The sequence below is a fragment of the Macaca thibetana genome, chromosome X (genome assembly GCF_024542745.1).
Source record: "Macaca thibetana thibetana isolate TM-01 chromosome X, ASM2454274v1, whole genome shotgun sequence".
NCBI classification, from domain to species: Eukaryota; Metazoa; Chordata; class Mammalia; order Primates; family Cercopithecidae; genus Macaca; species Macaca thibetana.
This window is the reverse complement of record NC_065598.1, coordinates 103,302,528-103,424,423: the sequence shown is the minus strand read 5'-3', so window position 1 is coordinate 103,424,423 and position 121,896 is coordinate 103,302,528. Positions and strand designations below refer to the sequence as shown.

General features: G+C 46.1%; 2 protein-coding genes across 6 annotated transcripts; one reads left to right on the top strand and one right to left on the bottom strand.

The window, feature by feature from the left end:
- Window positions 1-4,570: 4,570 nt before the first annotated feature.
- Window positions 4,571-22,597, bottom strand: NCBP2L (nuclear cap binding protein subunit 2 like). The gene is made up of 2 exons (XM_050777401.1): window positions 22,472-22,597; window positions 4,571-6,277 (listed from the first exon to the last, which is right to left on the bottom strand). The coding sequence occupies exon 2, from the start codon at window positions 6,203-6,205 to the stop codon at window positions 5,744-5,746; it is 462 nt and encodes a 153-aa protein (XP_050633358.1). The 5' UTR covers window positions 6,206-6,277; window positions 22,472-22,597; the 3' UTR covers window positions 4,571-5,743.
- Window positions 22,598-23,269: 672 nt separating this feature from the next.
- On the top strand, window positions 23,270-87,387 carry TSC22D3 (TSC22 domain family member 3). 5 transcript variants are annotated; one of them, XM_050777397.1, is made up of 4 exons: window positions 23,270-23,364; window positions 24,797-25,222; window positions 84,644-84,695; window positions 85,845-87,387. In XM_050777397.1, exons 2-4 carry the CDS (start codon window positions 24,903-24,905, stop codon window positions 86,073-86,075), a joined length of 603 nt encoding a protein of 200 aa, XP_050633354.1. In that variant the 5' UTR covers window positions 23,270-23,364; window positions 24,797-24,902; the 3' UTR covers window positions 86,076-87,387. The 5 variants fall into 5 exon arrangements, with proteins under 5 accessions (XP_050633354.1, XP_050633353.1, XP_050633356.1 ...); XM_050777396.1 differs by lacking the exon at window positions 23,270-23,364 and adding an exon at window positions 24,334-24,543 and having other exon boundaries at window positions 24,811-25,222; XM_050777399.1 differs by lacking the exon at window positions 23,270-23,364 and adding an exon at window positions 24,428-24,543.
- Window positions 87,388-121,896: the final 34,509 nt, after the last annotated feature.

Genomic DNA, 121,896 nt, shown 5'->3' with positions numbered 1-121,896 from the left:
AAGACATTGTTAAAAGCTTTTTCTGAGCCTAGGAAAACAATTGCTCTTCAGGAGCAATCCAAGTGGACAGCCACTAGAAACAGTGGTTGAAAGATACTCCAATATACCCCTCAAGAAACACTCTGTGATAACAACAAATTTTAGTTGTGTGACTTTGCAAACCCCTTTTTTTATTTTGGGAAAGTTACAGAGGAGAGATACTCAAACATTAGTAAACTCCATTACTATATGCAGAATAAGCTAAATTGGCCAGAAATACAGTTAGATGTTCTTCCTTCTCCCACTAGATTGTGGAGTCTGAGTGATTCTGGATGTCAAGGCAGAAAGGAGAGCACAGTTAAGAAGTTTGCTTGAAGGAGACAAAGCTCAGATGCAATATAGTCAGTGGGATAATTCCCTGAGAAAAAGGAAACTCAAAGAGAGGCTTGCATTTACGGCGTGAGTGAAGGAAAGGGAAAGAGACAATATAGTACCTTGATTAAGGGCACCAGCTTTGACACAGACTCCTTTGGTTTGAATCCCAGCTCTGCCACTTCCTAGTTAGTGACTTTGAGCAAATTACTTTACCTCTTCAATCCTCAGTTTCCTCACCTATATAATCGGCACAGAGTGGTTAAGAATAAGATATTGTGTTTTAAAGCCTCTGGCAAAATGCCTAGCACATAATAGTTACTCCATAAAAATTGACATTCCAATTCCTCCCTGATTCAGAAAAAAAAGTTACTGATCAGAGAGAATTAATTCAAGTTATAGAGTAAAGGATTCAGGAGCTAGACATTTATTTTTTCAAACTTTCCAGACAAAAGGTCATGAACCTGGAGATACATGCTTGGTTTCATGCGGTATCAATTTAGTTTCTTTATACAAGGATTAAGCTAAAGGGAAAGTGTGTAAGTCTTGGTATCAGAGTGCTTTTTTAAAATTTAACTTAATTTAATTTAAAGTTCCAGGATACATGTGCAGGACGTTCAGGTTTGTTACATAAATAAATGTGTGCCATGGTGGTTTGCTGCACAGATTAAGCCCCACATGCATTAGCTGTTTATCCTGATGCCCTCTCCCATCCCCCACCAACAGGTCCCAGTGTATGTTGTTCCCCTCCCTGAGTCCACGTTTTCTTATTGTTCAGCTCCCACTTATAAGTGAGAACCTGTGGTTTTTGGTTTTCTCTTCCCGCGTTAGTTTGCTGAGGATAATCGCTTCCAGCTCCATCCATGTCCCTGCAAAGGACATAATCTCATTCTTTTTTTTATAGCTACACAGTATTCTATGATGTATATGTACCACATTTTCTGTATCCAGTCTATCATTGATGGACATTTGGGTTGATTCCTCAGAGTGCTTTTGACTGTATGTTAACAGAAAATCCTGCCACAAGCTGGCTTAAACAATAAAATATAATGTATCATCTCATATACAGAACATCCAGACATAGTGCAAGCTGCAAGGTTAGTTGACTCAGCAACTAGATAATCTCATGAGCAATACAGGTTCTTTGGTCCCTCTCTCTGCCATCTAAAATGTCCTATTCATCCTAAAGCTAGTTTATTTTGTGGTTTTAAGAAAGCTGTCTGCAGTAATCACTACATGCATGCTTATTCATATCCAATAGGAAGGAGAGATACAGCCTCTCCTTCATGCTAAAACTAAAAATCCTTCATTCGAGCTCACTGGGGTCTCCATTGGTCGTTGTCCATCCCTCAACTTATTAATATAACTTTAGAATTGTCCACTTCTGATTGGCTTAAGCCTAGGTTCCTAAACCAATCACTAGCAAGAGGGAGAGGATTATCATAACTGATTTACACTAATCAGGACCATGAAAATTAGGGAATTAATCCAAAATGTCCAGTATCCAGCTAAGAGGGGTTACAGAAACAGCAGAGGAAATGGAAGGGAAGAAACTACAAGTAAGTGATCCGGGGCTTAAGATTTAATGACTGTCCTACTGGGTTTCAGACTTGCATGGGACCGGTAGGCCCTTTGTTTTGGCCAATTTCTTCCATTTTGAATGGGAGCATTTATCCGATGCCTGTACCCACATTGTATCTTGGAAGTAATTAACTTGTTTTTGATTTTACAGGCTCATAGGTAGAAGGGACTTATCTTGTCTCAGATGAGATTTTGGAATGTGGACTTTGGAGTTAATACTGAAGTGAGTTAAGACTGGGGGACTATTCAGAAAGGATGATTGTATTTTGCAATGTGAGAAGGACATGAGATTTGGGAGGAGACAGGGGTGAAATGACATGGTTTGAATTTGTGTCCTGTCCAAATCTCATGTCTAATTGGAGGAGGGGACTGGTTGGAGGTGACTGAATCATGGGGGTGGATTTCCCCCTTGCCGTTCTTGTGATAGTGAGTTATCATGAGATCTGATGATTTAAAAGTGTGTGGCACTTCCCCCATTGCTCTCTCACTCTCTCTCCTACCCCACAATGGTAAGATGTGCTTACTTCCCCTTCCCCTCCTGCCATGATTCTAAGTTTCCTGAGGAATCTCAGTCATGCCTCCTGTTAAGCCTATAGAACTGTGAATCAATTATACCTTTTTGCTTCATAAATTACCCAGTCTCAGGTAGTTCTTTACAGCAGTGTGAAAATGGACTAATATAGGAATAAACCACAAAAGGGATAAACACAGGATCCATGAAATAGTCAGTCCAATTCAGGACTACAGTGAAGAAAAATCTCTGGATGGGAACTATTGCCGAGGGCAGTGGTTTGCAGCCAGTTGTGATTTTGCCTCCCCACTGGCCTGGCAGAAACAATTGGTAATGTCTGGAGACATTTTTGGTTGTCACAAGTTGGAGTGTGTGTGTGTGTGTGTGTGCGCACAAATGTGTGCTACTATATTTAGTGGGTATATGAGGCCAAGTATACTGAATTCTACAATGCACAACACAGCCTTCCACAACAAATAATTCTCTGGTCCAAAACATCAGTAGGGCTGCGATTGAGAAATCCTGGTCTAGAGAGTAACAAATCCAGATCAGAATAGGAGAACAGACAGATCATGGAGAGGAAAGTAGGACAATTGTCAGGCGCGGTGGCTCACGCCTGTAATCCCAACACTTTGGGAGGCCGAGGTTGGCGGATCACTGTTCGAGACCAGCCTGGCCGATATGGTGAAACCTTGTCTCTACTAAAAAAATACAAAAATTAGCCGTGTGTGGTGGCACGCACCTGTAGTCCCAGCTACTCGGGAGGCTGAGGCAGAAGAATTGCTTGAACCCAGGAGGGAGAGGTTGCAGCGAGCTGAGATCGTGCCACTGAACTCCAACCTGGGCAACACAGTGAGACTTTGAAAAAAAAAAAAAGTAGAATATCCACGGAAAGCTTAACTTTTTACAGAGTTTGAAGGAAATTAAGGGGTGCAATAATGGCAAATAAAAGAAATAGAGAATGGTAAATAAAATTTCCAGAAGAAAAGATACAGTTGTTGGACTCTCCCTGGCTTTGCAGGGAACTTTATTTATTTATTTATTTACTTATTTTTGAGATAGGGTCTCACTCTGCCAGCCAGGCTGGAGTGCAGTGGAACAACTTCAGTTCACGGTGACCTCCGTCTCCTGGGCTCAGGAGGAATCACTATCCTACTACCTCACCCTGCTGAGTAGCTGGGACCACTGGCACATATCACCATGCCCAGCAATTTTTGTATTTTTGATAAAGACAGGGCTTCGCCATGTTGCCCAGGCTGGTCCTGAACTCCTGACCTCAAGTGATCTGCCTACCTCAGTCTCCCAAAATGCTGGGATTAGAAGCATGAGCCACTGCACCTGGCCAGGGAACAATATTTATATAGTCACAGTAATAAAATACTCTTTACTAATTGTAAACTTCTGGAATTAACAGAAAGACAGAGCACAGACAACTTTATCATCAACTTTGACAATGTAAAAACACAAATGTAGATGAAAAAAGCCAGAAAGTAGAAGGGGGAGGAGGAAAGATGAAGAAAAGGCAAAAGGACATTAACATCTTCATCTTACAAAGTGGGGAGTACTATATGGTGGAACAAAACAAAAATGGAGTTATATTTGTATATATTAAAGTTATAGGAGGACCTGTAGTAAACTGTATAACTCATCACTAATATTCAGGGTCTCTTCCTACAGATCCTTCTCCACTCCCTCAGAATCAGTTTTGACAACATGTTTTGAGAATGGAAATGTGAGCAAAAGTGAGCAAAAGTGACGGAACAAAACAAAAATGGAGTTATATTTGTATATATTAAAGTTATAGGAGGACCTGTAGTAAACTGTATAACTCATCACTAATATTCAGGGTCTCTTCCTACAGATCCTTCTCCACTCCCTCAGAATCAGTTTTGACAACATGTTTTGAGAATGGAAATGTGAGCAAAAGTGACGGATATCATTTCTGGGTGGAAACTTGAGGAGCCAGGACATGATTTGTCACTCTGTTTTTCCCTCTGTCACCATCCTTCCAGATAGTGATTATACTATTAGCCTGGGCCCCAGAAGGAGGACAATCATGGCATGGAGCAGACCCCCGCACCATGTAATCAGCAATGGGAATGTAGTGGGAGGAACAGAGCTTAGTAATTTTAAGCACTAAAATTTTTTGATTGTTTATTACTGCAGCATAACCTAAGTTATGCTATGTAACAATAAAGAAAGTAAGTACAGATGCTCATTGACTTATGATGGGGTTACATCCTGATAGGCTCATTGTAAATTGAATATATTGTTAAGTTGAAAATGCATTTAATGCATCTAACCTCTCAAATATAGCATAGCATAACCTACCTTAAACGTGCTCAGAACACTTTACATTAGCCTACACTTGGGCAAAATCACCTAACCCAAAGCCTATTTTATAACAAAGTGTTAAGTATCTCAAGCAATTTGTTGAATACTATACTGAAAGTGAAAAACGAAATAGTTGTATGGGTACCTGAAGTATGGTTTCTACTGAATGCATATCACTTTTATACCATTGTAAAGTCAAAACATTGTAAGCCAAGCCATTGTAACTCAGGAACTGTCTGTAAAGTGTTGTGAACTACATTGAGAGGATGGAGAGTAGAGAAGTGCAAATGGGGGTGTAAGTGAGCTAAATCCTCATCTCTGAAAGCAGGAAGTCAGTAGATAGCATTTAAAAAGAAAGTAAGCAGTCATGTTATTTGGAGTTATGGAGGAAACTACAAAGAAACAAACAAACCAAAAACTAATAAAAAATAATTAAGCGTTATCGTCCAGGGAATAGGCGTAGGATAGGAAGAGGTGGGGCAGGAGGATTTTTGTTTTTATTACAAATTCTTCCAGACTTTTCTATGTTTTCAAATAACAGTGCTTGTGTTTCTCTTGATAATTTTTTAAAATTTCCACTTATTTAACTGTGTTTTATGCAAGCTCTTAAAAAAATTATAATTTTGGGCTGCAGGAACATGGCCATAGAATCCTATGGAAATCTTCTTAAAAGGGAAGTTGTGCTTTGGTTGACTCTGATCTTACATACCTAATTTGTTCCCGAAAAACACTTCACTTCAGACCACCTAACAGTCAAACTGGTAATCTGAAAAGCACCTTCAAAATTCAGACAAAAGCAAATGGATTTTTTTTTTTTTGTTTCTGCCATTTAATAAATTTTCAGAGAAAAAAATACATCAATAATAAGGTAATTTAAACTTGAAATTGGCTATTTGCAGACTTGAGGTTGGTCTATAACACACTTTTCAAGGGGTTAGAGTTAAAACTTTTTCTCTATGGATTGTTTTAGATCTGACTCTGTCTTCCAAAGCCTCCTCTACCAGAATGAAAATCTTCATGAAACTCATCCCTTACCTGACCGCCAGATTTACCGCGACCATACTGTTGACCTTCTCTAAAACCTATATCCCAATCAGTGCAGATAATCCATTCATCTAGGCAGGTCCCATTTAGAAACCGCATGGCATTTTCAGCATCAGCTCTGTTATGGCATTCTACAAAGCAGAAGCCACATGCTGTTTTCTTTATTTTATCCAGGCCCATAAAGATATTCCTGATATCAGATCTACTAAAGAGCTCATGTATTTTCTCTTCGGTTGTATAAAATGAAAGGTTCCTCATATTCATTGTGGAGCTTTCCTTCAGTAATTTTTCCTGCTGAAATTTACTGCCACTGAACTGATGGTCCCGGCAGCAGCTCAGCTCCAAAACAGGGTCTTTACACAGAATTTTCAGGCCTTTGAACATGGTGCTGGTTGGGCAGCATGCAGATGGCCATTTTCGGTTTAGCTTGGAAGCAGTGACACCACCACTGAAAACCTAAGTTGAGTTGAAAAAAAGAGGGATGTCAAAAGGAGGGAAATAGAAGTATAAATCTGTGAATATTTAACATATTTGTGTTCAGATACAAGAACACTTCAGCTCCTGACCATAAGGATCATGTTAAGGCACACTAAAAATAGACAGCTCCAGTCTCCAAAACATGGTCATAAAATCCAACTTGTCAAGTCTTCCTGAAAGGGAAGTTGTGCTGTCCTTGGTTGACTTAGATCTTATATACCTAATCTATTACCAAAGAGCACTTTTAATAACAGCATGCTCTTAGAAAATATGGCATAAAACAGTTAAATGGATCAAATTTGCACAGAGAATGAGCACTGACAATTCTGATTAAGAACTAAACATCAGATAAATCACATATAATCAATGTTAAAGCACAAGTATAGTTTGGACATACTCTTTCTTAATTTGCAATTCAAGTCTATAACATGGAATCAATATATTGTATTGTTGGATTACACAAAGGGTCCCTATATACCATCAAATATACAAGTAACGCTATAAAAATGAAAACTCTCTGGCCGGGAGCTGTGGCTCAAGCCTGTAATCCCAGCACTTTGGGAGGCCGAGACGGGCGGATCACGAGGTCAGGAGTTCGAGACCATCCTGGCTAACACGGTGAAACCCCGTCTCTACTAAAAAATACAAAAAACTAGCCAGGCGAGGTGGCGGGCGCCTGTAGTCCCGGCTACTCGGGAGGCTGAGGCAGGAGAATGGCGTAAAAACCCGGGAGGCAGAGCTTGCAGTGAGCTGAGATCCGGCCACTGCACTCCAGCCTGGGCGACACAGCAAGACTCCGTCTCAAAAAAAAAAAAAAAAAAAAAAAGAAAACTCTCTGGTATCATAAATTTGATCTAAATTAAGATTAGATTTTATTAGCAATAATTCCACTTGTTCAACAGGTAAAAATTCTTTTTTCTCTTTTACTAAAATTTGCTATAGCATTCAGAGGCATTAAACATGATTTAGTTGGTTTTAGCTACACTTTTCAATAATAGGCATTAGGTCTCCCTATTTCTATTCTGTTTTGCAGTGGTTCCCAAATTTTAGCATGAAAGAAATACCGCAAAACGAGATTAAAATACAGATTCTTACAGCCCACTCTTAAGATATTCTGATTCAGTAGACTTGGAGAGGGACCCAAGAATTAACATTTTAACCTACACCCCTCAGTGATCCAGATGCAAATAGTCCAAGGATCACACTTTGAGAAACTCTGCTGAGGAAGTGCATTCCTTTAACAAACATTTACTAAGCACTCTACTTGCCAGACACTGTGACAGGTGCTATAAGTACAACAGTGAAAAGACACAGTGAAAATACAATTTTCAGAAATCACTGTGTCCGCAGCACCTACATGAACAATGCCTTGTACACCATAGACACACAATAAATATTTGTTAATGAGTGGATGAACGAATGAGCTCATAATTGAGTAATGAAGGCAGACAAGTAAACAAGAAAATACCATATGGTGTAATGAATACTATTTTAGAGATATTCATGGAGGAAGGGGAGAAGGGAGTTAACATTTACGGGGGATCTACTTTGTGACAGGCACTGTGCTCGCTTGCCACTACAACACCCAGGAGGAGAAGCAGTTACCTCAGTCTGGGGACAACAGAGAAGGCTTCTGGAGAAGGGACTGCATGCACTGATTCTCAAAGGACAAGTAAGGTATGTGTATGTGTGTGTTGTGGGGCCAGGGTTGTAGTTTAGGGAATGAACCAGGCAGAGGGAACATATGCAAGGGCAGAACACAAAGAAAAAATAAAAGCCCGGAAAACTGAAATGGAAGATTAAATAAAACTAGATGTAAACAACAGTGCTGTGCAATTCAAAGCAATGAAAATGGGAGTCCCTATTTGATGTCATTTGAAGAAAAGTAGGAAGCCCACTGGCCAAAAATCATCTTCCTGACAGCCTGTCAAGGATGTCTGAAAGTATACCACTGGAAACTCATTACTTTAAGTCATTGACAAATTGCCCCGTTAAAAAACAAATATCCCTCCTAGACTTCATTTCCTTTTTTTTTTTTTTGATCTGGTTACTAGATAAGCTATCAGAGAATGTGATAGCTATAGTGGATTTCATTTCATCCAGGCATTGGACAAAGTTTCCCATAATTCCCTTGTAGATGATATGGCAAAATATAAGCTGGATGCTTCAGGCATTTGTTGAGATGAGCCTATAACTAGTTGAACAACTATAGCCAAAGAAGCGAACAAATGGTTTGGTGTCAGACTGGAAGGAAAGTTCTAGTAGAGAGCCAAAAGACCCTATTATTGGCCATGTCTTGTTTGGCTCATTTATAACCTGGCTCACTACAAACAAGAGCTTTTAAAATGGTCAGAGCAGTCCGAAGACAATGGGCTGCCTTGAGCTAGGCACCCAGTAGTCAAGCAGTGGAGATGTCCCTTTGAATCAATGTAGTGTTATGAATCAAGCATGAATTTTGAAGTCAAAAGACCTTGGTTCAAATCTCAACTTCACCATTTACTGGCAATATCACCCAATCACTCAGCTACTTGGAAGGCTGAGGTGGGAGGATCTAGAGCCCAGGAGATTGAGGCTGAAATGAGCCATAATTGTGCCAGTGTACTCCAACCTGGGTGACAGAGTGAGACTCTGTCTCAGAAAATTTTTAAAAAAGTATAAATGTAAAATATTATTTTTAACCTCAACACATGGCAAAAGGACAGATTGATGGATATTGGGAAAGATAACTGACTTGGGAGCTTTGTTTTATAATTTGAGGCATCCCCTACTTTATTCCTCTCTCCACTTGTTTCTCCATTCATTCAATAAACATTTATAGAGCACTATGTTAAATTCTGGGGAAACAATAAAAACTAAGATGCAGCCCCTTCCCTCAGGTAGCTCACAATCTGAGGAGATGGACAACTTCCATATAAATTGCAATGCAATGTAATTATTCTAATCACAGGAGCACACAGTAGGCCTGGAGGTAGCACAAAGAAGGTAGTACAAAACTACAGAAGAGAATGAGGAGGGGAAAACAACTTTCTAAAGGACCTGATTCCTGAGCTTTTTTAACAAAAAATGTACATAGTATTTACTTTTTTGAATAGTGAATTCAGATTTGTGTTACAAAATACAGAATGTACAAATAGGTGGAAAAAGTAAGTCTTATTCCCACTCCTGTGCCCCAGCCACCCAATCATTGTCACTAGTTTCTTGTGTATCTACCCAGAGATACTGAGTCCAATTTTGAAAGCTGAATGAAGATTTGACTGGAAGACCAAGGGGTCATTCTAGGCAGAGAGAACAGTGTGTATGAAGGCATGAAGGCATAGTGGGGGGTATTCAGTCTGACATTATTTGGGCAAAGAAAATAAGGAAAAGATGATAGGAGATAAGATTGGAAGGGTAGACAAGGCCAGATTGTGAGGGGCCTTGTAAGCTTTGTGGAGCAGCATGGACTGTACCAGTAAGCAGTGAGAACCATGATAGGGCTGCAAGCAGAGGAGTGATGTGATCTGATTTGCATTAGAGAAAATGCATTCTATCACAATGTGAAGGATAGGCTAAGGGGGAGCAGGCCAAGAGGCAGGAAGACCAGTTAAGGAGCTATTTGAAGAGCTAAAAAATGAAAAGATGATGGAAAGCCTAGTCTAATAATATGTTGTAGTAACATAAAGAAAAGACATATCAGATAGATAATTAGAAGATAGACTGAACAGGTCTTGGTGACTGGTTGAATGAGACATTTAGGATGACTACCAAGTTTCAGCACTGTGTAGATGGGGGTCAACTGTGTAGATAGAGGTCTGAGTCACCATGGTGTCAGTGGGCAGATAGAGGAGGAAGGGCAGATTAGAGTAAAAAAGAGGCATTTGGAACATACTGAGTTTGGTCTTGAGGTACCTGTAGGATGTGCCATATTATACCTGTCAAGTATCAACTAGTATACAGGTTTGGAGCTCTCAACAGAGGTCTGGGACTACAGACACATATTTGGGGCTCAATAGTATGGTAGATAAAACAATGGGTATTGATGAGATGATCTAGGGGAAAGGTGAGGAATGAAAAAACCTGGGAAAAACTGGCATTTAAGGGGTGGCAGACGAAGAGTCCACAAAAGAGCATAAGGAGTAATCAGAGAGGAATGAGGACAGCCAGAAGATGTGCAACATCACCAAAGCCAAGGAGTAGACACTTTCAAGAGATTCATGAGGACAGAAGTAGGGTGAGAGCAATCAATTATGTTAAATACATCAGAGAGAGGTCCAGCAAAATAAAGACTTAACATTGTTCATTAGATTTGGCAATTAGGATGCCATTGGTTTACTTAACAAGAGAAATAACAGTGGTGTTCTGGGAACAGAAAAGCCATAGTGGGGGCTGAGTTTTTAACAGGAGGTGAGGAAATGGAGAGTGTCTATACTTTAGAAAAGATTCCATAACAATAAAAGAAGAGAAATAGGGCAAATGCCAGTTGGGGATAGAGGTGAAGGAAAATTTGTTTGTTTCCTTTTTTAGGAGTGAAAGTTGATCATGTCTGAAGGTTGATGGGAAGCAGTTAGTAAGCAGAGAAGGAGTTGTTGAAGATACAGATGAGAGGAGGGATAACTGATGAAGTAAGTCCTCAAGGAGGTGAGAAAGAATGGGCTCCAAAGCACACGTAGAGAAATTAGCTGTGAACTGGAGAAGCTATGTCTATTTCTGCAAGATCAAAAAAAAAAAGAGAGAGAGAGAGAGAGAGAGGTTAGGACATGTAAGGACACAACTATGTGGCAGGGTGGGGTGAGGGCAGGAAAATGGGTGTTAGCATCCAATGACCTAGATTTTCATAATGGAATGAGAGGTGAGATCATCTGCTGAGAATAAAGTGGATCATTGAAAATGGTTGGTGAAGCAGAGTGGAGGTAAAATGATTGAAAGGATGAAGCTTACGGGTCACTTAAAGGAAGACTATCAGTGAGGAGGTGAAGTCCTCAATAAGTGAGAGTTCTAAAGTATAGCAGATGACAGTAGGAAGGATTGGAAGAGGGTGGCTGTACCATCTCCAGGCCCCATGCAGTAAGAAAGAACAGAGAACCTCTACCACTGAAAACGGAGGTTTCTAGTAGATGTTAGGTACCTGACCCAAAGTAGGTACTCAATAGATGTGAAGAAGTGAGTTACTCCTTCTTAAGCTAGCATGATCATAAAATTGCATCAGACCATCACAAGAAGAGGCAGTCCCAATGTACTCCATGCTGGTCAAACTACACAGTGAGCAGTATGTTCCATTTCGAGGTACCGTATTTTAAAGTGAACATTTATAAATCATAGTGCATCTAATGTTTATTGAATGAATGAAGGGTCAAGAAGTAACTGAGGACTGATTAGAAATTGGGGATGTTTAGTCTAGCAAAGAGATGATTAAAGGAGGATATGACAAATGTCAGGAAACATTGAAAGCGCTATTTCTGCTTCATATGATAAAAGTAAGATTAATGGGTAGAAGTTAAAAACAGATTACAATTCTTTTTTCGCAGAGTTTTAAATTCATCCAGTGATAGAATGTGAACTTACCTAATCTATTCATGTGGAGGCTGCATGAACACCTACCTGCTGAAGGTGTTAGAAGGGTCACCCCCAAGGTTAACCTCCCCAAAGGTTAAAGAGAAGATAGAAAAGCAATCCAGTTGCCAGGGACCACAGATCATCAAGTTGATCTGTAAACACTGTGAGAGAATATTTCCTACCTAAAAAGTAGAGCTTGGTTGGAGTGGAAAGCTTTCCTTGACTCTTGCTACTGGGGAAAATTAGTCAGAGAGTCTAAAAATAGAAGAAAAACATGAAGAATGGCTCAAAATGATCAGTCAAAATCCTAAGAGACGGAGGAGAGGAGGTGGCAAAATAAAGTAAATAATCTTCCAGGAAACAAATTTCACTGGGCTTTTGGAGTTGGCAGGACTCTGCAAAGAATCTTTTCAATGATTGCCTTAAACTAATGCTGGGATTGTTTCAACTATGTGAAAGAAACAAGGATCTGGACTCTTTAAAAAGCCAGGCTGCTTCCTGCTCCAGATGAAGGCAATAGCTCTGAGAAAGGAAATTAGAAAGCGCTGGGACAGTAGTGTTACTACATGCCTTACCTTTATAAGACTGTTCCTAATGGGAGAGAGAGCCGAGAGCCATTGTTAAGAAGTGGAACCCTGTGGCCAAATACCTACTTTGTGCCAAGAGAAACTCATGTTTGATTGAGGCTGCTTAGTGCTCAGAGTGACAGAAGATGTTCATATGTATTTAACACCTGTATTTAAATGAGTAGTTAAACATAAACATGTCATGGGGGTGAGAGATGAGAAATTACTTAATGGGTACAATCTATACTGTTTGAGTGACGGTTACATTAAAAGCCCAGACTTCACCACTCTGCAATATATCCATGTACCAAAACTGCACTTGAACCCCTTAAATTTGTACAAATAAATAAATAAATAAACAAAAGCTGAAACAGACTGGCAGAACTAAAGTGGAGACAATGCCCTGAGACAGCCTACGGGAGAAAAGAGGATAATAAGTGACTGTTTAGTGTAGAAGCTGATCTGGATTAAATTAGGAAGCAGGTGTTAATGGGTGCTTGAATGTTTTTGTTCATCATTTGCACTATATGGCCTTACTGTTTAAAGTGTTGTCCATGGACCAGCAGGAGCAGCACACCTGGGAGCTTTTTAGAAATGCAGGATCTCAGGCCCCTCCCTAGACCTGCTAAATAATGATCTGCATTTTAATGAGTTTTGGGTGCTTTGAGTGCACCGTACAGTTTGAGAAACATTGACATATGTGGCTTCTTAGTTGAACTTTTGCCTAACAAAATTCTCTGTTCCTTCCTCCTTCCTTCTCTCCCTCGTACCGCCTCTCCTAGTTTCCCAATCTTTGTTTCCTTGTGATCTGGCAAATAACTCTAATCATGGCTGATAGCCCCAAAAGTGGTGTTCCCCATATACCCAGATAAAGAAAAGAAAAGAAACGAGTCATCAGATATATATTGTAAAGCACAGGTTTGGGCAGTAGGAAACCATTGACTTGGCCTCTAATTGTGCTGTCTGTATAACTTTTGTCAACTTAATTGACCTTTCTGAGCCTCAGTCTGTAAAATAAGGGTCTTTATAGTATTTACCTCATAGTGTTGTTGTGAGAATGAAATGAAATGAGGGGAAGGTATGTAAACTGCCTAGCACAGCACCTGACACACAGTAAGTGCTCAGTATATGGTAGTCATTATTATTGAAAGCCATAAGTTTTGAAGTAAACTTAGAACTATGTTATGATTCCACAGACTTTCAAAGTCCCCATGAGTCTTTCTGGAGAGCCTCCGGAAAGCCCTGTGTACCTCATCCAATTCAGCTTTCTTGACTCCGGTGCCAGTAGCCAAGCAAAAATATTTCTTATTCCCTTGGATTGTCTTCTTGTTTTTGCTGAATTACCAAGATTTCTTACTTTTTCATTGCAAATGGCCCACATTTTTAGTACATTAAAGCTAAAGAAGTCTTTTGTGGGCTGGCCTGGAAATGTAGTTCAATTTTTTTTTTTTTTTTTTTTTTTTTTTGAGACGGAGTCTCGCTCTGTCATCCAGGCTGCAGTGCAGTGGCCGGATCTCAGCTCACTGCAAGCTCCGCCTCCCGGGTTCACGCCATTCTCCTGCCTCAGCCTCCCGAGTAGCTGGGACTACAGGCGCCCGCCACCTCGCCCGGCTAGTTTTTTGTATTTTTTAGTAGAGACGGGTTTCACCGTGTTAGCCAGGATGGTCTCGATCTCCTGACGTCGTGATCCACCCGTCTCGGCCTCCCAAAGTGCTGGGATTACAGGCTTGAGCCACCGCGCCCGGCCTTGTAGTTCAATTTATAACAATTTTTTTCTCCTATGGAAAAATGCACGTCACCTTCCAAACAATTGACTTGAGAGTGAACTTTGAGAGCTCAGCCTGTCTGTAAGTTGGAGGCTCCCTGTATGTCAATATATGGAGTGGTCACAAAGGCTAGGTAAACCAAGTCCAGAATTCCAGAGGTGGCTGAAAGACAAATGAGAATGCTACCAGGAGTGGAAAGTAGGGCAAAAGGATCAATCTGCGTACACAGTATCAAGATTTAGAAAGCTAATACAGGAAGGGAGATATACCTCTGGAAGGATATTAAAAAATAGCCACAATGACAACACAAACCATTTTTTTTTTTACTGTATTAGGTCAGGAGCCCCTAATCGGTAGCTTGGGATCTGCAAACAATATCAAGGCCTTGCAAGCTAACTCTCCAACATGATCGCCCTTCTCCTGCCCTGCTCTCTGCAGTTTGCCTGGATTCTCAGCTCAGAGAGGAAGACAGTAAGCAGTATCTCCCCAATCCTCTTCACTCCCACACCCTGACAGCCAGCCCCCAGATTCAGTCAACTTCCTTCTACCCTTAATTTCCCTCTTCCCAGGGAGATCAAGGCATCAGGAATATACAACACAGTTTTTCCTTACAAAAAGGATGAGGACTCCTGTATTGGGTAAAATGAGATGACTGGTGAAAACAGGGCCCCCAGGATGGAGAGGGCTGGAAAGACAGTAACATAGGACCATGAAAAAGCAAAGGACTTTTGTGCCTTCTCCCTGAAGTCGTTAGCAAGAAAACCAATTGTATCTGGGGGAACTCCAGGTTAACATGGCAGCAAGATAACACAGTCTGATACTCACCATCTAGGAATGCCCATTAAAATATCCATGAAGCTCTGCAACAAAAAACTAAAACTTGCACTAGCTACAGAAACTAGGGGAAAAGGGACTGTTGATTGCTAATGGAGAAGGAATTTCTGCTAGCTGTTGTGGGGAGATGGGGTTGGACTGAGGAACATATTTATAACCTACATACACTCTACCCTCCTATCTAGAACAGCAAAAGTGCAAAACAAAGTTGGGGAAAGCTTTTGATTCACTTCTACCAACTGTCCTTAGATTGGAAATACAAAGGCTGATCAGAAAACCAATGTCATCCCTTTACTATACAGAAAATATTTTCAGAGGCAGCAGCAGCTCTGTTCCACTTCTTCTACCATCAGTTCCTCTATTTTATTTTATTTCTTTTCTTTATTTCCTCTTTTTTGTTTTGTTTTTGTTTGTTTGTTTGTTTTTGAGACAAGGTCTCGCTCTGTGGCCCAGGCTGGAGTGCAGTGGCATAGTCACAGCTCACTGCAGCCTCAACCTCCCGGGCTCAAACAATCTTCCCACCTCAGCCTCCTGAGTAGCTGAAACCACAGGTGCATGCCACCACACCTGGCTAATTTTTTTTTTTTTTTTTTTGTAGAGAGGGGGTTTTGCCATGTTGCCCAGGCTGGTCTTGAACTCCTGAGCTTAAGTGATCCACCGGCCTCAGCTTCCCGAAGTGTTGGAATTACAGGCGTGAGCCACCACATCCACCCAGCTCCTCTATTTTCTATATGCTTTGTGGAGACTACAACTTGAGAACACCACGTGGCTGGTGATGGTGGTAGCGGTGGTTGGGGCCAGAGATTGTCATCGGGAAAAGTTCTGAACATAAGCATGCTTGCAGACATTATATCTGAAAAAATGTTATGTGTAACATGAAATTTCATATTACATATATAAACATGTAATATGTAATTTTGTGTAATATGAAATAATGTAACATGTATAAATTGCAGAATTGAATGACCCAAAAGATCAGAGATGGAAGATTCCATCTATCTTAGTCCAGTCAAACCTAAAAATAACGATAGCAGCAACAATAACACTATCAACTGCCACCATTTGCTGGGCAATTATTATACGCCAGACACTATATTAAGTACTTTCCATGCCATGCATTATCTTATGTATTCCTCATAGTAAACGTAACTTACCATTCATGTTTGTTTGAAAAGGTCAGGTAACAATAATGACGTCTACCACATATTGAGCTGTGACTATGTGGTAGGTACTAAGTGTTATACATCCACCATCTCATTAGATGAATGCCTACTAGGCACTAAAAATGGGCTTGGATAAGCACTTTGTCCTTCTCAATTCATCCTTCAAGCCATCATCTCCTCTAGGAAGCCTTCCTTTACCCTTCCAATCTGTGTTTGGTATGCCCACTCTTTGTTCCTTCCATCACCATTCTGTGCTTCATTCCATGACAATCCTTTTCATATATACTGTGATTGTCTCTTTACTTGCCTGTGCTCCCACCCTGGACAAACACACACACACACACACACACACACACACACACACACACACACACACACACACGCACCAGACTGTGAGCTCCAGAAGAAAACACTGTAGATATTAGGATGTAATAATATATGGCCTCCGTGAAACAGTTCTACAAAGACAGGTTGATGTATGTATTAATTAGCTTGATTGTGGTAATCATTTCACAATGTATATCAAAACATCATGGAGTACACCTTAAATATATACAATTCTTGGCCAGGTGCAGTGGTTCACGTCTGTAATCCCAGCACTTTGGGAGGCCGAGGCAGATGAATCACTTGAAGTCAGGAGTTCAAGACCAGCCTGGCCAACATGGTGAAACCCTGTCTCTACTAAAAATACAAAAACTAGCTGGGCATGGTGGTACATGTCTGTAATTCCAGCTACTCGGGAGGCTGAGGCAGGAGAATCACCTGAACCCGGGAGGCAGAAGTTGCAGTGAGCCGAGATCGCGCCACTGCATTCCAGCCTTGGCGACAGAGTGAGACTCCCTCTAAATTAAAAAAAAAAAAAAAAAGGCACGTGCCACCATGCCAGACTAATTTTTATATTTGTAGTGGAGACAGGGTTTCACCCTGTTGGCCAGGCTTGTCTTGATCTCACCGCCTCGGCCTCCCAAAGTGCTAGAATTACAGGTGTGAGCCACTGTGTCTGGCCCCCAAGGACAGCTTTTCAGTTTCCCTCAGTTCCCCATCTTCATATTTTATTTCCCCTTGGTTAATCAGATATTTATCAGGTATCTACCATGCCCAAGCACTGTGCTAAGAAAGCTTGTGGAAACAACCTAAGTGTCCATTGATGGATAAAAATCAGTTTTTATCCATTCAATTTCCAAACTAATTTCTAACTTTTTTCTAAAAAATTCAATTTCTAAATATAGAAATTGTGGTGTGTATATATATATATATACACACACACACGTATGTGTGTGCATATGTGTATATGAGTATATATGTATATGTGTATATATGTATATTATGTTTATATATGTGTGTATATTATGTGTATATATGTGTATGCATGTATATATATAATAAAATATTATTTAGCCTTAGAAGGAAATCCTGCCATTTGTAATAACATAAATGATCCTGGAGAATATTTTGCTAAGTGAAATAAGCCAAACACAGAAAGAAAAATGCTATATGATCTCACTTATATGTGGAATCTAAAAAAACTGAATTCATCAAAGCAGAGAGTAGATGGTGGTTACCAGGGGTAGGGTGGGGAACACATGGGGAGATGTTGGTCAAAGGGTTCAAAGCTTCAGTTATATAGGATGAATAAGTTCTAGAGATATAATGTACAACATGGGGACTATAGTTAACAATACCTTATTGTTTACTTGAAATTTGCTAACAGCGTAGATCTCACTGCACACACGCACACACACAAAAAGTTAACTATGTGAAGAGATGGATATGTTAGCTTGACTGTAGTCTATGTGTGTATATATGTGTGGGGATATACCTATATCTATATCTATATCTATATCCAGTCATGATGTATACCTTAAATAATATACAATTTCGATTAAAATGTAAAATAAAAACAAAAAATCTGTGGTTGAGAACATTAAAGCTCCCAAACCTGGCTACCTTTAAGAATCATCTGGGGACCTTTTAAAAATACAGATCCCTGCTGGGCGCAGTGGCTCACACCTGTAATCGCAGCACTTTGGGAAGCCGAGGTGGGCAGATCACCTCAGGTCAGGAGTTTGAGACCAGCCTGGCTAACATGGTAAAACCCCGTCTCTACTAAAAATACCAAAATTAGACAGAGCGAGACTCTGCTTCAAAGAAAAAAAAAAAATATGTATATATGTATGTATATATATATGTATGTATATATGTGTGTGTATATGTATGTATATACGTGTGTGTGTGTGTGTATATATGTAGAGAGAGAGAGAGAGAGAGAACGATAGATGGATCCCAGGCTGGGCGTGGTGGCTCACACCTGTAATCCCAGCACCTTAGAGGCGGAGGCAGGCGGATTGCTTGAGCTCAGGAGTTCAAAACCTGCCTGAGCAACATGGCAAAGCCCCATCTCTACAAAAATAAAAAATAAAAAATAAATTAGCCAGGCGTGGTGGTACTCACCTGTAGTCCCAGCTACTCAGAAGGCTGGGAGGGAGGACCTCTTGAGGCAGGGAGGCCGAGGCTGCGGTGAGCCGAGATCATGCCACTGCACCCCAGACTGGGCTGCAGAGCCAAACCCTGTCAAAAAAAAAAAAAAAAAAAAAAAAAAAAAAAAAAAAAAAAAAGCTGGCCTTTGTGGCTCATGCCTGTAATCCCAGCACTATGGGAAGCCCAAGGCAGGCAGATTACTTGAGCCAGGAGTTTGAGACCAGCCTGGGCAAAATGGCGAGACCCTGTCTCTACAAAAATTAGCTGGGCGTGGTAGCACACGCTTGTAGTCCCAGCTACTCAGAAGGCTGAGGTGGGGGGACCCCCTGGAGCCCAGGAGGTCGAGACTGCAGTGAGCTGAGATTGCACCACTGCACTCCAGCTCTGGGCGACAGAGCAAGATACTGTTTCAGTAATTATAATAATAATAAGGCGGGGCTTGGTGGCTCCTGTAATCCCAGAACTTCGGGAGGCCAAGGCGGGTGGATCTGAAGCTCAGGAGTTCAAGACCAGCCTGGGCAACATGGAGCAACCCCGTCTCTGCTAAAAATACATAAATGAGTCCTACGTGGTGGTGTGTGCCTGTAATCCCAGCTACTCGGGACGCTGAAGCACAAGAATCGCTCGAACCCGGGAGGCAGAGGTTGCAGTGAGCCGAGATTGTGCCACTGCACTCCAACCTTGGTGACCAAGCGAGATTCTGTCTTTTTAAAAAAAAAAAAAAAAAAGTGAACTTACCAGGTGATTCTAATTCTAATGTAGCCATCCTGGTGCAGATCCAAGGCCTGAAGTTTGGGTGGGGCTTAAGTGACACTGACTCAGGGTCAAGTCCCATCTCTGCCCCTTGCCAGCTGTGTAACCTTAGAAAACAATTCCATGTCTCTGAGAGCCATGAAAACAACGTTGCCTCACAGGCCTGTGATGATGAGTCAGTAGAAAATGGCTGTAAAGCTTTTAGCACAGGGCTTGGCATATAGTAAAGGCTCATTCATCTAATATTGTTATTAATATTATAAGGAGGTTGGTCTAGAACTCTTCTCCCAGGCTGGAGTACAGTGGAGCAATAATGGCTCACTGCAGCCTCGACCTACCCGGGCTCAGGTGATCCTCCCTGCGTAGCTGGGACTACAGATGCATGCCAGCATGCCCAGGGAATTTTCATACTTTTTGTAGAGATAGTGTTTTGCCGTGTGGCCCAGGCTGGTCTTGAAATCCTGGCCTCAAGGGATCTGCCCACCCCGGCCTCTCAAAGTGCTGGGATTACAGGCATGGGCCACTGCACCCGGCCTTAGAACACGGACCCTTAAAAATTCAGGGGAGGCGTGGCCGAGCGCGGTGGCTCAGGCCTGTAATCCCAGCACTTTGGGAGGCCGAGACGGGCGGATCACGAGGTCAGGAGATCGAGACCATCCTGGCTGACACAGTGAAACCCCGTCTCTACTAAAAAATACAAAAAACTAGCTGGGCGAGGTAGCGGGCGCCTGTAGTCCCAGGTACTCGGGAGGCTGAGGCAGGACAATGGCGTGAACCCAGGAGGCGGAGCTTGCAGTGAGCTGAGATCTGGCCACTGCACTCCAGCCTAGGCAAGAGAGCCAGACTCCGCCTCAAAAAAAAAAAAAAAAAAAAAAAAAATTCAGGGGAGGCTGGGTGTGGTGGCTCACACCTGTAATCCCAGCACTTTGGGAGGCCGAGACAGGTGGATCACGAGGTCAGGAGATCGAGACCATCCTGGCTAACACGGTGAAACCCCGTCTCTACTAAAAATACAAAAAAATTAGCCAGTCGTGGTGGCGGGCACCTGTAGTCCCAACTACTTGGGAGGCTGAGGCAGGAGAATGGCATGAACCTGGGAGGCGGAGCTTGCAGTAAGCTGAGATCATGCCACTGCACTCCAGCCTGGGCGACAGAGCGAGACTTGGTCTCAAAAAAAAAAAAAAAAAAAAAAAAAAAAAAAAAAATTCAGGGGATAGGCCGGGCACCGTGGCTCACACCTGTAATCCCAGCACTTTAGGAGGCCGAGGCTGTTGGATCATCTAGGTCAGGGGTTCAAAACCAGCCTGGCCAATGTGGCAAAACCCCGTCTCTACTAAAAATACAAAATTAGCCTGGTGTGGTTGTGGCGTATGCCTGTAATCCAAGCTACTTGGGAGGCTGAGGCAGGAGAATTGCTTGAACCTGGGAGGCGGAGGTTGCAGTGAGTCAAAATCGCACCATTGCCTGGCCTGGGCAACAAAAGCAAGACTCCTTCTAAAATAAATAAATAAATAAATATTCAGGGGATAAATTAACTCAGATGGGAAAATATTACATCTTTGTTTTCACCAATCTCTAACTGAAATTTAGATTTCCTTCAACTACAAATGCAGAGAACAGATCACGATAGTGTTAGCAGTACCTGTGACTTTGTCCCCAATAGAAATCACAATTTTATGTCACATTACTGTTACTACAGGTATCTTTAAATATGTTTACAATTATCATTACTTTCAAGTTGCCATGGTTATGAGAGTTGCTTCTATATCTTATTATTTATTACATTAATAACAAGCACTTCTATAACTATACCAGCTTCCATGTCTTACATTTTATTCTCCAGTAACACTGAACTGTTTTGTAATCCACACCCAGATATCAGCATACACACTGTTCTCAGCCCCAAGCCTCTGTTCACTAGTCTCTCTACCTAGATTGTCCTTCTCTTCTGCCAGAGCTAACCCTTCCTCCACACCCTCACAAGACATGCCACCCCCCATTCTCCTCACACACACCAGGCCTCCATCACCACTTAGTATTTGTACTGTTTTTGTCTGTCTACATCTCTTTCTCCAGCCTGACCATGAAGTTTCTGGGAGCTTGGGCTGTCTTGTTTACCTGTGAATCCCCACTTACACTATAACCAGCACAGGATAAGCGCACAGTGACTGTTGAATGAGTTCACCTGAGAAAGAGATGCCCCTTATACCCTCTTTCTGCTCCACCCAGAAAGCTACCAGCTCTATCTGGAAGTGGCCCCCCACCCCCTGCTTTCTGAGTTTATGCAAGAACGTTTTGCTGCTTGGAGTCTCTCCATCCAGCACAATATATGTCAGCAAAGCAAGGCTTCACAGAAGGGAGCCAAGGTGGCCCTGCCCAGTCAGCCTTCCCCCGAGGAGGTATGCAATATGTCAGTACAAGCTGGACTTGTATGCAAATACATACCAGCTCCTGAACGCTATCTCTGAACTATCTAGTTTTTTTATATCTCAATTATATTTACTCTTGATCAGCCTGGATATAGTATGGAAAGCTATACTGAATTATTAACAATACTGCTTGAGAGCAAGGACCACAACAAGGGAAATGTCAAGGGGACAGACTCTTGAGTTTAATGGTGCCAAATGCCAAGAAGGAAATACTTCTACCAGGGCCTCATCCCAAGGTTAGGCACAAAGATAAGAGGACTCAGGCAAATATAGAAATAAAAGTCCCAGCAGTTCACGAAACACAACTTAAATAAACATTTATGGATCTAATATATTTTGTTATAACGTTTAACATGAAATATTTATAAACAAGGGGAAAAACATAAACACTGTAATTAAAAAACAATTTAGTAGACTATAAGTATACACAATGCAGCTGAAATTTCATATTCTACTACCTCCTCTGGCTTTTACCCAAGAACATTAAAAAAAAAAAAAGCGAAGAAGAAGAAAAAGGGAAATTAATACATCTAAAGGGTTTGCTTTTGAGAGGAGAAATAGAGACTCCTCAGCAGTCTGTTAGAACAAAAGGACCATACTCTCAGTTTTGCAGGTATGGTCAGTGACCCCCAGCACCTCTTTCACCTCTGACCTTGGGATCCTGTCAAGAGCTAGAGGTACAGCTTTTTTCTGACTTTCTGGCTGCTACAGCATAGAGACCACAACCCCACCTCCATTTTCCCCAAATTGCAGGGCACATATAGGACCCACGGGGCCTTGGGAATAAGAATTATAGTAGTTGGTCGCTCTTTGCTCTTAATCACAGGGCTGATGTTTGTGGTACCTGGAGGACGTTTCAAATCTATGGAAGTCCAATCTCCATAGATTTGGAGGGACTCAGGCCAAGTGAAGCTCCACTAGAAAAAAGGACGGCTCTGGCCCTGATTGGTGTTCCTGCCTATTAGCTGGAGCTCTCTTAGTGTAGGGGCGTGTTCCTGCCTATTAGCTTGGCCACGGAGCTCTCATTGTAGGAGCTCCGCCTCCTACGCTTCTTCCCTGCTGCTCTTAGAACCAACGCACTGTGGGTTCCACCAGGAGGCGCCTCTGGTGCCTCTCCGAGCTTCTGTGACGCAGGCAGAGAACGTTCAATGTCTTGGGCACTAGATGGCAGTATATACTGCCCTATTTCAAAGGCCGGACTTGTGAATGAAGGAGCCGATGGGGGGTGGGGAGTACTGACTGAAACGTAAGTCAGTTTTACGTGAAAACTGAACATCATGAAAAGTTTAATTTTTTCAGGCACTAATAATTATTTAATCCTATACATTTAAAGTATTCCAAGTCTCTGAGTCCTGAAACACCCTGGAAACCCACTTGCCCAGCCCGAACATCCCTCCATCTTACAGAGCTGGGGTACGCCCCTCAGGCCTGTGAACATGCAATCGCTACATCTATTGAAAGGGTAACGACAGACGGAGATCAACTAAGGTGGCAGGTGAGGTTCAGAAAAGGAGAAGGAGAGCAAATTTGGAGAAATAGGAGAAGGTAAGTGAAGTGAGGAAAAAGAGGGGTGCTGAAGTAAGAAATGAGGGGAAAATAAAATAAGGGAAATGGCGGGGGGGGGAAGAGGAAAGGGGAGAAAGGGGAAATGGGGAAATAGAGAAAAGGAGAAAAGAAACAAGGAAAGAAAAGTAAAGGAATGGAAATGGGGGAGAAAGTAGAGGAAATGGGTAAAGAAAAAAAAAAGAAAAGAGAAAAAAGAAGGGAAATAGTGAAATGAGCGGGAGCAGAAGAGCAGAGAGAAGGAAGGGGAGGATTGAGGAGAGACGGCGAAGGGGCAGAGGGAAGCCGGGAAAGGGACTGCCTCTGAGGGGTTCAGGGAAGAGAGGACACAGCGAGCCGGGGAAAGGAGGTGACGATATCGTTAAGTAAGCAGAAAGAGACAGAAACTGAGGAGAGTTTGAGCGTGCTTCTGTGAGTTTTGTTTACAGCATTTATTGGGTACTCCTGATGTGTGCCTGGCACTCTCTCTCTACTGAGGCAACCGCTCTCCTTACACGCCGCCCCCCTCAAAAAAGCGGGGGGGGGACGGATGGTTTAAGGCTACAACACTTGGGGCTCTCGACGGCGTCGTCTCTTCTGTAGGGGGACCCATTCGAGGTGAGACTAGAGACATTTGCCCTCACACTGAGCTCGAGCCCCGCGAGACCAGGCCACTAGGGGGGCACGGCAGCCCGGGTGGGCTGCGTGCGTATTTCTGGCGGAGGATGCGCCATGAGCGCTGAAAGAGCCTGAACCGAAGCGTCCGGCTCGCCGAGAGAGTGAGAGCCGGGCCGGCTCCCAGGAGCGCGGGCGAGGGTGCAAGCGGCAGCGTGGGTGCCAGGGCACGAGGGTGCGGCGGGGCGGGGCGAGGGGTGGAGAGGCAGGATCCAGCCCGCTCGGGGCCCCCGCCAGCCCGCCGGAGAAGCGGCGGATGAGCGTCCTCCGCCGGCCCCTCTAGGGTAATTTACATGCTGTCATATCCCAGTGCTGACTCTCGGGTGTGCAGATCGCTCACTAGCTCACTCGCTCTCAGCTCCTGCCACCGCTCAGCCGTCACAGCCCAGGGGAGCCCGAGAACCGGAGAGCCTGCAAACCGAGGAGGGAGGGAGCAAAGGAGGGAGGGAGCAAGGGCGCGCCCCGGCTCCCCCTCTGCCCTGCTGCCCGCCCTTCCTGCCTCCACAGGTCCGCCCCAATCCCTGCTCACACTTGGGAAACTTGGGACTGCGCTGGGGCCGCGTGTGGCACCTCAGGGGGACGGCCCCGGCCTCAAGAAGAGGGGGAGGAGAAGGAGGAAGAGGAGGAAGTGAGCCCGAAGGATCCGCTCAGAGCTGTTTGTCCAGCTGTTTCTATTCGCACCCGGAGCAGTACAGCCAGAAGGGGGCCGAGCCGAGGGTGGCTGGCTTTAGGCGCTAATTTCCAACTCTTTTCCTCACAGCTTGTCTTTTCTAGGCACCCTGGAGTCCCCTCAGGCCAGCCCGGCGGGTGCGCACCTGCCAGCCGCCCCTGACCTCGCAGGCCAGGCGACCTCCGAGCCTGAGAAGATGGCCCAGTCCAAGCTCGACTGCCGCTCACCTGTCGGCCTCGACTGCTGCAACTGCTGCCTGGACCTGGCCCACCGGAGCGGACTCCAGCGAGGCAACAGCGGGGAGAACAACAACCCGGGCAGCCCTACAGTGAGCAACTTTCGGCAGCTGCAGGAAAAGCTGGTCTTTGAGAACCTCAATACCGACAAGCTCAACAGCATAATGCGGCAGGATTCGCTAGAGCCGGTGCTGCGCGACCCCTGCTACCTGATCAACGAGGGCATCTGCAACCGCAACATCGACCAGACCATGCTCTCCATCCTGCTCTTCTTCCACAGGTGGGTGGCTCGGCACACGGCGGGAACTCAGTCCTTGCTCGCACCAGCCTCTGCTGCACCCTCACCTCTGACAAAAGGGGCAACTAGGAAGTTCACGAGGGTTACTGGGGAGGTCTGACTCGCAGGCTGCAGTGACTGGACCTTGAGGTTGCCTGGAGTACCGCGGAGCTGAGGGGAGGCCTGGCAGGTGCAAGCCCTATTCTGAAAGGTGCCTGCAAAGGCTTTCTGATGGGGACGCTGGGCCCTAGAAGGTGGGCAGACACCAGATGGTTTGGAGGTAGCTGAAAGTACCCCCTCCTCAAATGGACACATTTCCATAGCCCCTTTGGAGATTCTGCCATGGGGTCTCCTTGAGTTTCAAGTTCTACCCTTCTCCAAAGCCCATTTCTAAATGTGCAAACGCAGATTGAAACTGCAAGGGCTTTAAAATTACTGAGTGGCCCTGACTGACAGTGAGGGCAAGCAAAATGTCAAGACAAATTAAACTGCTGGTGGTGGGAGAGGGGGAGGGGAAAATTTTTAAAAATCAGAGACTTGTGAGAATTTCTTGAGCCTCTGGATGGGAGGGATTCGCCTCCTTCATGGATCACAGCCTTCAATTTCAAATGTAAGCTAAGCGCAACCCCAGAGAGCACCCTAGGACACCTTGAGTGCCTCAAGAACTATGTGTGGCAGGAGGGCGGATGAATCCATGTCGTTGCAAGCATGTGTTGGAGTACGGGTCAAGCTTTCTAGAAATCCTGCTGGGGAGGCAAGGGGAGGACAAGGGAGGGAAAAACACAATGGGAAGACCCAAGGCGGCTGCTGTCCTTCAGTTTGAGACACCCTGGCAAGAACCAGTCTCTGGGAACAACTGAGGCAATTTAGAGGCAGGGCAGACAACATCAGGAAACCCAGCCATGGATTTAGTGTCCTTAGCGCCATCAGGATAGGGCACCAGCATGTGTGTGAGAGTGTATAAGGGAGGATTTATTCTTGCTCAACAACACAGGTTATGTAAAAGAAAGACATCGCCGCTATGGGAGACCTGGGTTGTGGCACAAGTTATGACTTCACCTGTTTGTATGAGCCTGAGCAGGTCGCCTGACCGCTCTAGTCTCTCTAAGGTTCCTTTTAGCTCTGAGATTCTAGGTTGTAGGCAGGTGATGTGCCCAAAGTGATAAGAAATTCTGAGCACCTACAAAATATTTGGAATGTAAGCAGGCTCAAATAGGAAATTTTAAAAGCAATCGAGAAAGGCAGGCGCTATCCTCACTTAATGCTAAGAGCAGGTTTGCCTCCCTTGCCCCAAGACAAATCCACCATCGCCTCCGCCTCAGCCCAGCCCCAGTGGTTCTGGGCAAGACAAGCAGGGCTGCTAACCTCGTTAGTGTTATTATAACAAGTCGTATTCCTCGGGAATTTTCGACACCATTGAAGCCCTTTCTCATCTATTATTTCACTTTAGGCATCAAATTATCTCATTGTCTAAAATAAACCAGGCTGATTTTTTAAAAAATAATAAAATAAAATAAACCAGGCTGCGGACAGAAAGGTTTTGAGGGAATCTTCATTTCTGGTGAAAGATTACTACAAGTGTATTCAGCCCACAGATGCTGAAATCCTGCAGAGCGAAAGCCCTAACAGGCTCCTAAGGATCCCGCCTGTCTCTGTTGGAGAGTGGCAGCAGGGGAGGGATAGTAGAAAAACCTGGAAAGAGCACTTGTAGCATTTGCATTTGTTCAACTGGGAGAGAAAGTGCCACTCCAGGCTTTAGGAAAGTGTGAGAGGAGACGCTTCCTCTGGTTCTGGGCCTAGGAGGATCAAACCTGGGTGAGGGAAGTGTGAAGCTAAAAGCCTGAGATCAAAGTGTTTACTTGTGCCACACGTCGGGAGCATCCTGGTTGTTTGGGTTTCTGGAAAGGGAATACCTCCTTTGTCATCTACTCCACTAATACGAGTTTAGTGACCCTTGGTTTCTGGCAAAGCCTGGAAATGCTACAGGGTGGAGATGTAGGGGGGTGGCGTTATAGGTATTGGTTGAGGGAGAAGCACAAATTGTAGGAAAGATGTGTGTGAGCACCCTGTCTCCTTCGATCAGAGCAACTCACTCAGCGTTCAAAACCACTGAGGAGCTAACCAGCAAGCTCTCAGGCTTTGCTAAGGCTGGGGAGTAACAGGGTCCTGTGGTAACAGTCTTATAGTTCTAAGAGGACAAAGCAATCTCTTGCCTTTTTTTTTTTTTTTTTCTGAGATAGGATCTCACTCTGTCACCCAGGCTGGAGTGCAGTTGCATGATCACAGTTCACCGCAGCCTCAAACTCCTGGGCTCCATCAATCCTCCCACTTCAGCCTCCCAGGTAGCTGGGACTACAGGCATATACCACCATACCCAGCTAATTTTTTTGTTTTTTGTTTTTTGTTTTTTGTTTTTTACAGAGACGGGATCTTGCCATGTTGTGCAGGCTTGTCTCGAACTCCTGGGCTCAAGCGATCCGCCCACCTCAGCCTCTCAAAGTGCCGGGATCACAGGCGTGAGCCACTGATCCCCTCTTGTTTTCCTTGACAACTGGGACCTTAGAGACTGGGGATTCTGAATTCGGTTTAGGTTTTGCCCAATATGACATGCTCCATTAGCAAACTAGAAGACCATTATTGCTAGTCATGGGGCTTCTCCAATATGTGGGGTGGACAGCCTTCTCCTAAGTGGACATTTCCCTTGTTATTTCATTAAATTTCCTGGGTTTCTATCATCATACTTCAGTCATCGTTTTTACTTCTATTCAATTTAATGATTTGGCATTTCAGGTTCCTGTTGGGTGCTTTTTTCCTTTGTCAACTTTCAAGGCCTCTCCTGCTGGAGAAGCTAGTCTCCCCACCCCTCCTCCTGCGGTCCATTCCTCTGCCGAGAGGCCTCCTATATTCTTAGGAAGAAGGGGGCAGGGCACATTCTTGATTTACATCTGGTTTGTCTGCTTTGACCTGTCCCTGGCTCCCAGCTTCGTTCTTGGTTTCCTTGGAATACAAGAGTATAAGCAATTTGAGGGCAGGCCTGTATTTTACTTGCTTGGTTTTCCCTTGGCTTTTAGTTATACAGCCAATATTCAATAAAGGTTTCTTTAGTTGGATGACTACTTAAATATTGATGTGGTCCCTTGTAAAGATTTTACAACTTTATACTGTGCTAGAAAATTCTTATTAATGTTTAAAAGTTGTTTTCCTTCCTTTTAACCGCATGCAGTAACTCTCCTAGCCTGATGGAAGTCCTGATAGTATTGTGTATATACATATGAATCAGTGAGAATGGGCATGCAGCCTATTGTTATGTAAATGGACCTGTACACCATTGGGTTGGGGAAGAAGTGTATTTTAAACACTATCCCTTTAATCTTGTATTGTGTAACTAATAACCATAATAGATTAATAACTAACACTTCTTGAACATTCACAATGTATCTGCATAATCTTATTTACATCAACTCTATGGAACGGGTACATTTATTTATTTATTTATTTATTTTGAGACGGAGTCTTGCTCTGTTGCCCGGGCTAGAGTGCAGTGGCATGATCTCAGCTCACTGCAATCTCCACCTCCTGGGTTCAAGCAATTCTCCTGTCTCAGCCTCCTCAGTAGTTGGGACTACAGGCACATGCCACCACACTCGGCTAACTTTTGTATTTTTAGTAGAGATGGAGTTTCAACATATTAGTCAGGCTGGTCTCAAACTCCTGATCTCAAATGATCCACCAGCCTTGGCCTCCCAAAGTGCTGGGATTACAGGCGTGAGCCACTGCGCCGGACCAAATGGGTACTATTATCATGCATTTTCATTTTATAAAGAAGGAAATTGAGGCTTGGAAAAAATTAAGTATCTTGCCCAATGCATCACAATGAAGAGCAGAGCATGAATTGTCTATGAAGAAAGAATTGTTAAGAACACTCAGTAACTAAACTAATGCTAAAGAAATTATTGGAACACTTCAGAATTGTCTATGAAGCAGAGGTAAATGTGAGCTCAGAACCTTTCAAAATGGTCAAAATGTCCTTATTAGGTAGGGAAACCAACCATCCCAGTCCTGGGATACAGACTGCCTATGCTCAATCTGGAACAGTCCTAGGGAAACTGGGATGGTTGGTCACCCTATTGTTAGGGGACTCCCCCTTGTCATTTGAATATGTTTCTAATACTGGAAAACTTAGGAGGGAGATAGAATATTCTGGGCAAACAGCAGAAGTTTCCAATTTAAACGTAGCATATGAAAAATCTTCCCAAGTTGACATTTGAAGAGCCTTCCTTAATTTTTCTGACCTGTAAGGTATAACAATCTGGAACGGGAGCTTTGGCAGTATTTGTTGTGATTGTTGTTGCTGTAACCTCAAATTTTTTTCTAAGATTTTACCCAAAACCTCTTAATCAGCTCTATTCTACCTTTGACCCCAGAGCATACCTGGCAAGTGTGATCTGAAATACTCTGAATCCGATTTCCCTTCCGGCTCTAAAAACCCTAGGATTCTACCTTTAAGCTTCTGATCTGGCCCCAGCTGGTTCCCACACATAAATGCTCAGAAAATGATAAAAATAGCAAACATTTCTAATTGCTTTATGTGTGCTAATTCATGTAATACTCCTATTAATATAGTAACAAAGGGGAAGGATAAAGATTCGGAAATCAGGTTTTCAAGAAAAAATTGTGCAAAAATTATTTGTGCTTCTCTAAGTGAGTCTCAGAACAAGTAATTTCATAATGTATATTCCTGGACCTGGCTTCTGAGGTGGTGGCCACTCACACGGCATGATTTGATTGGCTGCCTGCTGCAGTAAAGTGCCTAAGTTCATACTATTTAAGATTCAGTTCTCTGTCCATGTACCATCTAAAATTCCTCTGCCAGAGCACCGCTGGTATGTAGACCACACTGTGAGAAACCCTGTATTAGAGATTGCAACCCATTGTCAACTAATTTGCCATTTGATTTTGAGGATGGAGTTACTTGCTGTAGAGCGGTTTTGGGTTTCTGTGTGGTTAAGCCTGTCATTCTTTGCCTTTGTGATTTTTGCTTTTGGTATCAAGCTTCAAAAGTCCTTTCATAGCCCAAAGTAATTTAAAATAACTATTTCCTGAGTGCCTAGTGGTCTGACAAAGAATAGGCATTCTTGGATTAAGGGACATTCTCCATTAAAAGCACAAATGCATTTGCAAACTTAACATTCATGGTTTGGATACTTCATGAGAACTCAGACTTGTAAGAAACTGTCTTTTTGCTGAGGCACAGATGTGAATCACATGTGTTAGGAGGCTAGTATGTGGGGACCAGTCCTTTCACCAATGAGTGAGCCTGGTGCCCTACCCCACATCTACGTGTGTGTGTGTGTGTGTGTGTGTGTGAAAGAGAAAGAGAGAGATATATTATATGTATATATTGTACATAGTACATATATATATAGTGGTAAAATAGATGTAACATAAAATTTGCCATTTTAACCATTTCTAAGTGTACGATTCAGTGGCATTAGGTACATTAACAATGTTCTGCAACCATTATCATTCCCAAAATGCTGTCATCATCCCAAACAAAAACTCTGTACCTATTAAACAATAACTCCCCATTTCCCCATTTCTCCCTCCCACTACCCTCTGGTAACCTCCATTCTACTTTCCGTCTCTATGGATTTGCCTATTTAGATATTTCAGATAAATGGAATCATACAATATTTTATGTCTGGCTTCTTTCATTCAGTATGTTTTAAACTTCATCCATGTTGTAGCATGTATCAGTACTTCATTCTTTTTATGGCTGAATAAAATTCCATTGTATGGATATACCTCTTTGGCTTATCCATTCATCTGTCAGTGGACACTTAGGTTGCTTCCCTCTTTTGGCTATTATGAAGAATGCTGCTATGAACACTGGTGTACAAGTATCTGTTCAAGTCCCTGCTTTTAATTCTTTGGGGTATGTACCTAGATGTGGCATTGCCCAGCACCTACTTTTCAACACAATTTTGTGGTCTGCTTCTCGTAGTCCACACATACGTAGGAACCTGTCATAAAATGAGCAAATGTCTCAGGGCATTCCTTGAGGAGAATGCTCCCTCTCTAAGCCAGCTGCTGGTGCTACTGATTACAATGAAAAGAAAGCTACAAAGTTTAGCAAAGTGATGGTGCTACTTGGAAATAGACGATTTATGGGAGAAATGACATGCTTTAGAGATTGCATCCATCAGTTGGAGACTGGTAAAAGTTTTAGTGTGTATCTCTCATGAATGGCCAAGGTCTAGTGTACCTTTTAAAAGAGTAACATGTGACACCATTACTTGCCATTAACTACTTTGTATGGATTTGTTTATCAGACCTCCAGTCATGGTGACAGCTCACTGGGAATAGGGTCCTGAAGGACTGGAATGTGGCAAAGCGAAGTTTGGAGGAGAGAGGTAGAGAGATGGAGCTGGAGTCCATGGAAGGCCTAGCTTGGGCTGTTACAGCATGGGGCCTGGACAGCATGAGAGTTCAAAAGATCTGTTTGGAAAGTTCATGCTCTTAAAGAAAGGTGGGAAGCACAGAGCTTGAATTTCATCTACTCCTCAGTTTTTGCCAGAAGTGGACTATAATTTACTGAGTCCACACCTCAGTAAATAATGCTTTCCAGGGTGACCTTAGTTTTCTTCCCTGCCTGAAGAGAAGGTTAACAATCCTGCTTATATTTGCACTTGCAGATAAACCAACAAACTCTCCATTTCAGGTAGAGGGTTGGCTCCTTTCCAGATCAGGTCCTGAAGACCAGGGAGTCTGGGTAAAATGGAGATGGATGTATCTGGCCAAGACTGCCAAGACCTCTAGGTATCCTGGGTGATGGAACTCTGCAGAATTCTTGCCCCCAACTGGTGGGTTGGTTGGGAGGAATGAGGTTGGCCATGTCTGCACCTGGTGGTGGTGTTGCGCTGTTGGCTCATCGTGATTCTGCTCCTACCTGAACTTTCTCTTCTTCTTATGTAAGCCATCCCTAAAGATAACTATAAAGTCATAATCTGCTATGGCTGGCTGGGTTTACATAACCAATTGGTTGGTGTCATGCAATAGCCTCTTGAGCCCTGGAAAAACCAATGTGCTAAGTTGAGACTAAAACATGGGTTCATTTGATGGGGTATTTTGTGTGCTCAGTGAACTCAAGGGAGAGCATTCCATGACCACAGGGGTCAGAAAGATGAAATTTCGTTTTAAATAAAGAGAGCAGTAATGGCCCAGAACATACTGTGTTGTCCCAAAGTCTGCAATAATGGAACAAGGGTTAGGGCATTGCTGTAGTACCACAGCTTTGGCAGAGAAGGCCCTCCATAGAACCCCATGGGCTAGAAGGAGCCCCATGAAGGCCAGAAGGCTAGATCCCAGTTTCAGGGCAACCTAGGTTTGATGAAGAGTCAGGTCAGGGAAAAAATATCTTTTGGAGGCCACTGTCTACCATGCTGAAATCCAGCTTAACTAGAGTTGGAGTGGGGCTAAGATGCCATCTGTGAGAGCAGAAAACAAGCTTTTCTCAATGCTATTCCAGGCAGGAGGAAATTTTATCAGTAGGCAAGGTAAGTTCACTTGTACCTTCTAGCTGAAAATTCCTGCCCCAAAGTAGCTGTGGCCCTTCTGGAAACTGTGTAAGAGGCAGTAAGATCCCAGCCAGTACAGAAGACTGAATGGGAAGCTTCCCATTGTACAGACACTAGCCCAAGGGAAAACAAGAGCTGGAAGCAGGTTGGATCACTGATGACCCAGGCTCACCATTGGCCTTCCTCTCCTGGAAGCCACTTTCCTCAAATAGGTCCAGCCAGAAATCGGGCCCCTGCCTATGGACAGTGCACCACAGGGACCTTCCCCATCCTTCCTCGAAGGAAGACTTTACTCACAGAATAGCCTTGAGTATTCAACCCACTTCCTCTAATCTTCTCTTCAGGGGAGATGGAGAGCAGCTGTTCACAGCTTAGGGGTCTGGCCAGGATTCCCACTCCATGCTATCTAGGCTGTTGATTGGCTAGAGCTATCCCTAAGGAAGAAGGGGGTGAGAAGTGAGAGGAAAGGAAGCAACTCCAGCAGCTCCTTCCTGGCTTACCCCACTCCCAAGACACCCCTCCTTCAGTGCTGCCGTTTAGCCTCACTCCCAGACTAGGCTGGGCCTAGGCCAGCCTGAGGGCCCTGACTCATAACTAGCATGTCTTATGTAACAGAGCCAGGTTACTGAGGCATCACACTTCTGCTTACTCAGTGGTAGGCTTCCCTGGGGGCAGGCATTTGGAAGCCTGCTGGGGGTCCAAGTCAAGCTCATCATACTTCCCAAGGAAAAGCCTACTCTCCCCAGTGTCAGGCAAGCAGTCTGCTCAGAGACAAATGCCAGGCCGCAAAGCCTGACCCGGCCCCACACTCAGCCTCCACACTCAGCAGTAAATGTAAGCAGACAGGCAAGCTGGAGTGGACTTAGTTTGGCTTGAGGCATTTTGGAGGTGACAGGGAGGAACCTACTATCACCTGATAATGCACTGCTAAAGAAACTGCGTGGTGCATGGAAAGGCCCCAGAACAGGTCGCAGAAGTCCCTCTTCCTTTTGTATCTGCTTGTTGGTTCAGAAACTATTGGGTGGGCTGGGGTGGGGGGGGTGGGCTGGGGTGGGGGGAGTTGTGGGGGGTGGGGAGTGGAAACTCCAGGCTGACTGACACCAGGTGAAAGGGTTTACCGGAAGCTGGAGGGGGTTTACCGGAAGATGGAGGAGCTGTTTAAAGGAAGGCCTTTCAAGAGCCAATTTCCAGTCCATGCTCCATGAAGTCTCAAAATCCCCAGGTTGACCTGAATTCACAATGATTCTTAGCTCTCTGCCTGGCCTATTCAGAAAATTACATTACCAGCTTAGTGGAACTGAGCCCCCAGTGAAGTCAGTATTGCCAGATTCTATGATAGATTTCTCTAATAACGAATGTGACTATCTACAGCACAGAATATCCCCATCAATCTAATATTCCACTAGCTCAAGGTTTGTGACTAAACCAATAGCTCCTCTTCTTCTCTTCCTTTGTCTTTGCCCCAGTCTGTCTCACATGTGTTGCCATCAGGTAAATGGCTCACAGGTCGTGAGTAGGTGGGGACACTGCTCTCCACTCCAAGAAAGAGAGGAGAAACAGGGAAACAAAGTCAAAAAGGTGGTGTGGGAATTACCAGCAGGCATGATTTGCATCCAAAGCTGAATCATAAGTTCTTGAACAAGCTTAAGACTACCATCTCAGGGCTCAGAAGAGCTTGGCACCCCTAGCCCCCCAGATCACAGAATCCAGTGAAAATTAGGGGACCTGAGATGCAGATGCAGAATTTTCCTTCGTGGGACTCCTCCCAGGCTTCCAGCCCCTTTCTTCTCCCTATCCCCTCTGCCCTTTTGGTTCATAGGCTGTAGCAGTAAAAAAGAAAAAGAAACAAAGAAAACAAAACAAAGAAATAAATAATAAGAAAAGAACTGCTCAGTTTTAAGGCAACATAATCTGCCTGCCCAGGTGCACAGATAAATGAATGATGGCAGCACCTCATTCGACCTTCTACCAAAGTGACCAAGTACTTCAATTAATCAATCCATCATTTATTAACTAAGGGCCTGCTATGTATTGAGTACCGACTGGGGATTTATTGAATGCCTATCCTGCTAATCACTGTAGAGGACACAGGAGACGTCAGAGGCTAGGACAAGGGCCCTGAGGAGCTGAGGGTATAGCAAGTAGGAGTGGAGCAGCTACACCCAAGTTCAATGGAGAACAAAGCACTGGCATGACCGCAGGCCTCTGCAAACCTGGTCCAGCCTCCTGCTCCTTAAGGGAAAGGCCTTAAGCTTACTGCTCCCGGGGTCCGCAGGTCTGGAGCTTGGATGGTGCCAAAGCAAACTAGGAAGGGAGAGTCTCTTTATGGCGGCAGCTTCCAGCAGGGCCTCAAAGAATGGGTTGGCTTTGGCACGATGGAAAGCAGCAGGGCTTTCAGATTAGGAGAAGGGAGGAGAACCTCGCTAGTCCAGCAGGGCTCTTGAGTAGGAAGGGGCTGACCTGGGGTGGGGACACTTTTGATTCCTTCCAGGCTGGAAGCCAGAGTCACCACTGATTCAGGAACAAGAGAGAAAGGCCCACTCTGGCCCTCCCCTCAATGCCCCTCTTTGACACAGGGCAAGCCGGACCCTAGCACCCTCTCCTTGGCAACCTGGGCTAGCCCTGGGGAGGCAGAGGCCTTCGGGGCCTATGAGTAGGGAGGCACCTCCCCTTTATCCTGGAGAAAGCCCAGCAGAACAAGGACAGTTGAGTTGGGTAGAACCAAGGGGTGCAGTCGAGGGTGGGCACCAGAGGAGCCTGGAGGCTGTGACTTCCTATCTGTGCATCTCTGGCTTCGGTCTCCATGAGGCCCCTTCTGAGGTGGGTAACAGAAGCAGGGGTGTGTCAAGGTGCTACCATGAGAATATATAGACAATCCACCCAAGTATTTCTGGAAAAAAAGTTGCTGATGGCCCTGCAGGGTGGCATTTTAACCTTGTTTGCACCTTGGTCAAACCAGCTTCCCAGATACCCTATAAATGAAAGCCTCAGGGTAGGGTTGAGAAAGGTAAGAAGCCTCAAGCTGACAGGAAGGGAGACAGAACTAGGGTGGCAAAAGGAAGCAGTCTCAGGTAAACTGGGGAAAAAAGGTGTTGTTCATGGTCAACGTTTCATCCTCACTCTCTGGGACCCTCTCCCCAGGTTAGTGTCTTGCACACACCTGTGCCCACATCCTTTCCCAACAGTACTCTGGAGAATTCATGTTTAAATTCATGAATAGCTTCAGTCAATAACAAATATTCATTGCACACTTTCATGTGCCAGACTCAGTGGCAGGTACTGGGGATATAATGGAAAACCCACGAAAACTGTCATAGAGTAGTCCACGGAGTGGGGGAGATAGGCATTAACCAGATAGTCACGCTAATAAAGTATAGTTACAAACTAGATGCCAAGAGAGAAAAGGAATAGACTTCTGTCAAAGAGTATAACAAAGGGTCAGAAAAGCCTTCCTGGAGAAGTTACATTTGAGCTAAAGAAATGAGTCTCTAGCACTGAAATTCTAATAATCAGACCCAGGCCAAAGGTGATATTTTCAGATGGAAGACTTTCTGAGGAACCCCTGAAGCCATACCACGTAGGTAGTTCTCACACCCCTGGAAATATCTCTAGGCCATGAGTAGCCAGCAGGTCCCAAAGGGGAGGACTGACAATTTTCTGACAAGAGGAAGAGATGAGTTTGAAGCTCATGGGGTAACTAGTATTTAATGTCATCCTTTGCTAAAAATAGTCCATGACAGTATGGAAATGTGTAAAGGCTAGCCCTGGGGACCAGTGATAAAGTGGGTATAGCCTGTGGGAAGGAAAATTTGTTTTTGTAAATTATTTACTGTAAAGGAAAAAGAAACGGGGGGTTGTCTGGGTTTTCTTTTCCCTTTGCGGGCTTCCTTCTGAGTTATGAATGCTTCTCATTGTACAGAGGCAGTGGGGCACAGAGCTTCAGGCTGCACTTTTCTGGGGCCCAAGGTGTAAATTTTCTGGGCTGCAAATATCAGATATTTATCCAGGCTGAAAAACAGCCTGAATGAAGAAGGGGAGGAAGGCTAGACTTTCTTCTGGGAAGGACAAATAAATTGATCAAGGGGCCCCAAGGAGTGTTCATTTGAGAGAGGTAGCCCCTCTCTCAAATGGTGGGTATGCCCTCCACAATGGCAAAGCAGGTGATAGCTAACAGCCCAGTGTGATCCAAGGGAATCTGATTGTGAAGTGTCAGGAAAAGGCCAACAGGACTTATTTAGCCAACAGGAGACAAACATGGGACTCTAGGGACCTGTGGGGCAAAGCGAAAGGAACTAAGATATTGATCTACGAGAAGTTTAAGGGTGGGGTGGAAGGTGGTAGAGAGCAAGAAGAGAGGTCAATCTTCAAATATAAGAAAAGTACAGGCCGGGTGTGGTGGCTCACGCCTGTAATCCTAGCACTTTGGGAGGCCAAGGCGGGTGGGTCATGAGGTCAGGAGTTCGAGACCAGCCTGGCCAACATGGAGAAACCCCGTCTAAACTACAAAAATTAGCTGGGTGTGGTGGTGGGCACCTGTAATCCCAGACACTTGGGAGGCTGAGGCAGGAGATTCGCTTGAACCAGGGAGGCAGAGGTTGCAGTGATCCAAGATCATGCTATTGCACTCCAGCCTGGGAAACAAGAGCAAGACTCCATCTCAGAAAAAAAGAAAGAAAGAAAGAAAGAAAGAGGCCGGGCGCGGTGGCTCAAGCCTGTAATCCCAGCACTTTGGGAGGCCGAGACGGGTGGATCACAAGGTCAGGAGATCGAGACCATCCTGGCTAACATGGTGAAACCCCGTCTCTACTAAAAATACAAAAAACTAGCCGGGCGAGGTGGCGGGCGCCTGTAGTCCCAGCTACTCGGGAGGCTGAGGCAGGAGAATGGCGTAAACCCGGGAGGCAGAGCTTGCAGTGAGCTGAGATCCGGCCACTGCACTCCAGCCTGGGCGACAGAGCGAGACTCCGTCTAAAAAAAAAAAAAAAAAAGAAAGAAAGAAAAGTACATGTGCAGGTTTGTTTGTTTTTTTTTTTTTTTAAGTAAAAAGCAAATACAAGAAAAGTCACAACTCAGAGATGGTGACTAGCTGTTTCCCATCTACACTGGGAAGAGAACAAGAGGAAACAGGCCTACATTGTAGCATAAAGAATTGAAATTAGATAGCAGAAAGAACTTCCTGACTACAAGCATTCAGAGGAGCTGGACAAAATTACCAAGGGATGTTGTATGTAATTTATACATATGGGGAAGGTGATGACAGTAGTGATAAAGAATTGGATAAAAGTGTGAGAGTCCTGGTTTTATAAGGACCATGGCCAAAAGTGGACAGACAGGTGGGGAAAGCAAAGAGGTTAGGAGCAGGTGCTTATAAGAAAAAAGAAAGTGTATGTGTGAAAGGTGAAGGTGTTTTCATGAAAATACTTTTATAATAAAAATGTCAATGAAGTTTCCACTGGAGATAAGTCAGTAAAACTAGCATACATTCTCCTGTAACTGGAAAAGTGTGGGAGAATGGACTGAGGAGCTGGTAGGGCCCCTTGTAGTATCCTTCAGCTCTCTTGTCTCCTGGATAAATTAGTCTCAAGGGGGTCCCCTATCTTTTACATTTTAACAATTTTAGAGCACACTTCTCTGCTGGGGGCATTGGAGTAGGGCCGCCCACTCCAAGTACTTGTTGCAGAGGAGAATGTTTTCCTCTTCATGCACACAAACAAGATTAGACATAGGCGATACAAATTAAATTAAATTAAATTAAATACAAGGAGTACAGTGGCAAACAACAAACCAGGCAGGATCCCTGCCACAGGAAACTTACAATTTGGTGGCAGAGACAGACATCAAATAGTAATTACACAAATAACAACATCATCACAATTGATGGTAATGAAGGAAAAGTGCAGGAAGTCGGGAGAACACAGGCTAAGGGGACTTCACCCAGAATTAGAAAATCCACAAAAGAAAATTCATCATGTAAAGACATGGGGCACTGCAAGTACCCTGCTGTGAGTGGTTCTTGCCCAAAAATCAGTAGTGGAAAGGCAAAATGAACCCAGTCACTGCTAATGCCCTAAGATGTGGATTTTGAAGCTCCTCCGGCTCACTGAAGCCCTGTCAGATAGGAGCAGGGAAATTTTCTCACTGCTAAGATCAGGCAGCCTTGATTTAGGCAAGTGACTCTCTAAGGGTCATAATGGCTCATCAGCTGAAAATCAGGATCAGGAAGACTGTGAAGAGCTCATCACTTGCCAGGTGTACAGGATGGAGGTCAGTGAAGAGAAGAAAGAACTAATGAGTGAAAATTGCACTTGAAATTGACCCCCAGCAGTGGCCATGTCTCCAAAATTCTATGTCCTCCGTCTCCTCTTTAAATGTGGTAGGCTTTCCTGGTATATTCTAGTATTAGCTGCAAGGTGTGCCCCAGGGCCTTTGAGCAGGAGCCCAGTCCTGGGGAGCCAGGATCCTAGAGAGGTGGGGCCCCACTCTGTTTTTCCCTGTCAGAGGGGCAGGAAGTTCTAGCCCTTGTGGGGAGCTAGGATGGGCTTCTCTGCTCTCACAAGGCCCTGGAGAGGCCACCAAGGAGCAGAGGACATTAGCCAGTATGCAATCATGAAGCACAAGTGCTTTGCGTCTAATAGACAACATCTGACAGACTGTGACCTTGGCAAGTGACAGTCTCTCTAGACCTCAGTTTCCTCCACTAGAAATTGGTGGTGATGTGGCTGGGAAAGTGAAGTGAGACGATGCTCCTAGAAAGCACTGAGTGTCTCTTTATTAGTATTAGCCAAGTCAAATGTGGTACCAGAACAAAACCTTATCTGACTGGCCTTGCCTCCCTCTCTCCCGAAATCCTTCTCTCACCAGTCCTCTTCTTGCTCTGTCACTCACATACCCCCTTCTGCACAGAGCCAGATGACATCTGAAACCCAGCCTGGCAAGCTTTCTCCCTGTCAAGGCTTGCTCTCTCAACTTTCTTCATTCACACTTAGGTATAAATGACTGAGAACACTTCTGGTTTCCTTTCTTCAGGGAGGGGAGAGTGGGGAGCTGTGGAGAACTTTGAAATTTTTACCAGAGATCAAAACCTACAGAAAGCACGAAGGTGCCCTACTGGCATTGCTAGTAACTGAGGAAGATCTCAGAGGACAGTGGGCCCGAGGACGTTCTCTTCAAGCTCCTGAGCCTCTCCCTTTTCAGGGTTGGTGACCACACCTTGTACCTCCACATGCACCTTAGATGGAGATGCAGAGGCTCAGTACTGGTAGGAGTTTTCTCAGCCATCTGCCTGACCCTCTCCCATTACAGATAAGGAAACTGAGGCACAGCGTGGGGTGGGTACCTGCCCCAAACCAAACAACCAATTAGTGACTAGCTGCAAAGGGAAACCATGTCTCCTGATTCTCTGATCCAATGATCTTCTGACTTCTCGTCTCTAGACGGCTGTGCAGCATCCCATCCCAGTAGGTACACAACATCTCCATGCCAGGAGACCAGCTTTGGGTACACCTGATGCCAAAAATGGTGATTTTTTTAAAATTTGATTTTGTTTAATGGAATTGACCAATGGTTTGGGTGTTATGAAGCCCCAGCCCTGGAATCTTGCTTCTGCTCGGGCTGGGGCTGCATGCCACAGCCACAGTCATGCAAGGGGGACAGAAAGGCCTGCTGTTCGGGTTGGAAAAGAAATCAGTTGCTGAAACATTGGTCTTTTTGAAAGTTCCAACCACAGGGGCTGGCTGGCAGAGCCGCCGTCTGGGCTCTCCCGGAGGATCCGGCCCTCCCTTTCAGTCTGAGAGTTAGTTTAGGAAACTGGCCCGGTCTCGGCAGAAGATCCCGAGGGCAGCGCTTGCCCCAGGAGCTCCAGTCTTCCCTCAGGGCCTGGGAGCTCCTGAAGACACTCAGGACCGTGAATTTCCTCCCGCCCCAACAGCCGAGCCAGCCCAGGCTGGCCCTGAGGCTCCCTGAGCACTTTTTCTTCTGAGCCTAGAGTTTCCAGTTGTCCCGCCCTAACCCGGCAGCTACAGAGAAAGGGAGAGAAGGCAAGCAAGAGAGAAGAGAGCCAGAGCGTGAGAGCACGCTCTACTAAAAGAAAGGAGGGAAGCAACCCCAGCCAGGTAATCAAGGCTTGGGCAGCTGTGAGATGAAGGTGGAAAGGCTGGAGGAGCCCCAGCTCGTGGAGGAACCCCAACTCGGGGAGGACCCAGAGCTTGGGGAGGAGGCCCAGTTCCTGGAGGAGCTACAGCTCGAGGTGGTAGAAAGTGGGTCAGATTTGGATCCAGAAGATTTGGGTTCGAGTCCAGACTTTGCCACCAATCTGATGCTTGAGCTTGAGTAAGTAACTCCTGCCCTTCTGTGGGCTGCTTTGCCTACTTACAAAATGGGGGAGGGGAGAGACAGGATGGTCTGTAGGGTCTCTTTCAACGCAGATATTCTGGAAGACTATGTTTCTAAAGTCTTGATATGTGAGGATGGGATGCATGGAAACTTGAATGAGTAAGTCACTGAACCCCAGAATGTCAGAATGGTATTGTGCAGGGAGAGGGAGTTCACATAAACAAGACAAAAGAAAGAGAATGAGAAGGTAGTACATAGGTAAGAGTCATGACCCCAAGAGGGGGTCCCGGCTGAACAGAACATTAAGGTCTATTTTCAAAACTCAAGGATGGGCTGGGCACAGTGGCTCACGCCTGTAATTCCAGCACTTTAGGTGGCCAAGGCGGGCGGATCACCTGAGGTCAGGAGTTTGAGACCAGCCTGGCCAGCATGGTGAAACCCGTCTCTACTAAAAAAGAAAATGCAACAACTAGCCAGGCGTGGTGGCCTGTACCTGTAATCCCAGCTACTCGGGAGGCTGAAGCCGGAGAATCACTTGAACCTGGGAGGTGGAGGTTGCAGTGAGCCGAGATTGCGCCACTGCATTCCAGCCTGTGCGACAGAGCGAGACTCCATCTCAGAAAGAAAAAAAAAAAAAAAAAAAATCAAGGATGATGGGCTTGGAACCAGTTAGTAACGAAAATCTGGGTGTTTGGAAGTGTCATTAATGTGCAGTTGTTAATAAGGTCCTTAACCACGTGTCTCCCAGTGATCCCATGTGCCCCAAAATGCAAGCGCTGAATGCAGAATGCATTTCTCGAGTTCTTTACGTATGTCTTTGCAGAAATTCTCTGTTGAATTGTGAGGGATTTTCAGATAGTGATGTCCAGATTTAAAAAGCAAATCTACAAAGAGAGACTGGTCTGGCCCTCTTTCTGAAAACCTCCTTTCTTTGTAAATCCCCACTCTCACCAGACCCACTGTTGCATGACTCAGTGCAGGTCCCTTTGAGAATCTGACTGCTGCTATATACAGCTACTCTCCTCCAAATAATGCACAGATGAGCTACCAAAAGCCAATCTGCTTGGTGGGTGTTGATATCTGGTACATTTCACTGCATTAAAATTCCATCAAAATCAGTCATCTCTCTCTGGATTACATGGTGAGAGTCTCTTAAACCATAGCAGGTGACCTTCCACTAACCAGAGAGTGCCTTTCCAGGCTAGGCATGATATATCAGGGCTCCCTATATCACAGATCATCTACAATGTGCTCCTCCAACCACATAACCACCAGTATCTAACACTGCTGGGCAAAGTGTGATGGTGAGAGTGAGTAGACGAAGAACCTTCCTCCACCTGTCCAGACACCTGCCCACAGTCCTAGTGTGCTCATTACTGCACAGTCTCCTCCCTCCCTGCTAGCCCTCCTTCTTCTTGGCTCTGTTCATTCTTTCAACAATAATTTCTTGGGTGATTTCTGGCCACTCAGTTAATCTTTTGTTGTTGTTTTGTTTGTTTGAGACAGGGTCTTTGCTTTGTCGCCCAGGCTGGAGCGCAGTGGTGCAATCTCAGATCACTGCAACCTCCACCTCCGGGGCTCAAGCAGCCTCCCCAGTAGCTGGGACTGTGCACCACCACACCTGGCTAACTTTTATTTTCTTTGTTTTTTTTTTTTTGTAGAGACAGAGTTTCACCATGTTGCCCAGGCTGGAAGTTAATCAATTATAGATTCCTAAGGGAGAGGATCTTAGAATTCCCTCAGGACAATGGTTTTCAAAGAACCCTTAGGGTCCTCCTTGGCACCTTAGGGGCTGTGGGAAAGGGGGGGGAAGGGGGAAAGGGAAGAGAGTTTGGGGTATGAGAGCAGAGGCAAAGGTGAATATGAGGGAGGGAAGGGGAAGGGGAGAGTGTGTGGAGGACAAAAAGAGGAGAGGTAGATTGTGCCACAGCCCTCACCAAATATGGGCTACATATGGAAACAAGGTTGCAAATAAGATTCTATATGTTTATTTTAAAGTTTGTAGGGTTTTGTTCATCACCTGGCTTGTATTTCCTCACCAGAGAATTTTCAAGCTAAGCTCCTCCTAACTAGAAGGCATCTCCAAGTGGGTGATGGATGTTTGGGGGAGACCTGTGGGCTGGGTGGGTGGAGCTCCTGGCCTCAGCCCTGCCTCCTTCAGAGCAGTTCCACTCCTGTAAGGACTTTGTATCCAGAGACCCTGAGACCTCCCACATTAGACCTGGGAGTGAGGTAGGGATTAGGGATGATTATCTGTTAAACAACAACAACAAACTAAGTTGTAAGCCACAGAAGGATGTTAACTTCCCAGCTGCTACAAGAATCTCTTCTAAAGCACTCCCAGAGGGTGGACAGGCTGCTTCAGCTCAAAGGCAATCTACATACTTCCCTTGTTTGTTGGCCCTGATTGTTAGACTGTCTGTCTGTTTAGTCAAAATCAGCACACATCTTGCCCACAGAATGCTTTGGTCCCTCCTCTCCTGTTTCCACTGAAGGCCTTTTTTGTCTCCTGAACACCGGGGAGCAGACTCTAGAAGGAGGGGAGTGGCCCCTGGCTTCCTGGGGAAGACCAAGTTCCCAACTGGGGGCACCACGTGCTCCAAGGGGCCTATGTGAGCTCGGCGTGGACAGGCAGGTCACTGATGTGGGCATGGGGCACTCCAGCCAGTGCAGCCCCTGGGGCTAAAGCAGAGGAAGTCCACTCCACAAAGGGCACTGGCCGACTTGAGTGAAGTCTAGTGTGGAATTCTCGGCAAGGGAAATAGCTCGAGGGAAGGAACACTTGACCAGGAATAAGGGCCCTGTGTTCTGTTGCAAACCCCAGCCTTGGCTGGGGCTGTCACCTGAAAGGAGAAAAAAAATAACGGCCAGTGCCCTGGCCCTGAGAGGAAGGAGGGAGGGAGGCAGGCTCAGGACCATATCCTGGCCATTTGGAGCAGTCTAAAGCCCTGCCGGCTTTACATTGGAGAAAGAAATAAAGCCGTGCTTGTTGGCGGTGGGGACCATCTGTGTGCACTATACAGAGAGCACTGTTTCCCCAAGTGTGGTAAACATACGCTGGTGGTGTGCAAGATGATTTTAGATGGTACGTGGACTAACTTTTTCTATTTTTATAGCTATTTATTTATTTAACATGTATTGGGGGAATATATAGGTAACACATACACTCCATGATTTAAAAAAATATTATTTCTAAGGATGAGGCATTTTTTAAAAAGGGAATCTGCTTAAAGTTAATTTACAGTAAATATTAAGTAAATAACAATACTCAGATATGGCAAAAATCTTGAAAGTGGTAGACAAGTAACTGGAGTCAAGGACATGCTATCACACTGTGTGTTAGCAGACGTGTGGCAAGAGGGGCCAGAGGATATGTAACAGGAGCCGTATAGTATGGTTTGAGATGGTCTTTTCCATGTATACCTAGCTTGAAGTCCCCCTCTGACAGCCTTCTTCCAAGTGTAATAGCAACCTGCTATTTTTATATCCCCAGTGTCCTGCTCTGCCCCATGACACTCAACACTCCAGATTAGCAGCAGGCCTTTCCTTTGGTTGAAGGCACTGTCTCTACCATGTTCCTGGCAGACATGGGGAAATAGGCACTGGAGAATTGGTGGGTCTGTCCTCACCAGCCTCCATTGATTTCTTCTTGGCATCGTTCACAGGCTTTATTCAACCCAAATTAAGGGAGGTATTTCCAGGAAGCCAATCAAGAGGTTACAATATTTCTTTGAATGCACAAAGCCACAGTAGAAGGACAGGAAATATGTCACTGTGGCAATTTCACATGGACTTGCTCTGATTTCCTGACAGATTCGGATAAGATTTGGTGGGAAATATGTACAAAATCAGACTATACAAGAGGGTTCCCACTTCTACCAGGAGTTTATGATAGGTTGTGTGTAAACATGTTTGGTTCACTTCTTTCCATTCCCTGTGATACAAAACACGATTATTAGTCCTGCTACCTCCCAGGGCTCACCTTGTGGATTTCACGAAGGCGAGCCCTGGAGGGAAGCACAAAGGCGATGAAGGTTCTGGGTCTGGTCTCCTGCCTTCTGGCTGAGTTACACCTTGGGAGCCTTGTGTGTCTTTCCTATGTTAGCCAGTCCCTTGAACAGTCTTTAGCAAAAGCCTCAAGCAGAGGCAGTTGATCTTCAAACACCTCCAAGAAAGGAAATACCACAAAGTCCTTTGGTCATACATTCCAGTGTTTAACAACTTCTGCTCTCTGACATTATTCCTCCTAATTCTGTCCTCCAGCTTTCCTATGTGCAATAAATTTAATATGCTTAAATTGTAGTTATCCCGTCCCTTGTCGGTCTTATTTTCCAAATTAGCTAAATCCATTTTTTTAAAAAAGAAAAAACTTTGAACTAGCTTTCATTTCTCCATCTTTTAGATAATGTCCAAGTTATCCACCAGAGGTTTCATTCTGTCCTCTGTAACAGCTGAGATTGTGACATGAAAACCTTTGCCCTTAGCCAGTCACCCCAATCCGTCCTCTGATCAGTGACACACATTTGCAAGATAGCAGGTTAGGAAAGGAGCAAAATTAACCCATTTGTGCCTGGTGTTCCATTATTGGAACACTAAGCTTGTGGGAGTTATTTATGTCCTACTGCTCAAGGTTATCGCCAAGGTCTGATTTTTCACACACACACACAAAACATCACAACCTCTGTCATAAATGGGTTAACTGAACTGCAGAGGACCCAATCACCTGCCCTAACCTCCTGAGCTAGCTGTTTTACAGGAAACTGTAGCTGTGTAAGATTTCATTAGTGGCCAATGACCATGGAATAGAGAAGGAAGATGACCTCATAGTTCCTACAAGCTTCTTTCATATTTAGAGCATCCAGGATCATGCTTGTTCCTTAATGATACTAAATTGTGTGCTAGCGACTCATTGCAGCCTCTGCTGCTAGCTGCCTACCCACATAGCCCCATTCTTGTATCTGGGTAGAGTTTTGACTATTCCTATATTCATTACTCATTTTGTGGATTATCTACAGCAATCACAAAATTCCAGGCTGCCCCCCACCGACCTTCTAGCTAGTTTCTGGGAACTCTGGGGTGCAGGATCACTTTAATACCAGCCCAAGTAGTGCATAAAGATAGTTTTTTTCAAAAATAAATTACCCATTCACACATGGATTCCAAATCCAAGTATGGCTGAGTTTCACATGGCTAGGGTGACATAGGTCACGTGGCATGGATAATCCAAAATAAGAGATAATGTAGGAGAAACGTCATGTCTAGCTAGCTTTGAAATTGCACCATAGTGAGCCAGGTGCAGTGGTTCACGCTTGTAATCCCAGCCGGTGAGAGGCTGAGGCAGGCAGATCATGAGGTCAAGAGTTCGAGACCAGCATGGCCAACATAATGAAACCCCCATCTCTACTAAAAATACAAAAAAAAAAAAAAAAAAAAAAAAATAGCTAGGCATGGTGGCACACTTCTGTAATCCCAACTACTTGGGAGGCTGAGACAGGAGAATCACTTGAACCTGGGATGTGGAGGTTGCAGTGAGCCAAAATCATACTACTGCACTCCAGCCTGGGCAACAGAGTGAGGCTCTGTCTCAAAAAAAAGAAAAAAAGAAAAGAAAAGGAAGAAAAATTGCACCATGAGTTTAATATTTTTCAGTAGATCTCCCTTCTTAATTATTTGGGCTGATATGAAAATAAGCTTGCACCCCTGGAGTATACAGAAACTAGAAGAAACTGGATGTAGGGAGAAGCTAAGCTGAAACCAAGTATTGCCACTGCTGTTTCACAAAGTGGAGAAGCCACCTGGAAATACTTGGGAGTTGATTTTCAAGCATACCGAAGTCATTTCTGTGTGTCTTTGGAAAATGTCATATAGTTGTGTATGCTGTGGATTTGTCCATGAAGACCTAAGGGACCTGCGTAATGGTACCTAGTTTGACTTGGGGAGACAGATCCAAGGAGTTCCCAGGAAAACGATAGTTCCCTTCTTCCTCACTATAACCTGATGGCTGTATCACAATGCCTGGTCTGATCATCTGACCCGTGTGAGTCTGAAGGAGGTGGCGCAATTCATCTGAGGAAAATCACATCTGAGACAGGAAGGGGCACGGCAGCCTCTTCAGCCAAGGATTTATGTATCTGTCACAGGAGGGAAGTGTGAGCTGAGAAATGACTCCCAGAAGTGCTAGAATTGGAAGAGGCAGCACTGCTACCTATCATAGGCAGCAGTGTATTCATGGGGAATCTATGCTACCTCAGGAGGCCAGCATCCTGGCCCTTCCTCCCTTCCCTGAGTCCATCCTCCCTCCTCTCTCCTCTCTGGCTCAGCAAACACTTAAGAAAACAGAGCTGAGCTAGCCAGGTGCACCCTGCCAGCGGCCAAGCAGTAGGTAAAGGGAAGGATAGGAGAGGCTTGTAGTGCTCTTAGCCTGGCAGTTAGAGGCCCGAGGGACAAGTCCCAGACCTTTGAGCCAGCCACAGTAGGCTTGCAGCTGATGCCATGTCACCATGGCTGAAGCTAGTGGCAACCTGAGTGGATGGGGCTCCTCTGGTTCTTGCAGCCCACAGAGACCAGCAAGTTCACTCAGTTGGGTTCTGTCTAGACTTAATTCTTGCTGTCTTTGTGAATTGATTTTTACATTCTGGCCTGCTGTGCGTATCTTGGCTATGGGATCTCTTGCTGAGCCTGGGACGGAGTCTTTTCTTCATGCCCCTTCTCCTCTGCAAGGCTGCTGGACCAGCTCCCTTGGCAACCTCATTAGGCTCCAGTGGTGTCCATGGGAAATCTAAACTGGGCAGCAGTGCTCCATCTTTAGGGCTCTCATCCATCCAGGTGGCTCCTAACCTCTCCAGTGCAAAGGGACCCCAGCTGAAAAATCAAAACCAGCCTTCTTTAGGAGCACCCACTCATTGTTTGAGACAGGCTATGAGAAAGTCCACACCTCCAGGCATAGCTCTTTGCGCTTCCCTTCCTTGCTCTTTGTCTCCAGGGCAGGAAGCTTGGCCAAGGAGGCAGATCATCCCCCAACTCACCACCCATAACAAAGAACTAATGACTGTTTTCACCATTCCCCTCCTCTGGAAGCAAGAGGTGGGTCATGCCAGGCCTTGAAGTTGAGTAGGGAAAGTGAATCCCACCCAGGCTGCAGACCTAGTTTCCTCCTCACCAGCACATGGTCCCTGTATTACGTGGGAAGAGGTTAGTATGAATTCTGAGTAAATGTCTCAGTCTGGAGAGGAGATTGTGTCTCCCTTGTTGTAAACCTAGCTGCCAAATCAGAACCACTTTCAGCTTGGATAGAGGAATCAAGCTCATCCCTCAGAAAACAGATGGTGAACAGTATAGGCTTTGTTTTTGATACTCCCTTGTCTCACTCCTTCTCCCTTCTAGCACAAGCTCTTCATGCTACCCCCCGCCGCTGCTTAGGACTCTCAACTATAGGATGACAGCTCATGTTCCAAAACTTTCCTGATCTCCTGCCTCTTAACCATGGCCTCGAGGTCTTACTTTCTGCTAATGCTAATGTGATATGATGAATCCAGCTGAGGTGTAAACAGCTTATAATAGCTGAATGTGCTCCCCTTCCCAAGGTGCAATTTTATTTAAACCTGGACCTTCAAAAGGAGTAAGCAAAGTGGGGATTTCAGGCTCAGTCCAGGGCAAGTAGAGTTGAACTTTTGGGGCATGGTGCCTTTGATCTTTATCCCCTCAAATCATACCATGCAGGCAGCCACCCTGTCCATCTATGTGTAAGGCCATCCCTGAAAATGTGGTTAACTTAAGTAGAGGGAACTGAGGAAATCCTATCTAGGTGAAGTCCCCAGTTTAGCCTGCAGAGCAATAGCTGAATTCTACCTAGGCCTCTGGTCCCTCCCCTGACCAGCCAGGCAGGCACTTATGGAAGATGTAGGGAAGAAACTGGAAATCCTCCCTTGTGCGTATCTGACTCAGTTGACTTTTTAAATATCTGAGAACACAAGCATGAGGCAATTACTTGTAATAGCAAAGCCATTCTCGGTTAAAGGGAGGAACTCTAACCACTTACAGAATAAGAGTTACAGTCCTTCCGAATGGTCTGTTGAAAAGCTATTTTTGGCTCATTTGCTCTTCTTTCCTCCTTGAGTTCTGTTCCCCTCTAGGCCCCTCAGGAGCCTCTCTCCCCACCTCCTTCCCGGTGTCTGTACTCACACAGCTTACGCAGGGGAAGTAACCCCTCGCCAAGTGATTCTCTCATCCAACACATTTTCCAAGATGGTCCCATTGCTCCTTTCCAGAAGAACAGGGACAAAGACTGTCTGGGTCAACATAACGACCTCTTCCCCTCCACCCAAGCACACCGGAATTCCAAATGCTCTTGTTTCCTTTGAGCATAAATGGCTTTTGCTGCTGATCCTCTACTCTGGGTTACCCATTTCCTGCTCAGCCTTGGCACAGCAAACGTGTCTCTGGAGCAGCTACCTCAGGGTAATTTGAGAAGTAGCTCTAGGCCATCACATGTGGAAAAGGAATCAGGGGAAGACACATGTGGAATAAGAATCTCCTAGAGAAAGATGCTGGGTTTTTGTAAACGGCTTTAATAATATAGAAATACCAGCAGCAGATGTTTCTAGAATGCCAGCATAATTTACTCTAAGGTGACCTTAGAATTATGATTCTGTCCTCCCAGTTTCCATGACTTTAACAAAATCCCTGACACTGTGCCATCTGCCTCAGGGAGTCAGCTACCACCCATCTCCTGCCTATGTGAAAGTCTTGGGCACACATACCCCTATCCAGCTTGGAGCCTCCAATGAGTACCTACCTGCAGTATCTTATCAGTTTCTGCCTAGTCAGATGTGCCCTGTTGCTGAGCCTGCTTGGGTGGGAAGGATGGGAAAATGGGGCAAGTGCTTCATGAGGGAACTGTTCTCAGCCGCCCCCTCTCCCAACTCCCCAGCTCTCTCTCTTTGTTCTGTCTCCTGTTTCTGGGTTCTAATGCTGGTCAGGCCCAATGCCCCTTGCCCGTGATGCTGGGTCTGCAGTTTTGCTTGCAGTCCTCGCTTTGCCGTCTTGCCCGCCACTTCCAGCATTTCTCCTCTGCTCAGCTTCTGAGCTGGTGTCAGGTTTCTACCTGCCTGGCCACTGAGCCCACCTGAAGATGTCTGGCCAATTCCTTTTGGCCTCTGCCTTCTCACCATGCCAGGGATGCTTATTCTTGGTGGGACCACAGGTGGAAGGTGCTGCTTCAGCGGACTCACCCTAGGGAGCAACTGCTCCCCATTCCGCCACACCACCAAAAAAAAAAAAAAAAAAAAAAACACTAAGCGAGAAAGCAAGAGTATTGCTCACGTCCACTTGGCCCACAGCTTTGTTTAACCCGTTTCTGAATCCACATTTTTATTATTATGTTGCTATGTTGCCCAGGCTGGAGTACAGTGGCTATTCACAGGTGCAGTCATAGCATAAAATAGCATCGAACTCCTGGGCTCAAGCAGTCCTCCTGCCTAGCCTCCCAAGTAACTGGGACTACAGGCGCAGGCCACCATACCCCTCTTGGATCCACATTTTTAATAGGCTTTCCAGTACTGATCGCTAAAGCTGCAACCCCATTCTAGGGTAACCGGAGAATGTAGGCCTATTGTGGGGACACTCGATGAAGCTGCATAACTCTGTCTGCCTTTCTATAGCATTATTCCCCTTCTTCACTGTGCCCTGCACCCCAAGTCCTCCAGTGTCGAGGCTGTGGCTGCCCCCTGGAGATGCCTGGGAGCACCAGGTGTTAAGCAAGGGCTCCTGCTCAACACTCCCAATTACACTGTGTGCCACTGGAGTGATCACAAGGACAAGTGGAGGATCCAGCCAGTGGGACCCCATGCCCATCACCCCAACTTCACCCTGAGTAGCTCTGCTTTTGTCTGTTTTATAAATTGGATTTCTATGTGAGATTCTATTTTAAATCTGCCAAGCATGGTGGCTCATGCCTATAATCCCAGTGCTTTGGGAGGCCAAAGTTGGAGGGTCGCTTGAGGCCAGAAGTTCAAGATCAGCTTGAGCAACTTGGCAAGACCCTGTTTCTAAAAGAAAAAAAAAAGATCACTACTCTAGGCCTTTCTCTCTCCATATCAGAATTAACCGCCTCCTATCCTCCTGTCCTTTTCTTTTCTTTTTTTGAGACGAACTCTCGCTCTGTCGCCCAGGCTGGAGTGCAATGGTACGATCTCAGCTCACTGCAACATCTGCCTCCCAGGTTGAAGCTATCTCCTGCCTCAGCCTCCTGAGTAGCTGGGATTACAGGTGCCTACCACTACGCCCGGCTAGTGTGTGTGTGTGTGTGTGTGTGTGTGTGTGTGTGTGTGTGTGTGTTTAGTAGAGACGGGGTTTCACCATGTTGGCCAGGCTGGTCTTGAACTCCTGAGCTCAGGTGATTCACCCGCCACGGCCTCCCAAAGTGCTGGGATCACAGGCGTGAGCCACCGCACCTGACCTGTCCTGTCCTTTTTTCCTCTTCCCTCTGGCTCTGCCCTCTGCTAGCAGACGGAGTCCAGTGGGGGAGGATGCTAAGCAAATAACCGTCCCTACTACAGGCTAGCTATAGGCTGGCAATGCCAATGCCTTTACCCAGTTAAGATGGTAAGCAAAGCAGGCAGGTTGGCACTCTGCTTCTCACATCATGTGGCTGCCTCCTCACCCATCATTAATAATAATCCCTCGCATTTGCATAGCACTTGACAATTTCTAAAGCACTTTCACAGACTTTATCTTATTTGATCCTCTGGAAAGCCTGTGAAGGCCGCCAGGGCAGGGGCTATTATTTACATTTTACAGACTCGGGAGACTCTTGAGACCATTTAATTGCTGGCCTTTCTGAAGAGTTTGCTAAAAAGAACTAGTCGGTGTGAGCTGATGGGCTAGTTAAAGGGAACAAGAGTTGGAACAAGGGTTGTAAAAGGAATGAAAGGGGAGGGAGATGAGGCAGAAGGGAGGAAGATCCCACTGTGCCCCAGATCCACCAGCCTTATTTGTGAATCATTTCAGAAGCAGTATGGAACTTTGGGAAGGGCTGACCCAAGGAGGCAGCGATTTTTCCTTCTCCATGACTGTGGCTTCTGGGGCTTCCGAGCTGACCACTGGCCTTACCTTATCTCATCCCCACTCCACAAATCTGATCTTGTCACAGCTCCCTTGAGTCTCATTTCATTCTGAGGAGCAGAATTTCAAGTACTAGAATTGGAAAGGCTCATAGAGATTATCTAGTCCAGCCCCTCATTTTCCAGAAGTGGAAATAGAAGCCCAGAGATAGAAAAAGTCTTGCCCAAGGTCACACAGAGAAGGAGAAGCAGAGTTGGATTGAAACCCGTGTCTCCTAACTTGCAGTCCATTGAGTTTTCCACTATTTACATACTGATCCCTCCATGTGTGTGCATGTGTGTGAAGGGGTGTGTGCAGGGGTGTGTGTGCAGGGGTGTGAAGAAGGCTGTGGGCAGTGCCTGGAATGCCTGTCTGGTGAACTGCTGTGGCTTGGACCTTGGACCCATATGCAGTGGCTGGGAGTTAAAGCCACTTATAGGGCCTGGGGTATGATAGGGTGTGAGAAAGACAGGGTTCAGGGTTTCTCTCCCAAGGGGATTCACCCACATAAACTGCTCCAGGTAATTAAGATCCCAGAAGAATTGGCAGCTGCTTGCTGAACAAATTAGAATCTGCTGTTATGGGCATGTTCTGTGCTGGAGATCAGAGGGCCCTCCCTGATGTTTGGTTCATTAGTCATTGTTCCCTGTCAGAGCAAGCACTCAGAAAATTGGATGTCTGGCAACAGCCTGTATTTAGAAATTCAATAGCAGAGCAGCAATGGCAACAGTCGAGTGTCTGGGACAGTGCTCCATGCACAGTAGGTGCTTGAAAAATGCTTGTTAGCTAACTAATGAACTAAGTAAAGAAAGCCTTTAGTCCTCTGTGCTATTCAGAATGAAACAGTGTCAATAACAGATCTGATTGCTTTTCAGCCGAGCCACATTTGAACTTTTTAATGGGCAGGCTGGTGGGACTGGGTAAAAACTCACTGGTCGCTAGGTTTTCTGTGCAGACTGCACTGCGTAGATCACAGTGCCCACCACTTAGATGTCACACTACATTCTGCTTAGATCTGACAGGCCCACTTCTCTTTCTGAGCTTCCCCATGACTTCCTTCTAGTCAAATCCAAAAGTCCTTTTCCCAGCTCTAGGCCTCTATGGCCAGAACAGAGTAAGCCTGGCAGGGGACAAGATGCGGTCCCAGGGCGTGTGTGATAAGGGGGAGTGAGCAAGCTGCAAGAGGACACACAGCAGAGTGGGCTTTCACATCAACTTTTCTTTCTTTACCGTCTTGCCGCAGGCCAGGCCTGCTAATTTGGACAGATATTTTCATATTATTCTTAACTATCAGGGAAAGATTTTGTTTTGGTTTTGTTTCTTATACTAAATGTTCTTAGTTTGGAATACCCAAGATTCCTTGCAAAGGTCAGCTAGCATAGCAGGACTAAGAGAATCTTAGAAGCTTTTGGCAGTCACTAAAGGTTACCACTGGTGTCTTGTCTATAGGCCAAGGGAGTGAACTCTGTGAGGGATTTCAAATGTCCTTGATGGACTTTTCCATCATGCTAAGAACCATTAGAAAAAGTATTTATCCAGTTCACCTAGCTGTCCAGTCACTCCTCCAAATGTAATCCACCAAAGAAGAAAGAACAAAGAACGTATTGAGCGCAGACTCCTTTTGCCTTTGTTGGGAAGGAGGACACACATGAATGTGTGTATGTGTAACTCTGTACATATGTCAGGACTTGAGTGGGTGGAAGGGACTTGAGGAGTGATGAGGGTGTACGTAAAAAAACATCTGTTACGCTGTATGCAAAAAGGTATGGAAAAATGTATGGTAAATATACTTATGGGGGCCTACCAGTATTTGTGAAGGGACAGCTGGAAGTATAGCATCTGGGAGGGTTGGTGTTCTTGTGTTTGTGACTCCATCTGAGTCAAATCCTGTGTATGGAAGTAGTACTCCTTGAGAGTCAGGATGACCAAGGAAGCGAAAGAGGTATGTGTACCTGCCTGTGTATGCAGGCATGAGTGTGTGTGTATGTCTGTGTCTGTGTGTGTCTGTCTTGTCTGTCTGTCTAGTGAGATTGTATATGTCTGGACTGTCCTCAAGTCTTGGACCTGCCTGGGAGAACCGTCCTGGCCCCTCTTCCCTTTTCTGCACTCCCAGACCTCCTTAGTTCTTTGCCTCTGCTTCCTCCTTCTTAGGGAGATATTTTGTACCATGTGTCCCTCCTTTCTCTTTTTCATAAGATACAGAGAGAGGTGCCCCCTCTCCCAGGCCACCTGCAGTCTCTTCCAACAAAGTGAGGGTGACTCCGCCAGTGAGAATTGCAGGGCTCAATGATTGGGAAACAATCTCCAAGCCAATGAAATGTCTGCCTAAAGATTGTTCTTGGATCAATGGGAATCCTGTGGGTCACCCTTGATGGACAGATTAACGTCGTCAAGAAATGTAATATAGATATTCAATCCTAGAATTTTGGTGAATTAATTAAAGCCTTGTTTTTAGTTCTATTGAGAAGGAAAATCATTTATTATCTTTAGTCTGACCCTGTGCCTTCAAGAGAACTCTTATTCTGTGAAAATAAGGGCTGAGGTAGGCAATTCACACATACTTGTGAAATCTAAGCAGATTATCTCACCAGTGGCTATAACTGTAATAAACTAAAGTGACCTTGGTTTAAGCAAACAGATGTTTGGAGCTGACAATTGAAGTGCAAACATGACCCTAATTAATGACTTGGTTAATAGTAAGTGGTTCTCTCTTTCAAGATATTAGCTAAATTCTCAGTCTTTAGCTATAATATAGGTCGCAGGCTACTTTTGTATTCTTCATGTTAAAAATTTAAAATTTCAAGCTACTCAGTCTGTAAAGCTACTTGCAAAGCAGAAGAGAAGTACAAACTAGAGACAGTTCTGATTTGAGGGGTATTTTAGGTAAGATATTCCTAATTATTCACGGCTCCCATCCATAAATGTGTGTCCACCATCAAAACCAGCCTCCTTGTATTTTCTCATAGGTAAACCCATAAACAAGGTATATGTTAATACACATTAATGAACAAACATGGTATCTAGTATCAAATGATTTCCTATCAGTAACTCTCTTTGGATCTGATGTAGTCACGTGGCCAGATTCAGGGAGACTGCCACTTCTGGAAAGGAACCTAGAAATCCCCCTAAAATCCTGTTGCCAAAGAGATGGATGAAACAGAGGAGAGGATGCTGGGATGGAATGAAATGTCCAGCTCATAGGCTTAATGGCTGCTTGGTGTGAGGCACCCCACCTTTGTCCCAACTACTTATTTGTTATTTCATCAAGATGGGACAGGGAGGGGGTGGTTAAGTCTACTGACATGCTGGCTTTGGGTGTCCCTCCAAGAATAGCTCTTTCTTTGCTGCAACAGATACATCCAGCTGCAGATTTCCGTCATCACTGGATGCACTTTGCAGATGAATTCAGAAATTATACTGGTCTCCCCAATTGTTGTTACTGAGTTGAAAAAGCACCATTGAGACCATATTCTTGCCCACACAACTGTACTTGGTGCCACAGGAGAAGGGAGGAGGGGAGTAAAAACAAAACACCAAAAGCCTGCTTCCCACCCTTCGGAAGCTTTGGGTCAAGTTAGAGAGATGGGATACACATGGAAAAAATCACTCAAGAACAATTATAAAGGAATATATCCACAGGAGCAAAATAGCACAAACCAAAATATCCTATAAAATGATGGGCTCTGGCATTAGGAGGAATTAGGTGGCAGTTGCAACTGTCTGGAATCTTGGTGCAGAATTTCATGTGTGGAAGACCAAAGAAGACCTTGTTCTAAATGTTGCATGTATATCACAGTCATCAGCAAGAACAAGAATACAGGTGGTTAGAATAGGTTTCATAGCATGTGTGTAAGTATGGAAAGTAGTAGGCATGGTTTTCTTTGATGCTGGGCTTTTTTAAAAATTTTCTTTTTTTTTCTTTTTCTTTTTTTTTTTTTTTAAACGGAGTCTCACTCTATCACCCAGGCTGGAGTGCAGTGGCATGGTCTCAGCTCACTGCAACCTCTGCCTCTTGGGCTCAAGCGATCCGCCCACCTAAACCTCCCAAAATTCTGGTATTACAGGTGTGAGTCACCACGCCCAGCCTGAGCTCTTCATTTTAATGGATTTTCTCCCAGATATCCAGGTCACCCTATCTCAGAACATAGTGTGCTATTTCCACACTGGCTATAGTGAAGGGTTAGCGGCTGGCAGTATTGGAAGGTTGGCCATGTCAGAGAGGGCAGGACAGCAGTATCAGTGGCTTCAGCTTCAGCCCTGGCCCGTGGCTTGAGCATATATTAAATCAATCGACCTGATTGATTTAATTTTGGCCTGGGCATACCTGGGTCAGCCTAGTGAACCTTGCCATCTACCTATAGTCTGGCCATGGAGCAGGCTTAAATGTTAAGAAAGTTTCCCATGGCTTATCACCTTCTCAAAGCTGGTGGGCACTCCCACCCACCCACTTCTCTTGTGCTCATTTCAGGCTACACACTTGGGCCTCAACTGGAGTATTACTACATCTAGACTGGGAAGGAGCAAGGTGGGATCTGAATCCCAAAGGAGTGGTAAAGGCTACAGACATGGGTTTGTTCCCCTGTTGATTCCCCCCTCACCCACAACCAGTGGAAAAACTAGGGCCATGCTTCCCCTCCCTTCCAGAGATTGAGCCCTGGGTAGGAAGAGCACTCTAGAAAGAATGAGGGCAGGAAAGAGCAAAGGTCTTCAATCCAGCTCAGGCTTGACATCGAGCCCCACATGTGATGCCCACCTGGTCCAGCAGTGTCAACAGGCATGTCTATTGACAAGTAAAGGGGTCTAGAGTGCTCCCTGCACCACACAAGCGTCCTGGCCATCCTCAGCTCACAAGTCCAACTCTGGAGCCAGGATTACTGCGTCTGGGGCCCGAAATACCTGCTTGGGCCTCAGGTTGGTATATCTTCTTTCAACCATGGCTAGGACCTGGAAGTGTTTGGGGAAGTGCCTTGACTTCTACTGCCAGTTCTTCTGCTAGCCAGCAAAAGTCTCTTCCTCACTGTGGGCCTCAGTTTCCCCATATGTAAGATGAAAGGGTCAGACTAGATGATCGCCCTTCTGGCTCTGCTGTCTGTTCTGTGAGTCTAGCGCCCTCCCTTTCTTCATGAGGTAAATACTTTTATTGGGGGGTGTGGGGGGTTGTTTGGAACAAGGGACGTTTGAGGCCTTCCAGTGTGGAAGCTGGTGCAAAGTTCCCAGGCTGTGTTTGTCGCTGTGCCGTGTTTGCTTCTTTTGAACTGGCTTCTCCCATCGCTCAGGGCCAAGGGCCGCTCTGGCTCCAGCCTTGGACGGGCATGGTGGGGCAGCGGGTCAGACGGGGCAGTGTCCAGGGTTATCCTGGCAGCCTGGGCTGGCAAGGGGAAGTTCTGTCGCTTCTGCTCGTGTTTCCTGCCCGGCCACAGGGCCCTCTCCCTGGGCGGCCTCACCACTGACTCTGGGAGGTCACCTCCCAACCACAGGTGCTGTGGGGCTGGCTGCCTGTGGGAACGGGCGCTGCTCTCGGGGCTCCTGAGGAGCAGAGATCTCTGGGGGATGATGTGAAGAGCCCATGCTGATCCCAGGGTGGGATCAGGTTCCTCTCAGGAATCTGGGAAACTCGCAGGGAGGCCCTGCGGGGGCTGGTTAAACTGTCTGGGGTCTGGGGGCGTTGGGTCATTGGGCTGTAAATGCAGGGAGTGGGCAGGCAGACTTGCCACATTGCAGGCTCTGGTCCCTCCTAGGGACCTTGGGTGCCTTCAAGTCCCCTTGCTCCTTTTATGAAGGAGGGGGAAGGGGGAGAGACGGGCTTCCACAAAGCCAGAAGACCAGAGGGCAGAGATAAGTCTTGTTGTTCTGCGTGATCATGTGACACGGGGACTCCCTCTATTTCCCGGGCCTTCCAGGGAAGCATTAGTGAGCTGAAAGGAGCCTCGGCAGGGAGAACAGTGCTGATGTGCCACACAGAAGGCAGCATAAGCCACAACAAACAAGCAGAGCCTCTCAGACACACACAACTCAGTCTCTCTCCCTCTCTCTCTCTCTTTCTCTCCCTCCCTCCCTCCCCCCCCTCCCTTCCCCTTTCCTACACACCACACACGCACGTGCGCGTGCACACACATAGACACGCTCCCTTACATACATGTGCCTGAAAGTATATGCTGAGACTTAACTGCACACCCATCCCAGTCCCTTTAACATGGCTCTGTGGCACTGACTTTCTGTGAAGGCACCCGGAAGCCCAGCCCACATCACCTGCTGGTGCAACTTCACTTTGCCCAGGTGCTGGGGGAGGGACAAGGTTCCTTGGGAGGGGAGGGGCCTTTTCTAAAGCTTAAAAAGAGGAAAGAAAGAAAACAAAGCAAGGCTGAAGTCCTCCCACAGGCAGGCTCGTGCTCCGGGTGTGCTTTCGCAGGCCAGAAACTACAGAACTGGGAGTACTGCCAAGTGCTTTATCAAAGGAAACAGCCCTCCCAACAGCTGGAGATGGGCTCTTGCCAGCTGTGTGTGCCTCTCAGTCTCTCCTTCTCCTTTTCTCTCCCCTTTTCCTATCTCCATCCATCCATCTCTTGCAGCCTTGCACTTTGCACTGGGCTAGCCCTACAGACAGACTTCCTTGGACCACAGAGAATACCCTTGATGCTGAGCAACTGAGCAGATTGCTGCCCCAGCTGGATTGGAGGAGGCCGTTCTTGCAAGGGGATGTGTTACCCATGAGCTGGTCTCCAGGCACTGAGCAAGGGTCTGCTGGGTCGTGGGCACTTCTGCTGCAGCTAGAGCCTTAAGGAGATACAGTCCAGTAGTTTCTCCTTAGCCTCCTTTCGCCCATTGTGGGAAGCGGGTGTCTGGCTGGGCTGTGTGTGTTGGCGGCAACAGGGTGTTTTCCAGCAACCTCAGCAACTTTGCCATCCATATTCATTAATTAGTTAATTACTTGGATTCATTTCTCTAAGCCTTGGGCTTCCCAGAGTGGGAGGAGACAATGTGGGAGTGGGGGAGAGCTCTGAGGAAAGTTGTTCTCTGCTTGCTGGGGTGTGGTTGAGGGGGCTTCACTGCCAGACACTAAGAAAGAATGGGAAAGGGGGATCTACAGTGGCTTCACCCCTTCTCCCAGTCCTCACTCATTTCAAGCTCCCAGTTTGCCAGCTAAAGTGGCCAGCATAGCCCCAAAAGGCAGCTCCAAGCTGCGTTTGTAGAAGCAACCCCATGGAGAAAGATGCCACTGGGGCTGCCTAGTTCTGTGAGTGGCAGTGCTGAGTTCTGGGAGCTGAAGGCAACAGCCCCATCCCTCAGGAGGTCTAGGGGCTTCATTCTCTTCCCTAACTATAGCCCATACCTCAGTAGACCCCTGGAAGTGACTTAGGCAAACCTAACATCTCCCCTGCCAGCCTGGCCACACCTCAAGGGCAGGATCCTTGTGATGTTCATCTCTCTACTCCCAATGCCTGTCATGTGCTTGGGGCTTAAGTAATGTCTGGTGACCCGGACTCTGGGGAAACTCACTTTAAAGCTCGGGTCTTACCAAGTGGGAGGCGGTAACTTGGTCTGTGTGTATTTCCCAAGGTTGCCATGTTGAGCTTATTCATTCTTTAGCAGAGTTTGACTGAATGAGTACCAGTGAAATGGCAGACACCAGTTTTGGTTGCTATGGGGGTTACCAAGAGGGGCAAGGCCACAAACTTACATAATGCTTAGCTTCTGGCATCTGCTGGGCACTCTGCTTCCCATCCTTCCTCTGTGGTACACCCACCCACTGTTTCACCATCATGGTTCTTCAACCTCAGCCAAGCTCTCGGATCTTCTCTCTCTCTCTCTCTGTTTTTTTTTTTTTTTTTTTTTTTTTTTTTTTAGACTGAGTCTTGCTCTGTTGCCAGGCTGGAGTGCAGTGGCACGATCTCGGCTCACTTCAACCTCCACCTCCCGGGTTCAAGCGATTCTCCTGCCTCAGCCTCCCAAGCAGCTGGGACTACAGACGTGCGCCACCAGGCCTAGCTAATTTTTGTATTGTTAGTAGAACCGGGTTTCACCATGTTGGCCAGGATGGTCTCGACCTCTTGACCTCGCGATCTGCCCGCCTCGGCCTCCCAAAATGCTGGGATTACAGGCGTGAGCCACCACGCCCTGTTGGATCTCTCTTACTGTTCTTTCCTTCCCTGAGGTTTCTTCTACAAATGGGCATGCTCATATGCTTAGTCATAAGTGGCCCTGAAGTGTAATGAGCTCAGGCTTTGGAGGCAGCCAGACATCAATTTGAATCCCTAGTCAGCCACTTTCTCTATCCGGTATGACTTTGGGTAAGTTACTTTGCCTCTCTGAGCCTCAGATTTTCCCTCGGCAAACTGGAAGTGATACAAACAATATTGACCTCCTGAGTTGAGAAAGTTGATTGAGATAACATATATACTGTATATGAAGTGCTTTGAGCCACATTTGGCAAAAAGCAGGTGCTTAATGTCTGTTAGCTGCTGGTGTTCATTCCCGTTGCCCAGTGTATATGTGATGATCAAGCATGTCGATCACACACTAATGGGCTGATAGGACTGACTATGTTAGATCAACCATAGACAGATCAAAGACCCCGAGCAGGACACTAAGAAGACACTTCAGTAATTATGTATGTTCAGCCCTGGCAATTACAAACCTGGGTGGAATGAGGTGCAGAAGTCAAGAGCCTGAGGCAGAGCTCAACCCATTATCCCTGATTCCGTCCCTCCCAGGTAGAGCTTCCCCTCAGGCCATGGGACAGACTAGACTGGCCCTTGGGCATGGGGCTAAATAAGTGTCTTCTGGGAAGCTCCACCTTCCCCACAATTTCTCCAGACTCTGGCTTCCTTGCTTCCCTCATGTGGGGTCTTCTTTTTCTCACCTGTGCACCTCACCTATGCTCCAACACACACGCCCTTGCCACATTTTCCCCAGCGTGTGTGAGGTCAACCTTGAGTATATCTGGAAGGACCAGGCCAGGACTGGAAAGGACCATTTTTATCACAGCCCATTTATGACCATTTCCCTGAAAGGGTGCATGTGTGTGTGTGTACATGCCTGTGTATGCGTGTGTGTGTGTGTGTGTGTGTGGAGCCTGCAGCATTGAAGTACCAGTTAACCTCGTGACATCAAGATTCCTCATTCCTAGTCCATATACCCATTGCTCCACCTTCCCTCAGCAGCAGCTTCTGAGCGCTGGGCAGTCAGGAGAATGCTGACGTGGGCATTCCCGCAATTTGTGATGTAGGTCTTCACGAATGGAGGTTTGTGGGGCTTGCCCCTCCAGTTCCCTCGCAAGGGCACTTCCGATGGTTGGCACCAGCAGCATGTCAGCTGCAGGGAGCAAATGGTGTAAGGGAAGAGAGTCCAGGTCTTCTTTGGCTACGACTGATTCCTTATTTCCTCTCCTTTCCCAGTTTGGGAGCATTTGTTGCTGTCTGAAGGGCCGGGCAGTGCCAAGACCACAATAAACAGCTTGTCCAGTACACACAAGCTCTTTGGACCCTGAAATGTCAGCTGGCCAACTGGCTCACAGCTAGCCCCTGCTGCGTGCTGTTTGCATCCGGCTCTGACAATGCCACTCAGCACTTGTAGGACCATGTGTCATGGCAACAAGGCTGGGGGTGGGGGGACCCCACAGTGACCTGGCCCTAGCTCTGGGAAGCCAAGCTCATGGGCCACACTTACAGCCCCTGGTAAAAATTACTGCCTTAAGGGCCCAGCTCTGCTGGGTAGCCTACTCTCCCCCTCCCTTCACCCAGGCCTGGCCCCATGGGTAGCAGAAGGCCAGACTCCCTATGCCCCATATGGCTGAACTGCCAACTGGTGTTGAATAGAAACATCTCGCCCATGAAAACTAGTGGGATGTGGGGCATGCGCCTCCAGAGGGTGCAGACTGGGCACAAAGGGCAAGAGAGGAGAGGGAGCGGCAACAGGGTCTGGTGGCAAGAGTGCCAGGCCAGGATCCAGGAAACCTGGGCTGTGCTCCCAGCCTCTGCCACCAACTCCCTTGGCGTCCTTGAGCAAGATCACCCAGAGGGCAGGGTTGGGGGAGCAGGCACAGGGCCAAGACCTTGCCTAGGAGAGGATGAGCTGCAAAATCTTGTTCATGCATTCAAGAGGTAGGGATGGGGTGTTTAACCAGGAAACCTTTCTGCTGAAGAGCTACCTAATTGCCTTTAAATGTCTTAGATGCGTCTTGACCAGCAACGGAACCAAACTCAGGTGCCCAGGGGACATATCAAAAAAGAGGGGGCTGCGTCTCCCAAAATGCCTGTCCCTTGACTTGCTTGGGAGGCCAACAGGCAGTGATCCCTGCTGCTAGGACCAAGACCAAAGGACACAGTTGTTTCTTAGCTATGGAAAGCCCTGGAATTGTCCTCACTTCTGCCCCTTGCAGCCAGCCAGGACAACTTCTCTGGGGTGTAGTGTTTGTCCCTGGTCTTAGGAGTTCATATGGAAAGGGCATCTCCCAGCTCATCACCCCAGGCACCCATACATCAATATCCCAGTGTCCAGGGACCCACACCATGGCACACACTTACTCCCAGAACCTAAATTCACATCTCTGCTGAGCTTTCTCTGCCTGGTAGCAACAAATCTGCCATTGATCTGGCCCTGTTTTCCCAATGGGAACTCATGGGATGCAATGGTCTTTGATAGCACAAAACACTGTTGAGAGAAGCTACCAGTGTCTGACACAAAGTAAGGGCTCAATAAATTTTTGTCAAATGAATCCTGGTTGGAATCAACTCACAATACTCTCATATGAAGGACTTCATTTAATGGGAGAAAGTACAGGCTCTGCAGTAGGATCAGTTTGGGAGCAGGAAGAAGCTTGTTTGGAAAAAAAAAAAAAAACAGCATGGAGGCAGCCACCCTCTTTGTGCGTGGCGGGAAGGTAGAATACACCCATGGTGTGTAGTGGGGAGGATGTCTGGGAAAAGAGCCAACATCCACTCCAGTCTGAGAACCTCAGACACTTCCCAATGCAGGAAGGCCCCATGGTGGTGTCTAATTGGCTTTCTGGTTGTTCTCTTACTTAGTGAAACCCCTGTGTGGCAAAGCTGGGGCAGGGATGAGCTTCCAGAATCTCTACTGGAGTTTTGAGTAGCTCCTGGTTATTTCCAACCAGGTGCCAGTTGCTAGGGAGGGCCTTGAATCTGAATAACATTGCCTGGGGGAATAAGGAGGGATTTGGCCAGGGTCTTCACAAATCATTTATACCTCAGCATGCCCCTTGTCCCCCATTGGTCCAGGGGCCCTGGGAGCCGTGGTCTGGCCTTTGCAACTTCCCTTGCTGGATTCCTGTGTTGTCTGTGCCTTCACAGTAGGGTGGGTGAGAAAGACCGGCCCAGGAGGAAAAAACAAACAAAGGAAAGGTCTCTGGGTCTGTTGACGTTTTAAGTGCTATTGATTTAACAAGATTTTTCCATTGAGAGGACAGTTAACTGACCTCGTTTTGCAGCCCATTTGGGCTTTGACGCCACTGTCTAGGCCATGAACTGAGAATTGGAGAGGCTATGACTTTATCTCAACACATACTTGATAGTCACCTCCCTCAGCAAGGCCAAATTGGGCTTCCCGGGGTGGGATGTGAGAGGATGTGGGTGGTTCCGGGCCTCTCAGCTCCTTCTACTTTTCCCCAGGGACATTGTGTGACCCTGGGCCCAAGCACTCTCAGATCTTGCTGGATCTGGTCACGCCTGGAAAGGGGCTTTTCAAGCAAGAACGGCCAAACAAATCAAGCACAGTGTGCCACTATTGAGCTGTGTGATTTCAGGCACTCTGTTTTCCCTCTCCTGGTCTCAGTTTTCTCGTCTGTTAAGTGACAGGTAGAGGTCCCTTCCAGTTCTAAAATCCAGCAGGCTTGTTATGAAAAATGCAGAATTTAGGAATGAGAAGAAGAATATAAAGAAGAAAGGGACAAGATTGTAAAATTCCACGACAGCACAGAAGGGGGAAATGGGGAGAGAAAGAGAGGTGCGCTGCATTGTGGTGTAGTGGGAGTGGCCCCAAGTTGAGGCTTGGGGACCAAGATCCTGTTCCCAATTCTATCACTAATGAGCTGTGTGACCTTAGGCAGGTCACTTCCCTCCTCTGTACCTCATTCAAGTGAAAGGAATGAGTTAGCCCCTTACCACTCATACTGCTTTGTTGTTAGGAAAACTAGATATACACATAGCAAACAATTAAAGAATAGAATCAGTGCTCAGTGGTGTGTCATGAAAAAGAGGTACACTTGGAGAAGGGGATGGTGATGGTGGCTGGCGAGCCAAGGCCTAAAGGCCAAGGGAGCAGAGTAAAAGAGCAGAGGCTCTGGAATTACACGGGCCTGGTTGGAGTACTGACTCTGTCCCTACCTGTCTGTGTGACCTTGGGCAAGTTATTGGCTCTACCCACATTTCAGTTCCCTCACTCCAAAAAGGGAGAGAATTGGACCAGTTCATCTTCAGAGTTCCTTTCATCTCTTTGAATATGTAAAAAAACAAAACACAACAAAAAGAAGCCAGAAGATGCCAAGTAAGCCAAAGGGGAGAACTGTGCATTCAGGGAAGAAGCCAGTTGATTGGTATGGGTCAGCTACATATGTCAAGAGTGAAGGAGAATGGCATTCTGAGAGCAATAGTCAGCTGGGGAGGTGGGTGCTGAGGGGAAAAAGGAGAAGAGGAAGGAAAAAGCAAGGCAAGGACATCTCAGAGGGGTGATTAGAAAGGACATTAACACATGTTCAGTGAGAGAGGGCTTGGTTGGAGGGCATGCTGGTGAGGAGCCGTTGCCTGGCATGGAGGTCTTACTTGGTCCTGGAATCAAATGCTGAGGGTGGTGGTGAATGCTACAGCAGACTCATGATTTCCAAGTGGAAGGTGGGGAGCTGAAATGCTTTCAAATTGCCAGGCCTTCTTCCACTGGGGAGAGTGAGGTCAAGGGCCCATCACTAAGTCTTTGATACTGTTGAATTTTATACATCACTGATCCCTGCCCAGGACCAAGAATAGCGCTGAACAGGTGTGGAAACCAAGGCCCTGAGAGGGCATTCAACCTGCCTTGGGTCACATGACAATTTCATGGCAGGACCAGGGGCAAAGTTGGTCTTTCTCCTGATTCAGAGCCCAGTACTCTTGCGTGATTCCTGCCCCATCTGTTGGATGCTATTAAGCAAATCCCTCATTGGTATGTTGGCCTCTTAGGGAGAAAAAAATGGAGTGAAACAAAACAAAACAAAACAAAACAATTTCAAGTAACTGAGGCTCCAAGGGCCTTGAGAGGCCAAACTGTGGTGGATGGTGCCTGGTGAGCCCTTCAGTGACGACCCATGCTTGGGGCAAGGACAGTGAGGGTTGGGTAAGGGGGAAGAGTGTGGGTTCTAGAGTCAACTGGATCGTCAAATCCCAGCTCTAACTGTGACCTTGGGCTGGTTACAACCTCTATAAGGTTCTGCTTCCTCATCTGTCATCTGCAATCTTTTTTTTTTTTTTTTTTTTTTTACATAGAGTTGTTGTGAACAATAGATAAAATAATGCGTGAAAAGTGCTTGGACAGTGCCTGGTATATAATAAACTCTCAATAAGTAGTAGCTATTATTATTGTTATTACTCTTACCATTACTGGTAAAAAAAAAAAAAAAAAGTGACAATTTATGATCTTTCTTGCCAACCTCCCACTTCCCTCTTCCCTCACTTGCTTCAGAGTCTTCACGTTCACCTGCCTGAGCCTTGGTCCCCCAAGACCACCTTTTTCGTCTCCATTACAGGACCAGCTTCTCCAGATGGCCTCTCCAGAGAGTCCCACCTCCTCCCAACTTGCCTGCCAACATGAGGCCCCAGCAGCAGACAGAGGGAGGGAGACAGACAGGTGGCAGGGGCCAAAAAATGAGGCCATGCGTTGCCACCCTGTCACCAGTTCCCTGGCAAGGTCTAGCAAGGTCACCTTTTGCTTATGATTTCCTTCTTTGCAAAGAGGAGGGTTGAAATGCAGCCTGGAGGGAGTATTTGGATGAAAGCAAGGGCTTTGCCTGCACAATTTGGGAGACACACTCTCCCCAGTGTTTTTCAGAGCGAGAGACATTCCAGCCAAGGAGAATATCATCACCGTGTATAGGAGTAGAGCTGTTAGATACACACTGTACTATGGTGGGCCCCATTTTCCAGCCCCTAGGTCAAAGCCCAAAACCCTCAATTCTGGGAAGGGAAGCCCAGATTTCTTCAGGTGAGAAGACTCTTGGGTGTGGCCCTACAGAGGGAGCTGATTGTTTGTGCTGGGAAATTTAGAGGGTGCCCCAGACTGCTCCTTAGCTTGTCATCCCTGGGGGAAAGGTGGGGAGACCAGAGAAACTCAGTGGCACTAGGCCAGGGAGGATTGAAATCACATTCTAGTGTGCAGGTCCTAGAGATGAAACAGCCCAGCCTATTCTCTGGGTTGAGAGGTGAAGGGGAAAATGGGTGGGAAGATCAGATGGGCAGTGCCTGCCGAACCTAGAGGTGAGGCAGGCAGTTGTCTATCTGGCAAGATTTCAGGAGCCCCAAAGCAGACTCCACCCCAAACATCTTCCCCAGCGCAAGTAACCAAACAATGGTGTGTTTTTGGAGCACATGCTGGGTGTTCCGCATTGTGCTCAGTCTCTGTAGAAAATTGTTAGGTTCAGTCATTACCCCCCAGAGTCCCTTCCTCTTTAAAGCTTTGATGGAGAGGGCCCAAGGTCAGGGCTGTAAAAGCGGGGTCATTCGGCACAGTAGCAAGAGAAGGAGACAGCATGGCAAGAAGCCCTCAGCTGGTGGAGGAAGGCTTGAGGGGACAGGATGGGTGGTGAGGGGGATAAGGGTGGGGTGGGAGATGTTCTTAAAGCAGGGTGGAGGTGTGCAGGAGACCAAATGTGGCTAAGGGCCAAGCCTTGGGGGAGGGACAGAAATTGGGAGAGAAGAAAGGGGCAGGCCTAAGGTACACTGGCATTTTTTTGTGAAGAGAGCTCTACCAAGTAACCTGAATGAGTACTTCAAGCACATTGCAGTGGAGGTGGGAGCGGGGATAATAATCCCTAATATTTGTCCAGGGTCTTGCCATGTAGAAAGTGCGCATGCTTTCTCTCTGTGTTATGCATGCCTGTGCACTTGTGCACGCACGCATGCACACATTGTCTCTAATTTTTGTAACAGCCCTGCCAAGGTGGGTATGGCAGGGGTAATTACCCCCACTTGACAGATGAAATTCAGACGCAGAGAGATGAAGTGATTCGCTAGAGGTTACACAGAGATTTTTTTTTTTTTTTTTTTTTTTGAGACAGGGTCTCACTCTATCACCCAGGCTGGAGTGTAGTGGTGCAATCACAGCTCACTGCAGCCTCGACTTCCTGGGCTCAAGGAATCCTCCCTCCTCGGCCGGGAGTAGCTGGGACTAAAGGTGTGCACCACCACGCCTGGCTAATTTTTAAAAATTCTTTTGTACAGACGGGGTTTCATAATGTTGCCCAGGCTAGTCTCGAACTCCTGACCTCAAGCGATCCTCCCGCCTCGGCTTCCTAAAGATCTGAGATTACAAGTGTTAGCCACCACACTCAGCCTACATAGACTATTTTAATGGCAGAGGTGGGACCAGAACTTCAGCCTTCCAACTCCCAGGGCAGCAAAGTCCAGAACTGGCCTAATGAGTATCTAGAGTGGGTAACTATCTCCATAGTGTTATGTCAAGAATACTGGGAAGGAATTCTGCCCCATGAATCTCTCTGTCTCCCAACTCACTAATACTTAAAATTTCACCCCTGAAGATTCACTCTTTTGGATTGGAACTGCAGCCCCTGTTATAATGTGAAAGGGTGCTGCTGAAGGAAAGAGTAGGGAGGGAAAGGAAGAACATCTTGGCACCTGAGAACAATGTCTGGGAGTGTCCCTAGAGGCTTGGGTGATGGAGTAGGCTGGAGTAGGGCGCGGGCGGGTTGGGAGGGGGAGGTGTTTGAAGGGGAGGAAAGTAGCGCTGGCAAAGCCTCCTTCCTTTTGCATAAGGAGGGGAGGAGTTATGTCAGAGTGTGAATGTGGGCAACACTGGGAAGGTGGGCCAGTCTGCCCAAAAGCTGGCCTGGCCTTGGAGAGCTCTAATGGGTGACTGCACTGGGCCCCAGTGCTGAGTCCTTGGAGGGAGTTTGGAGAAGGACTTCCATGTAGCCTTGGCAGAGGGAGGGGAAGGGAGGGCGGTGGAGGCAGTGGCTGGACAAGGAAGCAGATTGGCCTAAGAAGCTGAAATCCTGGAGGGGCAGGGTGGGGGTTGGGGGAACTATTCAGGGAGCTGGCCTGGAGCCAAGGGCCAGTCCCAAGGGAGTGAGCAGAGGCTTGAGAGCTCTGGGCCCCATTCCAGCTCCTGACCTTGAGTCACCATGCGACTGGGCACTTTTCCCTACCTCAGCCCAGACACCCGTCAGGTCTCTGTTATCTAGGTTTCCCGTTTTACAGAAAATGTTGTAAAAGTTACTCCCCTGGCTCCTCCTCCTGACCTACCCTGCCCTTCCTACAGCCCTCTCCCTCCCCCGACCCCCATCCAGCATCCTGCAAGCCTTCCGCACCTCTTGGAAGCTCTTGCTTGCTGCCTTTGTCTCAGATCTGTTTATCCCCAGCTCAGGCTGCCCCTGTACCCCATGGGGGCAGACATGATCTGGTCCTGAGGGCAAGGGCCTGAAGACCTCACCCAGCTCTTTGCCAAGGCCTCTTGACTCAAGAAGCATGATTGCAAGTAGCTGCATCTGAGGAGATTGAGGCTGAGACTATCAGAACTGAGCAGTCACCTTAGAAGTCACTCTCGCCATTCATTCATTCATTTCACTCAACACAATCCATTTATTGAGCACATGCTATATGCCAGACACTGTTGTAGGAAACTTTGGATATAGCTCCCAGTCTAAATAGAGGTATCATTCATCAAAAAAGCACCCAAATAAATATAATTTTACAGCCCCAACCCTCTCGTTTTATAGTTAGGGGAAATGGGCCCAGAATGGTTCTGGAACTTTTCAAGGTTGTTGTTCTGTTCTGGTAGTCAGGGGCAAACTCAGACCAGAACCCAGGTTTCCTGACTACCATTCCAGTGCTCTTTCCACTGTGCTCTGGAAAGAATACGGCACAAGCTAAGAGCATAGTATTCATCCCTGTACATTCATACAGCCAGCCTTACCTAGAGTCACAGTCAATTGTGGCCAACTTGGCAAGATTTGATCATCACTGATAAGCAATCTTTCCCCCACTGTTGTATCTCTCCAGCTTGTTCTTTCCCCACCACCCCCTACGTATGACTAAAATTATAGCATTGACCGAAATCTTTGGATTAAAGCCCCTGTGATCTGACTGAGAAAAACCTGTTAAGCCATTACCTAGAATTTACACAAACAAATTTCTTCGATTTGTCCTTTTAAATGCCAAAGGCCATTTACGTTTGATTTTTGTGAAGAAGACTGGGAGTCTCTCTTAAAGAGGGCATTGCTAAGGAAGGCAGGTCCCCTGCTGCACCCCTGAAGCTATGGGACCCATCAAACTCCAGGCAGCAGGAGGGCACAGGTGGCATAAAGGAACAGACAGGAGGAAGGTACCCGAAAAGGAAGCAGGAAGGTTCTGAAGACAGACTCATACTTTCACAGTTTACCCTGGGGGCCAGCCCTGCACAGACCATGATTGGTGACATTTTGTTTCAAAATATGTGTTTACATTCGGTTTTTGCTTATACTGGATTATACTGGTCTTTTGTCCCCTCCCCAGCCTGCTGTCTGGTAGTTTGTACTTATTTGCAGTTACTGAGTGGCCTGCCCTGAGACTGGTCAAGCAGCTGCCCATAAACAATCTGCCAGTCCCTGAATTGAAATGGAGATGATCCATCCCATCCTGACATTCCAGGGGGGCTTACTCTTCCAGGGAATTAATTGCCTTGGGAGTCCTTTAGTCAATTGAAAGAAACAGCCCCCACCCAAGGCCTTCCCCACCCTGACCCTGATAAGGACCCTTTTCAAATTCCTCTGCAGCTGTATGAAGAGAGTTCAGTGGGAAGGAACACTAGTGCAGGTTCCAGTTACTGCCTGGAGTGCAGCTGGGCCTGGAACCCTCCTCAGAACAAAGCACAATTCCAGCTAGAGACAGCCCAGTGCTTTAAAATCACACACCAGGGAGTTTCATCTGATCTTTGCCACTTGCTTGCTGTGTAGCCCCAGGCAAGTTATTTAACCTCTCTGAGCCTCAGTTTCCTCATCCACAAAACAGGTCTAATGATAAGATAATACCCAACTCCTAACAGTGTTGACAAGATTCAAAAGGTTAATGTATCTAATGTCTTTAGCGCAGTGCTCACTAAGCAATCAGTACATGGGAGCTGCTGATATTATTTGGACCCGATGACGCTTTGAGATCTCCCAGAGGTAGGTCAAGTCCTAACAGCTGTCCATCCTTGTCCTCTTGTTAAGTTAAAATTTTCATAATGTCAGATTTGCTTAAAGCAAGGCCCACGTGCAGGGCATTCCCTGCACTGGTGATTCATGAGTGGGAGGCATTCCACCCATTTATTTTAAGCTGTTCTACATTTTCTTCCCCCTGACATGGATGTGTTTACACAGGGGAGGACGGTCCCAGTCAAAACAAGATGAAAATACACTGCTGGCTGGGAGCCCCAGGCTAACTGGTTTCAGGTCCTCTCCCAGCTGTCAACACCTCACAACGGGGCCCCGGGGGTGGAGGGGGGGGATGCCCAGCCCCACTCTCCTGCCTCCCTCTATCGGCCCAGCTCTACCTAGTGTCAGGCAATTGGCTATCACCTGGTCAAACTAGAGGGAGCTCCAGGGCTGAGGTTTTTCCAGAGTTTTACAAGGGCAAGAAGGAGTGGTGATGAGGGGCAAGGGCTTCCCTCGCCAGCTCTAGTGTCAGTATTGTGTCTGCTGCCAGGGCTGACTGGTGCACAGGCTGAGAAGGCCACTGCCAGCAGAAAGTGGCAGAAAATGGTCAAAGAAAGCTCCTTCAGCGTCCTGCCCTTCTGCCTGGAATTTCTCCCACTAGACTCATTCCTTTGGGTTCACAGCAGGCTCTTGGTAAAAAGAAATTACCCCAGGGATTAAGAATCCATCAACCCCCAGCAGCCACAGACTCTTCTGGGGGTTAATTTCTCAGCTATGCCACCATATAAATGAGGCAGTAGAGCTGGAGGAGGATGCGCCCGGGGAGGATGTTTTGATGAGCAAGCAAACGGGGTCTCCCAGGCAGGGAGCGCTGAAGATTAACATCCCTAATATGCTCAAGGCAGCCTTGCTGCTCCTCACGACATCTTCATAACAGCTTGCTTTCATTTACCAAGAACAGAAGGAGAAAACAATCTCCTTTGCCCTAAACTCTACTACTCTTAAAGCTGCCCACTCAGAGGCAGTTTGGTTTCTTGCCAGTGAGTCTTCAATATTTGGCCACATTTGCCTGTCCCCTGAAATCCCAAGGCCACCAGATAACCAGGACCCATTGTGATGCCCCACCCTAGGCAGCACCCCACCAGTCTATACTTAGCCAGCCTGGGTTACTTCTCCCAGAAGCCCCTCCCACTATTCTGATCAAGCTGAGGCAGGTCATCACATCCCTTCCCTGAGAAAAACTAAACAATTCCCCTTCTGAGAAAGACTTTCCATTTTAACAGGGCACCTCAAGACTTCAAACCCAAGGGTGACATTAATGGTGAGAATTTCCTTTATCTTAGTGAGTATCAGGGTATTTTTAGTCCAGATGGTTTTTGTCCTCCCCCCACTCCCGTCATTCCAGCTATATGGCTGCCACTCACTCAGAGCGTCAGGCCTGCTAGCCCTAAATCCCTCTTTGATACTGGTGCCAGCTGAGACTTGGCCACCCTGCTCCTGGGCTTTATCACCCTCTACTGCTCACTGTGGGTGACCTGTTCCCAACCGACCCAGCCCCTTTAGCTAAAGATGGAAACTGACCAAAGTCCTAGCATTAGTGGAGAACCAGGAGCACACACATGGGTGAATTATCCCTTTTACTTAAGTGGTTGAGCCATGCTTCCAGGTCATTAGCGGCCACTTACTAAATTAAACTATGTTTGGGTTTCCCAAGTATGTTTGATTTTCACAGGTCTTTTGTGTTTGTAACTGCACAGTTTCTCTCAAGCAATGATTGTCCCCAAATTAAAGTGTTAACAGAAGACTAATTCATGAATGTGCCTATAGTTCTCCATGAGGCCATTAGCAAAGTCCTAACACATAGACAATCTTTTTTTTTTTTTTCTTACTAAGCATGTATTTACTGCATTTGTACTGCGTGCCAGGCACCGGTCCAAGCCTTGCTTGTACAGTAGTAAATAAGATAAGCCCCTGCCCTCACAAGGTTTATATTCTAGTGTAGAAAGCCAATCAGTGCTCACCTGAGACCTTGCATGACCCATTTTCAGTCGTGGTCTTGTCTGACTGTGCCTTCAGTACTGCTAGAAAGAATAGAGGTCCTACTGATTACTGATTGTTTGTACTATCAAAGTGGTTCTTGGGGTCAAAACGTTGTGCAAGTTAGAAGTTCTACATACAGGGAAACATTGCTAGGACCTTCAGGAGAATAATTTAAATATGGACTCCATTTTAACAACAACTTCTCGAACTACCCCCTCCCCGTAGCAGTATATGTAAAACCACGAGAACAAACATTGAAATCAGACAGAAAGTTAGAAAGATAAATTTGAAACAGTGTTAAAAGGGCTGCTCACTTGGGGAGCCATTTTGCCAGCGGTGTTTGGGAACCAGAGTTTTTACTTTTCATAGAGTTTGTCACGTTCTTGTAGCCCTTTTTTTCACTCTCCAAAGAGCTCAGTTATGCTTCCTACAGGGTGTTCATAAAGTCCATAGGTAAATATTTATAAAGTCATCAAAGACATCTTTGATCTGTAAAAAGTAAAATAAAATTATATATTTATGTTTCCAGACATTAGGGTATCCATAAAACACGCATACCTTGTGTGGCATTACTTCCATTTCAGGGATGCGGGTCTAGCAGCATAGAGAGTTTAGAGGTCTTCCATGAAGTCTCCAGCTGGCTAGCGGCCAAGGTGGAAAAAAAACTCTGACCTTCGGACATATTTTCTTCCCACTTGAACAAGTTCATTTAAAATGGGAGCTAAAGTGATGTTTCTTGGGGCATAACTCCCTTCACAAATGCATCAGGGGAGTCCCTCTCAATTTTTCATCTCATTACTGTCTGTCTGAGAGCTCAGTACCAGCTCTGTAGGCCAAACCCATCATTGCAGCAGCCTATCGTTGGAGAGAAATCACCCAGTGACCTGACAGATGCCTTCTGGGTCATCTCCCAATCATGCTCAGTGCCCGGTGCCCCAAGATGTCCAAGGAGTATCCGTGAAACTCTTGTCCTCTCAACTGCTGAGCTAGTAACTGTCTATACTTGGCTGTTCCTCGGTTTCCATATTTACTTTAGCTCTTCTGCAACTCTGTCAACAAACTCCATGGTATTATTAGTTTTAGCAAATAACAGGATGTCAGAACTGTTGACCAGGATTCGTTAGTTTGCTGTTAGAGCTCTATCCCTAGGACATAGGGGCTAGTGTTCCCCTTATTTTTTAAGTTGTATGAGCTTTGGCAAGAAGTCTTCTTGGTCAGGCCCACCATGCTCTGGTGTCTATAGGTCTTTAAGGTTGCTCGTGCCACAAAGGCCCCACCCACAGAGACCCGGGCACTTCTGTCTTTGCTTGGTGGTACAAAGACATCTGTAGAGTAGATTTAAAAAAAGAAGAAGAAAGAAAGAAAGAAAAGAAATCAATGCTAATACTTTGAACTTTCCATTTTTGTGCTTTATTTTTACAATCTTGTTGTGGGCTTAAAAGCCGCCTGTCCTTGGTAAGGTGGCTTCAATGCTTAACATTCATACTGTCGGCAAGTGCCGGGATGGTATTTTAGGCTGGCACTAAGAATTTCCAGGTTTTTGACCCTAAATATCTTTTTCTTTCAACTCCACCCCAACACTGAATGTCTCAAGGAACAAGAGAAGAGGTTAAAAGGGTCACCCTGTTGCTGGCAGGCAACCAGGAAGTCTAGGCCTTGGGGAGAAGCATAGCTTTTGTTTATTTAAGCCCCAAACCTAGCAAACAATGTAAATTAAACATAAAAATAAAATAAAATAAAATAAAATAAAATAAGGCCAAAAGACAGGCCGGATGCATACCACAGAGAACAGTAAATTCCTCTCTTGCTCCCCCTTGGAGAGGGGAGTCAGTGAGCAGGGGAGATGGCCTTGTTGCCAGGGAGGGGCTCACAAGCAATGGGATTGGGTGAGGATGGTAGGCAGGGGTGAGTTCCAGGCTTGGATCAGGGTGGGGACGGGCATGTTTGCAGAGATCCTGGCAAGACTTTATAGTCAGCCCCAGCAGGTTCTTGAGGGGGGAATGAGTCACACCCCTTTCACCTGGGAATTGACCCAGGTTTGACTGGGCAGTGACAGCCACAGGGCTGGAGAAGAGCTGGTTCCTGTAGAAGGGAGGTTGGGCCAGTTTATTGACCAAACTATGCTGTTAGAGAAAAATCAGCCCCTTCCCCTTCTCTATGCTGGGTTCTCTCTTTCCCACAACGATGCCCATCCCTCCCCCGCCGCATGTCCCTGACCTGCCAGACTGAGAGTTTTCACTGACCACTGTGAAGTGTCTTAAAAGCCATCTGTTCCTCTTAACAGGCAGGCAAAAATTGCCAAAGATTTGGATATAAATCAGAGCATGTTCAGGATCATCTCTCTAATAGTAGCTCTCACTCACATTCTGGTCAAACTTTCAGGAGTGAGAGAAAGAAAGGGCAGAACAGACAGCAGGTCTAGAATATGCCAAGCCTCGTCCGAATGTGTCACACGAAGTGGGTCTCAGTGCCCCTGGCACCATAGGGGCTCTTCAGATAGATCCTTTCTTGGCTCTTACCTTTAGGCCAGCAGTTCCTAAAAGCAGTTCCATGGACTAGTGTCAAAAGAGCTGCATCCAAAACACCTGAGAAATACCCTTCTCCTGCCCCACACCTATTCCACTAGACGTGCTAGGGCTGCAGCCCAGGATGCCTGCATTTTCCACAATCTCCCTTAGGCCCACTGCAGCCCACCATCAAGGTTTACCTGCTGTGTGTCCAATTGTCTGCTGACGCTGATTGGTCACTGACTACTCTGTTGAAAGTAATACTATAATTTAGTTCATACTCAAGTATTTGAACTGATAGTGGCTGAATGTGGCACCTTCCCAGGGCTTTTTGCATTGGAAAAGAAGCTGTTCTCATTCCTCAAAGTATAAACGAAGAACTCCAGGAGAGATCATTGGAACCCAAAGGCACGATTCTCATGGTGGCATTTGTAAGGACCACAGTAGCGGTCTGGAAAACAGCTGACTGAGAGGGATATTTTTTTTTCTCACCGCCCTTCAGATCACACTTCTCAGGTCACAGAGGGCCTCTATGCCAGGACTGGCTCTAGTTAGAACTGTCCTCAAGAGGAGCCTGTGGGAATCATTTCTTAGGCGTCCATATGATTGATTGTGCACAAATGGTACTTGTTTTTATTTCTCCTTCATTTAAAAGAGCCCATTATAATGCATGATTGACGTCTTTGAAAACTGTGCTTCTGGCAGTGCCAGGACTTCCTGTTTGCAGTATGCAGTGTGAGGCTTCAAATTGGTTCCCCCTGTGTCCACCTGAATACCACCTCAAGCTTCCCCTAAGACCCTGTCACCTGTCACCCTTGCACAGCACACAGCTAGCTCTGGATGTCAGAGAGCGCAGAGGCCATGACTTTTGACATTCTGGCATGGTCTAGAGTGTCCTACCTTGCTATCTTGCTATGTCTTATGGCCTTACTACCCCTTTGGGGTCATGGGGAAGGTGAAAACATCGGGGAAGGGGAGCAGATGCCCCTCTCTGCCTGGCTGTCTGTGAATTATTAGACTGTGTGAAAGGCTGGAGAGGGTGTTTGCACAAATGCATGTGCTTCCGTGCTACTCTTTCTTCCTGAGAAGTTGTGTGTATTCCTTGTCAGTGATTCTCAAACCAGGCCAGGAGACCTTCCTTAAGTCCTTCCAACACTCCTTTGAGATTCCTGGTGCTGTTCCCATGGTTGGGGGGCCCTCCTCAGGGAGAAGCTGGCCCTGTTTCTCCTTTTCTTTCTGTTCTGGCAGTAGTGTGCCCCCTGCCTCCTGCCACTGCCCCCACCCCAGCTAGGCTGCCTTCTGTCCATCCTGGAAGGTGGGAGGCAGTGGGTGGTGATGGCTGGAGAGCCAGAGGCCCTTTGCAATCTGCAGAGCCCCTCTTCACATGTGATAGAGTCCCACAACTGAGAATCAAGGAGCTACCTCAAATGAGCTCATGGTGAATAGCTCTGCTGTGAGGTAAGCAAGGGCCCTAGGAGGCATCATAGCCAAGGAACTAAAGAGCCCAGCATTATTAACCATCCTTTTGTTCCCTAGAGAACCTGTGCCACTTCAAAGGTCACCCATTCTATAGTGGGGCCCACAATGGAGACAGGTGCTCCTGCCCTCTTCATAGGCCCCTCATCTGCTGCACCCCCATCCCCAACAAGATCCTCCTGGTTGCTGTCTTCCAAGCATTGCCAATAGCCTCCGAGTCCTCCACATGCTACTCAAAGTAACCCTGGCAACTGCCAGAGAAAATGGCTTGGAATTTCGGCTCTTGGAACTGTTCCACAGAGCAGAGTGGATGGAGAGAGGCCTTGCCAGTGTCTCGCTGGCCTGGATAGACTGGTGGAGGGCTGGTGCAGACGCATAAAAGTGAAGAGTGGCCATAGTCTTGCTGCTTTCTTTCCCAGCCCCTGGGAAGGCTGCAGGACACTGGGATTTCCAGAGGATGGGCTGTGACGAGGGAGCCTGTTTGTCTACCTGAAAATGCTTGCCGGTCTGTAGGAGAGGGCAAGGAACCTTAGCACCTGCCTGTGAAAGAGGTGGGACAAGTGTAAGGCTGAGAGGAGCTGGTCAAAGGACAAAGATCAAGAAGTTGGCAGGGAGAGGTGAGCCCACGCTAAGCAAAGACCCCCGTCTTGGAAGAAAGGGACTGGCAACTCAGAAAGCAAATACTTGTGCCCTGTTCCCTTGCTTTACAAAGCCTTAGGGTTAAGGAAGGGAACAAGGGTGAGAGAACTTTCCTGGCACTGTCAGCCACAATGTTAAAGGAATGGTAGATCCCACAGAAACCCCAAGTTTCGTGCTGCTGCATTATCCTATCTAGGTGGGCACCAGTTGAGGGGCAGGGTGGGGAGAAGAAAAGCACGCCTCATTCTGCCCCATGATGCCCCAGATGGTAGTAGCATGGTCCTTCCCAACCCCAGGCCACCCCCCAACCCAAGCACCCCCAAGCCTGAGGCTTTTTCCTGAAGCAAACATTTCACTAAGGTCTAACCAGTAGGAGACTTCTTAATTGGCCACAGACCTAGAATATTCTGGAAAGAAGCACAATTTTGGACTTGTACTGCCAATTTACTGTTTTAAATTTCCTTGAAATGTGCCTTGCGCTTTGAATAAGCATTCAACTTTGAATTGAACTGATTTGAATTGAATTAAATGATAATGGCAACTAGTGTGGGTAGGGGAAAGGAGGACAGTGACTCCATTTACCAAGGTTAGTTTTACCAACCGCCTTTTTCAGGGATATCTATTTCCTACTTGTAGATGGACAATGGGGAGGGTGGAAAATAAGAGGAGGGCTTGGAAAAATTATGGAGGTAAATTTTACCAGCTGCAAGGCATAAGGGGAAGGGAGACAGGCATAAATATTGACACAAGGTTCATGAAATTTAAGATCCACTGAGCTAAACTGCATTCCTGGATAAGTCGCCAATACTTCCAGTCCTGCTGACATGGCAGAACAAACCACCCCCCACCATCGTGAGCCACCAAAGTTAGGGTGACGAAGGTGATTTGACAAGAGCAGTTTTTTACTTCTCTGAGTGAGGGCAGGAGGGGTAAAATGCCTTGTTAAAACAAGGTTTGGTTGCGCCTGTCGTCCCTAGTGTCACTCAGAGATTGTGATGCTCACATGGGACCTTGGACGGGAGGAAGCTGAAAGGCACAATTCATTGCCCCTGCCATCATTCAGTGCCAGAGTTTGCCCCAAATCAATTGCTAGAACTGCTTTTCCAAGACAGTGTCCATATCTCCGCCAAGATTCTCCTTGGGCTCCCTCCCACTCGTCATCGCCTTCTGCATCTGCATCTGCATCCTCTTCCTCATTTTCCTGCCCCCGAAATTCGGAGCTCTGGGTCCTGGCCATGCAGGGCAGTTCACATGATCCACAGAGAACAAGGCACTTTCTCTTTCTCCGTCTTTCCTTCTTGCTTCCCTCCTTCTGGACTTTGGGGATTTTCCATGAAACCAAAGTAACTATGTAAGTGGCAGTGGCCTTCCTGTCTATAGTCTCCCACACTGGAGTGGAACCAGAAGGGAAGAGAGAAGATAAGTGAGAAGCAAGGACAAATTAAACCATGGCATTTCAGCCTCCTTATTCCCCCAGCCTCTTCAGAAAAAGGGACAAGTAAGTAATTAGAACTAGACAGAGCTTCAGATGGAAGGGGCCCGCGGTGGAGGAGTAAGTGGGGAGGGATGTTTTTCAACCATCCCATTAACACTGTGTTAACGCTCTAGTGCTCAATATCCTTTTTGTATTTCCTTTTCCAGCTCCTAACCCAATGTTTGCTTTGTGGCTTCTCCCGCACCTCTCGCATCATGTCTTTTTCCGCTTCTTCTGACACAGGACCCTGTGTTTTGCTGGCAACATTGCCGAATCTTTGGGTGGAACATTCCCTGTAGATAATAAGGAAGACTTGCCTATAAATAGTTTCCTTCTGGCTGTGTGGTACACAGTACTTCAAGTGTGACAAAAAGGGAAGTGAGATGTTCCCCCTCATCACCACCCCCAACCTACCGCACCCACCCTGAATCTGCTGTCCAACCGCTATCAGGGCTCTGAGATCCTGCCCAGGGTTATGCCACCCAGACTTTGCTCAGTCTCTGTTCTACTGTCCCATGGGAACGTGGCACAGGAAGGGCTCTTGTCCTAGAGAGTCCAGTCTGGCTTTTGAAGGGGAACAGATGAGTAGGAAATGCTGAGGCACTTCTTTCAGCTCAAAGGGAATATGCTGGCTTCTAAGGCCTCCTGAAATGAAGGGAATTGGCACTGTCCTCGTTATGCCACCCTCCATCTAGAAGGTCACCCCTGAGAAAGGTAGGGTCAGCTATGTCTGTTTTGTTGGTATGTCCCATTAAAACTACAACTGAGAGCCAGCAAAGGGCCTGGCTCCTCAGTGAGGCACTGTTGCCGTATTGGCTCTGGGTTCAGCCTACATTGTGAGTTATGGGATGTCGGAAAGAGAATTTGGCAACATTTGTGAATGTTGGGGTAGCTGGGCCATTGAATGCCTAGGCAACTGTTTCCTGTTTGGGGCCCACTTCCACGGGACACAAGGACCCTGAGAGTCTCAATATTGGATCAGATCATGGATAGGTACAGCACAAATTTCCACTCACTGCAAGGTGTGGAACAGCTATTCTGGATGGAGAAATTTTCTGGTGTGCTGAGGATTAAGCAGAAAACTCTTTGGGTTCCTCCTCCTTCCCCCACCCCCACCCTTCCTACCCACCCTTATCTCCCCTGCCCTTGTTGTTGGAAAATCTTTTTTTGTTTTTGTTTTTGTTTTTGTTTTGTTTTGTTTTGTTTTTGACGGAGTTTCACTCTTGTTGCCCAAGCTGGAGTGCAATGCCACGATCTTGGCTCACTGCAACCTCCGCCTCCCAGATTCAAGCGATTCTTCTGCCTCAGCCTCACGAGTAGCTGGGATTACAGGCGTGCGCCACCATGCTCAGCTAATTTTTTGTATTTTTAATAGAAACAGGGTTTCACCATGTTGGCCAGGCTGGTCTCGAATTCCTAACCTGAGGTGATCCACCGGCCTCGGCCTCCCAAAGTGCTGAGATTACAGGCGTGAGTCACTGTGCCTGGCCAGAAAATCTTTCTACAGAGACATTTAAGTCCATATTCTTCCTTTAGGGAGCTAGTGGACCCTGGGATCCATTCATTCTTTCCTATTGGAGGATCATAAGGTCTCAGGGTGATCACATCTCACTCAACAGAACCAGAGATGTAGAGAGGATGAGAGCTTGTCTGAGTCTGGGATGAACCTGGGACCTCCTTTCCAAGTCTTTTTTTTTTTTTTAAACTAAATCTTTGATATGAACTTGTTTTCTTATTGACCTCATTTTCCTAAAAGCTGAGCACAGCTGGAATAGGAGGAAAAAGGAGTTAATTAAGGGTGCCGGTGAGTGGGGCTTCAGGAACTCAAAGTTTGACTGGATTGTGATTGTGCTGCCAAGACTCCATACTTGATTTGGAATATTGTACACCCCAGGCCTACATGTTCCATTCTGGAAGCCACCCTGTTAGATTAATGTCTCCTATTTCCCAAACAGATAGCTTTCTTTGAGGATTGCTTGGCTGCCTTTTGGAATGATGTGGGTGAGCATGGCCATCTCATAAAACTCATTTGGACAGTTGGATATTGTTCCAGTCACCCATTGCAGCTCTCCTCTGCCTCATGTGTTAGAAAAGCCAAGGCTCGCAGAACTCAAAGGCAGTCTCTGGACCTCTCTAACAGTAGGACTGCTGCTTCTCACCCTTTCTTCCTCCTTACCACTTTCTGGCACCTCCAAACCCCCTACCAACTTCCTCAACTCACTCATTCAAGCCTCTACCCATTCAACAAACCTATTCCCTGCCTCACTGATCAGTGCAGTAGGAACAAATTTGATCTCTGGGTCAGGAAGACCCTGGGCTGCAGTTCCAGCTCTGTAATTTATTACCTTTGCCGCCTTGGGCAAGGTAGCCTCTCAGACCCTTGATTTCTTCATCTGTAAAATGATAGTGACAGTGCCTATACCTTGGGGTTGGTGGCGCAGCCAGCACAGTGTCTGCCCATAGCTGATGCTATATTAATAGTAACTACAATTGTCAGTGAGTCTCAGACTCAGTTTGCTTTCATAATTGAAGTACAACTAATGAACAACTCAGACGAGATCAGGTGTGTTCAGGGAGGTATGGCCCTAGACAAATTAATGATCAATTCAAATGCAGCTTTGCTGGGAACCTTAACCCTTTTGCCTTCCCTTCCCATGCCCCCTGGATTTCTCTGCCTCTGTCTCCACATAAGGGAGTCCCTGTTGAAGGAGCTGTTTTACTTCTGTCCTGTGCCCTGTTTTCCTGGTGGTGTTTTTCCCCTGACAGCCCAGCTTATTTCTCTGTCCCCATTTCTTCTCATCATCTTCCTTGGAATCTTGAGGGGAGGGGAAAGCAATAGTTGAGGAAAAATTAACAAGCCAATGAAAGGTCAGCTCGGAGACTTTCTGGACCAAGAAAACTCTATGTGGTGTGGAGGGCAGATTAATACTAATATATCAGGGAATTCTGATACTAGTTAAGCTCCTGATTTAAGAAGTTTTTTTTCAACGAATGCTCTTGATGATCCATAAGTATAGTCTGCACTTTGTTCTGTCTACTACACTTGTCTTAGTGCAAACGCCATGTTCAGAGAGCTTGCGTCTTAAAGTTAATGGAATGTCCTGAGATCGGGATTGTCTCCTACCTAAAGTGAGATGAAGAAAAACACCATCCCGGGCTAGTGCAGCAGATTTACTTAGTTTATTGGTCAGCACTTTGCAATATAATGGCTCTTGTACACATATTATCACCACTGGAATCCACCAATAGAGCACCACACCATAGCCAAAAATGTTGGCTGTTCAGTGGCATAACTGCCCTGGAAGCCGGGAGGAAATCAAGGCCTTCAGACTGGGCTTGGCTGGGGCCTTGGCCAGGGTGTTGGTGCCAGGCACCTGGTTAAGATAAATGTCCTGAAGCAAATAATAATTACCTTCTTTGCTGATAAGAGGCCCCAGTACTTTTCCAATAGCATGATTGCATTAGGATCTTTCTTTGGACCACAGCCTGTGGAGCACTGATTCATGGGTACTGGCCTTAACTTCATCCAAACTATTGTATATGTGGTGGAACCCAGTGTTGTCCTTTGGTCCTGGGTTTGTGTAAATAATATTCCCGGTTCCATCACCTGTCCCTGCCCCTCTTGCTCCTTCTGGTGGCAATCCTGCTTCTGTCCACCAGGTGGCCTCACTTAGGAAGAAGCGGAAGAAAAGGACCTCAAGTCTCTAGTGCTTTTGTTTTTTTTTTTCCCCCTCAGCTTGAGGCTGAATATAAAGAAAATATGTTTTAATGGAAACGTGTAACTTTTATTATGGAACAATCACCTCATCTAGTTTATGGTTTGGAGTCTGTTTTTCCTGAAGTACCCTCTAATGCTGTGCATGGCTGGGCCCATCACAGGGCAGGTGTTTTCCTGGGATTGTTTATATATATTTATACCTTTGGTTTAGAGTGTTGTCATTCACTTTTTTAAAGAAAAGTAACAAAGTTTTGTTTTTAAAAAATAGAGACACGGGATCCTGGATAATGTTTAATGTATTTTATTTGAAGAGTAGAATGTGGTAGACCAAAGAGAAAAGGGCTGGCGTCTTGTGGTCACTCCAATGCTCACTCCCATGCCCTGTCTCCTCCTCACCTCCTCTGTCACCCACCTAGCTGCTCTCCCATACATGTTCACCCACTCACCTCAGCTCCCGCACACCATACATATGCATCTGTAGATTAGAGTGGACCTGTGCATGCATTACATGCATGTCACAGACCTGTACATGTGCCAGTCCACAGACAAGTACTCCCACACCTGAACTTTCAGAGGAAGGGGCAAGTGGATGAGTGCTGGGGTTCAGGGCAGGTCGGCATGCCAGCTGGCTGGTGAGGGGAAAGCTGGGTTGATTAGAAAGTGAATGTGCAGGTGACAAAGTATGTGTGCAGGGGAGAGACTGAGAGGGCAGTGACTGGGAAGAAGGTGAGGCCGTGATGGTGAGGGCGGGTGTCAGGGAGTATGACATAGGAGAGCATGCAAAGCCATGGGGGCATGCTGGCTGCCACCTGAAGAAGAGCTTTTCAAACTAGCGCTGTTCTCTACTGAATGCCCTCTGCCTCTTGTTAGGGCATTTGTATTTCTTATTTCTCTAGAAATCAGCTCCAGTTTGGTTTTTATCAATCTCTAGAGCCCTCTTTGGAGATGCCAGTTGGTACAAGAAAGCGCTGAACTGTTTACAGTCTCAGCCTAAGGTTCAGGGAGGGGATGTGGTTTAACTGGGCCACAAAGCCCGGTACAGGACTCATTTGCATGGCCCCTGACGCCATGTGACGCAGCCGGCTCCTCCTATATAAAGAAGCAGGAGCCAAAATATCTCCGAGTCTGGGTTGGACTGGCGGCCGTGGAGTTTGTGACACACGAGGTGACACCCCTCGAGTCACTTCCCTTCCACTCCAGCTGGAGCGCCTGCCTGGCTTTGGGTTCGTTCTGCAGCCTTCGTCCCGCTCCTAGCCTCAGGGCCGGACTCCAGCGCAGAGCCCAGCCCAGCGCAGCCTGCCAGCAGCCGCCCAGCAGCCCAGCACGGCAGGAAACCCGGCCAGAGCTCCCCAGCAGCCCGAGTCATGAACACCGAAATGTATCAGACCCCCATGGAGGTGGCGGTCTATCAGCTGCACAATTTCTCCATCTCCTTCTTCTCTTCCCTGCTTGGAGGGGACGTGGTTTCCGTTAAGCTGGACAACAGGTAACCGCTGACTCTGGAGCCTACCGAGCCGGGGCGCCGGCCGGAGCTGGGCTACCAGCCCGATCTCTGAGCGAGCTGTGCGCCGCTGGTCCCCGTTCCCCGCGGTGCAGCATCCTGGGAAGGGGCGGGGGTAGGGGACGCAGGAAGGGGGGGGGTCACCGCCGCTCTGGGATCCGTCGTCGAAGCGTCCCTGCGGCCGCTGCGCCGTGAAAACGAGCTGCTGCAGCCGCAGAGGCAGCCGGAGGCAGAGGGGCGGCGGGCAGGGCCGGGCAGGGCTGGGCAGGGGGCTGGCCGAGTGCCGTGCGCCGCTTGGGAGAAGGCCGGAAGCTTACCAGCCGAGAAGGAATTCCTAGCTAGCTTTAGAGCCGGGTAGGTTTGCCCGGGACCTTGTAGGCCGACGGTGGGGTACTCCCCGGGTCGCACCCCCCATTGTTTGCATATCGTCTGAGCAGGCCACGGTGGCCTGTGCGCCCCAGGACTGGCACGCAGCTCCGATCGGTTGGAACTCGGGGCGGAACTCGGGGCGGCGGCAGCAGCGCTGAGCCGGCCTCGATGAGGAGATGCAGCTTCCTGCAGGGGCTAAGGAAGGATCTGGGGACAAAGTGTCCGGAACTCTGGGCCAGGGAGGCGAGAAAGAGAGAGAGAGAGGAAGAGCCAAGGCAGGTGGAGGACTTTGGCCACAACTGCCATGTACTCAGAGTAGAACCGAGTGGGTAATAGGTCGCTTTGCTTTTTGTCTTGGCAGTGCCTCCGGAGCCAGCGTGGTGGCCATAGACAACAAGATCGAACAGGCCATGGTGAGTGGCAACACTGCGTCATTCTCATCCCCTGACTTAGCTGCTGCTTATGTAACTCTGGGCAGGATTGAGGGAATGGGTGAAAAAGCCGTTAGCCAAAACCCTGAGGAAGCCGACAGCCTGCCTCCTATCCCCACTGGAGGTGGAGTCTGATTACAGTGACACTTTTTAGGGCATTTCCAGTCTTCCCTTCCCGGGCTCCCTCCTTTCTTCCTCTCTCCTCCATCTCAGGTCTTTGCAGCAGGCTCTGACTCTCTTCTGGGCCTGTTGCTGGGCAGGGAGCTCAGATTCTTGCATTTGTGTGCATCGTGCAGCTAGCAAGGGGCAGAGCTCATTGGATGCAACAGCACTGCAGTGCCTCTGCAGAGCCTGGACTGGGGTCAGGAGTTGGGTGGAAACAGGAAGCGAAGCACCTCACCCCTGTCCCTCTCCTTACCAGGTAGAGGTCATACTCCAAGGAGCAGCCACAATGGCTGCAGAGGGTTAGGACTTCAGCGGTTGGGAGCCACTTAATTGTGCCCTGGAGCTTAAGGACACCTTCCCTGCCCCCATTGCAGTCATCAAATTCAGAGAGGATGCAGGAGTTCTGTACCTTTCCCCAAGGCCAATGTCCTGCATGCTAACTGGCCGGCTGCAGGACAGCTGCAATTCAATGTGCTGGGTCATATGGAGGGGAGGAGACTCCAAAATAGCCAATTTTATTCTCTTGGTTAAGATTTGTACAGCAGACAAACAGTATGGGATGCATTGCAGGTCTCCCCTTCCCCCAGATCTGGATCAGCAGCAGCAGGGGCTTATGTAAAATGGGGGACATAGCAAACCACCGGCAACCAGCAGAAGTGTCATCCCAAAGGCCCCTCAGCAGCCAGCTTTGAAAGTCATTGGAAACTTGGAGGGGAGAACCTATCTAGTTCAAAGCTGGGCTCTCAACTCCAGCATGAGCCAAATCATGTAGCTCTCCTGAATGAGGGTTTAAGTGCTTCAGAGAAAGGTGAACGAGGAATTGGACTTGCCAGACCAGTTCACTGAGGGAAGGCTGGAGGGCCCTGGCATTAAGGACAGCACAGGCACACCAATGGCAGAGCAAAGGTGCTGCAGAGGGTCCATGATGGCTAAGGAATGGCTTTGTTATGATTCCCTCATTGGCAGGATCTGGTGAAGAATCATCTGATGTATGCTGTGAGAGAGGAGGTGGAGATCCTGAAGGAGCAGATCCGAGAGCTGGTGGAGAAGAACTCCCAGCTAGAGCGTGAGAACACCCTGTTGAAGACCCTGGCAAGCCCAGAGCAGCTGGAGAAGTTCCAGTCCTGTCTGAGCCCTGAAGAGCCAGCTCCCGAATCCCCACAAGTGCCCGAGGCTCCTGGTGGTTCTGCGGTGTAAGTGGCTCTGTCCTCAGGGTGGGCAGAGCCACTAAACTTGTTTTACCTAGTTCTTTCCAGTTTGTTTTTGGCTCCCCAAGCGTCATCTCACGAGGAGAACTTTACACCTAGCATAGCTGGTGCCAAGAGATGTCCTAAGGACATGGCCACCTGGGTCCACTGCAGTGACAGACCCCCTGACAAGAGCAGGTCTCTGGAGGCTGAGTTGCATGGGGCCTAGTAACACCAAGCCAGTGAGCCTCTAATGCTACTGCGCCCTGGGGGCTCCCAGGGCCTGGGCAACTTAGCTGCAACTGGCAAAGGAGAAGGGTAGTTTGAGGTGTGACACCAGTTTGCTCCAGAAAGTTTAAGGGGTCTGTTTCTCATTTCCATGGACATCTTCAACAGCTTCACCTGACAATGACTGTTCCTATGAAGAAGCCACTTGTTTTAAGCAGAGACAACCTCTCTCTTCTCCCCTGCTTCATGAAGGCAGGGGACACAGATGGGAGAGATTGAGCCAAGTCAGCCTTCTGTTGGTTAATATGGTATAATGCATGGCTTTGTGCACAGCCCAGTGTGGGATTACAGCTTTGGGATGACCGCTTACAAAGTTCTGTTTGGTTAGTATTGGCATAGTTTTTCTATATAGCCATAAATGCGTATATATACCCATAGGGCTAGATCTGTATCTTAGTGTAGCGATGTATACATATACACATCCACCTACATGTTGAAGGGCCTAACCAGCCTTGGGAATATTGACTGGTCCCTTACCTCTTATGGCTAAGTCTTTGACTGTGTTCATTTACCAAGTTGACCCAGTTTGTCCTTTAGGTTAAGTAAGACTCGAGAGTAAAGGCAAGGAGAGGGGCCAGGCTCTGAATGCGGCCACGGATGCCTTGCTGCTGCAACCCTTTCCCCAGCTGTCCACTGAAACGTGAAGTCCTCTTTTGAATGCCAAACCCACCATTCACTGGTGCTGACTACATAGAATGGGGTTGAGAGAAGATCAGTTTGGGCTTCACAGTGTCATTTGAAAACGTTTTTTGTTTTGTTTTGTTTTGTTTTGTTTTGTAATTATTGTGGAAAACTTTCAAGTGAACAGAAGGATGGTGTCCTACTGTGGATGAGGGATGAACAAGGGAATGGCTTTGATCCAATGGAGCCTGGGAGGTGTGCCCAGAAAGCTTGTCTGTAGCGGGTTTTGTGAGAGTGAACACTTTCCACTTTTTGACACCTTATCCTGATGTATGGTTCCAGGATTTGGATTTTGATTTTTCAAATGTAGCTTGAAATTTCAATAAACTTTGCTCTGTTTTTCTAAAAATAAACTTGGTGTCTGACTGAGTATAAATGGACTGGGTGGGAGAGGCCCCTCAGCCAGTAGGGGCTGTTTTGCTGACCCCCTGAATATCCCTTGAGCACCCTGTCAGTGCCAGGCCTATGCTGCAGCCGTGATCTCGTGTCATCTGCACAATACCCATATGAAGGACATGCTCTTTGCCCTCACTGTCTGGATAAAGAAACTGAGACTCAGTGAGTTTAAGTGACTTGCCCGAAGTCACATGACTATTATGGGAATTAGGACTCAAGCCCAGATCCTTCCTCTCTCTCCTGCTCTGCTTTCATATGAGAGCTTCGGAGTGAGTGGCAAGGTGACTCATAACACACAACCGTAGCTTGAGGGGATGATTTTGGAGAAAAGATACCCCCAGGAAGGCCCAAAAGAAACAGGCAGGGTATACATAGGAGGGAGCGAGAAGAGAGGAACCAAATCAACAGGCGTGGGCCTCCTCTCTTCTGAAAACATCACTGGGGTCACTTAATGCATTCTCCTTAATACCAATCCACATGTGACACTTGGCTTGGCAAAGGAGCTAAGAAGGCCCTAGTAAGAGAAGGAGGGAGAATATATGAGGAAGCAAAACCACTCCCCTTTCCTTTGCTCTTCCCCTTACTTCCAGCCAAGGAAAGATGTCCTCAGTCCCTGCTCAAAGTTCTCAGGGACACTGCTGAAAGTTCTCTCACCAAACGCACCAACCACTTGGGCAGGGCCAAGTCTAAGGCTCCCGACTCCAGATTCCTTCATCCACCTCTCTTTGGGGTTCATTATCACCCATCACCCTTTCCCAGCTCCATGTCCCCAGCATCCAGAGTCCTAGCAGTTCTCTGATTGGTTGTTGATGAGTGCTTAGTGTCTCCTCTACCACGCCCTAACCTGAACTTCCTCTGGACTCTGAGCTGTGTTCTAAGCCCACTATGTTCCCAAGGGAAACTATCACCTCTCTTTAAGTGATTCCATTCCATCTCAGCTTCTGGTAGCATATATACCTATCCTTTTCCCACTTGAAACTGGGGAAACAGAATTCCTTGATTTTCCTAAGCCACAAACCTCAAGGTGACCAACATGTCTTGCCCTCTGCCCCTTACATCAACCACTGCCTAAATGTAATCAAAATGACCTGCTTCTTCCTCTGTAAAGGTCATACACGTTGACATTTTGTTTTTGTTTTTGTTTTTTCGTTTTTTGTTTTTTATTGAGATAGGGTCTCACTCTTGTTGCCCAGGCTGGAGTGCAGTGGGGCCATCACAGCTCACTGCAGCCTCAACTCCCTGGGCTCAGATGATCCTCACCTCAGCCTCCTGAGTAGCTGGGGCTGTAGGTGTGCACCACCACTCCTGAATTTTTTTTTTTTTTTTTTTTTTTTTGCATTTTTAGTAGAGATGGAGGTTTCGCCATGTTGCCTAGGCTGGTCTTGAGCTCCTGGACTCAAGGAACCTGCCTGCCTTGGCCCTCCAGAGTGCAGGGATTATAGGCATGAGCCACTGCACCCAGCTGACCTGTTCTTTTCTAATCACCAAAACCCTTCAGAACATTGCAAACTCCTCCTTGCTGGCCTCTCAAATCCCAGTTTCCCCACCTGCTCCCAACCTTGATATTCATAATGCCATGTTCATTGTCTATACCTGCCAACTGGTTCATGGCATGCAGATTGTACAGCTGCTGGTACAGATACAAACTTCGAACGAGTGCATTCAAAGCCCCCTGGCAGCCATTTCTCACCCTGACCAATTCTCCCAATCCCCACTTACTCCCAAATCCCTCCCCCTTTCAAAACTAGCTTAGAGACTTTGTGGCTATTTGGTTAATCTTCTGTAGACTTCCCACGCCAGACTTCCAGCTGAACAAGAAAAAGCAGATGAAAAAAGGAAACCTAGAAAATAGCCCAGCAACGCCCCAAACCTCTCTGGTCATCAAGCCTTTCTCTACAAGAAAGGGGAAAAAGCTGGCCCCACAGTCAGGTAGTGGTAAAGAGAGAACAACTTTGTTTCCTAGGCAACGCTGACTAAACAGAGACAAACACTGCAACTTCTGAGGCCACAGCAGTTACTAGGCTAGATAAGAGGAAGTTTGTAGATGTTTCTTAGTCACATACAGGAGCAGCTCTCTGTTGTTTTTTCTCCACAGAAAAGCAACTAAGGGTGGAGAAAGGCAAAAGAACACGTTGCTCCTGGCAAGGCTTCCATGGGTTTTAGGCTTCTGGGCTCAGCTGGTCCAGCTGGACCCAGAACGAGGAAAATAATAATGAGGCTTGAAGCAGTACGCATCCCCTGCCTGCATTTGCCACCTCTGCATGTGCCCTCCCATCTATTCTCTCATCTCATCCTCATGGAGGCTTCCCAGCATAGCAGCAAGGATCACAAGATCACTGCTCCCTGGCCCCACTCCTGAGTACAGAACACTCTGTTTCCTGCCCTTGGAAAAACAGGCAGTTATGATTTACCTCCATTTGACAGACGAGAAAACTGAGAGCCAGAGAACTTAGTGCTACTCCCATGGCTCCCACATGTCCCACGGGGCAGTGGTTCCCAACCTTAGTGACAATAAGGGCCCTTTTTTTATGTCGAAAATACTCCCAAACCTCCCCCAACTCTATAGTACTTGAACTTTTGGTATTCATTGAGAGAGAGAAAGAGAGATGCGGGTGGGCTGGGGGGAACACATAATTACAAACACTGACTGTGAATTCAGTGGGCCTTAAAGGAATTAATTATATTCACTACAAAATCAAGGACATGGATTTGAAAGCTAAAACAACAACACATATATTAATTAGCTAAATTGAGCCATTCCACAATGCGTATATATTTCAAAACATCACAAATGCATATAATTTTAGTTGTGTCTGTCAATTTAAAGAAAAAGTAGACTAGAACAGAAATGTGGGTGATGGGTTATTTCCAGACAATGACTGCTTAAGACACAAAGTGAGAGGCTTTCAAGCTGGGGATGGCCACAGGGGAGGGTGTTCTAGGAGAGCTCAGACAAGAAAGCTAGGGGCAGGGCCTCCGGGACCTGGAGTATCAGCAGAAGGACTCCAGAAAGACCATAGGAAACAAGATGCATGATCCACTGTCCCTTCAGGTATTGTGAAGTTGGCTGGGTGCAGTGGCTCACGCCTGCAATCCCAGCACTTTGGGAGGCCAAGGCGGGTAGATCACCTGAGGCCAGGAGTTTGAGACAAGCCTGGACAACATGGTGAAACCCCATCTCTACTAAAAATACAAAATTAGCTGAGCATGGTGGCGCATGCCTGTAATCCCAGCTACTCAGGAGGCCGAGGCAGAAGAATTGCTTGAACCCGGGAGGCGGACGTTGCAGTGAGTCAAGATCATGCCATTGCATTCCAACCTGGGCAACAAGAGTGAAACTCCATCTCAAAAAAAAAAAAAAAAAAAAAAAAAGGTATTGCGAAGTTGCCCTCACAACGTCAATCCTATTTATTCTGGAAAATCTTGCTTTCAAATCTCAGCCCCTTTCCTCCTACTTGGTTAGAAATTAATGGACATAATTACAGCTTTGTAGACAGCCCAGTTCCTCAGGTTATCTCATTTTCAGGAGCTTGTTGAAACCCAAACACTTAATACTTAACCGCCTCCACAAGATCAGGCAAGGTTTAACAGAGAACTCCATCTGTTAGCTATTCCAAGAAGACATGGTTTCCAGAGAGGAGCTGGCTGGAAGAGGAGGTGATCATACTAATTACCAATAGTAGCTAACACTTTACATGGCACTTACTTTATGCTAGAAACCGTCATAAGACTTTTTACATCTGTTGACTCTTAATCCTGTCCACAGACATATGAGGTATGCCCTATTGAGATCACCATTCTACACATGAGGACATGAAAACACTACGGCACAGAGAGGTTCAGCAACTTGCCCAAAGTCATACAGCTGGTGAATGGCAAAGCCCACAATGGGGGAAGGCAAGATTAATGAGAAGCAGGATAGAGAATCTGAACAGTTTTCACAATTCCTCCAACGTAATCAGAAGTGTTCCAGGGCTCATTGTGGGAAGGGTGAGGTAGAAGAAAGACCACCCCAAACTAGCAGAGGGACTAACATAAGGAAAATAAATGACTAATGAGCACGGGAGGGGTGGCAGTGAACAGAGAAGAAGGTAAGCGGGAGGGTGGGAGGCTCACTTGGCTGGCTTCCAGCCAAGTGACTTTAGATAGAATCTAAGAGGTCTCAGGGAGCCATGGTAGGCTTCCGAGCAGAGAAGTGATGTGATGCAAAAGATATTTGTAGAAGATGGGTCCTGGCAGCTGGAGAGGCTAGAATAGGGAAAGGCTAGTGACGGAACAGCTGTTGCTGTAATCCAGGTGTGAGGTGATGAGGGCCAGCCGGGGCAAGGATAGGGGTAGTAGAAGGAAGAGGAAGGGACAAAACCGAAAGACACTGAGAGGCACTATTTCTCCAAGTGCAGTCTGCAGTCCACTCACATCAGGTTTGTTGGGAAGTTTAAAATGTAGATTCCATGCCCCACCCCTACACCAAAGAGGTGGGTAGGACTTGGGAATTGATAACTCTAACAAGTCCCTAGTGGTTCTGGAGTATGGAAAAGTTTAAGGAATCTCCACTAGGTGAAAAATCAGAATGACCTGGTAGCAAAGTAAGCTGGGGAGAAGAGAGCAAGGTAGCCACAAGTCAAGGATGACATGAGTTTTGGGTTTGGGGTTTTTTTTTTTTAATTGTGGTGAAATAGACATAACACAGAATTTACCATTTTCACCCGTTTCAAATGTACAGTCCAATGCCATTAATTATGGTCACATTGTTGTGTAACCATCACCACCATCCTTCTCAAGAACTTTGTCATCATCCCAAACTGGCACTGGGTACCCATTAAACACTAACCGCCCCCCAACCCCATTTCCCCCTCCCCCAGCCTCTGGTGACACGGAAGTTTTGAGTCAGGAGGATTGGTGTACTATGGAAGCCCTGAAAGAAACAGGGGGGTAGGAAAAGGTTGTGCTTTGCATAGGGAAGATGAATTCCAATTTTGATCTCTGGCTGAGTGAGGCATATTTACATATGGAAATATCCTATAGAAAGACAAATGTGAAGGTGAAGTCGAGGGCTAGAGCTCCAGATGCGGGCATGTCTGTGTGTCGTAGGAGCTGAAGACGTGTGCGGACAGATGCCCCAGAGAAGTGGCTGCAGAGGAGGATGAGCAGGAGCTCCAGAGCCGACCCTGGGAGGCTGTCCCCAGGGCAGCCTTATGTTCCAGGGAGTAGGAAGACAGGCAGGCTGTGGAGGTGGCAGGTAAAGGGCTAGGGAAAGCTGGAGAGAACGCTGAGGCTTGGCAATCTCCTGTTTCCATCATTTGGTCTATTCTTTTGACATTTTCTTTTCAGAGTCCTTACCACAAGCCCTGCCATCTTATAAAATTAAACTGACAGGCACTTTGAGGAAGGCTGAGGGAGCGGAAGTATTTCAGGAAAAGGCAGTCAGGAGTTCTGGGCTGTAGTCCTAGTCTTTGGCTAGCAAACTACATGACCTTGGACAAGTCATTGGCATCTCTAGACCTCGGTTTTCCAATCTGCAAAACAAGGTGGCTACACAGGATCGTTTATAAGTCAAGTGCTTTGTGAGTACTGGGGCCAGGAGGAGTCCTCTGGCTGTGAGACTCATATACATTACCTCTTTGCTCTAGGCCTCAGCTCTGCTTCTAGCCCCGAAATTCTATCCATCCTCATATCTAGCTCTTGTCCAGTAACCCTGGTTGAAGAATGCTGAGGAAATAGCCACTTTTAAAGATGGATACATGGCACAGCACCCTCAAGACTCCATGCAATTTTGGAGAGGAAGAGAATCACCTACAGCCTTATTTCTTCCCTTTTTATTCCCCTTTCTTTTCCTTCCTTCCTTTCTTTCTTTCTTCCTTCCTTCCTTCTTTCCTTCCTTCCTTCCTTCCTTCCTTCTTCCTTTCTTTTTTTTATTATACTTTAAGTTCTAGGCCTTCTTCCTTTCTTTGAAACACAGTCTCATTCTGTCGCCCAGACTGGAGTGCAGTGGCACAATCTCAGCTCACTGCAACTTCTGCCTCCAAGGTTCAAGCCCGTTCTCTTCCCTCAGCCTCCCCAGTAGCTGGGATTACAGGCCTGCACCAACACGTCCAGCTAATTTTTATATTTTTAGTAGAGACGGGGCTTCACCGTGTTGACCAGGCTGGTCTTGAACTCCTTACCTCAGGTGATCCGCCTGCCTTGGTCTCCCAAAGTGCTGGGATTACAGGCATGAGCCACTGTACCTGGCCTCCCCCCTTTTTCATTTCATGAGCCACTTCTGATTGCCCGCATTGTGACAACACACTTACAAGCTCTGGGGTACCAAACTAGAATGGGAGGGAGGTGGGTGGATTGCACGGGTAGACAGAAATAATAGGCTTGCCTTTGAAAGACTTGTGATTGATGCAGATACATGGAGAGGACAGGAAAGGAATAAGAAAGAGATGACTGGGAGGGGGATAGGCAGGGGAAGACAAGAGCTAGAAGAGGAGGAGCAGGAGCAAAGAGGGCAGCCCTAGCTCACTGCAGCTTCCTTAGCTGGGCTCCTCTGTTGTTTCTTTGCTGTTCCACTGGTCAACTTGCTGCCACCACCCAAGGAAAAAACAGGATGAATTAACCACCAAAGACTGAGTCTGTAGGTCCTGAACTCTTCCAAACATCTCTACTTTGCTGTCCCCTGCAATCCAGAGCTCTGTCATCTCAAGCACAAAACTAACCTAACCACCGTGCAAAGGCATCTTGAGGCACAATTGATGTCCCAGTGAGTTAAGTTCATATCTGGGATCAGAATAGAGAGTAATACACCATTAGAGCTGGACAGGGCTCTATAGATCATCTGTCCCCACCCCCTCACTTCCCACATGAGAGCAATGAGGGCCAGACAGAGAAATAGGCAAGTCCCAGTCCCACACACAGTCAGCAGTAGGGCCAGGACAAGCCCTCTGATGTAACACCCTCTACAAATAACTTTGCTGTAAAATGAGGGGTTGGACCAGGGTGATAATAGTTCTTCACCTTAGCTGCACATTGAAATCACCTGGGGAGAGCTTAGAGAAATCCTGAATGCTGAACCTCATCCTCAGAAATGTTGATAAAAATTGGTCTGGGATTGAGGCCTGGGTATAGGTGATTCCTGTATGATATGTGAGGATTATTCTAGTCTTGACATCCACATCTGTTTATTAATTCATTCAACAAACATTGGCACCTATTGTGTGCCAGGTACCCTGTGAGGCACAGGGGTGAAACAATGACCAGGTCATATGAGGCCTCTGTGCTCCTGGAGCTTATTTCATGTTTTCCAATGGTGAGAGCAGATGAAAGTCAGAATGGGGAGTTGGCAAGGCAAAACAGAGCACACTGAGAGTTGCCCCCTCCTCTCTCCCGACCTTCTAGGTTCTCTCAGCCTGCAGAGCACACATATTCTGTATTCTGGTCTGCTCTTACAGCCCTGCAGTAACTTCAGTGATGCAGGCTCATCCCCTGCTTGTCCACCTATGACAGGGACAGGATGCCTGAGTCTGTCTAACTGGGCAAAAGTGCATATTAGCAAGTCTGTTCAGCTGCACCCTTATTCCTTTTTCTCCAAATAGCTTTATGATTGCTAAAGGTAATATTTTTGTTTCCTGGCTGGCGTGTTTGTGTGTGTGTGTGTGTGTCTTGATTGATTCTGACTTCAGGTAGAAGAAAAGAGGTGCTATTTATCAGTGTCCTCAAACTCCAGAACATTCTACAGAGATGGGCAATATATAAATAATCTTAAGGTCCCTTCTTAGTCACCTTTGCAGGCTTCTCTTCCCCTATTTGGAGTGTCTCTGAGCTCAGCTCTGTCCTCTCTGTACTCTCTCCCTGGTCAGTTCCATTTACTCCCAAGGTCTTAAGTAACATTTGCCATGCTAATGACTCCCAAATTTGTATCTCCAGTCCTAAGCATTCACCTGAGCTCCAGACTCCAATATTCAACTGTCTCCTTGACAGGTCCATTTGTTTGTGTCACAAGTATGTCAATATCTGCATGACCAAAATCAAAGTCCTGACTCCCACCTCCCGCAGCGTATCCCACCTTGGTATTTGGCACCACCATCTACATAGCTGCTTAAACCAGAAACCTTGATTCCTCCCCCAACCTTTAGCTCCTACATCCAATCCATTGCCCAGTCTGGTCCATTCAACTTCCAGAACACACCTTGAATCCCTCCACTTCTCTCTAGCCCCCTTCCCACTCCCTGATCTAAGCCACCCTCTTCTTTCACCCAAAGGTAAAAGCCTCATTGGTTTCCCTACCTCCACATTGGACCCTGTCCAATTCCACATAGCAGCCAGAGTGACCTCCTTCTTAACGCAAAATCAGATCATGGCATTCCCTTGCTTTAGGCTTATCAGTGGCTTATCATTGTACTTAGTAAAGTCCAAACTCCTTCCCATGGCCTACAAGTGCCTGCGTGATCTGGCCTCCACTGACCTCTCCAGCCTTTTCCCGTGTCACTCCCCTGCTCTTACCAAGTTCCAGCCCACTGAACTGCTTTCATTCCTCAAATACTCCTCAGAGCCTTTGTGTGTCTGGTTCCCTCAGCCCAGAACCTTCCACCAGCACCCTCCCCCGACTCTTCGCTTGGATGCTTGTTCTAATCCTTGGGCTCTCCTTTCCTCTGAGACATCTTCGCCTGTCACTCTGTCTAAAGAAGTTTTCTCCATTACCTTTGTTTTGTTGCATTTATCCCAGATTGTAATGATTTGTTCACAAATTTTTGTCTGTTTCTGCTTCACCGCTCTGGAATATCCCTGTGGGCAGGACCCATACGGATTTTGCTCACCACTATATCCTCAGAGCTGAACACAGTGCCTGATACTTGCTGATCAAAAAATAAATTTCTGGGTCCAGGCATGGTGACTCATGCCTATAACACTAGCACATTGGGAGGCCGAGGTGGGTGGATCACCTGAGGTCAGGAGTTTGAGACCAGCCTGGCCAACATGGTGAAACCGCATCTCTACTAAAAATACAAAAATTAGCCGGGCGTGGTGGCGCACACCTACATTCTCATCTACTCGGGAGGCTGAGAAGGAGAATCATTTGAACCCGGGAGGACGAGGTTGCAGTGAGCTGAGATCACACCACCGCACTCCAGCCTGGGTGAGAGTGAGACTCTGTCTCCAAATAAAGAAATAAATAAGGCCGGGTGCAGTGGCTCACGCTTGTAAACCCAGCACTTTTGGAGGCCAAGGTGGGTGGATCACGAGATCAAGAGTTCAAGACCAGCCTGGCCAAGATGGTGAAAATCCCGTCTCTACTAAAAATACAAAAATTAGCCGGGCATGGTGGCAGGTGCCTGTAATCTCAGCTACTCAGGAGGCTGAAGCAGAAGAATCACTTGAACCAGGGAGGCAGAGGTTACAATGAGCTGAGATCGCACCACTGCACTCCAGCCTGGGCAATAGAGTAAGACTCCATCTCAAAAAAAAAAAAAAAAAGAAAGAAAAGAAAGAAAGAAGCTGGGCATGGTGGCACATGCATGTGATCCCAGCACTTTAGGAGGCCAAGGCAGGCGAATCACAAGGTCGGGAGATCAAGACCGTCCTGACTAACATGGTGAAACCCCGTCTCTATTAAAAATACAAAAAATTAACCTGGCATGGTGGCACGTGCCTATAATCCCAGCTAATCGGGAGGCCAAAGCAGGAGAATCGCTTGATCCTGGAAGGTGGAGGTTGCAGTGAGCCAAGATCGTGCCACTGCACTCCAGTGTGGGTGATAGAGTGAGCGAGACTCCGTCTCAAAAAAAATAAAAAATAAAACACACAAAAAACAAACAAACAAAATGAAAGAAGGAAGGAAGGAAGGAGACAAAGAAAGAAAGAAAGAGAGAGAGAGAAAGAAATAAAGAAAGAGAGTGAAAGAAAAAGAAAGAAAGAGAAAGAAAGAAAGAAAGAAAGAGAAAGAAAGAAAGAAAGAAAGAAAGAAAGAAAGAAAGAAAGAAAGAAAGAAAGAAAGAAAGAAAGAAAGAAAGAAAGAAGAAAAGAAAGAAACTTCTGGGAGGTTCACATGCTGTAGTAGTCATGGATTGGGGAAGATATTTTTGGGTAGGGACAGTGGGGTGGGAAAGCTTTCCCAGATTCTTTCATATCATGTAAGTAAACTGGTGGCCTGTTGATTATTTCCATTATGAAAACATTGAGTTGTTTATTCTGTCAATTAGAGTCTTGCTCTGTCACCCAGGCTGGAGTGCAGTGGTGTGGTCTTGGCTCACTGCAACCTTTGTCTCCTGGGTTCAAGTGATTCTCATGTCTCAGCCTCCCGAGTAGCTGGGATTACAGATGTGCGCCACCATGCTGGGCTAATTTTTGTATTTTTAGTAGAGACCGAGTTTCACCATGTTGGCCAGACTGGTCTCAAACTCCTGACCTCAAGTGATCTGCCCGCCTCGGCCTCCCAAAGTGCTGGGATTACAGGTGTGAGCCACCACACTCAGCCTCTGTTAATAATTTTTAATATAGCCTGTCCTATGTGCCAGGCACAAGGCTAAGCACTGGGGATACTGTGGTAAATCTGAGAGACATGTGCTGGTCTTCATGGGGCTTACTATGAAGGGAAATTGTACTATGAAGGGAAATTGCCTACAGTCTACTAGTATTCCTGTGCCTCTTGACTAGGGATCCCATCCCCTCCATACCTAAGACATTCCAAATGCTTACTTTTCCCTATATCCATATTGTAACCCATAAAACCCTAGACCATTATCTGCATCTGTTTGTTAAGCCATAGTCTCATTCTCAGGGTGGGGGTGACACAGCATGAGTTAGGATTAGCCCTGACTGTAATAACAGAACAAAATAATAACAGTTGCTTTAAAAAGATAGTTTATTCATCTTTCCCATCAGAGAAGTCTGAAGGTACACAGTCCAGAGTTCATAGGGCAGCTCTATAAAGTCACCACATACCCAAACTTCTTCCTAGTTGCTGCCCACCATATTTAGCATATTGCCTCATTGTCTGAGATGGCTGCTCAAGCTCCAGTCATTGTATCCACAATCCAGGCCGCAGAAAGAAGAAAGGGGAAGAAAGATGGCTCCTCCCTTTTAAGAAAGCTTCCCAGACATACTGCATAACACTTCTGCTTATAGCTCATTAGCCAGACTCTAGTCTGCCCACTCCTAACTAAAAGAAGGGCTTTCTTGAACGGAGTACATTGCTAGCCCCAAACAGATTCAAGTTTCTGTTATTAAGGAAGGGAAGAACAGACATTGGAGTAGGCAACCAGCAGTTTCTTCTTCAGGTGTTTGGATATATTGAGAGATGAAAAGGAGGGAGAAGAAGAAATGAGGAAGAGAGCACAGGAAAGAGCTTCTCAGGCTCTGTGACCAATGACTTCTACACAGAGGGCTATGCCTACTCAAGCAGGTCAGAGCTGGCTGGCAGGTGTGGCCATATGCTTTGGGAAGGCAGTGAAAAGAGCAAATCCCTGAGGGTTAGGGGAATGTCCCTGCTGCTGCAGAGCTGTTTTGCCAGAATGGCCCAGGCAAGGGAGATCTCAGGAAATGACCCCAGAGGCCTCTTACTAAAGAAATTGCAGAAACTGGGAGCCCAGACTATCCTCTTAAATGTCTTTATGGAGGCAAAGGGGATAGTGATCCTTAAAATGGGCAGCCTCAGGTCAAAATCTGGGACCCTGATATCCAAAGTCAAAATTCTAGAAAAGATCCTCTTAGTTTTTAATGGCTATAAAAGGAACAACAGCACAGAATCTTCAAATCTTGGAACTGGGAGAGGCCTTGAGAGTCATCAAGTAAACCACTTCCCACTGATCACACTGTCTTCCACCCTGTAGTCTCACATTTAGGACAGACAGGCTGTGTTGAGATGTTAATTTGAGGGAATTATTTTCTATGGGAATGTAGCTTTCTGCAGAGCTAAAAGATTTTTTTGTGGGTAAAAATTATTCAGTAACACCTATTTCCCCAAATGTAGGATTACAGAATCCATTTCAACAGTCTTCAACCTTGCTGAAGAGCAGTTGCTAACCTTATAGAGAATGACATAGACACCTGAGTATCACTGAGGGCCAGATCATTCCCCATAAGTTCTTTCTCCTTCTCCCTCCAAAGGCATCAATATCATCTTGTCAGTGTCTGCCCTGCAGAAGGTCAAAGCATATGTTTTGTTGTTGTTGTTGTTGTTGCTGTTGTTGTTGTTTGCCTTTAGCAAAGGCAAGGGGCCCTTTGGAACTTCTTTGGTCTTGGGGGCTCCCAATTGAACTCTTCTGCCTCGAGATTTTTTGTTTGAAGGTCCTATAGTTTGATTACCTTCAGTCTCCCTCATTGAGCCTGTGAAATGGGACACCAGGGCATTGTTACAAGCCGCTGGGGAAACTAGGACTTAAAACATTTTTTTCCTGCCTCTGGGCAGGGCTCATGCTGGTGCCAGGCAGAGATATGGAAGTTTGTCACCTGACCTTGCCCATCCAGTGAGCAAGAATTACTCAGGCAGAACACAAACTCTTGCCCCTCCCACAAATGCTGAACATTCTGTTTTTTGCTCTTAGGAAGAAACTGGTAAATAACTGCATTCTCTTCTCCCAGTTGCACACCCCCTTTCTTTGCAAAACCAAGGAATTGGGTCACATTACATAAGTCTATGTGGTTTCAAAGGGCTGAACATTGAGATTCAAACTGTTGTCACACACACATGTTGGAGCACAGCCTGTGTTCTCCTGGATAACACGAAGAAAAGCTGCTGAGTTCCAAAGTTAGGCGAGTTGTTTTTCCATATACTTCTGATCATTCTAATCCATGTGACCTATTTGAGTTCCTCTCCTAGAAGGGCATTAATCTCTCTTAGGAGTACTTAAAACTAGCCCAGACAGGTAACCCATTTGAGTAGGGAAGGGGAAAGTTACCAAAAATCCCTGCCATCAAATTATCAAGGTCAATCCCTTCCTTTTGTAGATTAAGTCATTCAGTCATTCATTTGTTCATTCAACAAATATTTATAGAGAACCTATTATACGGCAGGGTCTTTGACAGATGAGGTTCCCAGTCTCATGGAGGTTACACTCTAGTGGAGGGAGGCAGACAGACAATAGAGAAACAAACAAGAATAACATCATATAGTAAGGAAGCTGAGACTGGGAGAGAGGAAGGAACTCGCGTGAGATCACAGTCCAGGTCTTCTGACTCTCAGTACCTTCCTTTTTTCTCTGAACATATATTAAGCACCTACCATGTTCCAGGCACAGCACTAGACATTGAGTTTATAGGATGAATATGACAAACAAGGTTCCTGTTCCTGCAGAGTTTATAGTATAGTTAGGGAGAGAAAGTGAATAAACAAAACAAAGCAAAAAAACAGAGAGACTTCTGGTTTCAGGTCCAGCATGTAAGGAGGTTAGCAGTTGCCACTCCATCCCAACAACAAGTAAAAAGCTGAACAAACTGAAAGTTTAACAACTCTTCTTAGATCTGTCAGGGGAGTGGAATCACAGGGAAAACTGCTACCTCAAAAATTAGAGAGAAAGGCTGATATAGAGAATCACAACTTTCAAGAACAGAAATCTCTGTGGGAACCAGTGCCAGGGAGAAAATCTGAATTATAATTGACAAATTCCTGGAGGCTCAGTGTGGACAAGCCTGAGACTTAAAAACTCCAGGGGGAACCAGTCATGGTGGGGAGAAGGGAGGTGCCACACTTTTGTGAGTTTTACTTCCATAAGTTCTACATGTCCTTACAGTGAATATCAGGTAGAAATATTATGCTACCTGAAGAGGGAGGGGAAAGGGAACCATTTTGAAATATGCCAGAGCATTCTGTTCTTAAACAGGCCTGCCCAGGCTGGGCACAGTGGCTCATGCCTGTAGCCCCAGCACTTTGGAGGGCCAAGGCAGGTAGATAGCTTGAGCTCAGGAGTTCGAGACCAGCCTGGGCAACATGGCAAAACCCCATCTCTGCAAAAAATACAAATAAATAAATTTTAAAAAATTAGCCAGATGTGGTGATGTGCACCTTTAGTCCCAGCTACCCAGGAGGCTGAGAAATGGGAGGATCACTTGAGCACAGGAGGCCAAGGCTGCAGTGAACCATGATGGTGCCACTGCACTCCATGCTGGGCAACAGAGTAAGACCCTGACTCAAAAAAAAAAAAAAAAAAAAGCCTGCTCTTAGCAAAAACTAAGCCTAACTTGATGGGGTTTTCTCAGAGCCTAACCAACCCAGGGGATGGAAATCTCCAACTGCAGCTTCCTCTAGCCTTCCATGTTAGGAAAGGGAATACACAAATTCAGTCCTCTCTAGCCATCTTGTCCCATCTAAGGAGGATAGAGATTGAGAAGCATTGGTGAAGTTCACTGCCTAGGGGCACAGGCTAACTAAAAGACTAAGAACTAATCATAGGACTAGAGAGCACTTCCCCTCCCCACACAACTTACCAACACATCACTAGAGAACTATTAAACTGGTGCAAAAGTAATTGTGGTTTTTTTCCATTAAAAGTAATGGCCAAAACTGCAATTACTTTTGCACCAACCTAAGTATTTATAGCAGTTCCTTTTACCCAGTACATCATTTCCACTCATCAACAGAAAATTATGGCCAGGCGCAGTGGCTCACGCCTGTAATCCCAACATTTTGGGAAGCCGAGGTGGGTGGATCACTTGAGGTCAGGAGTTTGAGACCAGCCTGGCCAACATGGCAAAACTCTGTCTCTACTAAAAATACAAAAATTTGCTGAGCATGCTGGTGTGTACCTATAATCCCAGCTACTCGGGAGGCTGAGGCAGGAGAATCGTTTGAACCTGGGAGGCAGAGGTTACAATGAGCTGAGATTGTGGCCACTGCACTCCAACCTGGGCAACAGAGCGAGACTCCATCTCAAAAAAAAAAAAAAAAAATTACAAGCTATACTTAAAGACAAAAAATATATAGTTTGAAGAGAGTGAACAAGCGTAAGAACTAGAGTCTGGGAGTCTGGGTTGGTCGCGGTGGCTCACGCCTGTAATCCCAACACTTTCGGAGGCCAAGGTTGGTGGATCATTTGAGGTCAGGAGTTTGAGACCAGCCTGGTCAACTTGGTGAATCCCGTCTCTACTAAAAAATACAAAAATTAGACAAGTGTGGTGGCACGGGCCTATAATCCCAGCTACTCAGGAGGCTGAGGCAGGGGAATCACTTGAACACGGGAGGTGAAGGTTGCAGTGAGCTGAGATCGCACCACTGCACTCCAGTGTGGGTCACACAGTGAGATTTTGTATCAAAAACAAACAAACAAACAACAGCAACAACAAAACAGAGTCTGATATGGCAGGGATGTTGAAATGATCAGACTAGGGATGTTTAAAAACTATGACCAATATGCTAAAAGATTTAATGGAAAAAAGGAGACAACATGCAAAGATAGATGGATATTGGTTTAGCTGCTGGTAAGGAAAAAAAAAAGAAAAAAGAAAAAATTTTTAAAATTTTTAAAATCTAAAAAAATTTTTTAAAAAGATGGGTAGCATAAGCAGAGAGATGAAAATTCTAAGAAAGAATTAAAAAATGCTAAAAGTCAAAAACACAGTAACAGAAATAAAGAATGCCTTTGATGGGCTCATTAGTAGACTAGACATGGCTGAGGAAAAATCTCTTTATTTTTAGACAGAGTCTCACTCTGTGGCCCAGTATGGAGTGCAGTGGTTTGATTATGGTTCACTGCAGCCTGGACCTCCCCGGAGTACCTGGGACCACAGGCACACACCAGCATGCCCAGCTGTTTTATATATATATTTTTTTGTAGAGATTGGGTCTTGCTATGTTGCCCAGGCTGGTCTGAAACTCCTGGCCTCAAGTGATCCACTCATCTCAGCCTCCCAAAGTGCTGAGATTATAGGCATGAAGCACTGCACTAGACCAACCAAGGAAGAATCCCTGAAGTTGAAGATTGTCATTAGAAATTTCCAAATCTGGGCCGGGCACAGTGGCTTATGGCTGTAATCCTAGCACTTTGGGAGGCTGAGGCAGGTGGATCACCTGAGGTCTGGAGTTCGAGACCAGCCTGACTGACATGGAGAAACCCCGTCTCTACTAAAAATACAGAGTCAGCCAGGCGTGGTGGCGCACCCCAGCTACTGGGGAGGCTGAGGCAGGAGAATCGCTTGAACTTGGGAGGCGGAGGTTGTGGTGAGCCGAGATTGCGCCATTGCACTCCAGCCTGGGCAACAAGAGTGAAACTCCATCTCATAAGAAAGAAAGAAAGAGAGAGAGAGAGAGAGAGAGAGAGATACAGAGAGACAGAGAGAGAGAGAGACAGAGAGAGAAAGAAAGAAAGAAAGAAAAAAAGAAAGAAAGAAAGGAAGGAAGGAAGGAAGGAAGGAAGGAAGGAAGGAAGGAAGGAAGGAAGGAAGGAAGGAAGGAAGGAAGGAAGGAAGGAAGGGCCGGGCGCGGTGGCTCAAGCCTGTAATCCCAGCACTTTGGGAGGCCGAGACGGGCGGATCACAAGGTCAGGAGATCGAGACCATCCTGGCTAACACGGCAAAACCCCGTCTCTACTAAAAACACAAAAAATTAGCCAGGCGAGGTGGCGGCGCCTGTGGTCCCAGCTACTCGGGAGGCTGAGGCAGGAGAATGGCGTAAACCCGGGAGGCGGAGCTTGCAGTGAGCTGAGATCCGGCCACTGCACTCCAGCCTGGGCGACAGAGCGAGACTCCGTCAAAAAAAAAAAAAAAAAAAGAAGAAAGAAAGAAAGAAAGAAAGAAAGAAAGAAAGAAAGAAAGAAAGAAAGAAAGAAAGAAAGAAAGAAAGAAAAGAAACTTCCGAATCTGAAAAGCAGAGAAAAAGACTGAAATCAAAAAAAGAGAACAGAATATGCAAGAACTGTGCAATAACTACAAAAAATATAACATACATGTAATGTGACTACCTGAATGAGAAGAAAGAAAGTAATGACTAAGAATTTCCCCAAATTAATGTCAGACACCAAACCACAGATCCAGGAAGCTCAGAGAATACCAAGCAGGATAAATACCCCCAACTCCCACAAAAAAACTACACCTGAGCATATCTTATTCAAACTTCAGAAAATCAAAGTTAGAGAAAAAAAATCTGAAAGAAGCCAGATGCGGAAAAAGCACCTTACCTATAGAGAAGCAAAGATAAAAATTACATCTGGACCGGGCGTGGTGGCTCATGCTTGTAATCCCAGCACTTTGGGAGGCCGAGGTGGGTGGATCATGAGGTCAAGAGATCAAGATCATCCTGGCTAACACAGTGAAATCCCGTCTCTACTAAAAATACAAAAAATTAGCCAGGCGTGGTGGCGGGCGCCTGTAGTCCCAGCTACTCGGGAGGCTGAGGCAGAAGAATGGCATGAACCTGGGAGGTGGAGCTTGCAGTGAGCCGAGATTGGGCGCCACTACACTCTCCAGCCTGGGCAACAGAGTGAGACTCTGACTTAAAAAAAAAAAAAAAAAAATTACATCTGATTTCCCAAAAACCAAGCTAGCAAAAAGCGAGTGGAGTGAAATATTTAAAGTGTTGAGAGAGGACCAAAAAAAAAAAAAAAAAAACTAACTAACCTAGAATTCTGTACCCTGTGAAATATTTTTTTCAAAAGTAAAGGAAAAATAAAGATTTAAACAAACATTGAGGGAATTTGTAGCCAGTAGACCTGCCTTGCAAGAAATGTTAAAATAAGTTCCTCACAGACAAGAACATATAGATCAGAAATGTAATAAATGAAGGTAAAATTTTTTAAAAATTATTTTTCTTATTATTTCTAATAAATTGTATTTTAGATTCAGGGAGTACAGATTCTGTTGAACCTATCACCACAGTAATAAACAAAGTACCCAATAGTTTGTTTTTCAATCCTTGTCCCTCTTCTTCCCAACCTGCTTTTGGAGTTTCTAGTGTCTATTATTTCCATCTTTATATGTGTGTGTACCCAGGGTTTAGCTCCCACTTATAAGTGAGAACATGTGGTATTTGATTTTTTGCTTCTGTATTAATTAACTTAAGATAATGGCCTCCAGCTGCATCCATGTTGCTGCAGAGGACATCATTTCATACTCTTTTATGACTGTGTAGTATTCCATAGTGCCTGGCTAGCTCAGTCTGTAGAGCATGATACTCTTATTTTTCTTATTCTTCAGTAATCTAATAGTTTGTTAAAAATAATAATATTAACAATGTATTTTATTTTACATATAATAGAAGTTCTATTGTATAAAGAAGTTCATTAAGTTATATATATCAAGACATTAATAGAATATACATATTCTATTATTAACTTCTATTATACATATAAGAAGTTAAATGGATGACAGCAATAGTACGAGGAACAGGAGGGAAGAATTGGGATTACGTGGTTATTATAAGATATTTGCAGTACTTTGAAGTGGTATAGTGTTGTTTGAAAATGGACTTGATTAGTTGTTAACCCAATATTGCATAAAGGCAGACACTAAAACTGTTTTTAAAAAGTATAACTGATGTGCCAAGAAAGGAGAGAAAATGGAATCATAAAAATGCTTAATCAAAACCACAAAAGTCAGAAAAAGCATGGAAGACAAAAATAGGAACAAAGATAAAGGGTAACAAATAGAAAACAGTAACAAATGTGGTAGATATTAATCCAACTATATCAATAATCACTTTAAACAGCATTGGTCTAAATATACCAATTAAAAGAGAGAGATTGTTAGAGTATGTCACAAACCAAGACCCAAATATATATTGTCTGCAAGAAACTCGCTTTACCTTATAAAGACACATATACATTAAAAGTAAAGGGATGGAGAAAGATGTACCATGCTAACACTAGTCAAAAGAAAGTGGGAGTACCTATATTATTTTCAGACAGAGCAAACTTCATAGCAAGGAAAGTTATTAGGGATAAAGAGAGAGGAATTACATAATGATAAAGAGGTCAATTCTCCAAGAAGACACAATAATCTTTAATGTGTACATGTCTAACAAAAGAGGGTCAAAGTATGTGAGGTAAAAATTGAAAGAACTGCAAGGAGAAACAGATAAATTCACTATTATAGTTGCAGACTTCAACACCCCTCTATCAGAAATGGACAGATCCAGCAGGCAAATAATCAGTAAAGATACAGTTGAACTCAACAACACCATCAATCAACTCAATATAATAGAAATCTTCAGACTACCTCATCCCACAACAGCAGAAGGCACACTCTTGTTGAGAACATGTGGAGCATTCACCAAGATAGACCACATTCTGGAATATAAAACATACCTTTAACAAATATAAAAGAATATAAATTATTCAATGTCTGTTCTCAGACCACAATGGAATTAAACTAGAAATAAATAACAGGAAGATAGTTGAAAATCCTGAAAATACTTGGAGATTAAACAACACACTTCCAAGTAATACATGGATCAAAGAAGTTTCAACAGAAATTTTAAAATATTTTGAACTAAATGAAAATGAAAATATAGGCCAGGTATGTTGGCTCATGTCTGTAATCCCAGCACTTTAGGAGGCTGGGGGGGAAGATTGCTTGAGGCCAGGAATACAAGACCACCCTGGGCAACATAGCAAGACCCCATCTCTACAAGAAAATAAAAATAAAAAATTAACTGGGTATGGCGCCTATAGTCCTAGCCAATAGGACTAGCTATGTGCCTACAGTGCCTATAGTCCTAGCTTCTTGGGAGGCTGAGGGAGGATCACTTGAGCCCAGACATTCAAGGTTGCAGTGAGCTATGATTGCACCACTGCACTCCAGCCTGGGCAACAGAGAGAGAGATCCTATCACCCCCCCCCCAAAAAAAAGAAATAAAAGAAAATGAAAATACAACTTATTAAAATTTATTTAATGCAGCAAAAGCAGTGCACTTAGAAGGAAGTTTTATAGCATTGAGCGTGTATTTAGAAAAGAAGAAAGGTTGAAAAATCAATAATCTAAGCTTCCACCTGAGGAAACTGGAAGAAGAACCAATTAAACCCAAAGTAAGCATATGAAAATCAATAATAAAAAATAGTGCAGAAATCAATGAAATTGAAATCAGAAAATGAATAGAGAAAAGTCAACAAAACTAAAAGCTGGTTCTTTGAAAAGATCAATAAAATTGGTAAACCTCTAGCCAGGCAAACTAAGAAGAAAAGACACAAATTACTAACATCAGAAATGAAAGAGGGATATTACTACAATTCCCAAGGACATTAAAAGCATAATAAAATAATCTTATGAACAACTCTATGCCCACAAATTTGATAACCTAGTTGAAATTCACCAATTCTTTAAGAGATACAATCCGCCAAAAGTCACACAAAAAGAAATGGCATAGGCCTATTCATTCAACTAATGAATTCAAATTATTCAGGAGAGTTTTTATCATAAGACTCTCATAAAAATGAATCAAGGCACAGACTTTACACCCTTCCCAAAAATTAACTCTAAATGGATTACAAACCTAAATGTAGAATTCAAAACTATAAAACTCCTAGAAGATAACATAGGAGAAAACCTAGATGACCTTGAGTATGGTGATGACTTTTTAGATTCAACACCAAATGCACAATCCATGAAATAAATAACTTATAAACTAGACTTCATTAAAACTAAAAACTTCTGCTTTATGAAAGACACTGTCAAGAGTGAGAGACAAGCCATAGACTGGGAGAAAAGATTTGCAAAAGACCCATCTGAGCTGGGCGTGGTGGCTCACACCTGTAATCCCAGCACTTTGGGAGGCCAAGGCAGGTGGATCACTTTAGCTCAGGAGTTCCAAACCAACCTGGGCAACAGGGTGAAACCCCATGACTATGAAAAACACAAGAAAAACTAGCCAGGCATGGTTGTGCACACTTGTACTCCCAGCTACTTGGGAGGCTGTGGTGGGAGGATCACTTGGGCCTGGGAAGTTGAGGCTGCGGTGAGCTGTGATCATGACACCGCACTTCAGCCTGGGTGACAGAACGAGGCCCTATCTCAAAAAAAAAAAAAAAAAAAGATACATCTGATAAAGAATTGTTAACCAAAATTATATAAAGAATTCTTTTTTTTTTTTTTTTGAGACAGGATGTCTGTCACCCAGGCTGGAGTGTAGTGGTACAATTACGGCTCACTGCAGCTTTGACCGCCTGGGCTCAAGCAATCCTCCCGCCTCAGCCTCCTGAGCAGCTGGAACTACAGGCGTGTGCCACCATGCTCAGCTAATTTTGTTTTTTGTAGAGGCTGAGACTTCTCATGTTGCCCAGGTTGGTCTCGAGTTCCTGGGCTCAAGTGATCCCCCTCCCTCGGCCTCCCAAAGTGCTGGGATTACAGGCGTAAGCCACAAGAACTCTTAAAACTTAACAATAAGAAAACAAACAACTTGATTTTACAATAGGCAAAATATATGAAAAGAAAGCTCAACAAAGAAAATATACAGCTGAAAAATAAGCATAAGAAAAAATGCTCAGCATCATGTCATTAGATAATTGCAAAGTTAAGCAACAATCAGACCCCTATTAGAATGGCCAACATTTGGAACACTGACAACACCAAATATGAAGCGATAGGAACTCTCATTCACTTCTGTTGAGAATGCAAAATGGTACAGTCACTTTGGAAAACAGTTTGACGGTTTTCTTCCAAGACTAAACATCCTCTTACCATATGATCCATTGATCACACTCCTGGGTGTTTACCCAAATGATTTGAAAACCTGTGTCTGCACAAAAACCTGCACATGGATGTTTATAGCAGCTTTTTTCATAATTGCCCAAGCCTGGAAGCAACGAAGTTGTCCTTCAGTAGATGAATGGATAAATAAACTGTAATACATCTAGACAATGAAATATTGTTTAGTGCTAAAAAGTAACGAGTGTTCAAGCTATGAAAATACATGGAGGAACTTTAAATGCATATTACTAAGTGAAAGGAGCCAATGTGAATACACTACATGCCATATGATTCTAACTAGATGAAATTTGGAAAAAGCAAAATCTTGGAGAGAGTAAAAAGATCAGGGCTTGCCAGGGGTTAATGGAGAGGGATGGATGAATAGGTGGAACATGGGATTTTTTAAAGCAATGTAATTATCCTGTATGATACTGTACTGGTAGATGCATGTCACCATACACTTGTCAAAACCCATAGAAGGTATGATTGCAAGAATGAATCCTAATGTAAACTAAGGTCTTTCAGTGATAATGATGTATCAGTGTAGGGACATCAGTTATAACCAATGTACCATAGGGAATATTGATAGTGGAGCAGCATGTGTGTGGGCGGGGAAAGCAGTTACATGGGAACTCTGTACTTTCTGTTAAGCCTTGCTGTGAACCTGAAACTTCTCTAAAACATAAAGCTTAAGCTGGGCATGGTGGCTCATGCCAGTAATCCCGGCACTTTGAGAGGCTGAGGCAGGTGGATCACTTTGAGCTCAGGAGTTCGAGACCAGCCTGAGCAAGATGGTGAAATCTGTCTCTACGAAAAAAATATTAAAAAATAGCTAGGTGATGGTGGCTTGCACCTGTAGTCCCAGCTACTCAGGAGGCTGAGGCTGGAGAATCGCTTGAGCCCGGGAAGCGGAGGCTCCAGTGAGCCAAAATCACGCCACTGCACTCCAGCCTGGGTGACCGAGTGAAATCCTGTCTCAAAACTAAATAAATAAATAAAGTGTATTTTTAAAAAAATACAGGCCAGGCACGGTGGCTCATGCCTGTAATCCCAGCACTTTGGGAGGCCAAGGTTGGTGGATCACGAGGTCAGGAGATCGAGACCATCCTGGCTGACACGGTGAAACTCCATCTCTACCAAAAATACAAAAAAAAAAACAATTAGGCGGGCGTGGTGGTGGGGTGCCTATAGTCCCAGCTACTTGGGAGGCCGAGGCAGGAGAATGGCATGAACCTGGGAGGCGGAGCTTGCAGTGAGCGGAGATCCTGCCACTGCACTCCAGCCTGGGTGACAGAGAGAGATTCTGTCTCAAAAAAAAAAAAAAAGAAAGAAAGAAAAGAAAAGAAAAAAGAAAGTTGGGGTCTCAGGTCCCCAAGGGATCAATCTGTCCACTCCATTTACTTGGTTGATGGAGCAGCTGAGGCCCAGCAAGTGGAAGGTACCTACGCAAAGTCACACAGCAGGCTTGTAGCACAGCCTGGGTCAAAACCAGATGTCTTGCGTCTCTGTCCAATATATGTCACCCTGCCATGTAGCAAGAGTCAGGCCATTGTTTTTCAGTCAGACAATGACTAGCATGAGCTCTTCTGAAGTAGCTTATAGGTTCTATTGTCTGCAAAGGGACAGAACATCTTAGCCCTAAGCCGTTCTCCCTAGAAGGCAAACACTATGATTGGTGGGCTTCTGCTTCATAAGAGATCAATGCTGTTACCAAGCCCAGGCCTCACTTCTGCCATGAGTTCTGCTGAATCTTCAGGGCTGGGGGAGGCCTCAGAGGGGAGAAACTTAAAAGGAGCCCAAGGCCTTTCTCCCTGTTCTGTTTTTAATGCTCCTGCTCCTGGCCCAAGTCCAGAGCAGGATAGAACCATTAGCACACCTATTCATTAGATCCTATTTATTCATTCTAAAGGCTCATAATTTGTTTTAAGGGAGACTTTTAAACCTTGATTAGTACCGTAGGTTCCCATGCATACATTAAAATGTGTTTGAATCTGTATAAGCACATTTGAAGCAGCATTGTTTGCACGTTCCAGCAGGGAACCAATGTCTCTGTCAGCACTGTCCTCTCCAGATGCCTATGACCAAGGCTCAGGGTTCTATCTGAATCAACACATGATTAGGCCACACTATCCAAGTTTGCAAAAGAAAAAAGAAAAGCCCCAATTCATGCATTGATAATTTAATCTTCGCTTCTTCCTTCACATTGAAAATGATTTCATGAGAAATAACCCTTCAAAGAGAGGTATCCCTTCTCCTACTCAACTCGAACCCCTCTTCTTGGGTTCTAAGCCCCCACCTTCCACTCCCTACATGGCTCCACTAGTTAATTCCTTTGTCTTCTAGGTTTTCAGCCTAGCCTGTCTACTGACTCTTTCTCCGTGGCTAACACAGGATTACTTGTCTCTTATCCTTATAATAAGGACTCTCCTCCAACCTGTCACCCTCCACTCCTCCCCTGGCTACCATCCCACCTCACTCCTTCCCTTCATTCCTCAGTCTTGCAGTTTGGCTTCTGCCCGTGACACTCCCCTGGACCTGCTCAAAGATCCAATGTAAACACCAGACCCAATGGATGTTTTTCCACTCCTATATTAGAGGGCTTCTCAGCCCTGGGCCCTGAGCATACTGAACATGCTTCCCTGGAAACTCTCTTCTCTTCAGCCTTCTCCAACTCTCTTCTCTCCTAGACTTCCTACTGTGCTATTACCACTCTTTTGTAGCCACCTTTACTAAGTCATCCTCCTCTGCCCCTTTTACATGTCAGTGGTCCCCAGGACTCTGTCCTCAGACCTCTTCCCACTCCAGTACATACACTCTCCCATTCTGGCCCCATCCAATCTCATCTTTCCCCCCTCCATCTATATGCTACCACATCCGTGGCCTGAGCCAGGCCTTCTCCCCTGAGCCCCAGATCCATATGTCCAACTGCTAGGTATCCCACTGACATCTCACATGTAACAGATCCAAGACTGAACTCATCACCTTATGCCACAAATTTTGCTCCTTGTTCCCTGTTACCCATCTTGCCAAATGGCTCCATCAGACACCCATCACTTAATCCAGAAATCTGGGAATTAGCCAAGACTTCTTTTTCTCCTTTACCCTCCCTTATATCCAAGCCATCAATTTGTCCTGCTGACTCTACCTTCAAAATATACCCAGGACATGGCCACCTCTTTCCACTTCTACTACAGGCTGAGTATCCCTTATCTGAAATGCTTGGGACCAGAAATGTTTCAGACTTTGAATTTAGGAATATTTGCATTATACTTTCCGGTTGAGCATCCCAAATCCAAAAATCTTAAATCCGAAATGCTCCAATGAGAACTTCCTTTGAGTGCCATGTCAACAAGTTTTAGATTTGGAAGCATTTCAGATTTCAGATTTCAGATTTTTGGATTTAGGATGCTCAACCTGTACTACCTCTCTGGTCCAAGCCACAATCTTCTCTTACCTGGATGGCTATAATAGCTTCCTAACTGGCCTCCCTGCTTCCACTCTCATCCCCTTCAGTCCATACCTACTCTAGAGCAGAGGGATTGATGGAGCATAAACTGGCCCATATCAATCCTGCTGAAAATATCCCAATGGGTTATCATCTTACTGAGATGAAAATGCAAACTCTTTACCATTGCATAGAAGGAAGTCCACCTTCTGGTTCCTGCCTGCTCTGTCCAGCCTTCTCTCACAATAGTCCCCATCCTACCCAATGCTCCTGCCGCCTTACATACCAGGCTACTTCCCCTGTGTGGATCTTTGCTCATAACTGTTCCCTCTGCCTGAAACAATCTCCCCATTATGGTCAGCAAACCTGATGACCACACACTCATCTTTCAAGACAGCAATAGAAACCTTTTCCGATACTCTCAGGCTGAGTCAATCATTCCCTTTGTAGTGTCCTATAATTCACCACCAGGAAATGCATATTAAGCACCTATTATGAGCTGTTCCTACCCACTCCTGTAGGTAACCAATTCCATCAGTTTCTGGTTTATTCTTCTTGTGTCTCTTTTTGTACAAATGAGCAGATGCTGCTCTAAATTTTTTTTACTTCCCCTTCCTTCTTACACAAAAGGAAGCATACTACAGACATTTTTGTTTTGTTGTTGTTGTTTGTTTGTTTGTTTTCGCACGTGACTTTTTAACTTAACAATATATCCTGGAAATCACTCCATATCAGTGCATAGACAGCATCTGCATTATTTTTCACAGGTGCGTAATACTTCACTCTGTGGCTATGTCATAATCCAACCACTTTTCTATGTATGGACATTTGGGTAGTTTCTAATATTTTGTAATCATAAATGACACTGCAATGAAAATTCTTGCACATATGCATTTCCTTATTGTTGGAGGTGTATCTTCAGGGTAAATTCCTAAAAATGGGATTGGTAAGTCAAAAGATAAATGCATGTATAATTTTGTGAGATACTGTACAAATTTTATTTCCCTCCAGCCACATATGAGAGCCACTTCAGGAGTTTCTGAAAGAGGGTGTTTTCAGAACATTAACTAGCTCGCTTTCCTAGCTGACCTGTCTTTGTCTGTGACTGATTCATCCCAGTGCACACGAAGGCCCCTCAGGCACTCAGAACACAACCTGCCTCTTAAGCACTCACATCCCAGGGTTGGGGTATGGGGAGCAATGGACAAAATCAAGCCTTATGTTGCTGGAAATGCTCCTGCATCGTCTGCCTTTCACATTCTTTGTTGAGGAGAAACAATAAGCAAATTACTCTTAATCCAAGTACACAAGGCTACAGGCCCATCAGAAGCTACCTAAACAGGTGTCAAGTAGCTTGAAGAACACAGGAGGCAAGTACAAGGAAAATTTAGTACTTCCAGGCTCAACAAGTACCAATTTGATTTGTTTGAAGGCCTCCAATGAGAACAGGTATCTATCCTGTAGATAAGCAAGCCATCCTATTGAGAAAAATAATCATAAAAGTAATTTACTGTGCTTCAAAGATCACACAGTGCTTTTACACTCATACATTATCTCATTTTACACTCGTACATTATCTCATTTTACACTCATACATTATCTCATTTGATCCTTACGATAGGAGCTTCCATGCTGGAACAATTGCTTCACTGGTCAATCTTTGATGTACATTAAGTGGTTTGTGGACTTGAGCTGTGATTTATCCACCCAGACTTCAAAGAGTTAACTAGAGCTGAACTCTAAACAACCTGAACTTATTAAAGACACAGGGTTGGAGGAAGCCTGGGAGCAGGAAGTGGTCAGGAAGCTGAGTGGGCCCCAGGCTCAAATTTCCCTGACCGAGAGCCTCAGATGAATTATGGTGGAAAACCCCCAACTGCACTGTGTCCTCTCCCTTTAATTTAGGCATTTAATAAACAGATTGCATCGTCCTCCAGAAATGAGGAAGGTTAATAATTTCCTTGGATGGAGAGTTCCAAGCAGCTCTGTGGCTTTGTGTGGACCTTCAAAAGAACTGCAGACAGAGTCTGTGCAACTTTTTATCCTGGTCTATTAAATTTTCACTAGGCTCCCCTGACCTCATTAATATCATTAGAGTATAGCACTGCGAACCTGTATAGGATTTGTCAGACATTTCAGAACATAAGTTAGGGGATTGTGAGGCATTCTTCCTGCCAACGTTCCCAGCTGGCAGTGCCCTCCTGCTTCTCCCCGGATGCCCAGGGCACCCCAGCATGGCAGTAGATCATTGCCAGGCGATCGCTCTTGGCAATTCAGCTCACAGGATCCAAGTGCCCACCTGCTTCAACCAACATGTCAATCCCACCTTCAAAGTGTGAAACTGGGAGGAAGGGTCATTTTCGCTCCTCGGCCGTCCCAGCTTATCAGGGCTTTAAGGGCAATTTGGATGGCATAGAACCTGTAAAGTCGCGCTTAGGGAAGCAGTTATGAGTGTGGAGTGTGGAATCAGGATCAGACAGACCTGAATCCACATCCTGGCTGTGCCCTTTGCTAGCTGTGTGTTTTGGGGTAAGTCACTTAACCTCCCTGAGCCGTGATTTCCTCATCTGCGACGTCTATGTGTGAGGTGAGGGGCATAATAGTATCTGCCTCACAGGAGCTGTTGTGGGAATGAAATTAAATAAGAAATGTAAAATGCTTAGCCTGGTATCTAATGCATAGCAGCTATTTGACCCTTAGCATGTCACAACTGGAAGTGACCTTGGAGAGTATTTACTCCAACTCCCTCAGTTTCTAGATGGAGAAATGGGTCTAGAGGGGAGGTTATCCAACTCACCGACAAAAGAACAAGGATTAGAAACGGTTTCCTGACCCTTTTCACTCCACTATGGTATTTCTCTTGTCCAAAGCAGATGGGTAGGTAGTGAACTGAGGCCCAACCTGCTAGAGGTCAGGTTGGGGAGATGGCAAATGCCCCTTTGACTGGTGCAGTGTAACAGGGTACCAGTGCCGTCTACAAGGTAAGGCCTTGGCCGGGCACGGTGGCTCATGCCTGTAATTCCAGCAATTTGGGAGGCTGGCAGGTGGATCACCTGAGGTCAGGAGTTCGAGACCAGCCTAGACAACATAGTGAAACCCCGTCTCTACTAAAAATACAAAAATTATCCAGGCGTGGTGGTGTATGCCTGTAATACCATCTACCTGGAGGTTGAGGCAGAAGAATCACTTGAACCCAGGAGAAGGAGGTTGCAGTGAACTGAGATCGCACCACTGCACTCCAGCCCGGGCAACAGAGAAAAAGAAGAAGGAGAAGGAGAAGGAGAAGGAGATAAGGCCTTGTGAGAAGAGGGATTTTCCTGTCTAGGATTATTTTCACGATTATCTACAGTCTAGACTATTTCGGCAAAGCCTTGGTTGAAAATCCATTTGGTGTCATTTCTCCCTAATTGGTGCTCAACCTGGTCTGCCACAAAGAGCAAATACTTCTCTCCAAGCTTTGAGAAGCAAGGCATTCGTCCTTTGGCTGTAAGCAAGGCGCCTCTCCCCAAGGCCTTTTGGACCGGTTATGGAGTGGAGGAGGGAAGGAACTTCTCTCGCCTGCTCACTTTGTGGCGGGAAGTTCTGTGGCTTTTGCAAGGACAAGTGAAGCAGGGGAAGAAGTGAGCAAGGATACTGTGGCTCTTGTGACTGGCCATCCACAGAAGTGGTGTGTCAAAGAGCAGCCAATCTCAACCAAGCTCAGGTATTCGGACCCCTCCCTCCTGACCTCACATGGCCCCTCATGAGGTTTCTGCTTGCTTGCTCTAAGACCAAGAGAGCACTGGGAGTCCTGCCCAGCTCACACTTCTTTATACTATGGAGGCAGGAAGGAATTGGCCTGCAAGCACTTAGCTCCTGTCTGAGCAATGGCCAGACTAAACAGGGTAGGGATATGTAACTGGGGGCTGATGCCAGCCCACTGCAGCCCCAGGAACTGGAACAACAGAGAACCCCAAATACCAGAATTCTTCATTTCCTTCCCACTCTGAGCATCTGCATCAGCTTCCAGAACCCCAAATTTGCCACAGTGCACCAACAAATTCGTCCTACCGAATTCACTTAGAATTATCTGCTTGATTCTCTGTTAAATTCCCTCTTATGGGAGAATAGGACCAGGAAGCAGGGTGACCTTGGGAAAGTCACTCCCCTTCTCTGGGCCTCAGTTTCCTCATTTGTAAAATGTGTGGGCTCAACTTTCACAGGAGGCCTCCACAGCCACCACCCACTGCCAGGTCACCATCATAACCTCCCAACTTGTCTCTCTGCTTCCACTCTTGTCCCCACCTCAATCCATGACCAACAACACAGCAGCCAAGGGACTCTCTTTAAAACACAAATGAGGTCGGGTGTGGTGGGTCACGCTGCCTATAATTCCAACACTTTGGGAGGCTGAGGTGGGAGGATCGGTTGAGCCCAGGGATTCAAGACCAACCTGGGCAAGATGGTGAGACTCCCCTCTCTATTCACACACACACACACACACACACACACACACACACACACACACACAGTTAAATTGTACCACTCCCCAGCTTAAAACCTTCCCATTCCACTTTTAGTAAAATGCAAGCTCCTTACCATGGCCCACAAAAGCCCTAGTGACCTGGCCCCCAGCTAACTATGTAGTCTCAACTCCTGCCTCTCACCCCTTCAGTCCCTCTGTTCTACCCACATCAGCCTCTTTCATGTTCCTCACACATGCCAAACTTGCAACTGACTTGGGTCTTCACATAGCTGCACCCTCTGCCTGGATGCTCTTCTTCAAGGTTTTTGTGTTTAACTCCTGAGCATGCTTATGATCTCAGTTTATGGCCACTTCCTTGGGTAAACCCTCCTTGAACAGCTCCACTGCCCTCGTGTCAGGCTAAATCGAGTCCTCCTATTATATGCACATTCAGTTCACATTGTTCTTTTCCTTTACAGCACTTATCATAACTATAATTCTTTATGAAATTAATTAACATCCATCTCCCCTTCTAAACTGTAAACAGTGTAAGGGCAGGAACCTTGTCTGTTTTATTCACAGCTTTATCTTTGGTACTTTGTGCAGTGCCTAGCACATAGGGGGAACTCACTAAAAATTGGTTGAAAGAATGAATGCAAGAAGCTCCCTGCCAGCTTGGCCTGTCCACAGTGCCAGCCCCACAGCTCCTGACCCTGCTATGGCCTTGGCAGGTCACTCTGTTTCCACCTCTCTGGGGCTTATAAAGCAGTGGTGATGACCTATTAACCTCACTGTCAGGCAAATCTGTTCTCGGAAAAGACCTGGAATGCAGTCATCCTAAAGCCAAATGCACAAGACTTTGATTTATGTTATTCAGGCCTCTTACTGCTCTCATGAGGGATTCAATTCCCTAAGTATCTATCAGGCACCTACTGTATGCCTGGCCCTGTCCTAGATGCTGCTAGTCTAAAAGCATTAGTCTTACCAGACTTGGCCCGGGCTCTTCACGAGCTCACATGTAAACAACCAATTCTCACACAAGTCAGACTGTGATAAGTGCCTGGGAGGACAGAGGAAAAAGCAATTGAGTACTGACTGTCCTGTGGAAATTTAGTGGGGGAAGGAGGAGGGGCAGAAGACTGCAAGATCTGATTAGTGGCAGAGCAGGAGTGTGTTTCCTGGTGGAAAGATGAGCATTGAGGGAGCATGCCCATGTTGGGAGAGCATTCTAAGGAAGGATCCATTGAGTGGCCCCCAGGGGCTGTGTGCAGGGTGGCAGGAGCACATGCACCCTTAATCCACACTCACACTCTCCACCACAGCAGCTCCCACATTACTGGGTATCAGGACCACCCAGGGAACCTCTGAAACATGCAGGACTGATGCATTCCTTCTACCCAGCCCCGTAGAATCTGATTGAGTGGAGCAGACATGGAGTGTGGCCATCTGCGTGTTTAATAAATCTCCCTATCCACGTGGTTCTGAGGCAGGTGGTCCAAAGAGAATGCTGAGAGGCCCCACTGCCGGCCTGGTGGATTGGCAAGTGGCTTATTCCAGTGGGAACTTCAAAGGAAACATAGGCCCACAGTGGGAAACCTAGGAATGAGGACTCCAGTCGCATCACTAATTGATGGGAGGCATAGCTGGGTAGGAGGAGGCGGGTTTGTGGATGAGTGGCAGAGCCTGGGTGAGGATGCAGGTTAATGATATGATAGGGTCCTGAGCTCATGACAAGGGTCCTCAGAACCTTGGTGGCTATCCAATCCCAAGTTCCCCCCCATCCCTCCACCCCGGCCAAGAATCTCTTGGGTGACCAGGCGGTTTCTGGACCAGAAGGAAAGAAATAAGATAATGGTATCCTGGAGCTGAACCCAGGAACAGCAGAATCTCCAGGCTGCTCCATGCCTCTAAATGGGCAGTGGTGGAATCAAGTATGCTGAGGTTCAAAGGTCTACCCTGTGGGTGATAAGGAGCCACAGAGAGGGAGGGGAGGACATGAATACACTTCATTCAATCATTCAATCGTGTGTTCATTCCACAGACTTGTGCTGAGGGCTAGACACTGTACTGAGCCCTGTGGGGTTTGGTAGTACCACCATCTGCCCACCTGTCAAAGCCAGAAACCAGAGTGGCATCCTAGACTCTTCCATCTGTCTAACTTATCCCCTCCCCTCAATCCTTTTATCTACTCTCACTGATTCAACCTCCTAAATGTCCTCTGACTCTCAACCCTCCTCTTCAGCCCCTCTGCCACTACCTTAGCGCCAGAGCTCACTAACTCTTGCCTGGGCCATTGCAGAAGTTCTTTCACTGCTCTCCCCACACTGAGGTTAGCCTCACTCCAATCCATTCCCCATACTGCAGCCAGACTGATTTGATGGTCTGTTATTTTTATTTTATTTTTTTAAGATGGGGTCTTGCTATGTTGTTCAGGCTGTTCTCCAACTCATGGCCTCAAGCAATCCTCCCACCTCGGCCTTCCAAAGTGCTAGGATTACAAGTGTGAGCCACAACGCCTGGCAGACTCTTAATTTTAAATAGATTTACTGAGGTATAGTTTACATATCATCCAATTCAAATTCATACCTCTTAGCCAGGCATGGTGAAGGGAGTGTAATCCCTACACTTTGGGAGGCTGAGGCAGGTGGATCACCTGAGGTCAGGAGCTCGAGACCAGCCTGGCCAACATGGTGAAACTCCATCTCTACTAAAAATACAAAAATTAGCTGGGCGTGGTGGTGCATGCTTGTTGTCCCAGCTACTCGGGAGGCTGAGGCAGGAGAATAGCTTGAACCCAGAAGGCAGAGGTTGCAGTTAGCTGAGATCGCGCCACTGAACTCCAGCCTGAGTGACAGAGCGAGACTCTGTCTCAAAACAAAGCAAAACAAAATTCATACCTCTTAAGTGTACAACTCAATTACTTTAAGTGTATTCACAGAGCTGTGTAACCATCGCCACACTCCAACGCTAAAACATTTCCATCACCCCAGAAAGGTCCCTCGTGCCCATTAGAAGTCACTCCCTTGTTCCCAACCCTAGCCTCAGACAACTACTAATTTACTTTATGTATCCATGGAGTTGTATTTTCTGGGTATTTAATATAAATGGAATCATATGATATGGGGTCTTTTGTGTTTGTCTTTGAGTGCCTTTCAGTACAGAAGTCTGCTCAGTTACCCTTGAACGGTTTCCCATCATTCTCCATCTGAACACTTCCCATTACTGTTCAAGGTCCTTCATACCTGACCCTGCTCTCGAACTTCCATTGTTCCCTAACACACACCACGTACTCTTTCCTGCCTGCAAGCATTTATGCCTACGGCTCCCCTGACTGGAATGTCCTTACCTTCCCCCTAAGCAGGCACTGCCTCTGCTATGTCTTCAACATCCCATTCCCCAAATTTTGCTTACCACTTTCACCTCTTTAGGCATTTTTCACCTTGTATATGCTTTATTCATTGTACATCTCATGCTGCATTGTAAATATTCACACACATTGGTTTCCCAGCTACATGGTAAGTTCCTTGCGGGGGCGGGGGGGGGGCTATGCTTTTCATCTCTGTAACCCCACACCTGGAACAGATCCTGGTCAAAAAATGTTTGTTAACATTTTTTGTTAACAAACAGAACAGCATAAGACTCTGTCCAGAAACTGCCCTTGAGGAGTTCACAGTCTTGTGAGGGAGAAAATAGCCCATTCATCGGCCAATCTACATTTATTGAGGTTCCCACTGTGGGACGGTGGGAGGAGAGAGAGAGTAAAAAGGATGAGTGAGGCATAGTGCCTTCCCTCTTGGAGCTTACAATTGAGTCAAGAAGATACACTCCATAGATCGACGGATTGCAGTGTAAAACATTACGCAGTCAAATGCTAGGTGCAACAGTGGGGTGTGTCAAGAGTCCAGGGAAAAGAGGGTAGTGACTGTTGTCGGGACACTTTGAGAAAGCCTCATGGAGGAGGAACCTGAGGGGGGGGAAGGACAGGAGGATTTGGGCAGGAGTGGGCAATGTACAGAGCATCCTTGGATGGCAGTGAGAGAGTGACTTGAGCTACATCTTGGGGCACAGGGCAGGGTGGTTTGGAAGACAGAGAGCCAGGAAATCAGCTTGGAAGTGAGTGACTTCATCAAAAAGAGCGCCGATAAGACCTGAATTAAAGCTCTACCAGTGGAAATGGATATGTAGCTAGAGTAGGGTTTCCAGATGTAATGAATAAAAATACAGGACACAATGTAAGGGACACACTTGAACTAAAACATTGTTGTGTTTCTAAAATGCAAATTTAAGTGGGCATCCCTGCGTTTTCTGGCATCTATCTTGCGTTTTCTGACAGCCAGTTTGGGCCAAACTGTGAAAATCTTGAATGCCATGCTACAGTGTTTGCTTTGTGCCCTGGGGGAAAGGAAGGCCCTGAAGGGTTTTAACTTGAGGACTGACCGGATCAGATATGCCTTTTAGAAAGATGGCTTGGATAGCAGCAAGGAGAATGGGTTGCTGGGTGGAACAAGTTTGGAGGCTGTCACAGCAATTCGAGGGACAGAGGATTTAAGGCCTGAGCCATGGCAGAGGAGCGGGCATAAAGAGGAAGGTGGGATACAGGAGCAACTCAGCCCAAATCAGAGGGTGCTACCTTAATGACAAGTGCTCACTGGGGGAGTGAGGCATATGGATGTTGCTTGCAGAAGGAGCAGCCTCCAAGTAGGGGATAGGCGAGCATCCAGCATCCTGTGATTTTCCTCACTACCTCCTGCTGCCCAAGGGAAGGAGGTGAGGCTTAGGTAGAAGAGCCTGAGCAGCTGCCATAGCTGAAACCTCTCCCAGGCTTTCCCCCAGTCAGTCCTGCACACTTCCCTTTCCCTCTCGGGCCCGGCACCCGTCCAGAGCAAACAGTGCTGTCCCATGCAGATGTGAGCATTCTAGGCTGGATGAATCACTGTCCCTGGACAGAAGGTCCTGCCTGCTGGGGGAGGGGCCAGGCAACCTCAAAGA

What these genes read in the sequence shown, in the direction of transcription:
- NCBP2L (XM_050777401.1), bottom strand. Translation starts at nt 6,205, where the DNA reads ATGTTCAAAGGCCTGAAAATTCTGTGTAAAGACCCTGTTTTGGAGCTG.
- TSC22D3 (XM_050777397.1), top strand. Translation starts at nt 24,903, where the DNA reads ATGGCCCAGTCCAAGCTCGACTGCCGCTCACCTGTCGGCCTCGACTGC. An exon ending in ATCCTGCTCTTCTTCCACAG is followed by an intron (nt 25,223 to 84,643) that starts GTGGGTGGCTCG and finishes TTGTCTTGGCAG; the next exon opens with TGCCTCCGGAGCCAGCGTGG. An exon ending in ACAAGATCGAACAGGCCATG is followed by an intron (nt 84,696 to 85,844) that starts GTGAGTGGCAAC and finishes CCTCATTGGCAG; the next exon opens with GATCTGGTGAAGAATCATCT.